Source organism: Melozone crissalis, unplaced genomic scaffold (genome assembly GCF_028551555.1).
Source record: "Melozone crissalis strain CALT ecotype California unplaced genomic scaffold, PUWL_Pcris_2 ptg000029l_1, whole genome shotgun sequence".
Classification (NCBI taxonomy): Eukaryota; Metazoa; Chordata; class Aves; order Passeriformes; family Passerellidae; genus Melozone; species Melozone crissalis.
In genome coordinates this window covers 9,946,551-10,090,122 of record NW_026535807.1, presented here as the reverse complement: position 1 = coordinate 10,090,122, position 143,572 = coordinate 9,946,551, and the positions used below count along the sequence as shown (strand labels likewise).

At 44.9% G+C, this 143,572-nt stretch overlaps 4 protein-coding genes across 4 annotated transcripts; 1 reads left to right on the top strand and 3 right to left on the bottom strand.

The window, feature by feature from the left end:
• Positions 1 to 46,102: 46,102 nt before the first annotated feature.
• KLF15 (KLF transcription factor 15) lies at positions 46,103 to 58,241 on the bottom strand. Its single transcript, XM_054281038.1, has 3 exons — positions 58,104 to 58,241; positions 52,689 to 53,799; positions 46,103 to 46,951 (listed from the first exon to the last, which is right to left on the bottom strand). Exons 2-3 carry the CDS (start codon positions 53,732 to 53,734, stop codon positions 46,783 to 46,785), a joined length of 1,215 nt encoding a protein of 404 aa, XP_054137013.1. The 5' UTR covers positions 53,735 to 53,799; positions 58,104 to 58,241; the 3' UTR covers positions 46,103 to 46,782.
• Positions 58,242 to 79,099: 20,858 nt separating this feature from the next.
• Positions 79,100 to 94,166, top strand: CFAP100 (cilia and flagella associated protein 100). Its single transcript, XM_054280987.1, has 15 exons — positions 79,100 to 79,184; positions 81,355 to 81,438; positions 81,803 to 81,909; positions 83,126 to 83,315; positions 83,902 to 83,969; positions 84,607 to 84,770; positions 85,343 to 85,423; positions 86,025 to 86,203; positions 86,280 to 86,418; positions 87,118 to 87,166; positions 87,734 to 87,885; positions 88,563 to 88,698; positions 89,226 to 89,428; positions 90,853 to 90,946; positions 91,864 to 94,166. The coding sequence occupies exons 2-15, from the start codon at positions 81,417 to 81,419 to the stop codon at positions 91,924 to 91,926; spliced, it is 1,647 nt and encodes a 548-aa protein (XP_054136962.1). The 5' UTR covers positions 79,100 to 79,184; positions 81,355 to 81,416; the 3' UTR covers positions 91,927 to 94,166.
• A 39-nt stretch (positions 94,167 to 94,205) lies between these two features.
• Positions 94,206 to 103,733, bottom strand: ZXDC (ZXD family zinc finger C). Its single transcript, XM_054280921.1, has 10 exons — positions 102,692 to 103,733; positions 102,092 to 102,244; positions 101,133 to 101,211; positions 100,877 to 101,007; positions 100,127 to 100,297; positions 98,896 to 99,581; positions 98,150 to 98,234; positions 96,219 to 96,391; positions 95,376 to 95,477; positions 94,206 to 94,670 (listed from the first exon to the last, which is right to left on the bottom strand). Exons 1-10 carry the CDS (start codon positions 103,731 to 103,733, stop codon positions 94,584 to 94,586), a joined length of 2,709 nt encoding a protein of 902 aa, XP_054136896.1. The 3' UTR covers positions 94,206 to 94,583.
• A 3,346-nt stretch (positions 103,734 to 107,079) lies between these two features.
• Positions 107,080 to 142,962, bottom strand: UROC1 (urocanate hydratase 1). Its single transcript, XM_054281088.1, has 20 exons — positions 142,837 to 142,962; positions 136,589 to 136,719; positions 133,943 to 134,036; positions 133,442 to 133,501; positions 130,511 to 130,639; positions 129,773 to 129,834; positions 128,796 to 128,862; positions 128,096 to 128,239; positions 125,411 to 125,499; positions 124,881 to 124,943; positions 124,485 to 124,664; positions 123,880 to 123,977; positions 123,546 to 123,618; positions 122,361 to 122,482; positions 117,836 to 117,906; positions 116,829 to 116,927; positions 116,337 to 116,436; positions 113,063 to 113,144; positions 107,818 to 107,917; positions 107,080 to 107,234 (listed from the first exon to the last, which is right to left on the bottom strand). The coding sequence occupies exons 1-20, from the start codon at positions 142,960 to 142,962 to the stop codon at positions 107,094 to 107,096; spliced, it is 2,031 nt and encodes a 676-aa protein (XP_054137063.1). The 3' UTR covers positions 107,080 to 107,093.
• Positions 142,963 to 143,572: the final 610 nt, after the last annotated feature.

The window sequence follows — 143,572 nt, the reverse complement described above, 5'->3', positions numbered from 1 at the left end:
CCCTCCTGTCAAGAGGCAATAAACCAACAGAGAAAACACAGCCCAGTCTGTAATGCCTTCTGCCCCACACACATCCACTTCCAAGACAAACAGAACAGTTACACATCCTCCTTTCCTCCTCACTCCTGATGCACCTTTCAGTGGTGGAGGCAGGAGGTGAGAAGGAGACAGGGCATTGTGGGGATTTCAGGATCGGTGTTCAGTTCCAGCTGCCCCATGCCCTGTGCCACAGCAGAGGTGTCACACAGCTCTCATTCAACCTCCTGAAACTGTCAGCATGTGGGTACCAAGGGAAAACAGAAGGGGGCCCAGATTTATTATGTTCAAATTATCACAACTTCAGGCACATCCAAGCCTGACACATGAATCAGGAATGACAGGAGCAGATGCTGTAAAATACATTTAAAGAATAATGCATAATTGGGATAGCTCATCACACCTTTCCTTCAAGTAGCTGCATTTGCTGTAAATCCTCCTGCTTTTCCAGTACCCTGGCAATGGGAAATTTCACTTTCCAGAGGAGTATCTGCACCATTAGCCAGCCTCCATCAAACAGGCACCATGAATGAGAGCAATGCATGGAATTCTCCCTGCATCAAGAAGCCCAGGAGGTGATTATGATGTGCTTGCAGAAACACAAACTGACTCCAGGCTCAATAACAAAGCAGAAGAGCAGCCAAAATGCTCAGGCCCAGAGGAGGTGTCACTGATGGCAGCTGAGCAGAGGTTTAAGAGATTGAGGGACATCCAATTGCCACCACAGGGTCCTGCCAGCCCAGGGACACAGCTCGAGGCCACTCCTCAAAAGAAACATTTGCAAATGTCACACACTGGGAAAGAGAGTGGCAACTTCAATTCCGGTTTGAGAAGCAAGGAATCCAGTCCTTGGTTCTTACCTTGGAGATTTTAAAGCCTGAGAATAAATTATATATATAATTTATCTATAAATAATATTTTTATATATATATACACACATAATTATATTTATATATAATTTATATATATTTTTATTTATTTTATAAATACTTTATATATAAATATATTATATTTTATATATATATATCTATATATATATCTATATATATATATATATACATAATATAAAACCTGAGATTAAATATCCTAGAGAAAACTAGCAGCACCTTCCATCCCTAGCAAAGATGGTCAGAGTTTTGTTCCCACTCAGCTGGTTGCAGATCCAAGGAAGATAACTGAAATTTCATTGTGACAAAAATAGAGCCCCTGAGCCAGGCATTGAGAAAACAACACCAAGCTACAGGGGAAAGCACAGAAATACATTTTTTCAGTAGAAGGCTGATGATTTTGGTGGCAGTTGAGCTGTACATGACTATTCAAAGGATGTTTCAGTCCTGTTTGGGCTCAAGTTCCTCGCATCCCACTATATCTCCAAGAAATCACAAAAGACAACCTAATGCAGCAGCCTCCTAGAGAAATCAGGTGATCCCTGTCTTTACTGCAGAAGAGTCTGCATTTAAAAAAAATTTGAGTAACTTCTCTGCTATCGCGTTACCAATTGCAAATATAAAAATATAGCAAGGACCAGGTACTGGTTAATCTTCAAGTTACTTTGGTTAGAAAATTCACTTCATATTTTCGTCTTGGAAATGCTGACGTGCCTTTGTTACTCAAGAGACAAAGCACATTCAAATTAGTCTCAAGTCTGTGGTGAAGTTGATTAGGCACTTTTTACCACCCTGTCCCTTTGAGATCTCTCAGTTTAGGGTTGCAGAATGGGAGATAAGGTAGCAATCCACCAGGGCAGCCTCCTCCCTGTGCATCCATCCCACTGCAGCAGTAAAACAGCACTGGGGATGTGCTCCTTGGAAAAAAATCAAAATGAGAAAAAAAATAAAGTCATGTTCAGTCTTAAAGAGAAAGGTCTAAGTCAGCCTTCCAGAATGTAGCATTTAGACCCTGAAAACTTCATTCTTGGATCCCAGCTTTACAGCCTGGCCCTAGAAATGCATCTGGTTTAACCAACTCCATCTTACCCTTTAGCAAAAAAACCATTGTCAAGGAGTTTCCTAACTGCCAAGAATTCCTTTCCTAGATACATCTCCTTCACTGTCCATTGTTCAATTTATTTTTAACTAACTACTTCAAGCTTTAGGCTTGATCTTGCTGCTCCTTGAGCAATTCTTTTCCTCTGTATGCTAATGCATTTTAGAGAGTATGTAAAAGGCTAATAAAAATTTCACCATCTCCCTGATCAAATTAAGGCAAGCTATTACCATGATCTCTTCTCAAACTGCTGAGGAGAAGGGCAGGATAGCAGGGTCCATGGAGGAATGAAGGAAAATGTTTTGTTGAAGGAGTCAAGATGTGGGAATGCAGAATAATGAATGCAGTAGGAAGACCAGATTTGTGTAAGGCAGCATTACTTCTTGAGAGTAATTTTGCTTCCCCAAGTTCAATTAGAAACAGCTAGGAAGGCAAATTTGTTGCGTTTATTGAACTACAGACCAAGAAACTGGAACAGGAGATAACAAACAAATGCCACAGTACACAAGCAATCATAACAAACTTATGGAGACCTTTGTGTCTCTTAAATATTTTGCTCACTGTAGTTCAGTAGGGCAAGCCCCACTTCTCAGTGGCTACAAAAGCTTTGCACGTTGTAAGAACCTGGATGAACTCAGTGATGGTGAATTAAGTCAGCATAACACAGGTTCACAATCAAAGAAGCCTTTCTAACCCAGTTCAGCACTTTCCCCCCTCCCTTGCACTGCCCTAGGCAGGGTAACCTCAGGAAGTTGCATGTGCAACAGAAAATCTCCCACTTCCTCCTTTAATGTGCTCCCATAGCAGTTTCTATAGTCCTCTCAGCTTCCCCACCTCTTCCACTGTGGTGCACACATCTTGCTTTGGTTACCAAAGGGTTCAAAGGAGCACTGGAACAGCCCTCCTGGCCACTGCACACAGGTCACAATCACCCAGCAGAAACCAGGAGCTAAACAATTGGATGTGAGCAGTATCAATTTCAGGAGAGAATCAACTCTGTTCAAGGCAGTCTGCTGCTGGCCACTGCAGCATTCAAAACTTCAGAGCAGAGATTTATGCACATGAACAAATGGTTTAATTGCTTCTAATCCCATCTGTACCACACTTTCTCCTCCTAGGCTTCACCACATTCTGGTTGCTTACAAACATCTCAGCTCATTAAGTCTAAAGATTTAAAGTTTTGACCTTTGCATCATATTCAGAGACACTTTGCCACCACGTTAATATAAAGATGCTTCTTCCGCATGTTTTGACACATCTGCCCTGCTCAGAAGTGGCAGAACACCTCTCCCATGAGACATCCTGGGAAGAATCCACAGGAGAATTAACTAGAAAACCTGCATGGGAAAGACAGATGTTTATATGGGAGAAGAGCTGCCACTAATTACAGCTATTACAGCACTGAAAGGCGCCAGCACAAGTTCATGTTCAATGGAACAACATGTTATGATACAAAACATCCTACAAGGCCTGATCTGACCCAATTCCCAGAAGATGCACCTTATTGACAAGTGCAATTACTCAAACAAAGGTATCCAGAGACAAGTCCTGATTCAGTAACCTGCACAATGTGACTGGAGCTCTGGAATGTGGGTAGTCAGCATTACTTCGAGTGACTCAGGTCACTCTAAATATAAGATACCTACTTTGCCTTATAGCTTTAGAGGGTTTTAAATCACACATAAAATGATCTCATCATGTGCTGCTTTGAACCTTATTGCTCAATCAGGTGTTGCTAAACAGAAGCATTAAATGATTTATTGTATAGTAGACAGCACTCACAGTACAGAGAATTCCACTCTAATTCCATCAGCAGTTTGCTGTGTAATTTCTGGTGCAGGCAATATATTACTGTGTCCTGTAGAGTAATTTATAGGCCCTTAAAGGTTTATAAGGGCTGCAAAGAATGCATTGCATAATGATAGATGCTACAAAGTAAGTGTGATTTTGAAAGAGTCAGAGAAGCTTCTGAAGTCCAGCTCTCAAATAGCCTCCACAGAACCATCCCTCTATCATTTGACTTCTTTCTCTCTGTCTCTTGGCAGTCACAGATCTGATACAACTGAGGTACAGCAATGTGTAAATGGAGCAGAAGGGAGATGCATGAAAATCTGAATTGGGTCACCTGCAGTTAGTGAACTTGTGATAATTTATACCAGCAGAGATTTGCACTTGTAATTGTGTACACTGAGTTTTACTCAGAACATAGTTCCCCACAGATTAAGTATTCAGTTTGGGTGTTAAAGCCTTCTTGCCTTCAAGAGGTCTCAGTTTCAATGTTCAGAATTTGGAGGGGAGATAGAAAAATTATGGTCCATGCTTATTTTTCCTATTTCAGTCACCTTTTTTTGGTCATTGTATTTTGTACCTCATTCCCCCCTTGGCTGATTCTCTGTATTAAGGTGGAAGAAAGAAACCAGCATTCCTGTGCTTCAGGCACACAAAGCTTTACTATAGCTGTGGCTATTTTGTGGGTATTGGTCTGATACATCATCACCTAAAGCCAGGGGGTACAGCAGCTTAGGGAAGAGACCAGAATTCACTATGAAAAGCAAATTTCCTGGAAAAGATCTACACCTCCTGATGCATGCTCAGGTTCTGCACAAACCTGCCTGCTTGCCCAAGCCCCAAGGGAAATAAATCGTTGGCACTGTGAGGAACCCAGCCCCTCACCTGGCCATGGAGGAGCCTTTTCTCAGCTGCACAGAGAGATTTACCCAGGATGGAGCACGCTGCTCCTGCACCTGCCTGCTCTCACTCTGTGGTAGAGCAGGAAGGTCTTTAGGGAAGTGGGATTAGCAGCAGGCCCTGAACTCCCACCAGTTGTGCTCAGCAGGAAGGAGACACCACATCCACATCTCCTGTGGCAGATCACCAGTCCTTCCAGAAGAGACTTCACCAGCTGGTGTCTGTCACCTTCAGGAACCAGAGTGGGCTGAATCCACTCCCAGCTGTATCATAACTCTCTGTTAACAATCTGTCCCTCACAGTAGGATAGAACAGAATAAACTGCTATAAAATAAGATAATGCAGGGTCATCAAACAACCTTCAAGCTGTATGTGGCCATTTTGCTTCTGAAGCACAAAAATCAAATATGTTCTCTTCCCATCTCCATTTGACATTTGTTCCTGTACTAAACCCAGCTCAAAACCTTCTGTCATTCAAAACTGTGCTTCCCAGCAGTGCTAAGAACTCAGCAGCAAGTAGCAAATTAAAGGGTTGCACCTGATGAATTAGGTTCAGCTCAGTTAACAGTTCCCTGTGGACAACTTAGAAACACTATGATTAAAAGCTAAGGAGAGAGAGAATTTTGGAAAAGTCTTGCTTGATTTTGCTACAATTAGCAGTAAATTTGCTCATTTTATTTCGGAAAAAAAGCAGCAAGGGATTATATGCACAAGGTGTTTGGAAAGAATGGGTGGACCAGAAGGCAAGACCTTGCTGGGAGGAACTTTACCTGCAGAACTGCACACAGAAACTCTGCCAACGTGTGCTCACTGCAATGGTGCAGACAGCAGCATGGGGATGGGTCTGTGCTGTCCCCTCACTGATCTGGGATGAGCTTTCTGTGTACCCTCACTGATCTGTGAGGAGCTTCCTGGGTCTGTCTTACTACACTGGTGTTGCTGTCTAATTGCAGTACACAACCCAAATAAATTAATACAGTTATCTGGTGAGTCCTTCACCCATATCCAGAAGTCAGAAAATTTCATCTACAGTAGCATAAGGGGAACAGATAGAGGCAAAATCTAGCAGCACTCTCTTTGCCTTAAAATAAAACATTGCCGTTGCTTGTCCCACCCAGCACATGCTGCTCATGTGCAATGACCCTGGATTTAGAGATGTGCACATCAAGGGCAGGGTACAGCACAGAGGCAGGTCAGGAGGTACAAGGGAAACAGGCTGAAAAAACCCAACCAAACACCTCACACCAATTATCACCCATTCCACGCTTTTGTGAAGATGGTTGATATTTGAAAGTAGCTGCCAAATACTTTGAACAAACAATTTTTATCCTGAAGGGATCTGGACCCTTTGCTGCTCTTTCTTTGTGGGTGGATGGCATTATTTCTTCTCCACAGCTGAATGGCAACAGCATTTTGAAAAATGAATTACAAAAGGCAAGAACTGCAAATACTTGTCTGAGCAGAAATTGCTTTGTTTGCCTGAGAGGGAAGGTGTTTATTTGGAGAACAATCACTCTTGTACAGGCACCTTCAGAGACAGCACACACTCCCAACCACAGTGGGGATCCCACAGCAGCTCAGCAGTGAGCACCAGCAGCTCCTGCCTCCAGAGAGATCACAGAGTCACAGAGTAATGAGGTTGGAAGAGACCTCTAAGATCATCAAGTCCAACCTATGCCCTAACACCTCAACTAGACTACAGCACCAAGTGCCATGTCCAGTCTTTTTTTAAACACATCCAGAGATGGTGATTCTACCACTGCCCTGGGAAGAGCATTCCAGTACTTTATTATTCTTTCAGTGAAAAATTTCTTCGTAATATCCAACCTATATCTTCCCTGATGTAGCTTGAGACTGTGCCCTCTGGTTCTGATTAATTAATTAATTAATGCTTAACTGAGCACTTTCTCAGTTCTCATCTCACCAGAAGCTGGCATTCCCAGGCCTGCAGCCAGTGATGCACCAGCAGCCACCTGTCTTGCTGTGGTCCCCATGAAGCTAAACATGTTTTATTTGCCGCCATTCACCTCTCCTGATGTGTGCTGGGAAACAGAACCCTGCAGTTTGGGAAAATTGCTCCTCTGCATCATTTGAAGACTTGTGGTTTGACATAACCCATTATAAGGAGAACAGATCTGAAGATCAGTGCTCCCATTCATCCACTCCCCCAGCAGCCCAGGAGTCACTGGGGAGAGGAATTTGGCAATACAGGATGGGCTTCTATGTTGGCGTCTTCCTCAGTCCTGCAGAGGGTCCCCTGACCCTTTCCACAGCAGCTCCCCAGCTGTGGCAGCACACACCACACCTCTCAGTGCCAAGATTTGCACAATTTACTTGCAAGCCTTTGAGACAGACTCTGCTGCCTGTTCTGGGCTCATGCTGGAGAGAAGAGAACGCTCCCATTTTAGCTTTGGATCATTTTGACACACGATGACAGATGCTCTGCAGTGAGGAGGGCTCTGCAGCATGGGAGCACACAGGCACGAATGCCTGTGACTGCAGGGGATGGGGAGAAGAGCTCACACACATTCTTGCCCAACCAGGAGACTCTGCTGCATTCTGAGCTGCAGAGATACAACCTGCACTCCATTTTGGTGTCTCCTGGTCATGTGTTTCTGCCATGAACACAAAAAAAAAACTTACAGGAAACAAATCAATGTGAAAGCAACAGAAAGCTCATTCCTTGGTGTTTGTTTCCATGCCCTCAGTCCAAATGCCCAGGGTTGCCACAGAACAAAGACACTTTCTGCCAGACTTGAAGGAGGAGCAGTGGATGGTTTTGGTGGTCTCTTCTTTGAACTGCTATAGCTCCATCTGAACTGGATGTAAATGCCTAAACTTGGGGAAAGAAATATCTGAAAGCAGATTTAAGCATCACAGTCACTCCCCTTTTCTGGAGTGGTCTGAACTAACTTTGTCACCTTTTTGACTGACAGAGTACAATGCAGGTCTGTCTTCAAGTCTCTGCAGCATCAACACCTTCCACAGACTTTTACTGCCTCTAAAATCCAAGACAACACTTTTTTTTTCTTTTGCAGTATTATTGGAAACAAGCAGCAAACATTCATTAGATATCCAAGATGACCCAAGGACAGCCATTATTTAGTTGACGTTGAAGATCTGTGTCCATAATTCCCTTCACATTGAGAGATGCTTGAACATCACCCTGAGACACAGATGATCAGCTTGTCACTTTAGAAACTGATCTCATCTCCTATCAAGAGCAACTATCACAACCTAAAATATTTTTGTTCTTCCTTTTTCCTTGAAAAAGGACTCCCACTCAGACACAGCAAAGTGGATGCATTTCAAGAACAAATTTAAAGCACATACATATCAGAGGGTTACAAAGGAAAAAGCACACACTCTCTGGGACATTTTGCTTCAGTTCTCAGGCCCTAATTATACAAACACATAGGCCTGTATTTAATTTTAGTACAGAAACCAGCAGGTTTTGTAGCACAGTTGTGGAAACTCAGGTAGGCACACTCCCATCTGAATAGTCAGGGCCAAAGCCATGGCTCTTACTGGAGTGAGGGCTGAGAAATATCTCCCTCCACAAGACAGAGGTGAGCAAGGTAAGGTCACAAAATCAGAGCAGAAACTGTAAGAAAAGAAAACAACCCTGTTGGCAAAACCACAGTGGATGGATCTGCAACATCTGTTTGATTTGGTTCTTTAATTTGGGGAAAATGCAGTCTGAAGGGCTTTCCATTTCTATCAACATGGGAGTATTCAAATATAGTACATATGACAGCAGAAATGCCAAAGGGTTAAGCTCATAATCACACCAAAAGGGAGCTAGGGAAGCACAAGCATTCAGATGGAGAGCACCAGCCTACAGCATTCCCAATCCCAGCTCACATATTGGACCAGCAATTTTCAGCAGGTGCTGTGGCCACCTTCTCACTGTGGTCAGGCCCTAACTTATCCTGGTGCATTTTACCTACCAGCAGGAGCCTTGAAGGAAGAAAAAAAAATAAAAAGAAAGGGAAAAAAATAGACTTGTTTTTCACAATCTGGGAGGCATCCACTCAGCAATAAATAGCACAGCGTTCATTTAGCAATATCCCCTTTCCTCCACCCACTTAGCCTGGGCTGAGCTTTTAGCACCTCATAGTCTATTCATCCTTGAAAGCCATCAGGATGCAAACAAGTGCTCAGAGGGGATCAAGGATCTGTGCCTTCCTGTGTATGAATCATTACAGCAGACTCACCGTGCTCAAGTGAGCCTCAGTTAAGGTACTTCCATCAGAGTTCCTCTCCAAGGACATGAATAGAACGGTTGAGTAGAACATTTTAGTCTGCACAGACTTTCAAAATGCAGCTGCCTCTCCTCAGGTGCCCGGCCCTGTAACATGTCCAGTAGCATCACCAGGAGCCAGGGCACTCAGCTGAACTGCTGCTGTCTGATTGTTCCGTCCCCAGGTACTGCGACTTCCATGGCAGGACCTTTCACAGCTTCTATCACAACTTTAGAAGTTTCCTATCACAAACAATTAGCTATTCAAAGTTTTAGATAGTTTTACAATCTGAGTTGCATTGATGCTCTTCCAGAAACTGGGCACAGCACATTAACAGATGGACTATTTGGCATTTGAAGAGATTTGCTTTTTGGCATTGCTCAGATGCAGGAGTTCGTCCTGCCCCAGGTAGGAGCTTATTTTACTGTCTTTCTGTACTGATATGGAGATCAAGGATCTCAATCATAAGCAGTCCTGCTGAGCAGGGGCTGTACAAATGCTGAACAAAAAGACACCTCATGCTTTTTGCTTCACTTTGAAATAGATATTTAGATGTGAGACAACAAGATCTTTCTTCCTGACAATAAGTACACGGAGCAGCATAAAGAGAGATGGTCAGCAGAAAAAAGTTCTTTCATGAAACTCCCCAGAGGAGGGGCTGAATGGATGGGTAAGCAGGCCTAGATCTGAAACAGGCTTTGGGAGACTTCTACAAAGCAGAGGTTCAGTGTTTTCTTCTCCCATCACTTAAAATCACCCAGACAAATACACACATACACACAGCAAACACAGATTTCACTTAGCATGTTCCCAACAGTGTCTGGTTAATTTATTTAATGCATCCGTTCTTTGCCCATAAAAGGAGGCACACACAGAAAATCCTGTGAATGTCAATCTTTCCTCTTGGGTGATAGTTTTACTGTTATTATTTCTAGACACACACACTCCTGACAACTCCATAGTTCATTGCAATTCCCAGAAAAAGCCCAGAGAATGCTGACAAACTCCGTTTTTGAGGGATAGAATAAGTGATGATGCAGACAGCTGTGAGACATAACCTGGTCAAAGTGTGAAATTGCAAGGCCATGGAAACAAAACCCCTGTGCATGCCTGCAGAGAGAGCTGCACCTATGCTCTCACTCACTGTCACACAACTTCTGCATCAGCTATTGCTGCAGACCTCAGATCTAAAGAGCTGCAGAGCCTATTGGATGCCTAATCAGCCATGATTAATTCAAATGGAGCTCTCCCATTCACAGGAACACTCCCTGCTCCTGAACAAGAGCAGCAGTGTTCTCCATTGTGTCTCAACATGCTCTATAAAGTGTGATGAAAGAGGACAAGAAATTTTCCTCGAGAAAGACAACAGCCTGCTCGTGTTTTAATAAACTCGTACATTTAGCTCTTCACGAGTGCAGACTTTTATTACCTGTGGCAAGCCAAAGCTGCTAAGTAGCACAGGCCTCTGGGACAGCCCCTGTGGAGCTCTCAGAGCCCACATTAACATGCCAAACACGCCAGGGTTCGCTTCTCTTTGTCCCTCTCGCAGTCCCATCTGCTATTCCCTTAAAGTGAGACCCAGTTCCAACAGCACGGAGGAAGAAGATGAGTTCTGGCAGGTTGGGAGCTACATCTGCTGCTCCTTGCACGAGGATTGTATATTTTAGAAATAGCAAATCACGCCCTGGGCAGCCCATTCTCACCTGGGCACTACAGCAGACAAAAGCTAAGTAGGTTTCTCTGGATCAGCTTTAGGGTACTTGTAGGTGGAACTATTTCCTGCAGGTACTTTTCCTATTGAAGGAAGAAGGTGGGTGCAAGATAAGAATTTTTCTTTCTTGCCTAAGGTGGATGCAAGGTATGAATTTTTCAAATACACGTATTATTCAGACAATTCTCTTCTACAGCACCTGGAATTGTGCACTGAAAAGGCACCAAATACCTCACAGACAGGAGTGCACACCTGCAGGGCAGAAAGGGAACAAGATGGGGTACACAGACAGGGCTGATGCAAAAAAACAAAACAGCAAACAAATAAAACCCCAAAAAACACACACCAGATTCTATTAGAGGTCTCGCATTGAGATACTCAAAATCATCTGTTCTAACCAAAAGTCCCACTCTAAACCCTTAGATGACATTCTAAGCTCTCTCAATGATTTCTTGGTCACTCCCTGCCTCAGTTTCCTCAGTTACACAATCATGAGATTAAATCTTATTTGCCAATACTGAATGTGGATGGCAGCAGTTTGGGGTTGGTGGTGCTGCTGTTTGCTTTTTTTAATCCGGGACACTTCCCATGCATTACTGCTTCATGCCCTACTAAAGCTCTGCCGTCTTTTCTTTTCTTTTTTTTTCCTTTTTTTTCCTTTTAACAACTGCAGAAGCCCCAGCCTTGGGTTGGGACATGCAATTCCAACTGAAAATGCCCCAGAAATTTTCTCCCAACCATAAAATTTCATGTGGAAGAACCATGCCAGCTGCATCAGCCAAATTCTGCTTCTATAACCCCTGTGAAACGTAAAGAGATTCATAAATCAAACATGGAGAAAGGAAAGCTCCTCCAATATTGTGCTGAGACAGCCAAGCCTTTCTCTTGTCATCAGTTGTACCAAACAACCTCTTGGTACTTCACTTCCAGCCAAACAACAATGTGAATGTTATCCCATGGAAAATGAGTTGTTGTAACCACAAAAAGAGGTGTTACAAGCTTCCAGGTAAGTGGAGACAAACAGGAAACTAAGATGGATAAAGCAAATGTAAATTTAAAAAAAGTAAATAAAAAAGAACAACCTAACATCACAGAAATACATGCCAGGAGCTCCAGCTCAGCTGGCCCAATCCAGCTCTCCAAATACACCCAGAGGGTGAAACAAGTTGCTCTCACACACTTGCTGTGAGCAGGGTCTGCACCAGCAAGATAACACTGAGATAAATGAGCACAGAAAGTCCAGAGAGTTCCTTACCTGCTGCCCTGGACCTTCCCTGCCAGCTCCACACAGGCTGGGCTCTCCTCCAGAGCCTTTTAGGATGAGAGGACAAGGCCAGTACTTCTATCTCACAGAACAGCCAAGCTGCTCACTCCTAAATAAAGACAATTTACCTCAGCTGTTTTACTCTGCAAACTGAGCCCACCCACCCCTGCTGGCCAGGGGGCTCCTGCCCCAAAGCCCACCACCTGAACTGTGACACCAGGTGCTGCCCCTGGGCACCTGGGTGCCTTCAGACAGCCACAGCCCCTGCACCTGCAGCCACCATCCCTCAGCTCTCACAGGGGAAGAAGGAAAGTGAGAAATTGCTAGAAAAGAGTCGCCTTCCTCCCAGTGTCCTGCCCAGGCTGTTAATTGACTCCCTGAGAGATGTACACCAGTCCCTCAGCACTTCTCACAAGCAGGCTCTGCAGCCTGTGGGGAAACGACAGCTTTGCCCAGGGCTGAGAAGGGGATGGGCAGAAATTTGGAAAGCCCTTTCTCCTCCTGGTAAACTGTGAAGTGTCTTGGGATCTGTTTTCAAACTAGCAGAGTATTACAAGGCTTGTATTCTTGCAGTACAGAAGAAGACATGGGCTACTGTGAAATGGCCACCAGCTGAAGTACTGCACTGCTTTGAGAAGCAGGAGGTGACATGAGGCCAGAGCACACCATTAATGCAGTTTTTATAGGATCTCTGCACAGCCACAAGTCACTATGTGATTTTACACCCTGCTCTGGCCATCCTGTAAAACTGCCTCTACTCTCCCTCGAGTTCACATCCATCATTTACTATGAGTGCGAAGAATAAATGAAACTCTGTTTAATGGGGAGGTTACCCTGCCTTCTCAAACCAAAGAAAATGTGTGGTTAGGGCTGTGAGTTTCCCTGATGCATCTGAATCATCAGTTTCATGGAAGGGAGCACAGGGTTGACCGAAAGCTCTGACCTTCTCAGTTTCCCAGGAAGAAGCCTTAGTGTTGTAAAGTCTGCCCTCCTCTACTAAAAAGGAAGCTATAAGACTAAGAAAAAAGGAAGCTATAAGACCAAGACTTAGTTCATTCCTCCCACACGTCACTCCTTTTAAGTACCACACCACTGCCCTAGCTTGATGCAGTTTGTTCCATTTTCCTCACTATTTTCAGCTTGTCCTTAGAGCTGATGAAGTAATTTATCCTGTAACTTCATAGTAAAATTCACCTATAGAATGGACACAGGCTCCCAACTGGCTGCCAGATGGCAAGAAAGCCATCTGATTTCTATTAACTTTGTTGGATTTGAACCTGGGAGCTGAAAAGCCCCACATCTCACAGCCAATCTTGGCTGGGTCCCTTCCCTGCTGCTCTCCTTTCTCTGAAGATTGAGATTCCATTCACACAAGTCTGGCCAAGCACCACCTCCAGCCCCAGCTAAGCTAAACCCAGCTACCCACGTGAATGATGAGCACAAACTTGACTTTGCAAATCTCTGAAATGCAGTGTCTGAGCAGACACTGGGAGGTGATCTCTCCCAGGACAAGCGTAGCCAAGCCACCCACACCTGCATCTTCCAGAGAGCTTCAAATACAGCAGTGATTTAAAATTCACAGTTAAGTGTGACTGCTCACACCACACTGCAGTTTAAAAGCCACGAGTCAAAGGTATGCTAATCAACCCAGATCCATGGCAAAGCTCATAACAAAACCCAACTCTCTCTGCCCATAGTGCTAAGCTGTGACTAGAAACACATTCTTCCTTTATATTAGCACCTCCTCTGCCCAGTGTCATTGAGAACAACGAGATTAAAATTGCAGCAACATAGCTGGAATGGAAATTAGTTGGAAGTCTTTGATAAGATTGTCTTCATTGCAAGGTGATACTGCTTTGTTAGCTTCCAGCTGACAGCAGAGAACTGGCAATAGCTTTGTGCCTTGCATGGAGCCTGAAATGGATCCATTCCACCTCTGCAGTTGAAAATTGAATGTCATACATTGATTTTCTGCTCAGCCTAGAGGTGTTCTTCACCACCTGGGAGATCAGGTAGTAGCCCTGAGAGCTCAGCCCAGAACTGGAGATTTTGACAAGAAAGTTCTGCTAGATGTTACACCATAACTTTGTTTGAAGGGTGTGGAGGAAATGCTGTCACACGTGTTAACTGCGTAAAAGGCCCTTTGAACTGCAGTTACCTGTTGGCACAGAGCTCAGTTAGGCAATCTTAATTGTTTGCATTTGATTATACATATAAAGAAAATGTGGAGCTGTGTCACATTGAACTAGGATATTTTCAAAAAGACGTGGACAAACAGCTCAGGGACACACTGCAGGAACACTTGGAAGTCTGCCAGGGGAAAAACAGAGGAGAAAGACCTCAGGTCAACCTTTTACATTCATTCATCTGGCTGTTCATCTACTCACAGTCACCACCCTGCTCTTTAAGTGCTAGTGGGTTTTGGTAGAGCACAAAGAAGGAAAGTTTTGAGTGAACAAAACACAAAATCAGTATCCTCGTGTGGTGGCCAGTCCTTATGTTTGGACTGGGCTCTCCCACAGCATCTACATTTTGGGAGAGTGAAGGTTCACGTTCCAGACCCAGGTCCACATTGCACATGCAAAGAAACATAGCAATGGGCATTTATCATGGGGCTTTTATGGGACTGGTGGCAGCCTAAAAACACACAGGGGAGCACAAGTGTGCTCTGGTCACCCAGTGTACAGGCATCCCCCACTCCCTATGGCCAGGCTCTAGAAGGTATTTATTATGTAGTGTGGGAGTTTGGTAATGGGGACACTACCAGAGGTACAGAAAGGCAGCTGGTGTGTTTAACAGAGGATGCACTGTGGCTGTTTTATAGAGGAAGAATACAGTGATGACTAAGGGAGGAAAAACAGGAGAGGAAGAAGATATTTAATGTCAAAGGGCTCCAATGTACATCCTGATTTTTAGCATCAGCCTTTTAGGGTCGACACATGTTTATGTGGAATGATTCCTGGGTGGTGAGAAAGCAAATAAATGTAGTTCTGTAGGCTATATGTCAGAATGTTCTTGACAGCTGTAGGTGATTTATATCTTAGCAGACACTGAGATCAGTGCTTGAACCACACTGGCTCTTTTCCCAAGACAAGACACAGGTCTATATAACACAGAGGGTTTAGGGCCTATCTGTCCATCTGAGACTCTCATGGGAAATCATATTTCTGATGCCAGGGGAAAAAAAGTTTCCATTTACTGCCTGCTGGCCCTGCCCCATGAGCTGCAGCATGTCATGTGCACCACTGGTGCCTCAGCTGCTCTGTTTGCTTACAAAGCAGATGTTTGACAGGCACAGAAATAATTCCTTCAAGATCTGCAACAGCTGTGGCCAGCTCTTATTCAGATAAGAGGCCCTATATTTCTACAGCCACCCAGCCAAGGCCTTATGCAACTTGCTTAAATTGCCTTTTGAGACCCTGCCTTGCCAGCTCGAGTAAGTGGCAGATACTTCTCTATGGAGAGGAAAATAAGTCTTTTGTTAGACGTCAATTTGCTTTTCCTTTGGGCTCACATTTTGAAACACTTTATTTTTCCCTTGTTTTGGGAAGGTTGTCGTAATGTGGAGTCTTCATGCATCAAAAAGCGTGCTGTTCCTGCCCCTGCCAGCTTCTGTGCTTTGGTGTGGAGGCATGTCAGCTCTGTCCCTGTAGGATCACAGAGCTGTCCTGAGCTCCACTGTTGGCCTCACTGGTGTTGAGTGGCTGTTTCCATAACCCCAGACCTCATCCTTTCTTGCTGACACTGCCCACTCTGTGCAGGATAGAGTCTACAGCTGACATGGGAGGTTTAAAAGGTTCTCTTTCCAGGACTAAAATATCGTCCTGTGACCATCCTTAAAGGAAGGGGAAAGAGAAACCAGGCTGAGCTCATCAAAATCCTCCTCTCAACAAGCAGAACAGAGTCCCAAAACATTTTTGCACACAAATAGGAAATGTAGGAACATATAATACTTGTGTACTCACCTTGGTTGGACACAAGCCATCCTCAGTAGCTGAACACTGACCTAACATTGCACCCACTCAATAGAGCAAGCCCAGCACCAGGGAATAGTGCATGGTGTCAGCAGCACCAGGAGCTGCAGACTCAGCTCTTCTTGGCTTAAATGAGTTTTTCTATAGCCCCTATCTATGGTGTTATCAAAACTTCCTGGTTCACTGAAATCACACCTGGCTCAGAATTTAAACACAGGACCTGTGTACATGAGGCAACAGAAAGTACCTGGTGCATTTCACATGTGGTTTTTTGATCCTATATATGTGCTGATGACATGGAAGAGCTGACACCAAAGCAGGCAGAATTAACCACAGATTTTTAATTGGGAACACCTTGGGGAAAACGCAGATGGAAGAAAAACTTCCATATTTCCAATGAGAAGCTGAGAATAAACCTGAGCTTCACCAGTTCAGACATGAGTTTCCTCCAGATTGATTGCTCTGGGAGTGGCCATCACAAAGGCAGATCTAGGAAATAGAAAAAACACGAGTAAATTTCAAAACAACAGCACATGACCACTCTTTGTAAAACAGGAGTAATAAAACCTCAAAGGAGGTTTAACACTTCACCCTTCTATTGCACCTCCCTCTGCAGACACGTGCCAGATTGTGACACCTTTACTCTGCACCTCACTATCTCTATGATCCCATTTGATTTTATGGTTCAAAGCAGTATCTCAAGTACAAAGGGATCAGACTCCTGCCCTAGCTCGTGCAGGGTCACTCAGCTCAGCACTGATTAAAATGTTGAGTGGCTTTCCCTTGGCTTTAGTTTTGATATTCAGAGTCCAATGTAGCATCAGTTACAAATACAGAAGTCTGATAACCAAGGTACTCTTCAAGGAAAAATGGAAAACTACCTGAGGAGTTAAGCACTGCTCTCAGTGGTTGATACACTGCATATTCAACATTATTTACTGCATGAAATCTATCAAGGGCTCTGGCCGGCTCTTACACCAGATCTTACAGACTCAGATGAGGGACCAGCTTAGCTCCCCCTTGGAAAGGCCACTGATGTAAGGGAAGGTGAATCAGGATCCTTCTCTGTGCTACATTTCACCACTGCTGAAAGGTCACCCACAGTGGCAATTCCACAGTGAGTAAAGTGCTGATCATTAGATCATCACAGCGCTGATCATTAGATCATCACAGCATGGCACAATCCTATTGTTGCTACAATGATCCTAATAAAAAAACCTTCACGAGGCTTCTCTTGGGTGTAGCTATCATTAATAAGCATTTCCTCTTGCAATTTATCTCAGTTAAATTCAATGAAAATTCCACTAAGAAAGAATGTCCATACAGCAATGGCACATATGATCCTGCAGGTGGCCAACATTTAAAAGAACTTAACAGCTGCCCAAGAAGATGAGGAAGAATGCTTTGAAGCACCAGAGCAGTCTCAGGAGTTATTTCACAGTAAAAATCTTCATTACAGTGTTGCTCTCTAACCAAGTATTTCTATTTCTGGTTCTCATTGCTGGTGCTTTATCTTATAGAGGTTCTTCAGAATAGGGAAGATCTATTCCCCTGAACAATTGCTCAACACACTCACAATTTTGAGACAATCAATATTAGTCAAAGGCAGAACTTGGACTGCCATGCCAGAATTTGGCATTTGCAACTTTTCTGCAAGCATATTTTTTGGTTTAACCCTCAGGTCAGACATGTTGCTGATATATATAGAAATTACTTTCTGTGGACCCAACTCAAATGAATCTGAGTGTCCAAAGAGGGAATTACTATTTGCAACTGATTGCAGTTAGAGTTGCAACACAGGGGAGAGTGGTTTTTGCCTTTTTTGCTTTTTTCTCCCTTGTCGCCTTTGGAAATTTCACAACCGTCCATTAGCCAGACTCTGAGTCTGAGCTGAGGATCTTGCAACACTGCCTCATCACTGCCACTGAAAAACAAATCTGTACCATGTCATAACTTCCATTGATCCACCAGGCTGGATCCAAGCTGATAGCAGACCAGGTGAGATTTCAGCAAAAGGAGAAGTCAGATCTCCTGATCCAGACTGCCCTGGAATTGCAGCCTGGCAGCACATCAGCCTTCTGGCTAGCACAGGGACCCCTGGCCCAAGGCTTCATCCAGCACAAACTCTGGCACAGTGCAGTCAGTCAGGCATGTCCCAGCACAAAGAGAAGGATTCTCATGTCCTGGGACCATGGGGCACAGCCAGGAGAGGCCCTACAGCCGTGTTATAGTGCAGGGTCTCCAAAGCCAGCTCTGCCAGAGACCTAGACACCATCCATCTAGATAACCCCATCTAATCAATGCTCACTGGTCCTGCTCTTGCCCAACAAGACAGCTTAGGAACACTCTCATTGATGCTTTTGGAATACGTGGCCTTGAGGCTGCTGGCTCTGTTTGCAGTTTCCTCTTTGTTTGCTCTTTGTTACTACGTTAATGTAGCTCTCCCTGCATGTACCTAGCCTGGATCTGTCCCATGTTCTTGTTAGTGGTGTCACAAGCAGGGTTATGACCACTTGTGACAGCACATGCTAAAACAACACTTCAGCAGATAAAGAGGCATTGGGAGCACTGATATCCTGGGGGCAGAATTCCCACTTCAGTGTGAAATGTCCCATGTCAGTAAACTGTGAAAGAGGGGGAAGCATGTGGAGCTTGAGGAACTCTGCATCAAGCACAGGATTTTCCTTTAGTCTCATTCCAGGCTCAACAGAGAGACAAAGGATCAGGGACTTAATGTTGTCTTCATCTCTTTCATCCTGTATTCTTGAAGAGAACAAATGAAAATGTGAGAACAGACCTTTCCTAGAGCCCCTTCCGCTTTTCCTGGAAATCGGTGCTCAGTCACATGAGAGGGTTTTGCTGCTCTTCAGGAATTCCAGATCCTGAATGAGGCAGACTGTAAACAAGGAAACCTGATACCTCAAGGACAGAAGGAGAGAACAAGATGTCCATAGACACACTGGAGTGTTTTCAAGTATTGCAATGTGTTCTGTGGTTTGTTTATAAATGTGCCTGTCTCTGAGTGTACACACACATATACACTCACTCCTACAGAGTACATACTACCAATTTTTCTCACCCATCACTGAAAGGACAGAGAGCCAGTTGTAAACAAAGTGACATTCTCCAGGACAGACACTGCTCCTTCAGCCCAGCCCCAACCACAGCTTTATGTCTGCAGCCCTGTGGTTTAAAACCCAGTTATTTTCTAACATAAGGCTGAGATTGCAGGGCCTTATTTGTGGGTGCAAGCAGGCATATGAGTACCCACAAGCTACCACTCAACACCAGCCTCTCTTGACTAGTTGGTTACTAAAACCCTGTCTGGCTTTTAAGGAATGTATCTCACTTTGTGGCTGCTGGAGAAGAGACATGGGGTAGGCAAACAGAGAATTTTTTCAGCAAATAAGCAGTGTGGTTAGAAAAGAGAGGGCACAGATTCCTCAAAATGCACAGGGAGGAAAAAGAATCTTGGGGAATCAGGGTAGCAGCTGGACTGGTACACCCCAAGGGAAAATGAGAACTGCAGGAGAAGTTGAACCTTTACACTAGAGCATGTTCTTTCTTTCTCTTCCAAGTCAGATGCAGTTTGCAGTCCTGTGCCAAATATTCACATTAACTACTAGGAGTTCCTTATTTCTAAGATATTTTTATTCTTAATATAAAATATTTACCCCTTATCAGAAACTAGCCTTAAGCCTAATACAGCTGGAACTCAGTCAGAAACAGGGTCAAAAATGGCTTCTTCACCCTCCATTTATAACAGGCAACTTTTGGACAATTGGAGACAAATATTTGTTATCAAGAACTTCCCAAGTGAGTTAATTTCTCCCCATTTGCAAAATGTTGATTGAGGAGCCCTGTTTGCTCAAGTCTGTTTTGGAGGCACAGCTCTGATGGTACTGTGAGAGGAACACTCACAATCACAGCATCCAGACCACTAATTATAGCCTTATAAAATCCCAGCAGAAGTTACTGGAAGGATTCCCATTGATCCATTAGATTTTGGATAAGTCTTGAAATACAACAACTTAACTGATAAATGCAGAGACCTCTTCCCTCTCTTGCAGCCATTTCCCCTGCTATTTTAATCCTTTGCATGTCAAATGTCAACAGGATCAGTGCCCAAAATCTCTGCCTGGAAGGAAAGGTGGTTTGTTTTCTGTGTGGTTGCTGCAGGATTGGTGTTAGGGCTTGGTTTGAGCTGCCAGGTGCTGTGTCCCATCTTCCCTCTGCTGTGGGCTCTCCAAGGCTTTGCAATCCCAACATGATTGTGCTGCTCTGCACAGAGTAAGGAGAGAGCCCCATGGCCACTTCTGCTATATCCAGCTGAAACGGGCTGTGACCTCTGGGCATTTATCTGAACAACTTCATATAACAAAATTGTTTGCTTACTCTCCATGTGGAGCAGCCATCCAGAATCTTTTCTCAGTCCTCTCCATTGTTATGCTCTTCTTTAGCCAAGGAAACACCAGGAGCAAAACAGTGGAGAGGTGTAAATCTGAAACTACTGGAAAGGAGAAGCCTCTGTCATCTCAAGGACTCTGGCAGTAAAGCTCCTTGCTTAGGCAGCTGCTGGGGACTCATTTGGTTCTAGCCCTGAGCTAAGCACCTGCCAGGCCATTTTTCTGCTGCAGTTTTACTTTCTGTAAAAATAGAACTAATTATTAAATGTCACTAACACGATTTATACCCATCTTAAGAGGCCTAATAAATAGTGGCAAATTCATGAGGAAATACACTTAGACTTGAAATACAATGTTAATACTAATTACAAAACTGAAAAATTCAGCTCTCCTGGAAAGCCAGAGGGGTTTTGATGCTCCTGTTGTTCCCTCCTGTCCAAGCACAGCTACACAAACAACTCCCTGTAACATTGTTATCCTGCAAACTGCCCCCCTTGGGCAAATGTGACTGTGCTTCCTTGGCCATGGAAATATGGGAAGATGCTTTCTGCCCTCTGCAGTGTCATAGTGGGCAGCTGGGCTCTTGCTGGGACAAGGCAGAAATCAGCCCAAATTTATCTTTTCATGCAGTCATAGCCTGGAGCTGCTGCAAAACAATTCTGGTCACAGATTTTCATCTTTGGATCCTCTGAAGATAGTTCTAATGGGTTGAAACATCTCAGAGGAAGATAAAAAAACCAGCCAACAGCAATATTTTTGGCCAATCAGCAAATTTTTTCCCAACAATCCATCAGTGTGTGGATGCCTGATGGTTTATGTCCCTTCTGACACTTTTCTCTCCTATAACTGTGAATCCTCTCATTAGTCATACTGCACTCATTCCAGCACATCATTTAATCTTTCTTCATCAAAACACCATTTAGACAAAGATGATCTTATTTGAAATGTGGTTGCTGTCATCACTTCCCTCTCTGCTGTATTTGTTCACTGCTCTATTCTTTTTTTAGCTAGTCATGCCAGGTAGCTTTTGATGAGTAACACACTGTTCATCTGTTGCTGTCATGTAGCCAACAAAGCCCCAAAGATGCCATCAGAAGTAAAAATAAAGCCCATTGCACGATACTGAAATCATATTTTCTGCATGAGTGTCAGACAGCTCTTTTCCCTACCATTCTCTTAATCCCTCTCAAGAAAACATCTTGTTTATTTTCACAAAGAGAAACCACAAACCCCCTAGAGTTCACTTGAAAGAAGCATTAAAAAACTAATTGCAGATAAAAGTTGCTAGAGATGGTGCAGAATACTGCACATCTGCTTAGAGAAGCAAATTGTCCATATTGAGGTTAGTGTGAGCATGCCCAGGTCCTGGCTGAAAAGTCATGTATGCACCAGGGATGCTTGCAAGCATATGATAATTTATGTTATTGATGAAAATGTGTTTGCAAGTAAAGTACTGAGCTTCAGAAATGTGCAATGCTGTCTTGCTGGTTGGAAGTGGCCAGCAGAATGCACTGTACGTGCAGCACAGATATAATCTGGATCATTGCTCAATGCCCACAGGGCCAGAGTTAATAAAGCAAAAGGGAACAGAGCACCAAAGCACTGTTGATATCTGTATGTGCACCAGGGACCATTTCATTGGCTTTGTGGAGGAGCTTTCTGTCATGTAATTGCTCAATATTCAAAGCAATACTTGATACTGCTTATCCAGAGATCTACAGCTCCAACCAGAAAAACACACAGACTGACAAAAAGGGCAGTGTTGGGAAAGTCATAGCAGGAGTTACAATGAAAAAGCAACTAGCCACAGAAAGAAATTCAGTATTCAAGCAATATGACATAAAGGTTGGTCTAGGATCTCTAATGGAATTGGATGTTTGGATAGCAAGGGTGTAATTCTGGAAGGAATTAAAGGATTCCCACTATAATGTGAAGAGGGCTGCAAATGATTCCCATCACAAAGGTAAGAATGAAGGTTGAGGATATGCCCAACATCTTGTGGCAGAGAATTAGGCAAATGTGGAGTCTGGTGAGTCCTGCATGTGAAACCAGTTCCTTTCACCTTCTCCTTGCCTAGGACAGCACATCAAATGCAATTTGTGAGGACACCCATGGAGGAAGGACTTGTGCTCAGGGGAAAGTTTCAAACAGGAGTGAGAAGGAAAGGAGACTGCTGTGCCTGGGTCACGACAGAAGAGGAGCTGGGGTGCAGAAGGAGACAAGACAAGAGTGAGCCGGGCTCAGTACAACAACCAGCCATCTCTGGAGGGAAGGCCTGGGGCACCCCACGTTCCCTTCTCAAACATACAGGGAGGGATTTGGGGCTCTGAACTACAGGGGGTGAGAGGAGGAGGAGGAAAGGGAGACACTTGTAAGCCAGATGTGAGCAGCAGTGCCCCTCACAGTCAGGTGCAGCTGGGGGAAGGAGGGAGCCTGGCCAGCCTGGGATGCAGCTGCAATTGTCACAAACACTTGGCAGGCTGCCTGCACAGCCTGAGGGCAGAAACCTGTAGGTTTTCCTCCAGCAGCATCACAAAGACACTGAGAAACCAAGCCAGACACTGCCAGATCAGAGAGCTTTGGGACAGCCAGCTGGTCACACTCATGCTGGTGGAGGAGCAGTTTGGGTCCATCTCTCACCAAGTGCCCTTGCAAGCCATGGCACAGTGGCTCACAGCCTCTCCTCTCCCTAGCACAGGCTCACAGAGGGTCCCAGCTGGCTGGGCAGGCTTCCCCAAGGCAGGGAAGGGCAGGACCTGACACAGTTTGTTTTGCTCATGTTAAATCAGCAGAGCAGACCTTCGTGTGCATGCCAGAAGCAGCCCTCCTCCACAGAGCTGTCAGTGATGCTAAACAGAGAGAGGAAGGCCCAGCCTCACACGGGCCAGAGCTGCTATTTCAGGGTCAGATCCAGGGCCTGGGGACTGGACTCTGACTTAGGAGATTTTCCTCTCAGTTCTATTGGACAGAGTGAACAGGCTCTGCACTGTTCTGCATCTGAGGATGTGGCAGGGGGGACAGGAACCCCCTGCAGAGGGTTTTTATGACTTTTTACATAGCCATAAAAAGGTAAGGCAGGTAAAGGTAAAGCTGAGGTTTCCACAATTGCTTGAATGAACAAGTGCCTGTCTTTCCTTTGTTGAGTTTGTATTTGTCCCTGTCAGCAGTGCTAGGTTGCTGTTCTACTACAGCCCAATGGCTGATGACAATAAGATAATGCAGAGTTTGGACTGCTGGGAGCTTATAATTATTTCTTTGGAAAGTGATTGTAAGTATATGTGCATGCTCTCACACATACACATGCACACAGATATGCACATATATATGCTCACCCACTGATACCCTGCACATCCTCTGTAAAAAACAGGGAGAGGAAAATAATACTTGAAGACACTGAATAGACATATTACTTATATTACAAATAATACTTAAAGACACGGAATAATGAGTCGCAGATTGTAGGGGCTAAACCCATTGTGTTGCCACTAGAACCAGAAGTACTTTTGTCCTTAGTGGGCTGATAAGCCCAGGTTGTTCTTTGGTGGGGATCTGTGTCTCAAACAGTCACAGATTCACAGATCCTTATTTGAGATCGTATTTTTATTTCTTTTTGGCAAGAAAATATTTTTTTATTCCATTTGTACTAACACAACAAAAATTCTTTTGGAGCATTTTAACAATTACCACTGGTAATAATTTCTGTAATGATGAGTAGCAAACTGCTCTGGCAACATACAAGAAATACCTGAATTCTCCCCTAAAATGATGCCAGGGAGTTGCTCAGGAAACTAATCCTGTTGTCCCATCCTTTATCACATTGAAAACAGGAAGAAATGACAGCAGAGCCAATGAGTTGGTTGTACCCCAAGACCTGTACCCATCACCAAACCAGAACTAGGAATGCTGGTGCACAAATGGACTCTGCCATGGGAAAAAAATCCCGCTCTCAGCAGCTTCCTAGGATTGCTGTGGTGAGCGCAGGGTTTCTCATGTGCTGGTCTAATCCTGTCCAACACAAGCAGTTTAAGTACAGACTGCTAAAGACCCCCTCGCCTTCCATGGGCTCATGATCAAGTTGTAATTGCACAGCCATTGCATCTGTTTGCCTAATTAAAACCAGCTGTCTCTGTGAGAGCTCCCATCCAAGAAATAGCTGTGTAAATACATTTTTTACTGTTAATGTAAAGAAGAAATCTGTGGCCCCTGCCCCAACTGGCCCTTCAAAAGCAGCATTGGTGTTTTAATTCCTTCCAAGTTCAACAAAAATGTGTTCCCCCAAAACAATCAGGTCCTGTCCTTTCCTACTATCCAGCACAAGGCCTGAGACATTTCCCATTTGTATGGATTTATTGCCTAGCAATTATAGTTCATGAAATCCATTCACAGTAAAGTGTGTCCTGGATACTCCCACTCATCCTGGCAAACCAAATGTTCAACATCATGAGGGGTATAAAAATATAAGCAGTGGTGTTTGAGTCACTTTTAGTACAACAGATTAGTTTGCAGGGTCTGGCAGTGTTTATAGTATAAATCACAATTTAGAGATGGGAAAATACTCTAAGATTATCTAGTTCAACTGAGTTTTTATGTAAGTACGTATTTTCTGCTGCCTTCATCAAAATCCAAATTGAGAAACGTCTTCATGTACAAGATTTCCACCACTTCCCTTTGGGATTATCCAACAACTTGACAGAAATCACTATTAGGAAATATACCCTGACATTTAGATCTACAGTCTCCATTGCTCAGTTTTAGCATCCCATTCCCTTCCTTTCTATATCCTTCAGTGTTCGCAGCCTCCAGATCCCTGCAGCTGGTTCAAACATCTGTCACTGTTTGTCCCAGCTCACCTGTGTGCCAGTATAGACAAGGACAATTCTCCAGCTCTGCCTCCCTTCAGGTCAGGAACCACCCTACAGCTCTTGAACATGAGTTTGTCAGCAGAGAAATAAAAGGATTGCTAAGGACTGGTCAGTGGCCAATTCGATCAGGTATGCTCACATAAAGGAGCCACTTCCAGTATTTTGAATTATTTCAGTTTTAATAGGTGTTTTTTCCCTTCTGGCAATGGTTCAATCACCTTCCCTTCCTTTCTATATCCTCCAGTGTTCCCAGCCTCCAGATCCCTGCAGCTGGTTCAAACATCCTGTGGCTGTCACTCTTTGTCCCAACTGACCTGTGTGCCAGCATAGACAAGGACACTTCTCCAACTCTGCCTCCCTTCAGGTCAGGAACCACCCTACAGCTCTTGAACATGGGTTTGTCAGCAGCAGAGAAATAAAAGGATTGCTAAGGACTGCTCAGGGAGCCACTTCCAGCATTTTGAATTATTTCAATTTCAATAGGTGTTTTTCCCTTCTGGTAATGGTTCAATCACCTTTCCCTTAGCTGAACCACTCCCCTGACAAGAAATCAGGAGCAACCAAGCGAGACAGGTTTGGAGCTGAGGGCAGCTGCTGTTTACTTGCCTGCTTTGCTTTCTCCCAGCAGCGCTGGGTACGCGGTGGCCTTGACGCCGAGCAAGGAGAGACTGTGAGCATGGGGCATGCAAAGGGCATTTTCCCTCCTTGGCAGGAGGCCCTTGGCAGCAGCAGCAGCAGCTCCATGCACAGTTCAGAGCCCTGACTTCCTCCTGCTGACCCCCTGCTTCCTGCTGTGCCCTTGTGGGGGCAGCAGGGCTGGAGGCAGCTCACAATTCCCACCGGCTCCTCTGAGGGCAGGATTTCATTTTAAATGACCGTTCTCCAGAAGCAGTGAAGGATTAAAACTGTGCCACATGAGTGCACTGGTTAAAATGGAAGACTTGCTAAGCAGTTGCAGGGTCCAAAAAGAGTTACTGAGGGTCAAGTTTCCAGTTCAGTGAACCCTGTCAGCTGTCCCAGGGCACTGCCTCACTTGGGACAGCAGACACACACACCAAGGAGAGTTGGAGGCTGAGATTTCCAAAACTCAGGGCATTGGACACACAAATGCTTTGTTTTTATGCTGATTGGGAATCAGAGTCCTACCAGATCCAAGCCCAGAAATGCACACACTCTCCTCCAAATTCAGACTCAGGTTTTCTGGATCTGTCAATGCCTGGCATTGCCACAGTACCTGCAACAGCTGCACTCCATACCACAGCCCACAAGGCTCCTGGAAGAGGTCCCAGGTGTGCTGAGAGGCACAGCCTGCTCCAGCAGAGCCATGCTGACAGGTGCTGTCCCTGCTTGGGTGCCCACAGGGCTGCAGTGCTCCCCCTGCATCCCTGCCTTTGGCACAGAGGAGGCTGCCAGCAAAGACATCAGGGAGTGACTGAGATTAGTGGAAAGGGAAGCAAGGAAGGAAAGAATGCAAGGCTGAGAGAAAATCTTTCCCTTTCAGACTGTCTGACCTCTTAGGAGTTGGGCACCTACATGCTCATACCATTTGAATATAAAAAAAGGCAGCATAAGGTGCACATCACAGAATTACCTGTGTTATTTTACATATGCAGAGATATTTTGCAGCAAGCACTGAACTGTTTTGTTGCCAACAATTTAGCCAAATTTTAAATAAGTGCAGAACAGAGTATCTCTTTAAAAATGACTGAAACAAGCACCTGGCCAAACTAGGTAGCCCTGTCCCTCTTTTACTGAGGGCAAAGCTCCTGCTTGATCATCTTACAACATGCAACAACCTGCAGCTGGGAGAAGAATAAAGCCCTTCTCATAGAGCTGAAGTGTTTATAAAACAGTGACCTGCAGCAATGGTAGAACAAACACAATATCAGGTTCAGCTACTTCTGTGCCCACTTTCCGTGTGTGGAAATGTCACCAGCTGGGCAAGGTTGGCAAACAAGCAGAACAGCACCTCAGCCCTTTGTAGAAACTCCTGCTCCTGAGGAATTGCCCCTTTTAACCCCAAAACATGTATCTCCCAGGAGGCCAAATGCTGCTTTCTTCACCTTAGCACCTTCCAAAGAGCCAGGTGAGGCAGGGTGTAAGAAGCAGCACAATCCAGAATGCCACAGAGCCAGCATTGAGCTGAGCTCCTGCACACACTGCTGAGAGCCTGCAGCAGAGCTGGTCCTACCAGCACAGCACAAGCATGGGTGTGTGCCAAAACCCCTATTTTGACAAAACAAGACCTATTTGTACTGAGCTCTACAGAGCCAGGAGGCCTTCCATGGTTCCAGCAAACCAAATGCCTTCCACTTCTGTCTTAGGCTCTGATTGTTACCCTGAACATGTAGCACAAAATGCCTCTGCTCTGCTGGGACCCCAGTTGCACAGGATGGAAAGCTCTTAAGATAAAAATGTCTAGGGCTTCAATGAAAAACCATTCTGAATGCAAAGCTGAATTCAGTTCAAGGTCAGAGTTTTTCTTGTTCAGCATATCAGACCACAATATCATTTGTAGCATGAATATGTCAGTCAAACCTCTGCAGCTTTCTGACAAACCCTGGCCTTTTGCAATGTGCACCTCTCTCCTGGGAGAGTGCAGTGTGAAGATCTACACAGTGTCCTGTCATCTCTGCAAGGTATTTCATCAGTCACCAGGCTGTTCTGCAATGTGCTTAACAGCAATATTGTGTAAGCTCAAAGAAAGTGAAGGCAAAGAGCAACTTTGGTAATCCCTGGCCAGGCCACTGAAGGTGATGAAGTCTGGGAATGGTCCTGCCATTCAGTCACATTAAAGAACCTGATTAGATATTTGCCAAGGGTTTTGCAGGTGTTTGCACTGCTGAAGCAAGGAAGCAAAGGCTCTGAAAAGATATAGATTTAAGCTCTTTTACTGCATCAGGCTGGCTGACTAAATACAGAAAACAGTGTAAAATTTCATGTCTGTGTTTCTTTCCTTTGCTGGAGCTTATACTTCTTGAAAAAATTGTGGGTTTTAATACCTTTATCAAAAAAAAAAAAAAGGCAATCAGCAGTAATCATAATCAATACTTTGCAAAAAACAGCCAAGGGAGCTGAGCTCGAGGGAATGGATTGAATCAGCCTCATTGACATTTGGCCTAGTTAATATAACTGGAACTGCTCTTCTGTCTTGTTTAAGGAAAGAAAGCCTTGCCAACTCAGCACCAGTAAACCCCAGACTGTTCATGAGAACCAGTCTTAACATTAGATCAGGGAGGGGAAAAAAACCAACAAACCACCAACACCAAACCACGTTTGTCTTGCACTTCCTTGCAGCTTTCTCCTGCTCTGAATGACACTGCAAGAGCTGACAGTGGCTTCCTGCTGCCCACGGGATATTGGTTAAAAAACACCTCACTTTGCTCTCTGGAAATGGATATACTAAGGTAATTCACACTGGAACATGAGATGGGGTCTACAGCCTCAATCTTTGTTTCATTCCCCACGTACTGTGGGGTGTCTTTTCCTGCTGCTCTTCCACTTTGGGGGATAAACAGCAAAAGCCATGGTTCTCAGGAGCAGGGGCAATGCATCCAGACAGGAATCACTCCATGCCAGCCACCTGGCAGGACACACACGCTGCCCTGAATGGGAACTTGGGTTTTTTCACATGGTGGATGCACGTGAGGATTGTTCCAATGAAAGGTGCACAAGTCCTGTATTGATCTTCCCAAGAGACAACAGCAGCACAGTGTGCCCTGGCCCTGACCCCAGGGCTGCCCCCCCTGGCTGAGCTCTGGGCCCCTCCAGGGCCAAAGCCAGCACACAGGGCAGGTAATGTCACCCCTCTGATGGCCAGACAGAGGCCATTTATCGACTGGGCAGGTGAACTCATTCCCATCAGGAGGGAATTTTGTTTAACATTGCTAAACATCTCCCAAGGAGTTCTTGTGGCTCATAACCTGGCATTGTAAGGCACAGAGGAAATCTGTACAGTGGGGGGGTTTTATGGAAGGATGGAATTAGGGCTGGGCTCTGGCAATGCATGCACAGCATCCTGCCTGCTCTGAGGAGGCGCACACAGCAATACCCACTCACTGATCACAGACAAGGATGCAAGCAGTCCACAGAAAAAACCCTACCTTTAACAAAGCTTAAAGCAATTCAAGGCTGAATCAAACATTTTGTGCTGAGATACAAAGTCTTTTTGGCTCTCAGTGCTAATTATATAGATTTTATTTTATGGCGACATTGCAAACTCATGATACTCAGACAGTTCCTGGGTGAAATGAGCCCAGTTCAGCTCAGAGAGGGTTTCAGGCAATGAAAGCCAAAAGCAGTTGCCTTTAGGCAGAGCCCCGGCCTGTTAGCTCAGCTTCAGGGCCAAGGTTTGGCAATCCTAAAACAAAGACTGGCTTTCAAAAATGGCTCTCCCCTGTTGAGAAACAAACCATGTTTCTGCCGTCCTCCCAACAGCACAGTGGTAAAAAGGTGTTTCACAGTCTTGGAGACAAGATTCCCCACATTTAAGACTTACAGTCAAAATAAAATCTAAAGAAATAAGAGAACACAAAAGGAGGAAAAATGGAAAAAATTAAAAATCAACTGGAGTGCACTGATTGGGGACCTTTGGGACACTCTGCCAGAGCTGTCCTGGGGACTGGCAGATAATCCCAGAGCTTTGACTCTGAAAACTTTTGCCAGCAGCATCCTTTGGTCTGAGTAACAAAACAGTCAAACACCTCAAAAGGGGCTGCCAAAGGCATTTGGATTCCCTTGTGACTAATTATAGATTTTAAAGCTGTTGAGGGAGCGGGTGTTTCCCCATTAATAAAAAAGTATAATTGTAAAACTCCACACCCCCTTCCTTTCTAATGCAGTGCACATAGGGAACCTCATACATCAACTACAAAGTGTGCATTGTTCTGTGTCAGCAGATAAATAATTTGCCATCTGAAGACTTGGAAGCTGTTCCCTTAGTTCAGGATTATTGTTCCACTTGAAGCATGAAGTTGGCAGCTTTACTTTCTTCTTCTTTTCAAGAGAATTGTATCGTTCTAAGACTTGAGTGACTTCCAGGCCAATAACTCACCGAGATATTTGTGTGAGCACACACATGCATTCTCTGGAAGGAGTTAGGTGGAGAGGTAATTTCATTTGTCTTTTATTGTCATGCATTCTTAACTAGATGCTCTTAAAAAAAAAAAAAAAAAAACGTGGTGTTGAAACTGTTGCCTCTTGAATTTCTTTCAGTCATCTTTAAAATCTTTGATGGTCTATCTGCCAAAAGCTTCAAGGGAGGAGGAAAGGGCTGTGCTCCTGTTTGAGGGTTTATTTTTTGCTAAAAAAATGTATGGGAGTGAATTTTTATTAACACATATCTGACCAAGGTATTGCTTTGTGTTCATGTCTGTCCATTATGACAGGCTGCCCTTGCTAGACTGCTGCAGCAATCAAAGAAACACATTTTCTAGCAGGCATGGATGGACTGGTCTCATATCCCATTTTTCAAAGGGGAAGTCCAGATCATTATCCAGTAGCCCCATTCCCAATTTTCAGTAGTCCAGAAAAACAAAAAAATCAATATAAACCTCCATCAAGAGAGCAAATGTCTAACATGGCTACACTTTCATTCTGATACTCTTAATAGTAATTAAACTCTCTTGAAGAAGTATGTTTTTCATTGACTTCAGCAGGCCTTGGATGAGAAACAGTCTGGAGGTTTTTTGACAAAATGTTATTTTGACAGAAAATGCAGACTTGCTAAAATTGAAACAGTTCCTGGGAATAGCTTTCGCAGTGACAGCTCAGTGAAAACGCTGCTGTTATCTCAGGTCCACAATGTACTTTTCAGAACCAGACCTGGAAGAGAAAACATGAAGTAGCAAAGTGCTCTTGGCCAGGCCATCCACCCTGAGGCAGCAGGCTGAGTCGGGCTCAGACTCTGGATTCAAACACCTCCCAGCTCCTCCAGGAGAATCCAGATTATTGGGCTTTAACTGGTTATAATGGGCTGCTTCTCCTCTCCAGTTTGGGAGCTGCCAGTCCATCTCAGCACGGAGCAGGACTATTTTTTGAAAGTTTCAAGTGTTCTTCAGGATAGGAAAAAGCGTTTCCTCCCAGCTGTACTTTAAATTGGGCCATAAAGCTTTACATTTGAAAGGGATTGTGAAACATGACTCAAACAGGATGCCCTCGGGGCTGCACACTAAAGACAACAGCAGCTCTGCCATGAGCTTCAATGAGCACTCAGCTGTACATTTGCAGCTCCACATTTCATTAAAATATTTATACCTCTCTAAGAAAGAGTGGGAACATTCTGCCTAGAAAGAAAAATGTGTGTAGTGCTCACAGTCTCATTCTATATTAGGGATGGAGATGCAATTGCCCAGACAAAGAAAAAATTACCTTGAAAATCAGAGAATTCAAACAACACTGTTGAGACAAACATTCAGAGAAGTAAACAGGACTGAGGATGTTTCTATTACTGCAAAAACAAGTGGCCAAAACCTCATTTGGCATTAAGTGGCATACTTGCTGTGAATTCAAGAAGATGATATTGATTTACACCTGCCTAGAAGTCATCACAAAAAGAGCTTGTAATATGGACGCAGCATTCAGGGGAAGTTGGAATATTTTAAGTCTGGGAGAGGTCCAAGAAGAAAGGACCTCCTAGCCAGAAGCTGTATGTGAAAGGGACTGAACAGAAGCAGCTGAAATGTGTCATGGAGCTAGCTGTGTGCCATGGTCAGCACGTGCTGAACAGGGGCACAAGGAGCTCTCCAGCCCGTGCCACACCTCAGACACCACACACAAGGGCACAGCTACACAGTGGGCCAAGGGAACTCTGCAAGAACAAACCAGTCTGTTTGCTCTCCTAAAACAACATCACTGAGTGGCTCAGTGCACGTCAGAAGGGGGCACAGAATTTAAGGTTTGTTGGTTTGTTTTGTTGGTTTTTTAATTTTTTTTTTAACGGCGCACAAGAGCCTGTGGCTTGGAATGGGGTTGTGCAAGGATTGCATTAAACCCTGTGGTACATTTCCAAGCCTTGTTTGCCTGAACAATTGACTCTGAGCACAGGCACTTATCAATAGAAGCCTAAGCAAATTTCAGAACAAGCTTTAATTTTTTTTTTCTCCTGACTTGAACATCAAGGTCTGCCAGGGCTGCAGTTGCTGTAGCAACAGAAAGGAGCTCATTAAATGATCAGCCTGAAGGCCAAAGCTATCAGAGTTGGAATGACCAAAAGTTAATATTTAACCTAAATTCTCTTATTTGTTTAAAAACATGCATCTCACTTGTATTAGCAGCTGCCTCATGGACCTACTTCAAAAATAAATGTAGAGCCATGGGATGACTTGAATTTTCATACATGTCCCAAAATAATGTCCAGTTCCTCTGTGGGCCAGGCTCTGAAAGCTGCTTCCTACCACAAATCATGCAACAACATGCTTAGATAGAGACCTATTTCCTCTGATCTTTTGTGTCTGACAGTCACTGGTCACTTAAATGATTTCCACAGTTTATTGGCATTATACATTATTTTGTTTTAAGAGCTGAAGAAAAGGAGCCTTTTCTGGCTTCACTAGATTCTCTGCTTTGGACAACCATTCCAAGGGTGAGTTATGCTTTGCCTTGGGCCCAGCAGGCAGAACCAAATGGAAATAAGTTGCTGTGGCAAAATTACATGACCCATCCCCTACTATTGCTTAAACATGTCTAGCCTCCCTCATTGCTGTCTCAAGTGCTTGGCAGGGCACTCTTTGCCCAGCTTTCAGTGCTAGCTGCTGGTTTTCTTCAATGAAATAGCATCTGTGGACAGCCAGGAAGGACCTACTGACTGGGGCTGCTTTAGGCTTGTCCACCAGCAGAGCAAGAACACACCAAAGATGGCCCTCACTTGGTCAGCTCCTGCTTCAGGAACATAACACACTTCCTTCAGTTCACAGACACCAAAGATCTCAGCAGATCTTTGCTTTCAGTGACTTCTTGTGGCTTCATGGCCACACCAGGTCCCACATGTCTCTGACAACACCCATGCCAAATGAACGCAACTTTTAATGAAAATACCAGGAGGAAAAGATGCCTCTCTGATTCCTACTGGTAGTCCTGGCTCAAAGAAGGGTTCTGCCAGCCCTGGATGCATTCCCCTGCCTACAGTTTGTTTTTGGGAGATCTCATTGCAGGTAGCAGCTGCTGATACAAATCATTTACACACAACCAGGAATTATTTGGTCAGTAATGCCCAAGCCTGCCCTGTCCCAAGGTAAAGGCAGTTCCTCAGGACAGATAGGGCACGGCAAGCCTACCTCATGGGATCTCTCCAAGCTACTCAAGGCTTTCAATACACAGAAGAAATGACAGTTCACTGCCATTTGTGCATTTGTGATCTAATTAAAGAACATTTTGTCATTCTGATTAAACAGCAGCCAACCACAGTCAGAAAAATGCAGGTCATGCAACCAAGTGCAGTGACATAGACATCACTGTTCACAGCACTTTCTCATACTTCTGATCCTCCTTCCCCTAGGTGTCAAATCCAGAGTGGAGACCACACAAATAAATCCAACATTCAGGTTTGCACATTATTGGTCAGCAAAATCACCCTTCAAGTAAAGCTGTGAAGCTGATTATGTTACCCAACAGCTTCACAACCTTTATTGCCACTGCTGATGAAGTGGGAGGCCTCAAAGCTTTATAAATAAGTTGAGGGAGCCCAGCCCAGGTGCAACTGCCTGTCCTGGGCTCCATTTTCAGGCTTTAACCTGACATTGCCTTTGCACCAGGACAGCTGCAGGCAGTGGGGTGGGAGGCTAGGTCTTAATCTAGTGCAAGACTATCTGTTTCATTCTAAAGAGGCATCATCCTTAATTAAACTGTTGGGTCTCTTGCAGAGCTAGAAAGCAGTGTAGACAGACCTGAGACACCCACCCACACATCTCAGCGTGTCCCAGTTAGACAGTACCTTGCTTCACTATTTTTGATCCTACTGCCCCTTGTTCAGCATGTTCCAGCTGACCCTGTGATGGAGCAGAAATAGCAGTGTGGTGCCAGGGTGGCACACCACAGCTTGCAAACAGGAATGGGAAGGAAGAACAGGAGCCATGGTGATAGATTCATCCACTTGGAGTTCTTTCAGCCACCCTGGGCTCAGAGCACAGGAATGACACTTGTCATCATAAGACCCTGATCTTCCCTTCCCAGACAGCCTCTGCCAGGGCCTGGCATGCCTTGGGGCACACTCTTCCCTCAGCTTCCTCCTGGGTCTCCTTCATCCTTTACCCTGTGTACAGCTTTGACACAAATGACCATGAAACCAGCCAGGAGAGGTTTGCTTGAATCACCTTTAACTAATGCTGTGAAATTCATGCTCTGCAAGATATTTCTGCAGAGATATTTCTGCAAGGGTAAGGCATGCTCTGAGCCTTCCCAAGGAACAGCCCCCCACAACCAAATAAATAAAATAATTATTTAAAATCCCCCACAAAACAAAGCACAGCAGCAGAGGTGAGCTTTGGTGGTGGTATCTCCTGGCTGCTTTCTCCAAGCTGCACACCTCAAGGAGGAAATGCATTTGGAATTCACACAGGTACAGTCAGCATGGAGGAGGGTTTCTTGCCTGTCCCATCTCTGAAGTGCTCCCCTGTGTGATCCCACTGCAGATCCCTGCACATCTGCAGCTGTCAGGGACTCATTTCTCTCCCTGTGCTTGGTAATCTGAGGCTCTGCAAGGCAGCAGGAGCTGCTGCCCTCGCTGCCTTCCTAGGGCAACACTGGCTCAGCAAACACAAATATGTTTACTGTGGAAACTTTGTGCTTGCCTTACTGCCCTCGCCCTTTGCCAGGTGTTTTTCTTTTTATACCCAGAGGAAAGGCAGAGCCATGTTCTAATATAGAAATATAGGTTCATGTGCATGTGTTTATTAATAAACAGGTGGGCAAATCTATTTGCTTGCTGCCTCATTTGACTGATTTATTTAGTTATTTTTAGACTTGGTAGCTGTACAGCCTCAAAGCAGCCACATCAATGGCTGACTATTGTAATATATTGAAGCTACATTCAAGACTGATTTTTCCAGAGAGAGAAAAGAAAAAAAATTGAAAAAGAAAAAAAAAAGGAAACATTGCTATAAGGGCAGCCAGCACAAATCAGCCCTGCTTTCCACTCACCAATTTTAATGTTGCTGTCATTATTGTCTTTCCTAATGGTGCCCTGGGGATAAGCTGGAAAGAAATTCAGTGCCTAGGTATATCAGGACCTCTCAAAGGGCTGCAGGAGAGCATCATGTCTGGGCATCCTGACTGCACTGCTTGGAGCAGCAACTTTCTGTACTGTCTATGGGAATATTTACATACCCATGTGAGAGGCCATGGTTTCATCTTCTGCTATAAAAGGAGCTTGAGATTTGGCTTTTGTACCCCCAGCTTCAGGGGCATCAGAAGCAGACCAGGCAGCCCATGGGAAAGCCACACAAAGCAGAGGGGAAGGAGAAGTTGGTGCCTTGGTAAAACAAGGGGCTACAGCCCCTGGTATTTCTTCCCCCATCAGAAATCTTGAGAGATGCTGGGCATTGAACCCAAACAAATCCTTATCCCCCTGAGACCTGGCTGCTTAGGGATTCTCCCAGCAATAAAATCCCCTTGAACAACCCATTTGTGTTATTCACAAGTGAAAGAAGATAAAATACAAAACCTCCTTTCCTGGGGTACTGCCTTCACTTCCTGAGGGTGGAATCCTCCCCAGATCCATGGGGACACACCACAAGGAGGGGTTCTCACACAGCACAGCCAGACAAGAAGCAGTGAGGAGATGCAAGAGCTCCTGAATGGTTATGGGTCAATCAGGGTCCCACAAAAGCTTTTGCTTTGACAAGACCATTCTTGCTGGTTCCTGGACCCGGTCTCCCTCTGAACATTGCACAGAGCCTCCCCAAGGTGTCTGGGTTTTGGATCCCTCTGGGGATGCACACAGAGCTGAGGAGGCACTTTCACAGTTTGGAGCATCCTCCTGCTGCCCTGTTGCAACAAGCAGAGTTGCTTGTCAACTCCAGCCAAATAAGCAAGCATAAATGCCAGTAAAAGAAAACATTGCATACATCCCTCATCTGGAAATTATTTTTGTTTGTATTTATGTTCTCACATGTTGTCAGGGTGATGTCTGGGCTCAAGCCCACACGTGGAAAAATCTGGACCGTGCCCTGTACTAGGAAACTCTCTAGCTCAGAGGCAAAGCTGTGTTTGCTCCTCCCTGCCTCACAACAAACAGCCTGTGTGCTTGTCTTTGTGGTTCAGAGCACAGCCTCCTAAATCCAGAGAAGAAGAAAATACACTGGAGAAGGAGGAAGGCCTCTCTTCTGTGCCAGGAGAAGAAAAATGAGAACGGGTCCAGAAAGGAGCATGATCCCCTGAGTCATGACTTTTGGCACAGCCAGGCTCTGCCACCTGAGCTGAGCCAGGGCCCTGTCCTACACCCTTGGGCAGAGCCAAACACAAACAGGGCTGAGCTCAAACACCTCACTGAGGGAGCACCACGACTTCCTGCCAGCCAAGCACAATCCATCACTGCCTGGGCTCAAACACCAGCAAACAGGCTCTATCCACCAGCCTCAAGCCCCTTCCACACCTGAATGGAACCCATTTTCTCAAAAAACTCCAAAGGTTCAACCACATCAATCTCAGCCCTCCCCACACAGTACCTGCAGAAGGTTCATTCCTCAAGGCCTCTCACGACACAGGCCAGCTCCTCCTTGTTGTAGTCTCCCTCCTTGTTGTAGTCTCCCTCCTTGATCACTCCCTGAAGGTTTCTACACCCAAACTCTCTCTCTAGCCTCCACCCCTCACCTGAGCTCCTCAGTCGAGATCTCTGATTAAACCCAGGCCCAGGTGAGCTCCCAGGTCAGCCCAGCAAGGAGAGTCCTCAGCCCTGGGCAGGGAGGGTTGTCTCAGGGCAAACTGAGCATGAAGCCATGGCTCTGACAAATTCTGTGGGGCTTTTGCCTGCTCTGACAGACATGAGGCCTCTCCTGGGTCAGAGCTCTTTTTGTGGCTCTCTGCAGCCAGAGCCTGAACAGGAGAGGCTCCAAATCCATTTGCTGCTGCTTGTCAGGATCCCACATTAAACATGAGGCAGGACATCAAAAGCTGCTGTTCCACCTTTAGCAAGGAAGTCCATCCACCTTTGTCCTCGTGTCCATATGAAAAATTAGTGTAGCAAATGTCTCTGCATTGCCCCAGCACTACAGCTGAGCAAACACAGCAAAGCATGGCAGAGAATGGCTGAGCTTAGGAATGAACAGGAACATCACATTGAATATTTAAACATCTCCTCTCTCCAGAGTTTTTCTCTTTGCTAACAGTCTTAGCTATGGCTTCATGGGGAGTTTTCAAGGACAAACTTAGAGAAGATTCCACTCCTCATTGTCTCTGCACAGTTGTGTGGCCACAACAAGTCCCCAAACAGCATTTCAGTTAAATAACCCCCCAGCTGTCTGCCATGCTTTGCACTAGAAACTTTCTTTTTCTTTAACATTAGCTCAGTCACAGAACCCTTCTGACAAAATCACAACTTCTTCATTTCACAAGGGGAGCCTCAGTGGAAAGAAAAGGAGGAAGAACGAGCAGCACCTCAGCACCAACAAGGGCAGGTGTGCATGTCTCCTTGCCTCAGTGAGGGACCAACAAAGCAGCACAGCCAGCATCCTGCCTGGCACCACATTGCAGTCCTGCTGTCTCTCCTGCCTCCCTTGCTCTTCTGGTGAACACTTTCATTTTTTTCCTAATGAGAAAGAATTTATTTCTTTTCTCAACAGCCCCAAATGTTCTTTATAAGTCCTGTGCATCTTGTTAGACTGCCAGCTGAGTCAGGCTATTAGCTTTGCAAATGTACAGCAGAGACCCTGCTTGCAAGGCTTCTCTGTGGGTTACAAACACCTCCTCAGTCACTACAAGGTAGAAACCTCTCTCTGCCAACAGCATATCACTCTAGTGACTGGTTATTTGTTGATCAAGCAAACTGCCTGGAAAGCAATAATTAGAACTTATCACAACAAGGAGTATAGTTTATTAATTCCCACACAAATTATCTAGTTCCAGAAGTTGAATAAAAGAGTAGGATAAACAACATAGATTACATTGGAGTAGTTCTGTACTATCTTATGCACTCTAAATGCACTCTTATGCAATCTAAAATGTTTGGGTTAATAGATAACAGCTCGTGCATCAGCAGGTGATTTTCTTTAGAACAAATGTGTTTGAGAACAGGAAGCTGAAAGTATCAAAGTTAAGGAGGAAAGAGGGTGGGTAGATGTTTAGGAAGGTGGTAGAGGGTGCAGGTTGAATTTTAGTGCAAGGAAACCTCTGAGGGTGCTAATCAATCTCCTCACCAAAAGGGTGACAGCTTCAGCACCATGGAAGTGCTTCATGGGGTGATAAAGGCAAGAAAAAAACCTGAGCTGAATTTCTTGCTACTTGCTGTGGGAGCCCACAAACTTCCACAGAAGATGAAGAACATGACCCATCTTGCAGAGGTCAATGAGGGCCATTGCAGTGACTCAAAAGTCACAAGCAGATACAGCCAAGTTGCTCCCCTTCTGCTCCCCAGGTCCTGCAGAAGCTGCAAGGGCCACCCCTGCACCAACATCACTCCTGCTGCATCATCAAAACAAACATGTTTCTCATTCCTTGATTTCACCTCATGCAAGTCTTAAGCCTATCCAGAAGGCTACAAAGCATCCCCACCTCTTCCCCAGTGTGCATCTATACATCAGGGTGCAGATGGCTCCAAATCACTCCAAATCATTGAGCTGTGGTTGATGTCTGGGTCTGAGGAGGAGCTGGTACATCTGGACTTCCTCAACAGCTCCCCAAGGACTATTGGTCAAATCATTTAAATCCTTTTCCTGACTTTGCACAGTGAAAGTGACAACTGTCACTTTCAGGAAAGGCTTCATTTCCCACTGGGAAGTGTGTTCAGCTCCTCAGCTGGAAGATGCTAAAGAGCTGCCAAATACCATTGTTCATTTAGAACAGCTAATTTGATTCAATGAGATTGGCATGAAAATGCAGAAGCAAAGCCAGGAAGGTAGCTCCAGCTCTTCCTGGATTCATGGTCCTCCACCCACCAGGAATCAGTCACAGGCTATCAGGTAACTTGCATGAAGTCATCAGGACCAATTCTAATTTGGTAATCTCTCCTTTAGGCATGACAGAGATTGATTCACATTAAACTTTCATGGCTATTACTGATCTCAAGCCTGTTTTATCTGCCAGGGACACTGAGTGAGGGGTTATTCCTCAGGACCCCAGGCAGGACCGTGCTGGAGAAGGGCAATTGGAGCTCCAGCACCAAACAAAATCCACCCAATGCCTTACTAATGTGTGTTTATTTATCAGCTGTTGGAATACGAACACCCTGGGAGCAGACTAAAGGTCCTATGTGGCAGGTAAATGAACACCCTCCAGTTGTGCCATTAATGCCTAAGGAGCAACTGGGAGAGTCCACCAGCAAACTTGTCAGCTGTAACTAACTTGGTTTTCTGAGGGGGGACAGATGGCTCATCACCCTGAGCTCCCCTTCCAGCCACAGGGGACCCGCCCAGGAGCATCTGCCCCTTCCAGCAGTGGGAGCCCACACCAGGGCCATTCCTGCACCAGCCAAGGCAGAGCTCTCATCAGAGCAAGAGGATTCCCATCTCAGCCCTGTTCCTGTATTCCCAATGCCCTTCCCAGCTCCATGGGGACACAGAGCCCCAGCCAGAGCCCAGAACCAGCACAGGGGAGCAGAGACCAGCATGGGCAGGGGTCCATGGGGCTGCTTGCTCCAGCATTGCCACTGTCAGCACAGCCTGGTGTGATTGCAGCCATGCTGGCTGCAGGATCACTGCTCTGACACAACGAATTTTCCAAGCCCTTTGCCCTCCCTGATGCATTATCTGCCACCAGGGACGCAGGATCTGAATGAATCGAGCTCCAGCCAACTCTCTGAGGTCCAGAACATGTTGTCCATGGAAAAACAACACACACCAGAGAAACAAAAAATGAGAGACTACCTGGCTGCTGTTTATAGACTTCTCAGAAAAAGTCAGCAGTCAGCAGCCAAGCTCAAATACTCACGTCACTCCCTTATGGAAGGTGAGTTTTTAAATGTCTGGACGCTTTTCAGCCCAATAACCCAATTCCTGTATTTGCAACCAAAATGTTGGAATAACTAGCAGGGCTTATGCTGGGGCCCACTGGACTCAGTAGGAAAAGCAGATGCCAGAACCTTTTTTAGATACATAACAGTAATTCTTTTTACTTCTCTTTTTGTGGGCTTCTGGACTCCACCCTCAGCCACATACAAAACAATTCCTGGGTAGATCTTTCTACTAAATGCCTTGGACAGCTTATGGAGATTCCTGGTTTATATGGATAAATAATATTTCTGCTTTGGAAAGTGCTAAGAACCCCCTAGAGTCCACTCCAAGAATCAGCTACAGATTCAGGAGAAAAGCAGCATCATTCAAGGAAGGGACCTGAGGGACTGAGAGCGAGCAATCCCAAACCCTTCTCTTTGTGACTGCCAAGGGTCCAAGGCACAACCCTCTGATTATTATTCACTAGACCTCCTGATGTAAAGCTGCTGTTGCCCCAGAGCAGTGCACAGCTCTGACACTGGCTGCCAGCAGAGCCCATTCTGCAAAAAGAGCCCATGGCTCTCTTTTTACTGGAAAAGACAGAACCGTGCCTCTTACGCCATAATTTGCTCCAGCATCTGTTTTCCTTCCTCAGCTCCCTCACAGAAAACCATAGGCCACATTCACCTCTATTTTCTTTCCCTTTCAGGATGCTTTTGAATCCAACATGAGCAGGGCAAGGGTTTCCAGATGCACACCAGTGTGAGCAAGAGGAGAGCTGGCTTTCCCCACAGTCAATCATCACTCCTGTATTTCACTCCCATTCCACCTAGAACCTTGTCTCACTGTGCTTGGGCAGAGATGCCCTCTTCTCATGATGGCCAAGCCCTGTAAGATGTTGTTCTAGTCCCCAGAGTAATTGTACAGCAGTCTGGGGCTCAGTGAGATGCTGGCCAAGGCACACATGCTCCCCAGGATGTGTGAGTGCAGGATGAGTGATCTGATGAGAGCTCGCTGCAATAGACTCTCCAAGATCTGAGGTTCCTCCAGCCTTATCTCTTTAGGAGATCAAGTACTTACAAGTGCGTTGAGCCAGCCTAACCACAAAACTACCAGAAAAGTACAGCATAGTAGGGAACCTGGCAAGAGATGAAGGATGGGCTCCTGCTCCAGCTGGAGGAAGACCTGCACTGATCTGGCAAAGCAGATGAAAGCTTAGACCTGTGAAACACTGAGCACTGAGGAGCTGCAAACCTCATGATCTGGATGATTTAACCAGAAGAGGCATTATGCCTCAACCCTTTGAATATTCTTCATTACCTTTTTCTCACACATCACACAACTTCAAACAACTCCCACCCCTCCCACAACCCCCCAAAAAATAGGCAAGAACAAAACTAAGACCCATGGAACAAGAGATTAAGAGCCACAAAAACACAAATGTCCCAGCAGGAATGGGCAGGGGAAGCCAAGGACCTGTTGGGATTTGCAGTTCCTGCTTTAGCTGGGAAATTTTTCCCCTGGATAAGCCATGGCAGTCGCTGTCTTTGGCTTGTGCTGAAGCCAGTGGGAGCTTAGCACAACTCATTCTTTAAGAGCAACGTCTCTGAATAACAAGCAAGCATGGCATGGCAATAGCTGAACTGAGTGAATAACGGGTTTCATAGGTGCTGTCAAAAGGAAAATCCCAGCTGGCTCCAAAGAGCTTTCTATGTGTGTTGGCAGGCCCTTGGTATTTCTCCCAGACGGGGAGGGCAGGTCCCAGCCCAGTACAGCACATCCAGGCTTACATAACCCAAGGGGCCCAGGGTAATCATTAACTCTGGATTACTGCCACTGCCTTTGTGCTCGAGTCACCTGGTTGTTTGGATTAAATGTATAGTGGCCATTTAGACAAGGAGAAGGCTCCTGGCACAAGGACTTCAGTGAAAACAACCCCCAGGGAGGGTGGGAAGCAGAAGACTGTTGCAAATATCACAGGATCTAAACTCAAGCACTCCCCCAGGGACTGGCCAGAGTTGCTGCCTTCCATCACAATAGCCTGCTCCACAGGCTGGTTTGCTTTCCACGGGGGTGCAGCTCTCCTCAAAACCACCTCAAAGCCCCCACATAACACAGTTGAAGGGGGCAGAACTCTTCCTAGGGAGCTTTACCTTGGTGACTCTCACGTGTGCCACACCAGCAAGCAGGACCTCGTTCCTCTCCCCTTGGCGTCCTTTCCAAAAGCACACATTATCAGTGCAACCTGACTTTACCTATGTCCCGTCCTTATCCTTCTTTGCTTATCTGATGTCTCACGTGTGCTGTGACTCTGTGCCTCCTGTGTGTCGCTGGCATGTGGTCTGTGCCACTGTCTGGGGCAAAGGAGGTTTAGGACATCTTGGTTCCGCTCCCATTTCCCCTCTGTGCTGTTCTGTGGTTTCAGACTCATCACTGCACTGCCCTATGTTTAGCCACAGGTCACAGAAGTCAGGTCACCTTACAGAAAGATCACTTTACTCCCATTCCTCCTGCTTAGTCCTTACCTTGGGTACAACCTCCCCAGCTGACAGCTCCTTACCTGTCCCAAGACTACTCCTTCACCACTGGTTCTACAAAGGGACCACAAACCTTTTAAAACACACAAAGTTCTAGCAAGCATCAGGAACCAGACCACGATCATTTTGTGAAGGCTGTACCACTGCAGACACATCAGAAACCAAATTACAGAGGTTTGAAGTCAATGAGACTTAGGCATGTGTATAACTGTGCTTTGCCATGCAGAGAAGCCGAAGCTGGGGTAACTTATCCAGTTGTGGCATTAAAACACTCAAATATATGTTTATCTTCAGGTGGATTAAGTCAGGCTTAATGTAGGGCCACATTTTTCTTGTGAATCCACAAAGCCCAGCCAGGCCAGTAATTCCACCTAAAACAAACATCAAAATCTCTCTTGGAAATCTCTGCTTTTTTGGGACAAAACTCTGGAAATGTCAATCATTTCAAGCAAAACTAACTCTGCCTTCACAGCAAACATGGCCCTGCTCTTTTCAGCAAAATATTGCAACTTTTACATAAACTTACATTTCCTTAGGTATTAACTAGAAAAACCCACACAATTCACACTCAAAACCCATACTTAAAACAGACAAGAGAGAAAGGAAAAGAGAGAGAGAATACACATTTCATGGAAAATATTACAGGCTAAAACAAAACTTAGATTTCTGCCCTGCTGTGCTCCAGCAGTAGGCATTTTGCATTACTCCACTTCAGATTTAAGTATTACCTCTTGCAGAAAAATAGCAACTTCTGCCCCAAACGCCTTCAGGGTGAATTGCCCAACTTTACAGCAATATCAGAACTCCAGGTGAGATGGGGAAGAGACTGAGATGCTGGTTATAAAAATGCAGCTGGTTTAATGGATGAAGTGGATAGGGTGAGAACAGAAGGGAATTGCAGATCCTCTTGGTGCAGGCTTGCTAATTAAAACTTAAAACCACTGTCCTGAGCACTCTGGTCTTCAAGCTACACCTCAGGAGGTAACAACAACCTGGATTGCACAGAGCTTAGTCTGCCTCATCCCTCGGTCCTCTTGCCACACTCAAAAGGATTCTCTGGGAAAAATAATCAGGGGTCTGGAGAGCCCTGGCTCATCAGCTGGCGCTTTTTGGTGGCTGCTCTTCAGGGAGAGACTTCAATCCCTCAGTGCCTGTTAGTGTCACAATGATTCTTGCTGGGAGAAGATCTGGACCCACTGCACCATTGCTCCCATGGAGACTCAGAAGTGACTTTAACACCAGTTGTGGTGCTGGTTTCTTCTTCCAGCGGAGGCCAAAGCAAGCAGAAGCACAGTGCAAGGCATGTCCCAGCTTGCAGGTCACGAGAGCAGGGTGTTCATGCCCCTGTTGTTACAAATGGAAGCAATGGCTTTTGCAGAACAGGGCGTCTTCTCCTCAGGCCTGAGGCAATTCTTCCTAGCACAGCTCCTTCACATCTCTCTGCCAGGTGTGGGATTTGCAGCAGAGCCAACTGAGGTGCCCTGGCGCCAAGACCATCATGCTGGGCCTTCCTTTAACAATCTAATCCTGTGACTACTGGCCTCATTGCTGGCTCCTTCCATCCAGGGATCACACAAAAGCAAATTAAGTCCCACAGTATCATTGCCATGTGTTATTGTCCCCCTTTTACAAGAAAGGGAAGTGCAGAACAGGCAATGGAGTCCTTTGTCTTGGATCACACACTGCGTCACCGTCACCGTCTGAAGCAGACCTTGAAGCCCTTCCTCCTCCACACTAATCACTAAAGCTGGAATTCCTTCAAAGCCTGCTTGCTCTACCTTATTAACCACTGTTTTACTGCATCTGTAGAGCTGTTCCACAGCAGTCAGGAGCCATGGAAGGCGTTTGTGTCCCAGCGTGGCTGCCAAGCAGGGCGTGAGGGCTCCAGTGAAGAGAGACAGCTCAGACATCTCACACCTTCCAAGAACTTTCTGAGATGAGAAAAACTGAGGAAAACTTCAGAACTGATCCATCCTCTCCCTGTTACACAGCACCTGAAAAGTTACGTCCAGGTGAATCAAAATTTCAGAGCTGGCTATAAAGGAAATTAATGAATAATAATTTCAAGGAGGGATTTAAAATTTCCATCTTCATTTTATTGTCAAAGTAAATATATTTTTATGAAGAACAAAAGAAAATATACAGAATTGTAACTTATGTACACTGGCTTTACAGGTATTTTTGTTTCCAATTTACACAAATTTGATACGTTATTAAAAGATATTTTATATAGATATGCATCTATGTACAGTTTTATTTACATACATTCATAGGATGTGATATAAACCAGTCAATAGATGATAGTTCATTTATATTAATTTCTAGAGGACAAAAGGAATGCATTCACTTTAGCCAGACCTGCTGTTCTCACACAGCAAGGGCTCCTGCTCTGCCTAGCTCTAGGATCACACTTTCCTCCTTCCCATTTTGCCAACAGAAAAGACAAACAGATGCCGTCTGTGAATGGAAAGGAAATGCAACATCCATTGTAAAATCATCCCTAATTACTGAATCCTATTTTCTTCTAAAGCTTCGTACAATCGCCAGAGTTCAAAAGGAAAAACAAAACAAGAAGAAACACAAATAAAATCACTTGCCTGCTACCATCTGATTATTTGCTTAAATTCCCTTCTTAGCCAGCTATCACACAAATTTGTTTCTTTTGGCTGCTGTTCTCACCCATGTGCCCACCCCAGCTGCATGGAGCTCTGACATGGCTGTTGGGAGGGAGAGGATGAGCACTGAGGATCACCCCCAGACCTCGGGGTCACAGCACTGTCCCACCAGCTCGGGGTTCCTTCCACTCTCCCTGGGCATAGGCACATCCTGCAGACCCTGCCAGCACACAGACACTGAGCTCCAGCCAGCCAGGCCCTGACTCTCAGTGGATGTGAGGATGCTGCGATGATGCTCACCAGCACCCCCAGGGCTAGGGCTGTGCTTTCTCACCCCAGATCACACGAGAGGGCAGGAGCAGAGACAGAGCAGAGCTCAGAGGCTCTCACAAACACCTTTGTGCTGCCTCGTGGGCAGACAACAGCTCTTCTGCTAAAGGCAGATGATGCTGCAAAGCAGCCTCAAAGGAAAGCAGTGTCCTTTGGAGCCTGGGCATCCTTGCATCCCTCAGCAGCACGGGACAGAAGCACACACACAGTTCCAGAGGCTTCACTCCAAGCCATTCCACCCAGCCTGAGCTTCTGGATTTGCTTGGGATGTGTCTTTCCTTAAATATATATATATATAAATATATATATATATGTATATATATATATATATATATATATATATATATATATATATATGTATGTATGTATGTATGAATATGTATACATAAACATATATATATAACCCAGCCAAGGGAAAGGTAAATGTGAGCTGGGAAAATCAGAGATGCATGGAGGCACATTCCAGTGCTCTCCAAGCCCTGTCTCCCCCTAGCCCCAACTCCCACTGTTCCTCCTCCTATGGCCAGCCCCTACAAATCCTTGGCTCAGGCGACCCAAAAACAAAGGAGTTGTTTTCATTTCAAAAGGAATTTGCTGTTTCCAAACTGGACAAATAGAGCAGCTTAATAAAAACTCACAATGAGTGGCCTGTACATGAGCAAAGCCCTCAGGAATGCCAGGGCTATAATTAACTAGCAGCAAGCAACTTTTACATTTTCCTGTGCAGCAGAAAACAGCTAAAAATAAAACACTGTAATTTCCAAAAGAAGCAGCAGCAAAGGAGAGACAGATAGAAGGAAAGGAAAATAATATCCTTAAAAGAAAACAAAAAAAAAAAAAAAAAAGGGAAGAAGCGCCCCGCTCCCCTGACCCAAAAAGAGCTTCATTCTCCAATCATCTTTGAAGGACATGGGGGCACCCAAACACGGTGGTATCAAGTAACAGCATGGACTGTTCTGTGGAGACAAATAAATTATCCCTAGGAAGGTGGTGGTGAGCAAAGTGCTGTGGTGGCTCTGGGCACGGCCGGCGGGCAGGCAGGGCAGGAGCCGTCAGTTCACGGCGCGCACGGAGCGGCTGCTGCGTGGGAACCGGTGCACCTTGACGTGCTTGGACAAGTGGTCACTGCGAGCAAACTTCTTCTCACACACTGGACACTGGTAGGGCTTCACCCCCGAGTGGGAGCGCCTGTGCCGGGACAGCTCGTCTGACCTGGAGAACCTGCAAGAGAGGAGAGGCCTCGTCAGAGAAATGGGGGTTTGTTGCGCTAAGTGTCGCACATTGAGGTAAAAAACATCCCCCCAGGTCACTGGGAGATTCCAGGAGGTGAAAGGGACACACAGCAGGGCTGGGCTGGTCCCAGCAACAATGGAAACACACAGCCACCAGCCCTGGATTCACGGCAATGCACAGGGGCAGCATTGGTACCAGCCTTGTCCTGGACCCCATGGCATGGGTACAGCTTGACAAAAACAGTGCTGCTCTCCATCCCCCTGCAGTCCCTCCAAAGCCACCCTCACCATCTCTCTCCTGCAAATCCAAGCACAGATTTGACTGTGACTCCTCAAGCAGAGACAACCACCACTGTCCTGCACGTAAAATCTTTTTTCAAGCTCCCACTGACACCAGCACACCTCCTAACTGCACCCAGTTTGATAGGGATTCCAGCAAACTCCAGCCAGAGCTACCTAGAAACAACATGATTTATTTAGATCCAGATGAAAAATTGGCTTCCATGTGTGCTCCTGCAGGCTAAATAAAGAGTCATTAATAGCACCAGAGATGCTCAGCATTCCAACAGCTGAAATTCAGGTGGGCCCCAATGCCCATTTGCACAGTGATTTGCATAGTTAGCATGGGTAAATTAAATTAAGAATGAGCCTTTAATTACCAAAACTGTATTCCACAATCTTTTGAATTTTAGATATTTTCCACCTTTCCTTCTCCACAGAAAAATCCCCAAATAGCCATCATGAATCCCACAGGCTTTATGGAAGCCAAATGAGCTGATCCTTTGGCCTTAAGAGCAGGGCTGGCTCTATTTCCACTTTGGACATGACTAGGAGACAGAGGGTTAATTAACAATGTCACACTAAAACAGCCCTGTCCAGATGGGTACAAAAAATTTGCTGCCTGACAAAGGGCAATTAAGGGTTTTGTTGCCAGAGCAGTAACAAAGAGCAGCACAGAAAGAGAGCTTGTAAAAAATGGTATCAGCTGTTTATTTACAATAAATAAGTGAAGTCATGGGCACTAGCTGAACAAATCAGGGAAAGAACATGTAGAAAAATGTGCCCTTCTGGAGCAAAATATCACATCACCAACAGAGCGAATTCGCTATTTTTATGAAAGGGAGAAACCAGGACTGCTGGGCTCCTATGAATAAATCCCTCATGCAAGAAAAGTAAGTTTCCACATAAAGGTTTTAATTAGCTCTGATCTCCCGCCAACAGTTGAGGACCAGGGCATAGGCACTGGGAAATCTGGTAAGGGTTTCCTCCACTGCTGCAGCTCTTCAGTCTGGTCACGCTCCCCAGAGAGCACTCAGCTCCTGGAAAACTGATCCAGGCACTCACCATGGGTAAGGTATGGTGTGGGCGTCTTTCCCTGGGGCATTTCTAGGGGAGATTCTTTCACCTGTTCACTTGCTTTTCTTCCTTTCCTTGCTCTGGTATCCTCATGGTGAAAGAGTCAAATTCTCCATGATAAAGAGGCAGCTGTTATGGAACTGTCCACCTGAAGGGCCATGACAGAAGTTTCTCTTCACACCTTCTATCTGCATGTTTGCTTTCTCTAACACCCCTGGTCCTTTCAGCCACAGCTTCCCAAAACCACATTCTGGACCCAGGAGCAGCAGGGTCAGGGATTTCCCCCAAGTCCTTAGCAGTGAGCTAGTCCCAGGGTCAGATCCCTGCAGGGATGCTCTGGTAGGGCTATGGGTGAGTGGGCCTGGAGAGTGTAGGATGCTGCCTGTGCAGACTGAGTGCTGGACAAGGAACAGAGCTGTGCCACATTCAGGGAAAAGAGGAAAAGCACTTTTGCAAAGAGCCATCCTCTTGTATACAGACCTCAAAGAAGCCAAACCAGATGTGGCTGTGTTGTCCTGTCCTATGTCCTTGGCCATTAAGGTCACCATCTGGAACAGAAGTGCAGTAGCACTTGGCTAATCCTGCACAAGGGCCTTACAAGTGCATTTTGAGGGGAATTGCACGGACGGTGGGGGAGAAAGAGGCACATGTCAGGATTGAGCTTGGATGAGTTCATCCGATAAAAATACACTCTGCCTCATAACCATGTCCTTAGCTGAAGAGGCAGGAATGTTGCAACACTGTTCCCCAGCAGTGACGGAAAGATCAACTTACAGAGCCCACAGAAATAAACCTCAAGCTGTCTGTGTGTTTACAAAAAAACAACGCAAAGGTTAGGACGAGGAAGCTGGGAGGATCTGGCGGTCTGGCTCTGCAGTGAAATATCTGCAACACACTCTGGCACTGAGATCAACCCAAAGAAAGTGAAAATAATCCACTGTGGAATGCAAAATTCAAAGGAAAAAAAAAAAAAAAAAAGGAAGCTCCAAGGAATACCTCACTATTCTGTCACTGCCATTTCCAGAAGGATTCCTCCTTCAAAAGACAAGTGAAGGGATCTGGGAAATCCCACAGCAACAAAAAGAGCCTTCTTCATCCTTCTATCTGGCAGGACCCCAAGGGACTGTAACTACATCTCCCTTGAAGAAAAGTCCTAGAGCTCCCTGATGTGTAGGACATAACCTGCGTCTCCAAGACACATGGGGACATCCCTATGTGGCTCATGGGGCAAGAAAGGTCAATAGCTTTAGCCTGGTACTCCTGGTCCCTGCCATGGCCACCAGCCACTGAGGCCAACTCAGGCTGTACCTCTCCTCCACAGGGGAGTAAGCCTCTAGACAGATCCTTCCTGCCTATCCCCAGAGCTTTCCTGCAAGGAACCAGCACAGCTCCTGAGCACCTGCCATCCCCTTGCACAGCAGCAGCAAGAAAAGCCAGTGCAAGATGCCTGCCCTGCCCCATGTGTGGCACTGCCCAAGCACACTCTGGCCACATGTTAACAAGCCTTTAAACCCTCCCTACCAAGCCAGGCAGAGCTTGTGGCCCCTGCTGTCACCAGCCACAAGATGCAGTGGGGCATTTAAAGGCCATGGCCTCACCCCCAGCCTTGCAGCAGCTGCAGCTTTGCACAGTGCTATGCCAGGGAGGGAAGCAGGAGCTTCTTCTGCTCTGTGCCATAACACAGCTGCAGCTCAGCTCTTTGGTCTGAGCAGTGCTAACCTGGGGTGCCAAAGGTAGAAGGTGGCATGACACAGATCAGTGCCCTGAGCCATCCCAGGGAGCACAAAGGGTCACTGGCCACTGCCAGTGAGCGCCACCCTGCAGACTGCCTAAAACAGCCCTGTGCCTAGGAAGGGCACAAGCAAGCAGGGCTCAGCCCCCATCAGGGAGGTGCTAGGGGTCCCCAGCCATCCTAAGGGCTTGCTGGGTACACACTCCAACCCTGGTGTATTTAAAACATCATGCACAGAGAGCTTGAGGAATCTTTAACCCTCCCACTGAGCTCAGGCACTTTGTGCTAGGCAACACTCTGTTTTGGTTTTGAAATTACTATCTCCAGTGAGATCAGCTCTTAAGTGTCTTCAGTGAAAAAATAAATACACAAGCACAAGAATGCAGGGAAAAAGGGGGAAAGCAGAGTCCAGCAGGGTTTTAGTGCTTAAATTCATTTGAGATTATGTAGACCTGGGAGCAAACAGAGTAGCCAGATGCAGTGGACTTAAGTCATGTGAGACTTAAGTCACAGTTCTCACTGAACTTCTGCAAAGGTAAACATGGTTTATTGATGAAAGGGAACTGAGTAATTCAATGCTCAGTTGGTTCTGGCCTTTGATGTGGAGCAGCACGCAGGGATGTGCAGCAATCTCAGGCTGGTGCTGAGGGTTGCTGTGAGCACAGGAGGCCTCTCCTGCTGGCTATAAACTTCTTCTCTTGCAGCAGAGCCCTTCCAAAGTTTGGGGGTTTTGGGGATTGAGATTGCAGCCCAGGCTGTGAAATTCCATAAGACAAACAGCACAAGAGTTTGAAAAGCCCTTTGCAGCAGCTGTTTGTGGACAAGACATATGTTCTTCATTATGATTAATTCCTCCTTCCTGTTGGGCTCATCTTTAAAAAGTTGTGGCGGCTGAAAGTTCAGGGTGCTCCAGGCTGTGGGACCTGCACTTCTTTTGACCCTCCAGCCAAGGCAGCAAATCATTTGCCACATTTTGAGAAGAGAGGCACCTGTTGCAAATTTAATCAACCTTTATCACTTACTATTTTTCCTAAACGATTCCCTTGGTTTTTTATCTTGGGGAACACCAGCTTTGTGATAAGACAGAGCTGGAGAAGGTCACCCACAGGCAATGCTTCAGGCTCCTGATCCTGAGCCACACAAGTCCCTGGGAGCGTTGGTACAAACCTCAGTTTGGATTAGACAAACCCTCACTGCCACACACATTTGTCACAAAAAGGAGAGCTGTGCTCACATGCAAGGGAAGCCAGCATGACACCCACAGGCACATCTGCTGCCTGTGCACACATACTCTGGCAGCCAAATAAAAAGCAGCAAGTACCTGTCCTGCAGGTTGGGAGCACCCAGCCCACAGTTTCTGGGACCAAACAGCTGAAAAATGCAGCTTTGGTGAGAGGGTACCCTGAGCAGCAAACAGCCCACGAGAGGTGCCAGCAGGACAAAAGGAAACAAATCACCCCCAGTTTGTAGAGCCACCATAATCTGATCCCCCCAGCCCTTCTAAGAAACAAACTTCAGCCTGGTCCAGCTGGAGAACAGAGGGTTCAGCTCCACTGTGACCTTTTCCCTCAAACCAACCCAGCCATCTCTAACTGCTGCATGTCTCACATACTTGCATTTTTACACAACATTCTCCTGTTACTTTTTACCTCATCTGTTGCCCATGATCACAACCCATTTTCTCATTAGACATTGCTCACTGAAGCTCTGCAGCATATTATTTGCAAGAAATTCAATTTAATTTAACACAAGGCAGTTAAGATTATATTTTCTCCCATCATCATTTGTGGTGCTGTACATTAGCACTTGCCAGCAGGCAAGCCAGTAACAAAGTTAACTGGAAAGAGGGAGGAAGGCACTTGTCAAAGCTTCCTTAAAATAAAAAGCTGATACTTCTAAAAAAGACTAAATTTTTCAATTCATATTAAAAATAAAATAAAATATTTTTAAAAATCCTTCTGCCAAACATTTTCTCAATCAAACCTGCAATCTTTCATTCAAGCAATCCTTAACTCCACCTCAGCCTTCTGGTTATGTTGTTACATCTGACAGCTTTTTTGCAACTTTGAGTGGCACCCACGCATTTTTCTGAATCAAGACAGAGAATAAAACCCAGAGTATGCCAGAGTGTCACTGCCAGCATTTTAAGAAGGAGTGGGATGGAGTGCATTCTCTGTGAAAGTGCACAGAATACTGCTTTTAACCATACTTGCTTATCACAGCCTTTCACTGGCCACATTTAGTCCCACACAGGGCTGTGCACAGCAATTCTGCCCTAAACCATTCAGCTCACTCAGCCTCAGCTGGTGCTGCAACCACACCAATGCAAACACCAGGTCTTACCTGCGGTAACAAGCTTCACCTGACCCTCTAGAATGAAATACAGATTATGATGGACTGCTTTTATTTGTTTTAAGACACTAAAGCTGCTGGTGCCAGCAGGTGATGCTGTGCTATTTAATTTATCAGAACCCCTGCGTTACCCAACAGGAAGAAAAAAGGTCTTCATTGTCAAACCAACCAAACAAGTTCTGGCAACAGAAACAGTTTATAAATCTGAGTGCAAACCTACTTGCTCAGCAAGTGAGGTCAATGAGCAAGAAGGGGAAGGGGGACAGAGCTTCATCCCAATACTGACCTCCATCCACAGCCCGGCCAGGTGCACGCAAAGGGCTTTTCTCCCGTGTGCCTCCTCAGGTGGGCTTTCAAATGGCTGCTTTTCGTGTACATCTTGGTGCAGCCAGGAAAAGAACATTTATGCATTTTAATGAGTTCAGCTGCAGGGTTCTTTTGAAATTTCTGACCCATGATGATTCCCGTCTGCCCCTGGATCATGCCCCCTGGCCCAATTGGCTTGGCGGCGATGGGGACGGGAGCAATGCGGACAAATTTAGAGGACAAGTTCAAATTGGACGACTGAACTATCTGAGGCACAAGGGCAAATGTCTGTCCTTGGATGTTGACAAGGAGCTGTGCAATTTTAATGTTCTCCTGTGCTGGTCCTTGGGACGTGGGGCTGGTGTTGGACTCCTGTTTGATCTGCACAGGCTGAATTTGGAGCATAACTGGTATTCCATTCTCCAGGGTCACTCCTCCATTTGAAGCTTGGCCACCTTCCGTTGAGCTAGTCAACTGCTCATTTTTACTCTCTTTTAAACTAGTACTGGGTAACATATGGTCTTTTTGCTGCAGTGAAGCAACAGAAACCTGGCTGCAAGCTCTCAAGTCCTTGGTCTCACTTTTAGGTCTTTCTTTGAGCTCCAAGTCCATGTTCTCCTCCAAAAATTCCTCAATCTCCTCAAGCGTGGGCTGAAATGGTCCTGAGTCTTCCATATCCACGGGAAATTCAGGCAATCTAAAGTACTCCTCTTTCACTATTGGCTGAAGTCTCCTTTTGTCCCACCATGATGCAGTGGTGGTGTTCCCCAAAGAAGCCTGGGACAATAAATAGTCTAAGATACTGTCCTGACTTTCTGCACTGGATGTGCTTCCATAGCTGGAGCTGAGGACCTGGGAGTCAGGGCTGGAACAAGAACAAAAGCTGGACGAGTCACTGTCATCTTCTGACAGGGGAGAGGGCAGCATTTGGTAGGACCTCACGCCAGCTGTCATGTCCCCAAAGTATCCAAGAGAAGATCTTGGTGATGAAAAGGATTCATCAGTAGGCAGCAAGTGATCCACCATTCCTGGATGATCTCTTAAGGATATCCAAACAGCATATACCAGGCAGCCAAAGTTCAGGTGAGAGCCTAAGTGCAGGAAAAAACAAAACAGCAACAGTCAGAAGTCGGTTTAATCATTTATCTCCATGAACTGAAACTCATAAAGCCCTCTAGCCCACAGGAAAGTACAGAGCATCCAGTCTCCCTGGGTACACAGGCTGCTACAAGCTTTGATAGGTCTGCACCACCCCCTGAGGACTGTCAGGGCTGAAGCGTTTTGCAGGATTGCACCACATATTTGCAAAAGAATGCTGTCAGAAATCATTTCCCAACTGTGTGTGTGCTCCAGATTTACAGCTCCCTTATAGAATATTACTAGCAAGAGAAAATAAATAACAAGCTTTCACCTAGCAGTGAAATCCAGAGCCAAAGAAGGGAATGGGAAAGAAAATATAAAGTGTCGAAATTTTTACCACCAAAAAGAAACAAATAAAAAATGTTTATTGCTGGTGACCATAAAATGCAAATCCTTTTCCTATCTTGTAGCTTTCCACCAACCTTATTTTTAACTTCCTCAGTTCTACAAATATAGGCTGTTCAGCATAATGAAAGGATCAATCTGGCAGGAGCCAAAAATATTTACTGTGCTTCAGCATTTACTAGGTGGATTTTCCCCTCCAGATGTAATGAATCAGTGTGCCAACGTCATCATCACCTGCACTGTCCTTAATAAGGCTGGCACTGAGCTAATTGCCATGCCCTGCCAGCCAGCTGGTGGCTGCTTTCACCGCTCTGCTCCTCTCTCTGCAGGGCAGGGGCTGAGCTGAGCCCCGAGCCAGCTGCTGCACCGGGAGGGCTGCACGGCATCCCGGCCTGCAGCATCCTGCAAATCCCAGGTTCCACGAGCCCTAATCCCGCTGCAAACCATGAGCAGCATCCCGCAAATCCCGGGTTCCGTGAGCCCTAATCCTGCTACAAACCATGAGCAGCATCCCAGCCCGCAGCATCCCGCAAATCCCACTTTCCATGAGCCCCAATCCCACTACAAACCACGAGCAGCATGCTGACCTGCAGCATCCCGCAAATCCCGGTTTCCATGAGCCCCAATCCCGCTACAAACCATGAGCAGCATCCCGACCTGCAGCATCCCGCAAATCCCGGTTTCCATGAGCCCCAATCCCGCTACAAACCCACAAGAGCAAACCCCACCCTGGCCAGCATAGCCATCCTGGTGCCCACTGACAGCCACGCTTGTCCTGCCCTTCATCATCTAAAGCAAGCAAACTTTCTAGAAAGGCCACTGGGGAGGGGGAGGCAGGAGAGACATCTACGTATTATTTTATTCCCCGCCTCTTTGAGGGAAAAGAACAGAAATTGCTTACGGACAGAGATTGTGTCCCTTAGAGAGCAAAGGCAGAGAGCTCGGGATGGAGCCAACACTGGCTCTCAGTCACTCGCTCAAGGTGACTGATTGGAAACAGAGCTGCACATGTGCATAATAAAACAACTCTTTCTGTGGAAGGTATGTGCAGTGCAGAGATAGCAGTCATTCGATCAGCCTATGAGCTGGTGTGTGTGTGTGAATTAGCAGGCATGTGACCCAGCGTGAAGGAAATGCCAGTCAATCTTGTTACACGCTGTCATTTTCCACAGGCTCTGCCGCTGTGGACGCTTTGCCATGAATAGTCAATAGCTCCCAGTTTTGTGCAGACGAGGGGATGGTTGTTACTGCTGTTGCAGAGCATCTTTGCTGCCTCTAAAATCTCCAAAATTTGCCCTGTCTTTCCTTCTCTGGAGAAAAATCAAAAGGTGTTTGTATGCTCAGTGCTGCAGTGAACACAGAGTGAGGTATTTTACACAACACCCTTAAAGAGCTCTGTCCCTTTGGCAACATCTATTAATATTTCCAAGGAAGGAGGGGGAAGAAGCCACATTTCTTAAAGTCTTGTCTTCCTCCTTCACAGACACATGGAGGAAACAGTGACAGGTTGAAATAAAGACTAAAAGTAAGATTGCACATTTTCCTGGTCTGTGTCCCGTCAGTCAGCTGTGCCTCTGAACCAATAATGAAATACCTGCATGTGCTGAACACGAGGAAGTTCAAACAGAGGTTAGTGGCTCTGTTTTGTGACCTTAGCCTATAATCATGTCCTATAGTAAAAGCAAAGAGTCAGAAGAACTGAACTATTTCTAACACACTTTTTTTTTTTACTCTCTATATTGCTGGAAAGCTCCCCCAGCAGAAGTCCCATAGCTGAGTTATTCCAGTTTTGAAACAGAAAGCACCATCTGCTTCTGACAAATTGGTATTGGCATCTGGTAAGAATTCACCCAAGCTGATTGTTTCTATCTTGCACCAAAAACTGGTGACTGCCTTGAGAAACACAGGGCAGAATGGAAGACTTGCCCTCAGATGGTTTCTGATTCTTCCTCTAATGTCTGTATTATTCCAGCCTAAACTTCTGAAGAATAGGGCTGTGAGGGAAATCTGGACTGCAACATGTGCTTTTCTAAGAAAAGCTGGCATGCTCTGCGTGCACCAAAAGCAGTTGGTGAACTTCTTTTAAAAAAAAACAACTTAAAATGTTCAAGATTTCTTTAAATGCTTGCAAGAGCTGGGAAACCACTATCAAAATATCAATATATTTCCCTGGGAATAGAACTAAACTGCAATTTGAATTAGGACTTAAATGAGGAAGGAAAAAAACCAATAATGAACCCCTAGCAATTGCTGTGGGCCGGTTACCTCAGCAGAAAACAGCCAGCAGGCTTGTTTCCCATCTCTTTTGACAAGGAACAATGTCACTCGATGTGAACAGAGGCTTTTTAAGCGAGGACTGTCAGAGCCAAATAGATCCAGGAACATTACGGGCCAGTTCTGCTTTCTGTGCGCTCTCAAAACTTGCAGAACAGCCAAGAAGATCTTGGAGAATGCCTGGAATGCAGGATCGGGCCCTGGCTATATTTTTTTCCTAAAGGCCAGGCTAACAACCAAAATACTTTTATCCTTACTTTGCCTGAAGACACGGCCAAAACCAGAAGATTAGAAAACAAAACCAAAAAAAGCCGGGGCTGTGAAGGCCGTGAAAACTAATGATGCTGTTTCCATAACACACTTTCATCTCTAGGAACGCCGAAAACATGTTAGAAATGTAAGTACCTATAGTGGGACTGCAGTCACTGCAAACAGCCTCTCCTGGAGTGAAATACAGCAGCTGTTCAGCAGCACCACCGTCTCCAACTTTTTTTTATGAGTTCCCTGGGTTGTTTTGATGTCCTTTCTGCCAAAAACATGTTGTTCTGTTTAAAACCTGACCATCTAATTGGCAGCTAAAAAAAAAAAATAATGACAAAAAGCAAACCAGAGAAGACATATTTTGACGCAGAGCAACATTAAAATGTAAAGTGCTGGGAACTTGCTGAAACATAGGGATGTGTTTCCCAGCCTGTCATTTCTGGACAGTCAGCCCAGCACAAATGATCACACAGCATATATGACAGTCATTTCCTACATTTACTGCCACAGCTTTTTCTAGTTTAAGACTAATCTCTTCAGGGTTTTCTCTTGTTCTAAATCTGTTCAGGCTGACTTCTGCTTCACAGAGAGAGCCATAAACAAGGCAATGAAGCAGGCCCAGAGCTTCTAAGAAATTAAAAGAGAAATACAAAGGGGGAGAAAAATAATAATAAAATAATAAAAAGAAGCTGCGAGCCAGGAGTAAACCCATTTGCTCTCATCTCCTCCGCAAGGTGGCTGTGCTGCTCCCCGGACACAGCGGGGTGCTCAGGTTTGTTTTTCCCAAACCCGTTGCTCCTGGGAAGCTGCAGAAACATTCCCAAAGCGTTCTTCTCTGAAAACTGTCCCGCTGCAGCCCCAAACTTTGGCTTCCACCGGAGGAAGCGCTTCACCCGCAGCGGGCACAGGCAGCGGCCCCGGCGGAGCGCACCCCGCAATAACGCTGGGCAGGGAAAGGGGTGCGGGACACACACACGGAATTGCCACTCCAGCACAGCACAGCCAGGCTTCCATGGCTGCAAAGCATGTTTGTTTGGGGTTTTTTTAATCGTGGTTTTTTTGTTTGTTCCGTCTGTTGAGGGTTTTAAAAAATTATTTATGTATTGTTTATTCCTTCCATCCCTTTTCAGGAGGCTTTGGGGGGCCTCTCTCCCCTCGCAGCGTGGTCGCGACGATCAGGAATGAACCCCCCCCCTTCGCCGCCTGTCACTCCGTGGCACGGCACCGCTGCAGCCCGCAAACAGCCCCCAGCCCTGGCCGGTGCCCCGGCGGGATGGAATTCCATCTGCCGGCAGCAGGGACACAGCCCCGGCCCCGCCGAGCCGCGGAGGCACCGCCGGCGGGACGCGGCCCCCGCGCCCACATCAACCCTTACCTGAACTCCTCTGCGAGCCGGGGGGCAGCAAAGGCCACGGGCGACCAGAAGAACGCAACAACAACAACAACAACAACGAGAACGAGGTGGGGGAAAAAACCCAAACAACACAACCAAGCCACAAAAAAAAAAAAAAAAAAAAAAAAAAAAAAAAAAAAATTAAAAAAAAAGAAAAAAAAAGAGGCAAAAATAATTATGGAAATAATAATTTCAAAAAATCAAAAATTTTAAAAGGCACACACGCACAATAAACCCGCCGGAGTAGACCCAAGCAAGCCCCGAGCAGCAGCCCGCGGAGGCAGGAGCGGCCGGGAGCGCGGAGCGGCGGCGGGAGGCGGGCGCAGCTCCCCCGGGAGGCGGGTGCGCGGCTGCGGAGCGCGGCCCCGCTCCCGTAGTACTATATCCCCCTCACATGACGGGAGCCCGGCCGCCGCGGGGGAGGCCGGGGAGAGGCTCGACCGCGTCCGCCGCCCCCATTGGCCCCGCGGTGGCGGGGGCCGGCCCGGGCCCGGCCTCAATGGGAGCCGCGCTCGGCCCCGGGGCGGTGCTGCGGGCCCCGGAGCGCCCGGAGGGGCCTGCCTCACGGGACGGGGGGAAGGGGCTGAACTGAAACAAGCGGGGCTGGGAGTCCGTGTGAGGAAGAGTGTGAGAGTGATGAAACACCGGAGCAGGTTGCTCGGAGAGCCGATTGATGCTCCATCCCTGGAAATGCGCCGGGTCAGGTTGGACAGGGCTCTGAGCAATTTGATCGGGTTGAAAATGTCACTGCTCCTTGCAGGGAGTTGGACTGGGTGGCCTGGTAATGTCCCTTCCACTGTGAGAGTCTGTGAGTGTGCAGACATTCTCTTATCTCCTCTGGACATGTCCTGGAGATAAGAGAATCCCTGCGGAGGTGTGAGGAGCCCCGTGCCCTCTCTCCTGCCCCACACCTGCCCCTTTCCTGCCTGCCAAAGCTTGATTGGGGGCATTTCCAGCATGCTGGATGTGTGTCCCACACACATTGTTACAGACATCACTAGTTCTTCATACAAACATGCATAATAATTTATGTATATGTACATACACACAAACACACTATGGTTCTGCAATACTTGGTATGGATCAGGATCTATGCTCAGTTCCTGCAGAGGAAGCTCACAGTGGGGCCAGCTGCAGCAGCAGTCAGTTTTGCTGCTCAATCAGTGGTTTTCCAAATGCAGTTTTTCCTTTTTTCGGATTTCCTAGAAAGGTGTAGCCTGGGATATCAGAATGCAGTCCTATGACAACAGGTCTGTGCACCCTTTTGTGAGGGCACATGGGACAGCAGACCCTTCCTTCTCCCCACAGCAGGCCTCACTGTCCTGCAGGGAAAATGAAGTATTATTCTCATTTTATGGGGAAACAGAGGCACAGAGGCTCAAACAAAAGGTCTGTGGCAGAACCAAGATGCAATCTCATCTCTTTTCAAATCCAGCTCAATTTAAACTCGCAAAAATATCCTCCATCTGCATTTCTTCAGAATTGCCAGTAACACATCCCACAGCCTGGCAAACATAAACCAGTCCCTTCGAAGGGGGACATTCCGGCAGCAGCACAGGGGTGACCCTACAGGTGCTCCTTCATCCTGCTGCGGACCCTCAAAGGAACTGGGGGTGCTCAGGGCTCTGCCCTCATGCACAGACATCGTTCTTCCTCTCCACATTGTCTCAATGAATAATGCATGAATACGTACTCATCAAAATCCCAGATACTATATTTGTACAAATACATCAGGGCCAAACTCTGCATTAGTGTAACTTCACTGACGTAAAAAGGATTACGTTGGTAAAAATGTGGGCCTTAAATATTTTTACCCAAAATAGATGTTTGGCAAACCTCGCTTTTCTGCTTTTCTCAATTAAACCCCCTTTGTTTCCTGAGTAGGTGAAGTTTAGTGTGATTTAGCAATGCCATGGACATTAAATTTAGATACAGATAAAATCTAAGCCAACAAGGCTGGGCTTTAATGGAATTTGAACACGTACAAAATTCCCTTGTAATGTTTATCACATGAAAACAACCAAAAGTTGCAATCCTAATTTTATCATTACTATAACCTACCTAGACACTGGGAGATGTTAGAGGTTTCTCTAACTTGTATTTTTCCGCTTGCAAAAGGCAATGTCTTCATATTTTAGTCACAGTAGTTCTGAACTTTCTTTAAATTGCTAGAGATGCAGTGAAGTCCCATATTTACCTTAAGTGGAAATAAAACGGTGTTTCCCCAGTTCTGCTTTTTAAGTTTCATCTGTTTTACTGGGCCCACCACCTTTTCACTTCCCTAAAAGCACCACTGGAGGCTGGGTCATTTGCCCACTGTGCAGCTTCAGGGCTGTGCTGTTGGCTGTTTCTGAGGCTGGAGATAGGAAAGTGAGAATTTTCAGTGGGCTCAAGCAGATCCAGACGTGCTGCTGTGGGAGGGGATGCACTACCTCCAAACCCTCTGTGTGGCTGCATGTCGTGATGGAGGAGGGATCTGATAGTTTTTCACATCTGAAGAACCCTACTGAGCATCTCAGCCTTCCAGTACTGTTGAGATGTGAAATGCAATAGGAATCAGGAAAGGGTAACTAAAGCATCTGTGTTTCTCACTGAGATTTCCCTGTGAGGGAAAAAAACAACAAAAAAAAAGTATTAGAAATGCAGGCAGGCAGTGCACAGCATCTGGGAGGAAAGTGCAGAGCACACAGAATGAACCCTGACCCAAGCTCACTCACACAGTGTGACAAGTTCTGGATGCACCAAACCTTTTGCATGTGTCAGATCCCCTTTGCTGTGCACACAGAATCCAGGGGAAACTTCAGCACAGCCCTTGTGTGTAGGCTCAGAGACTGCCTTCAGCATACCTGGGGGTCCAGAGCTCCTGTAGAAATTGCTGTCCTGACCAGGCTGTTGGACATCAGTACACCCGAGACAAATAGCCAAAGTCTTCTTTTCTGCTCAGGCAGAATTTCTAGACAGACACAAGGACATGTTAAAACCAAGCAAATGGGATATACAACAGCACAAATTCTGATGCCTCACTACAGCACAAACCTGTCACCTTACAGCAGAGAATAATGGGAAAATGCACAAAAGTCACTGCCTCCTAGAATGCCACTCTGGGGTTGTCCTTGCTGAAACATCCCTACAGCTTCATCCATTACAGCATCTTCCCTGAGCAAACATTTAACCAGAGAAACTTCCTTTCTCAGCTAGATCATATTTTCTTAACCATGAATCTGCTGACAGTGCCTCGAACTCCAGACCTGGTTTTGAGGTCTGCAAGAACACTTTGGGGCTTAATCCAAAACTGAAGATTGCAAGCTGCAGTGGCAGGTGGCAGCCTCTGAGCTGACTCAGCCCCTTTCCCACCCCTCTGTGATCTCTGCATGCACTTCTCAAGCTGTGAACTGGTTAATTCTGAGCCCCACGACAGTGAAAGCCAGCTGACACACATCTAAGTTTTGCTCAAGGCTTTGGAAACACTACAAGCCTTTATTAACAGCAGGAGAAATGCACAGATCTAGACAAATATAATTACTTCTCATCCCTTTTTTCTGCCAACTTTTCATGAGAACCAGCAATGGTTGGGACAAGATTTTGGGAATGAATTTTTGTGCATCTGTGACTGATGTCTCACATCAGCGTCCTTCATTTGGTACTGCAGCACAACTGAGACCTCATTCCATGCTGTGAAATACATCTGAATTTTCCCAACCCATCCATTTTGTGCATCAGGAAGAGATTTCCTTCCCTTTTTTCACCCCTTCAACAACTCCTTTGAAAATCTATAGTTACTTCTGTCCCTTGATATTACTTGGGCATTTTCCACTCTCTCTTTTGCCACCTTTCAGGAGAGAACTTCAGTCAAACTGGTTGCCCTGCTCAGACAGCCTTTCTGGCATTGGCACAGCCCAGTCAAACACTGGTGATAACACAGAGTTAAGGTCCTTTTAAGTGGCTTTTTTCTGGTGGCTGTGTGCTAAAGATCCAGCCAGGAAAGGCAGATAAACCTCAGCATTCAAGCTTTAAAAAATTTTCCTGTAGATAAAAATTGCCCTGCTTTATAAAGTTAAAAAGGAGCCATAGGCTGAGCTCTTCATGAGTTGCTTGGTGCCACATAGCACAGAGCCATTGAAGGTGGGAAAGGCAGCAAAGGTTCCTCCACACCACACTCAGCAGTTTACACCTAAGAATTGCCTGGCTCTGCTCATACTTTGCTTTTCCTCGTGCTCTAGAGGCTGACTTTTCCTGCCTCGGATTTTCTCCTCTTTTTTAGGTTGCTTGCACAGTTCTGTGTTACAAATTACTCCTCATTTTTAAGGGGACTTGAAAGCAAAGTGAACTTCATGGATGGACAAAAAGAGGGATTGTGTTGCATTGGATCAGTGCTTTGCTGTCTTTAGAGGTCACCTGTGGTATTTCTGCCTCAGCCCTCGCTATTTCCCATTTACTGCAGCAGCAAACTATTAGTAATCTGATGAGCCAACCAGCCACCTGGCAAAACAAGGGTTAGTCAGCCTGAATTGATTATTCACACATTTCCATCTGATTTACAAATCAAGGTTGAAAGAAGCAAAAAAAATCAAGCAGAGTAAAAAAAACAAATAAATAAAAAGGAAGTTCAAATTCTATTTGTTGGTTTTGTGTGTTGTTTGAGGGTTTTTTAAAGTTAGTCTCCTGCAGATGGACCCCTTCCATGTGCCACAAAGCCCATGGCCACATCCAGCTGAGCTCTACTGGGCTTTGGCTTTCAGCACCAGAACAGTTACAGAGGGAACAAAAAAGCCTGTCAGACTCTCCAGTAATGTTATGATCACATTAACTTAGCAGTCCTTGACACTCACAGATAAGGACTGTAAGTTCTCTCAGTACTACAGAAATATTGACACAAAGAATATGTTTATCCCTGGCTGTGTCTCTGCAGGACAAGGTGGAAACAGCAACAGCAATCTCAGGACTTAATTTCTTTGGCCTTGCCAGGGCATCTGTGCTCCAGGGACAACAACTTATTGATTTTGGGTTTTTTTCTTTCCTCCACTGGTTTGGAAATTATGTTGTCTTTTCAAGTCAGCATCATAGTCCAGGGGGAGATAAGTTGGAAGAAACTCATTTTAGGATTATTTATGCTATTAGGTTTTTGACTGTTGAAGACAGTGGGGGGACCTGGGGAGATTTTCTGATTTTCTCCCAAACTTTCTGTTCATTAAGAGAGAAAATGTTAGCTGACCTTCTGGCTGCATTTCTCTAAGCCATCTTTAGCCAGGTCCAGCTCCAACCTCAGCTTTCCATGTGCAACCCCTGCACTTTAATCTGGCAAAAGCACCCACGGAGCAGAGCTGCTCCTGCTGGAATCATGGACATCGAGGGAAACAGCCCCCCTCTGCAGGGACAGGGTGTGCTGAGTGTGTGACACACAAGGTGTCCCATCACTGCAGGGACAGGAGTGTGCTGAAAGTGTGATACAGGAGGTGTCCCATCACTGCAGGGACAGGGCTGTGCTGAGTGTGTGACACACAAAGTGTCCCATCACTGCAGGGACAGGGACAGGGGTGTGCTGAGTGTGTGACACACAAGTGTCCCATCACTGCAGGGATAGGGACAGGGGTGTGCTGAGTGTGTGACACACAAGTGTCCCATCACTGCAGGGATAGGGACAGGGCTGTGCTGAGAGTGACACACAAGTGTCCCATCACTGCAGGACAGGGCTGTGCTGAGTGTGACACACGAGGTGTCCCATCACTGCAGGGACAGGGACAGGGGTGTGCAGTGTGTGACACACCAGGTGTCCCATCACTGCCTCCCCTGCCTTGGTGGCAAGCTGAAGAACCAGAGCTGGGGCTCGGCTCTTTCCACCCAGGTCCTGAAGCTGCCCAGCAGGGAATGCCTTCAATGGAACACACAGGGCTCATGGCAAGGGGTTCCAGAGCAAGGGGCACAGCCCAGCCCAAGCTGCCCCTCCCGAAGATGACTCAGGGACAGGCAGGTCTGTAAATGTGACAAAACCCACTGACTCACTTGGAGGAGATTCAGAACCCACTTCTGCTCATCCAAGTTTGGGAAAGCAAAATATACAAGAAGACGTAGAGGAAGATGTGGGATTGGACGGAGGTTGGCGCCAGCTCAAGAGTGGATCTGCGATAAACTGTGTTCCCCTGCCCTCTCCTGGAAGGAATACGCCAGGGCTGGGTGCGTTCCTGCAGGATCCTTGTGTGAGCCCTGCGGGCTCAGGGAGGGTCTGAGAGGAGATGCTGGTTCTGCAGACAGGGTTTACACAATGAACAGCTATGACCACCCTGTGTCCACCGTGCATCGCCAACACCGTGTCTGCCAGACACTGGCACACCTCTCGAGAGTTTCAATGTCTTCAAGGAAGAGCTGCCTGCCTGTCTGGCTATTTGCATTCAATTGGGAAACAGGGAGGGTGACCCAACCGAGGGAATTCAGAGCCTCTCGTTCAGCTTCAACAGCAAACACAAAGCCTACATGCAAACACAGTGACCTTGGCTCAGGTCACAGCTGGAGCACCACCAGGTCAGAAATGCAGCACCAAGGCACCAACAGACAGAGCTCCTGTAGGTACCAGGGCAGAACAGGCAGCTGGGACCCCAGCACTGGGCCACTGAAAGAGTGGGAGCCAGCACAGAGGTCAACTCAATCTCCTTGGAGAGACTGAGCAGAGAAAGCATGAAAGTCCTCAAACTTAGAAAGATCCAGGTCTGGTGCCTTCAGCTGTGATGTTGCTGTTACTGCTCCAGACACAGCTCAGTAAATATGACCCATTTACATAGATTCACACCCAGATATACGAGGAGATTTTGCAAAGCTTCCTGCTCCTCCAGAGACGCTGGAATTACATTCTTCTTTTTTCTAAACATCAAACAGCCAAAGCAATACTAGTCCTGTCCTACAAAGGACTGATTAGCAAATCACTGCTGTCGAGATAATAATGGGAGCGATGAACCACAAAAGCCAAGTGCACAAACTCTATAAATAAGTCTCTGGTTCAGTGGTTACAGCACAGGACTGGGGATCAGGAGCTCTGGAAGTGCAGAACCAACCACATGTGCACTAGATAACCTCAGAAGTGTCTCACATGCTTCAGGCTTTCTTTCTAGTTGTGTTCCACCAAGTCTTTCTAAACCCAGAAAAGAGTTGTGCAAAGAGCTATCCTCTGGCATGTCAGGTGGGTAAATCACCTCCTTCCAGCTGGGGTGCTCTCAACCCAGCATTGTGGGCAGGCTGTGAGCAAAGGTTGGTGGGGACATGATCTTTTAAACCTTGACTTACTCCGTCTTCATCCTCACCTAAAATCTTGACCAGTTCCACAACTGTTTTTTCCCTTCTCCACCTGAACATAATTCCTGTTTGCTGGCTTTGCAGTACTTTCAACATCTCTTTACCCTCCTCTTCACCCTCTTATCAAAGAGGGGAACTTCAATAAAGTAGTTCCAGCTGTTAAACAGCGAGTTTTGTATTTCCTGCTTCTATACAGGGTTAAAAACAATGTTTCTGTTCATCACAGAAATAAATGTTAAATGGAAGTTGAGTTATATCTCTCCTGTGACTAATGTTCCAGCTTGTTTTCCAAAGTTAATTCTTCATACGCTTTTCCCCCTTCTTGTTCCTTTTTACATTTGTCCAGACTCCTGTGTTCCCATGGGACTAATTACCCACTCAGCAGTTACTCTGAAGTCCAATTGTAATAGCTGGCAAAACTCTGCTCCTCTATACAACCTTTTAAAATATTTCCTCAATTTATTTCAAATAGCACCACGCTCCGGAGCTTCTTCCCAATTTGTGTTGCCCTGGACTGAGATTTATTTTGCTGCCATTGAGAGCTGACTGCTTTGTTTGTCCCAGGGCAGATATTCTCAGCAGAATAATTAATAATAAAAAACAGACAAAAACCCCCAAACAACTGGATCACTCATATAAAAAAATATCCATTGTGATGCAATCTTCTATTTTCTCATCTAGTGGGTCCTGAATAGCATGTAAGCAATGAAAAACCACTGATTCAGGCCTGGTTATTCTTTCTTAAAATACAGATGTGATCATAGTGTTTTCATTCTCATCCACATTATACTGTCTGAAAGTTTGGAGGAAGATTAATTACATATCCTGCAATCTAAAGATGTCTATTGTCTTATTCTGTAGGTGTTTGTGAGCAAAATATTTACCCCTGGTGGTGTAACAATCAATAATGGAGGGCTAAATTCAGATTACAGGCACCTATTTTTTTCTGCACAAACACTGCTTGAGAGGAAAATATGTCCCTTCCCAATTCTGCAACTATTTAAATCTCTATATGGCCAGGAGTGACTCACCTCATCTCCTTGCTCTGTGGTTTCACCTCCTGTTCCTTAAGGATAATAATCTTGGCAAAGTACAATACAGAACAAACTCATGTTCATAAAATGGATTTCAAGTGCCTGGTGAGGAAAATATAGAAAAAAGATTATGAGAAAGTCCTTTTTTTCAGGATTGTGCTAGAGGCAGAGGGAACATGGCAGCTTTTATGAGAATAGCCTGTAATCACTGAATTGGAGAGAACATCACATCTTATTGAGTGGTTTAATTCTTCCACAACCTCTACTTAATGACATGCTAGTTCTTCTTTTCCCTAGGGAAAAGAGATATCTAAACTACAGCAAATCACCCAGTTTTTGTCCATGTGGAATCTGTCTGCTGCAGAGGCTGGCACAGCAAGTGCCCTCAGCTCTAAAGCCAATTGACCCCAAGGATCAAGCCACATGTAGGTGGTTTTGCACAAATTTCCACGTGGCAGTGACCACCCTGTGAATTACTGCAGGCAGTCAGATTTCCCTGGATACCATTGGGGCTCCTGGCCATCAGCAAGAAGCATCTCTCTTACTACAGCGAGGCATTGATCCTGCAAACCTGTCAGAGTCAGCAGAAGTTCACTATGGTAGTTCTCTTTGGAATTCCTGTCTAAATATCACAGCCCCTAAGGTAAATACTGGCTGATTTCTGCCCTGCAAAGTGTGCAGCATTGCCACACCAGCCCTTCTCCTCTCTGCCTTGCTAACACAGCCACTCAAGGAAAACGCTTTTGCTTTTACACCTAGGAATAATCTAGTTATCTCTATCAGAGAAGACAGAAAGGGTGCTGTTTTTGGAATGTCAAGTTCTTCACTTTTACCATGCAAAGTCTCTTATAATCACAATAATTTGCTGATGAGACGCACATCAAACCAACACAACAGTGCCAGTTCTAACCAGGGGTATTTCACTGGTGGGCTCAGCAGAGGATAATGAAATCAATTGCAAACTCTGGATCTTTTTAGGAAAAATTGATTTGGTAATTAAATATCTAATTTCAAGACTTGTCTCAGTCATATTTCCAGCTCAAAATTACAGATTTTTAAAGATAACTCACCTCTGCACTTACATGTTAAAAACCAATGTCCCCCATTTTTGTAAGTCTAGCAAATTTTTAATAGCTTTCTACATCTTATAATTATGTCATTTCATGAGCCAATAAAAATGTTCTTGCTAGTGTTACAGACTCTTTTCTCACTTTCCCAGGTCATGCCCTACATGAGGCCACATCCTGGGAGCAGCTGCCCCCAGCAGCCCTGAAGGAGAGGATGCTGCACACAGCCACAGGCACACTGGAACTTCTCTTACTGAATTGGCAACCTGGAAAACCTCAGGATTTCCAAAACCCCAAGTTGGGAGCTGTTCTTAATCTGTCATCAGCATTTTAAGAAGATTCTAAGAACTGTCTGGGCATTTATATAAAAACTGAAAATGTCAAACACTCCTTCCTCAAACACCCCTGACCTTTGTGCAGAGCTGTCAAAGGGGACCTTGGCTGGGGCCAGCACAGAGCTGATGGGATCAGGAACAGCATTTCCTGGAGCTCAGGCTGGATGCAGCCTGTTCCAGGCTGGGTCTGGCAGATGTGGGATGCCAGCAGTGCCTCAGCAGCAGGCAGGGCTGGCAGGGTTGGCACTGGGGCCAGGAGGTCACTGTGAATCACATCCTGTCACAGCCCCTGCCCTGCCACAGCCCCCGGGGAGGGCAGAGCCTGGGGAAATCCTGCCCCAGGGATGTGCCAGTCCCCTCCTTCCCTGCAGCACTGGGAAACCTTCCCTGTGGCACAGGGTCAGGTGCAGCACTCTGTGTCACCCCATGTCACCACGGCTTTTTTGGGACCAGCTGAGGCTGCTGCTGCCTTCAGCAGCCCTCCACACAGGCATCCAAAATAGCTGCACACAGATAACTCCTGTCCTCCTCATCAGCGCCACAGAGACGGGTGCCAAGTCACATCCAGGGATTTACTGATCCCCTCTGCTGTGCTGGCTGCTGCAGCTCTGTGACAAGTGGCATTTGTTTGTGCCAGCCTGTGTCCCAAGCACAGCAAGGGCTGTGAGTTTGCTGCACTTTTATCTGCTCACAGGATGCTCCTTTTAAAATCAAGTCCCATTTGCTTTCAGTCAGACGTTCCTAGAGCAGGAATTTGCAAGATCTAGGTGTGTGAGCAGATCCCCAAGGGACAGGGGCCACCCGTGCTGGCACTTGGTGACAGCTGAATGCCACTGCAGTAGCCAGGCCCTGCCAGCCCTGGGAAGAGGGACAGGATTGCAGCCTTTGACGTCATTCCAGAGGGATCCAGCTCAGACATCTGTCCCAGGAGGAGATTGCACATGGCCCCCGAGCACGGGCACGTTGTGCAATGCCAGCACAGGCTTTGCTGAGGGATCAGGCACATCCTGCCTCCAGCAGCTCAGCACCACCTGCATCAGCTTCAAGTGGGGAGCAATGGCAGGAGTTTGGCAAAGAAATTGGTGCAAGCCTGCTCCAAAAGCTGTTTAATAATTTGCCTCTTATTTAAGAGGGGATATCACCGTGGAACAGCAAAATGATGGACAAAAGATCAGTTTGCCCTCACAGGCAGGGCTGTTTGCATGGGGCAGAGGAGAGGGTTTCAATAATCCTTGTTTGTTTTTTTTTCTTTTGGGGGCACTGCCTAATACAAATGGGTTTGGTAAAGAGAAATAAAGGCCACAAATATCCCACTGGTTGGCAGGAGAGTGTGGAGATGTTTAGGCCTTGTCCCGGAAAGACAATCAAAAGAAATTGATAGGAAGCCAGAAGATGGTGATGGTTTTGGAGTTGGTGGGAGGAAAAAAAATCAGAGCACACAGAAGAGCTCCAGTCCAGCCAAGGGAACACAGAAAGCCCCAGGACACTCCCAGGATGCCTGGGGCAAATGGTTCAGTGTTGGACCCAGGTATAGGATGTCACCTCCAAGGAGGATGCTGAGGGCCAACATTTCTGTCCAGGCAACAGAAGAACCACTGGGCTCAAAGCTGGGCCAAAGAATGGAGAGGTTTGGAGCCTTTTCAGAGAAGGAATGAGAGCTCTGCTTTTGCCATAAGAGGCTGAACAGAGCTGCTGGGACAGCACTGGAGCAGGCACAGGCACCCTGGGTGAGCTCAGCTGTGCCATGGCTTTGCTGCACACCAGCAACGGGAAGGGGGCCCAGTCATCAGAGCCCAGTGGGTGAGAAGAATCCTCATAAAAACACAAGCCAGCAGGAAAATGTCAGTCACCCAAACAAGAGGTGCAAAAGGAACAAAAATGCTGAAAAAAAATCACCTTGAGCAGAGGCTCCTGGGCCACACTGGAAGGCAGCCCTGCGTGGGACAGGGCCAGCCCGAGGACTTGGCATTTCTCAACCCTCTTCTGAAGCCCATTGAGACTCAGGCAGGAGACAAGAAATTTTGTCAGCTCAATAACTGCTGCCTCCTCCTCCTCCCTCACACCCAATTTCCAGAGGAAAATGTGCCAGGAGCCTTCTTTGGCTGCCTCCAAGCCTGCAGACCTGCTGAGGAGCCACGTGGGCTGCTTCAAGGGGCTGCGTTGAGCAGCCATACCTTAATGGATTTGCTACCTGAAAAGAGATCAAGCTGTGACTAGGATGAGCAGAACACGAAATCCCAGGTCTAGCACAGTGTGTGGAGAGTGGAAGATAAATCAGGCAAACTGCTGGAGGTTTCACTGGGCTTGGCCCAAAGCAATGCTCTGTATTCAAACATGGAAACTCAAAACAACCTAAAAGACCTTCAGTTAGGAACTTCTACTGTAAAAAAACATAGATGTGTTGTACTGATAGAACTCCTTGATTCTTCATTTTTCAGTGTCAAAAGCAGAAAATTACTAACAAGATGCTGTAAGAAGTGTCAATAAAATAAATAAGAGTCTTTTAACTAATCCCTTGAGCATGGTTTAGAAAGCACTGAAAAGTTAGGATAACTGAAGTCCAAGCACTCTTTTTTTACAAGACCCTTTCCCACAGCTGAATGAGCCACCCCTGAATGAGCTCCTTTAGATTTTATCAGGGAAGATAAAAAGTGGGAACTGGCAAAGGGGCCTGGATCTGCAGGACAGGAATCAGATGCTTTCCCTCCAGGGGACAGCCTAGGGAAATTTGGATCAGTGAATGTAATACACTCGTGGCAGACCACTGGGGAGGCTCAGCCTGCTTTCCATACCTGGATGGTGTTGTGCTGCTGCATCAGAAAGGTTCACAGTCAGACAGAGGCTGCCAACCTCAGCAGGAACCAAAGCTGTTCCAAACCCAGGCAATTTACCTTGGCCATGCTGCTGCTGACAGGGGCAAAGCCAGGAGCAGGCAGGGAGCAGAGTCCCTGCTGAGTCAGCCAGGGCCCCAGGGCTGCTGCTCTGGTGCTGAGCTGACCACCTTTGCCAGGCTTGCTCAACCCTGGGGAGATGGGGTGAGGAGGGAAACGATTGCAGAGGGTGCTAAATGCACCAGAACCTTGCAGCAGCAGCAATGGCTCTTGTCTGTGCCTGACTCAGCCTCCCAGGATTGCAAAATCCCTGCCCATATCAAATGCAGGTGGTAGGATTTCTAATTTAGAAGCTGCTTTGGAACAAGAACAGAGAAGGCATTCAAGGCTGATGGCTTAACCTGGCACAAGTGTGCACTCAGCCAGGTGAGATCGTTGCCATGCCCCAAAGAAATTCCCACTGCAGGCTCTGAGAGCCATTGCCCCATTTCCACGGGGGAAATCTGGCCTCAGGACACACCCGACAAGGCTGGGGCAAGAAGGCAGAGGGAGCAACCACAAAGAACAACCCGAGGAGCAGTCCCAAGGCTGCCTCTGTCCAGATGCAGCAATGCTGATGCTCTCTCCAGGCAGCTGAGCTGCAAACAGGGCTCAGGGGAAGGGCTGCCCCGGGGCAGAGCCTCCCTGCAGGGATGGGATGGGATGGGCTGTGCAGGATGCAGGCAGCTTTGTGTCCTGCTGGAACAAAATGGGCTGGGAGAGTCTAAACCTGAACCTGCCCAAGGGGGAAAACAGAGCACAGCAGAGACTTGGCAGGCAGTGACGCTGAGGAGGGGGGCTGAGGGGGAGATGCTGACAGAACACGGGAGGCAAACAATGGGAAACAAGTTCATATTTCACGTCCTAACCTCTAAATGTCTAAAAATCCACCATCAGTCGGGGTGTGAGCCACTCACCTGTGGCTGTCAGTGGTCAACAAGGCACATCCAGAGGGCAGACAGGCACTGAGAGCTCAGCAGGAGAACTGAGTCAGAAGGAGCTGCTTTACCTGATCCACTGGCCCCAGGAGATGCCTGTCTGCTGCTGAGCTAGGGAGAAAAACATTTTTCTTATAGGCTGAAGAGACCCATGGGGAATCAGGTGTCATTTGGTAGTGACAGCATTCCCACCTAGGAAGAGAAAGCAGCCAAAAAACAGCAAAATGACATTAAGACCAATATTGGCAGCATTGCTGAGAGAAACAGCTCAGAGGCAGGAGAGTGGTTTTGTGGCAGAGTTCTGGCTGTCCAAAAAAGGAACAGGGACTGTGAGTATTTCAATGATGAACTCAGCATCACAGGGAAAAGGGAAAAGACCTTTACCCTGCTTTGGGACAGGGAGTCATCTCTCAGAAACACCCACCTCCTTCCCCAGCAGCAGCTCTCAGGAGCTCATTCCTCCTACAAGCAATGATGGGGTAAGTGATCTGCAGGTTGTTTTCAGGTGAGAGGCCTTTGAGTTGACAGCAAATACAGGCCTGCTGTGTTAAATGAACTTTATTCCATTTGCAAAACATTGTGAGCTCCTCACATAGCCTCTGAGCTGGCTGCTGGCTGCATCTGCCAGGTCAAACTGTATTGGAAGGATCTGACTCATTTCTTTCATCAGACCTACAAGAATATGATTCAGGAATAATCTGTACTATCTCGATCAGCCCTGTAATCCTCCATAGTTCTGCCTCAATTCATCACTCCCTGGCAGTGTCTTTGGGAGCTGAATTTGAGGCTCATTCAGTGCCAGTAAGGTGTGAGAAATTGTTGAATTGCACTAAATAGTTATTTAGTTGCTTGCACTGGGTGTTTGGATTCTTACAGGAGATGACAATAGTTATCACCCAAGGAGGTCAGCAAAAGAAAAGGGGTTAAGGGATACTCTCCTCATCATCCACTGGAAGCCAGAGCAGATTGTGTTTAGATGGGAGCACTGGTGCTCAGGACAGCACACAGGAGACATCTCAACAAGGATTGCCAGGCCTGTGATGGACTCAGTGAGCCCAGGGAGGAGATAGGATCCAGCCCTGAGGCAGAGGGAGGAGGCAGGGCTTGGGAATGAAGGAAGTAACAGGAGCTTGGGGTGGAGTGTGAGCAAAGTTGTAGAAAAGTCCAGGGCTTGTCATTGTGCTGAGGGAGCCTCTGCCCGTCACAGAGAGGACTTGGAACAGTGCAAGAGCCTCTCTGTTCAAACAATGCCTGATCTCTTAGGAATTGGAGATTAGGACAAGACTAAGAACTGCCAATCTGGAACAGACCAGTGGTGCCTGCATTCAAGCACCCAGTCTCCAACAGAGTCCAAATTTGGCTGCTTTAGAGGAAAATCTTCGATAGCATCCCAGTTCCAGGAAGAGTGTGATACACTGAGTGCTCTCTCCCCCTGGGGTGGCCACAGAGCTGCAGCAGGGCAGAAAGGCTATTTATAAGTGTATCAGATGTCAGCTGAGCTCTCTGCACTTTCTTTTCTTGATCATACATCAAGTCTAATGAGAAGGAATACAGACTGAGGGGAACAAATGAGCCCAGGTTAATGAAGAGGTGTCCATCTGACACAATGCACACAGGGAAGAGGAGCAGCTGGCTCTGTGCCCAGCACTGCTACAAAGCCTCTGAAAGCTGAGCAAGATCACTTTACTGACAGCACAGTGAAAGAGAAGGGTTGAGAGTGCTGTTTGTGATGATGGTTCTGCATTATTAGACAGAGAATTGTCTTCAGCTGAAAAAATCCTGGATCCAAACCTGTTCATAGAACTTTCATTATGCCCTCTTCTAAGGACATGCTGTGCCTAAAAAAAATAAATAAACAACCTGAAGGGTTAACTTTTTCTCTCCAGACTTGGTATGAGAGAGCTAGAATACAGATTTAAGCACAGAGAAAAGTTGATAGCTGTTCCAATTAACGTTCCAGCTAGCATCTGCTCTTTTTAATTAGTTGAAGTTTGGTGTTGTCTGGAGACAGGACTGCTGAGTGAAGCTGCACTGGATTATTTTCTGCTTACACAGCTATTCTGGTCCCCCTTGGTCCTTGGAACTTCTTCTCCATTTCACAGAGTCCCTTATGTGTGTGCTGATACTTGGGCTGTGCCCTCAGACTGTTTGGATGTTTCACTGCAACAGGCTCCAAACCTGTGCTCCCCACTGGAGGGGAAAATGACAGAGGAAGGTGCTTTATACAGGGCCTCTCCCCTTCCCAGACACGTGTTTGTACATTGCTTCACTTCTTGAAAACTCAGTTTTCATCTGCAAAAAGGCATTGCCATGGAGCAGATGGAGGTGGATGGAGAAGGCTTCCCCAGGACCTGCCAACCTTCCTGTTTTGCTGGAAGCTCGCTGATCCTTCACCTCACTCTTTGTAACATGACCTCTGAGGACCTGAGCGTTTCAATTACACACAGATGAATAATTTACAAGTCATGGCTATTGCAATAAACAAGTCCTTCTGGTCTGCCCAAACATTCGACATCTTGTCTTAAATTTCCCTCGATTTGCAAAAACCCCCAGGACTTGAGCAACATTCAAAAAACTTTGGAGGAGCAACTGATGATGGAAGAGCTGGGTGGCATTTCACAGCAGCAAACAGCACTGGCAGCAAGCATTCCTCTTATCTCCCAGCAGGGCAGTGACCTGCTGTACAAACTCCAGGTAGGAAAGCCACTGGCAGAGCAACCCCAGATGTAATATTTACCTAAGAAGAGACATTTCAGTGGAAAACAACCTGCAGGATCTGCTGACATCTCAGTGGGGAGGAGAACAGCGGTCATTCACACCGGTGCAGGCAAAAAGAAGAGGAACAGGATCTGGAATTTCAAAGCATTTCTGAGTAATGAAGCTGTTGTTGCGTGAGGAGAGTGTTTGTGCTGCCCATGATTCCAGCTAAACAGACATCAAACGTGGATTTGGTGCTTGTCCCACAGGAGATCCCCTGCCCAGCATCAGCACAGTCTGTGTTTCTGTGTGCCCAGTATTCCATACTCAAAATACAGATGCAAATAGGCAGATCCTGCAAGAAAACAACCAGGCTGGCACTAAACATTCCTGAACCACTGCAGCTGGTACCCAGGGATGCCTCATTCTCTGGCAAGGAGAAGTGGACCCCATGAGACACCCTGGCAATATGAGCCACAGTTTCCAGTTACAGATAATAGTTCCTGCACAAGCTTCTCTGGAGGAGAAGAAGATAGACAGGATTGAAACTGCTCAGGAGCAAAGTGCACAACAGGGTTGTTTTTATCTTTAATCCATTCCACATGAGCAGAAAGAGCTTGCAGTTGTGAAGCATGTGCTTCCTTTTGCAGCTCAACCCATACCTTTGGTTTATTAATCCTTTTTGCTGTGCTCCATAAGCTCCTGTTGAAGAAAATTTGTGTGTAGGAGTTGCAGGATCAGCCCTTTTCACCAGCTGCAGTTTCACTATCTCCCTAAGTGACCAAAGCACAGGCTGTCACTGAAAGGGGCAATTCCATCTTTCCCCAGCTCTTGTGTCCCTCTTCCTCAAGCCATCACAGAGATCATGATAAAAAATGATCTTTTCCTCAGGCAGGGTATTTTTCAGCTGGATCTGTTCCCATGCAGTGACAGCAGCTGAAGTTTTGCCACAAAGCAAGAGCCAGGAAAAAGGCTGGAACTGTGCCTCAAGAGCTTAATGCAAAATCATGAAGTTTCAGTCTCAGGTTCCTGGGTCATTTGTCCGTGCAAATAATGTGGATTTATAGTCCAGTTTAAGTAAGTCTCCTTGGCTGCTGCTCTGTGCCTCTCTTTTGCACAGTGGGCCAAATGCAATCTCTAGTTCCCAAAAGAACTGAGCTCAGAGGGAAGTCTGGAACTAGTTACAGTTTTCATCTGGGGACCAGGTCTACGTGGTTATTCAGAACTGGCTTTGGAATTGCAACCATATTGTTTATTTATATCCTTACCAGAGCAAACCAGGGGTGTCACCCCACTGAACCCAGGCTCAGCCTCCGTTGTCCAGAGAGACTTCACAAAATCTCCACCCTTAGAGATTTTCAGAAGAGCTGGGCAAGGCCTTGAGCAGGCTGGTATGACTTGGAAGTTATCCCTGCTTTGAGCAGGAGGACAAGAGATCTCCAGGGGTCCCTCTCCAACAGCCTCACCCTGGGATTCTCTCATTTTCCCCTGCATCTGCACAAGGCTCTGCCACAGCACCCCCAAGCAGCCCCACACTGCCTGAGCCACACGCCAGGGAGCAAAAACCAACAAAAAAAGTCAGGGAGCAAAAACCAACCAATTCTCCACGGCCTTGGCAGTGTTAGCTGGGAGCCAGAGCAAAGCACATACCTTATCTGTGTACAGATGTCTCAGCACACACCAGAATTAGCTTTGCATTGCAAAAGAAAGTGTCCCAGCCCTGGCCAGGATCCCAGGCTGCAGGCTGCAGAACATTTTCTCTTCAGCAGGAAGGAGCCTGCATCCTCAGCAAGAACAAGTGTGAAATACAAATCACTGAGCACCTGCTGCTCGTTGTCGAAGTCATCACACAGCACCCGAGTAGTGCAGTGAAAGGAAGAATGACAGGGACTTAATTTCCATATGGCCCCTCAGAAACTTCAGCAATTTTGATCCATCAGGCTGAAACCTGAGCTCTTGAAAGAATTGTGCACATTCACTGGGGATGAGACGTGCCATGAACACCCTGGGGCTGGGGATCAGGACACAGGGTGGTTCTGCTCCATCAGCTCGTTTGCAAAGATGGGAGCTGAACTCACAGATCTTCTTTCAGAGCCTTCCTCGGGGCCACTTCTCCTTCAGCCCAGAGGATGGAAGAAGGTTTCTTGGTGACGAGACCTGAAGATCTCATCTATAATGTGAAAGGGGCACGGAGGAGCCGAGAGGGAAACGTGGAAGGAGCCAAAGCCCAGCCCGGCGACACAAGGCTGCTGCCATCTCGTGGCTGCTCTGGCCAAGGAAAGGTGACCGGGACATCTTTCCAGCTGGAAGATTCTCCTTTGAGATAAGCAAGATCCTTCCTCCAAGTAAGCTTCAGCTGGGAGGAGCAGGGGCAAGCAGCAGTGCCAGCATCCTTGGGTACACAGGGAGCTTCCCATAGTGATCAGACTGCAGAGGAAAATTTCTTTATGCGGGTACTGATTCTGCTTTCACCTCTCAACCATCCATTTCTCAATCATCCATTTCAAAATGTTTTGCCAACACTAATTAACCCCTCTGTGGAGGGGATCAGCATCCCTGTGTACCAACAGGGGATGAATGGAGAAGACAAGCAGCCCCGTCATGAGAAAATGATGGGTGCAAAGAAACCACAACATCCTGAAATCCCAATCCTGCATCCTAACAAAATCACAAATCCCCAAATCTCAGACATTCTGCTGGAAAGACAAGCACTGCCACACCATGCCAGCTGCCTGGCTTTCTTGGCTGGGCACCAAACATTTCCCAATCCCAAAATCTGGGTGCCCTGAAGTGCCCTTGGCCTAAGGAGCTGCATGGTCAGCTGCACAGCCCGCTCCTCGCAGGCAGATTTTCCCATGATGTTGCACATGCTATTTATTCCATTCATTAACCAACTTAATGGTGGCTAAGAATAGACCCCAGATGTCCTTCTGGCCTTAAAAACTTCTCTGCCCTCAAGGAAATGCAAAGCCTAAGTAGCTCATGGCATGTGAACCAATAATGAACCAAGATTTGAAGAGCTTGCACATTTCCAAGAATTCACAAAATACATCTCTGGTTTTAAATAATCTCTGTTCTACTTTTGGGAAATAACTGGTTAGCAAGGATAGTTTAGAACAGAGTAGAGGATGTACAAATGTTTAATTCATTGATAGAGAGATTGTGCCAGACAAAGCCAGAGCTGTTCAAATGTCTTCAGTTTCTGTTATCTATTTCTGTGATGTTTCCACTGCACAAGTTCACAATTCTGTAATAAACTGTCGTTTCTGAACAAAGACCATTTCATACTAAGCCTTTAGAAAATATGCATCTTTAGTACAATTTACTCCTGAATTTTAATTTTTTAAATTTTTTTTTGGTAATAGAAATTATTCTGTGATGTCATTTTTTATATATACTCCTCAATGCATTTGGAAAATATCTCAAAATATACTAAAGATAGCACTATGGTTTTCTGCATCACTGCTAGAAATCAAAGCATTCATGTGCCGAAAAAATTTCTTTCTGTACAAGCATTTTTCTTCTGTTGCCTGAATCCAGTCTCTTGATAATCAGCAATTACAGAAAAGAATTCTAACAATCAAATGGGAGTTTGCACTTACAGAAATTCATGCTATTTATTGCATGAGTTATTCAGACAGAGAAAGCTGCTTGGAAATCTATCAGTAAATGAAAGAAACTGCTATTTCTGAAAACTGAAATTGTATTTATAGAGATTATAAAGGGTCTAAAGTGGAAAACGATCCATTTGGAACCAATTTGGTCTTCTCAGAAACAGGAAAGGTTAAATAAGGGGATTTAAGGATCTTTTCCTCTATGAAAACATAGAGGAAAAAAAATCCTTAAAAATAGAGGAAAATATCCTTAAAATTGTTTTTTACCAACTAATATCTTGTCAAACCCTCTACAGAATTATATTATATATAGATATATGTATAATACAATATATAATATATATTATAAGTTATACTATACTATACTATACTATACTATACTATTATATTATATTATATTATATATTTCAGAAGGTGACACTGGGGGTTCTATAGCACTTTTTACTTGGGCAGCTTTCAGTAAATGGCATTTTGTTCACCCATCCCACACTCTCCAAACTGTGGCTGTTCACACTTTGCAAAAACACAGACCACGGCAAAGATTAGGACATGATAAACTACGCTCATTCCACAAACAGGAGCCCCAACTCCCATTTCCTCAACCCTCTGCTCTGTTTGGGTTAAATACCCAATTCCCGGGCCTGAAATAAGGGGGAATGAAATAAAGAACAGAGAACCCAGCCAGGCCGGGAGACTCTCTCAGCAGAGCAGTTTTCTCCCTTTTAGGGGGAGATTCAGACCCGCACGGGAGCCCCAGAGAGCGCCCGCAGGGACACCGACCGCATCCCGCATCATCCCGGGGTTCGGGTCAGGGGAGCCCGGGCTGCGGGGAGCTGTCCCTGCATCCCTCCAGGGACCGAGCCGAGCCGAGCCGAGCCGAGCTGAGCCGAGGCTAGCCGAGCCCAGCCCAGCCCAGCCCAGCCCGGCCCAGCCCGGCCCAGCCCAGCCGAGCCCAGCCGAGCCCAGCCGAGCCGAGCCCAGCCCAGCCCAGCAGAGCCAAGCCGAGCCGAGCCCAGCCCAGCCGAGCCCGGCCCAGCCCAGCCGAGCCCAGCCCAACCGAGCCCGGCCCAACCGAGCCGAGCCGAGCGCGCTGCCGTGGCCGCGCACGGAGCGGCGGGAGCGCGCGTTTCCATGGCAGCGCAAACAGCGGCGGCTGCGCTGCCCCGGCCCCGCTCCGAGCGCCACAGCCCGGCCCGAGCAGGGGACAGCTCTGGGGGACACCGCTGGGTGAGAGGGACAGCCCTGGGTGAGAGAGACAGCCCTGGGTGACAGGGACACCCCTGGGTGACACCGGTGGGTGAGAGGGACACTGCTGGGTGAGAGGGACACCTCCGGGTGACACCCCAGGGTGACACCGCTGGGTGACACCTCTGTGTGAGACACTGTAGAGCAGCGGGCAAGGAGGGTGTGCAGAGAATCTGCTAGGGACGGATGTGTGACACCCTCTGCTCTGGGAACATGAATGGGTTTATTGCACTAGTTTTTAGATCCGTCTGCATAGTTATTTTGGCTTTTTGTTTTGTTTTGTGGGGGTTTTGTTTTGTTCATTTGTTTTTTGGGGGGGTTTTGGGGTGGTTTTTTTGTTGTTGTTTTTGCTTTTGGTTTGTTGGGTTTTTTTGCTCGGCAGCCTGATGCCAGGAAAAAGCACTGAATAAAGGTTTCAGTGAATTAAAACCCTCAATGCCTTATCTATTGATTCATGTGCTACTGGTACACAGCTACTGGAATACAATGTCAGAGGCAGTGAAATATATGCCAAATTATTCTAGCAATGAAGCTTTTTTAATTTGCATTATTGAGTTTAATAATTATGAATTAGCAGAGCTAGGGTTTCTGTAGCTTCTGGCATTGTTTCCAAAATGCTGTGCAAACAACCTATAAAAAAACCCAGCAACCTCAAACAAAAAATATCTTAATAAAATGAATATTTATAAGTTAATAATAGATACAGTTTCCTATACTTAGCTAAAATTCTATCATAAAGCACTTTTTATCTCTGAGGTTGCACTGACAATTATTTTCCATATGCCACTGTCTAGTCCTGCTTTTCAGACTCATTACCTGTAGGAGGAATTTAAATCAACCACAGGAAAAAGAAAATTCTTGTGATAAAAGCTTTAGATTACAGAAATCAAGGTGTGCACTGAGGGCTGAAGCTCCAGGTGTTTGCTGCTCTGTGAGGTTCACAAACTGTATTTGGGCATTTGACTGCCTGCCCACCCCTGCCCTGATGGGGCTTTCTCCAAAACTCACATCAGCAGCAGGGCTGATGCTGTTCCAGGACGTAGATGAGAGACCCTAGAGAAAAATATCCCCTTAAATTAAGCAAAGGTCAGAGGTTTCAACTCCAAGTAACAGTCAAGGAGGTTCTTGGTAAATGTACTTCAAGAGCTGAAAAGGAGAGTGAAAATATTTGGGATATATTCAAAAGCCTAAATTCTACCTCAGCCTCTGTGTCTCATCAGCAGTGAAAGTTTGACACCTCCAAAGAATAAAGTACTAATTGGGCAGCTGCAGAAAACACACAAAGCACCAAGGACAGGCATGGAAATTAGGCCAGATGAGTTTAGCTCAAAATATATAAAAACTAGAGGCTCTTCAGAGCAAAAACTGAAGCTCTAAAATAGCCCTAAAACTAGTGCAAGCAGAAGAGGATATTTTCTATAGCATCTCAGAGCAGTGCAGGTCAGGAATGGTGCCAGCAGCAGAATTGCATCAACTGAACTAATACCTCACTAAGCCCAGCTTGCTGCCTTTGGTGATTAAAGGATAGCTTTAACAATGCTCTATCTGTTCTTTGTAAGTGAGATCATTCCCACTCTGGCTTGTCCCTTAGGATCCATAGCAAAAACTACAAAAAGACCAGAGAAACAAAAAAATAACCTTCAACAGTTTGCCAACCTAAAATGAAAGGCAACAGAGCTCTGCAAAGTGTGTCTGTGCTGTCCAACAATCATTCATGCTTATTGCAAGAAATCCACAATGCTGAAGCAATTACTGGGAAGAGCTTTAGTGAGTAAAAATGTAGCTTGTGAGCTAGTGACAGGAGGATGAAAAAGCATGGGTGTGGGTCAGAACTGGTGACTGGGTGGAAAAAGAGACAAGGGACTTGGGTTGCTTGCTGTCTCCAAATTTGTTTGTTGTTGCTTTCCCATCAGTTTATGTGTAAGGAGGACTGTGTCTTACACAGCTTTCACACAAGGCAGGGATGAACATCTTCTGGAGGTCAGAACATATGTGTTTTCCAGTTTAATGGAGCTTTTTGTTAATTGCTACAGGCACTAAAGGCTCAGTGGTTAAGATATAGAAAGCCCCTAGGCCTGTCACTGCTGTAAAACTTATCACATCAATTACTGGCAGATCCCAGCTGACTGATTTATGATTTTCTTTGGGCCAGGGTCAAAGACACCATCCTGACATACAGCATCAACAACTAAAAGTCTCTCTTCCAAACTTGAAATGGAAACTCACCTTGTGTCAGGTAAGGACACAATGCTCCAGCAATGTTTCCTTGCCAGCTCAGAGGAGAGGCCCAGAGTTCTTCTGCCCTAAAACAGAAGAAATGGGCAAAACAGTTACAGACAGAAAAATCCCTGTCTGAAATGCTGTTGTTGATCATCAGATATGGCCAAGTGACATAAACCACACAGAGGTCTCAGTTTTGTCACTGCCTTCCCAGAAGCCCAATCCAGCTCCCTGCCCTTGATCCAGCATCTGCCCACACTCCAGGTGTGACCCAGCACATCCCACTCCCTTTGCACTGGGTCCAGATATTCAGCTTCACATCTTCTACATCCTCATCCTGGGTTTTTTCTGTTTGGTTTTTGTGTTTGTTTTTTTCCCAGAAAGCACAAAAGAGGATGAAAAAAAGCCAATGAAAAATCCATTTAAGCTCCCAACAGACACTGAACTTTTCTCAATGAGAGACAAGGAAATTAAGAAGGCACAGGAGGTATGTACACATGCTTTAGGCTAAACTGTATAATAAACAATTACTAAGGCAGGCACCCACCCAACAGAATACCAGAATTCAGCACATGAGAGATCAAAGACCTCTTCATGGGAAAGCTGGGGATGTTCAGCCTGGAGAAAAGAATGCTCTAGGGAGACCTGATTGTGATCTTTCAATACTTAAAAGGTTCTTATAAAAAAAGAGCAACTTTTTACACAAGCAGATTGTGATAGAACAAGGGGGAGAGGGTTCAACTAAGAGAAGAAAGATGTCGATTAGATGTTAGGAAGGAATTCTTTACTGTGAGGGTGGTGACACTGGCTCAGGTTGCTCAAGGATGTCAGGGATGTCCCATCCCTGTTCCAGGCCAGGTTGGATGAGGCTTTGAGCAACCTGATCTAGTGGGGTGCCCCCATTCATGGCAGGGATTTGGAGCAAAACGATCCCAAAGATTCCAGCCCAAACGTTTCTGGGATTCTGTGATCTCTGGGAGGTCTGACTGCTGCACAGCCTGGCACAGTGTGAAAGGAAGCAGGAGGTCTAAAGCAAGGCCTCCTCACCTCACACTGACGGGGACTGACACAGTCTGGTTTTAGCTTGGGTTGAAGGGCACTAGACAATTATGGGGAAGAGCTCAGGAAGCATTGCACTAAGGATGTCTGCTGAGTGATGTCCTCACCCTAATCCAGGCCCAAACTGTGCAGAGAGCACTGAATTACACTTCAGTCCATGTGAAAGCACTGAGCAGAAACACCTTTTACCCTCCAGAAGGTTCTGGAGTGGGTTTGAATAGATCTTCTCAATCTGAATTTAATGGTTTAAATGTCCTTGTAGAAGCTGGACTGAGTTGGTTAAGTGTTGGCTGTTCCCCTTTAACCAAGGGACTCCAAGGATGAATCTCAGAAAATTTCCATTTGCTCACAGCAATAACCCAAGAAGGAAAAATGAGGACAGTGAGTGGATACAGACTGGCGCAGCTGGTGGATGGATGCAGAATACAAATCAACAGAATAATGACAACAAGTGCTAAGAAATTTAGTGTTTCAATTGCCTCAAGAGAGAATATTATTGGGATTAGTCAGATAAACTAGGCAAATATGCATCAGCAGGGTATCACCACTGCAAGTTTCCAGGCTGTCAATAACTTACTCATATCTTTAAAAACCACAGCACACAAAGCACAGGATCAAACAGTCACGTATCTGACTTCTCACAGGAACGTGAAAAGAGGAAGACCATGAAAGTCCATGAGAAAACTACTTACTCCACTAAAATGAAGGCAAAAAGTGGGTTGAGGAAAGCTTTGAAAAGGGAGGAAGAAGAGGAGAGCAGAAAAGAGGCGACCAGTGAGGAGAGACTGAAATACCTGCAGGAGATGCTCTCGCGGAAGTTGGCCATGAAAAAAGGTGGAGAACAGGCACTGTCCTTGCAGTGGGGCTGCTCAGCTGGGTAACAGCCCAGAGCAAAGGCCAGAGAGGGGATGGGCAGGGCAGCTGGCTCTGGCTGACCCTGGGGAGGCCACGCAGACAGTTCTGTGCTGTGTTTGCCAGCCCCTGCGTGGCTGAGCCATCTCCAGCTCAGGTGTTTACCTTCAGAGCCTGGGCCACCCCTCATGGCTCCACCAGCCTTGCAGCAGTGAGCTGTAGCCAGCTGAGGGACCTTGTGTGGTGGAAACCTTTCTACTAAGCCAACCTAAAGTTGGATTTTAATGGATACAGGCCTAGATTTTCTGCCTCTGACATGAGGAGTAGATTTGTCATTAGTGTCTAGAGGAAAAGGACCAGATTGTCCACTCCATTCTCCCTGGTTTTACTCTGTGAAAATCCATATGAAACTGATCCTAAGCAAGGTTTTAACTATAATACAATAATCAGTATTGCTGACTCCCGTGCCAGCCAGATCCATGCTCATGGTAGCCTACATATTCATTGTGTTTTGCCCTGGCCATATTTCCCCCTCTCTAGCCTAAGCAACTTTATATTCTAATTTCAGATTATAAATTCGACAGGGAGACCTTCCATGGCTACCTACAGGACAGAAAACAGATCTTTTTTCTTGAGGTACATGGCTTTTAGCTCATTACTTTGTTCATTTAATTACTCTTCCCTGTGTTGCTTTGTTTTGATGTTTATTCTCCTGAGATCAATGCCTGGAGATCTTTCCAAGGTGGCACACATCAGAGCTCATGAACTGACTGTCCAACTCCTGCCTCACAGCCCCTCAGAATCTGTAGCCCAGTAATTCCCAGCCAAGGAATAAAGGAATGTAGGTCATTCCCATCATTCAGTAGCCACTATGGAAGCATCCCATTTGTGAGATGCACAGTTACACAGTACATAAACTGTGTCTGGGAGCCACTCTGAACTCAACATGAGGGAATGGAGTAACCATGCTCAAACATTCCCATTAGTCATCTGTTATTGAGCTGTAACACAACTGAATCAATCTTTGTCAGCCAGGAGTTAATGCAGTGCTCGGACTTCTGAATTCTGTCTTTAGATTCACTGCTTATTTAATATCATCTTTCTGAAATACCTCCTGGCCTCCATGTACCTGGCTTGCACTAAGTCACACACCTGAGTTTGAAATCCTTTCCCTCTCTGCCCACAACTCTCAGGGAATTTTGGAAAGCTAAACCAATGTACCTTCAAAACCACCCAGCTGACGTGACTGTGTTACCTTTGGGGCTCATTTCAGCACACCATTGCAGTGAAGAGAGGGGAGATTGAAAAGATGGAGAACATAACAAAGGATGAGGAAAGAAAGCTGGAAAAGGCTGAGAGAAGGATGGAGAAGGACGCTGCCATGTTTGATGCCTTCCTGAAGGAGAACCACAATAACTCTGTTGAAGCACTGAGAAAGTAAGGAGCTCTGAAGGAACCACCACTGTGCTGTTTCATTCTGGGCACAGGAATCTGCTGCTTGACCTCCCTGCAGGGTTTGTCTGAACACTCTGAATTTCCCAGTGCTACAGTTCTGGTGGCACTTTCTCCCCACACAATCAGTAAAAGGGAGGAAGGAGAACAACATCCAGGGAATGCCCTCACTGCAAAAGCCCTTGCTCTGGGGGCAGCAAGGAACCTGCTGGTGGCCCCACCACTTCCATTCTTCCCACAACACTCTTTACTGGAGGGAGATGCCTCTGCCCAGCCCCTCAGTGAGGGAAATTGGGCACTTTGGCCCTTTGCAGGGATCACAGGGGCACAGCTGCAACTGATGGTGAGCAGCAGCCAGTGAGGGAGGCCTCAACACTGGGGTGCAATGCTTTGCCAAGGACAAGAGGGTCTTCAGGCAGAGCCAAGCATGTCCTGGGATACATTTATAACACAGATTTGTAGGGCTCATATCACATCTTTTTCACTGTTTCATAGGCACCTCAATTCACTACTCACTGCTAAATTTTTTAATGGCTTGTCTGTGCATCCTTTCCTAGAGCCAAAAGAGAAACCTCAGCAAAGACAAAGAAAATAACAGAGATCCAGGGACTCACAACTGAAATAAAGAAAATCCAAAGGTAAGATTGCTCATTACTCCTGCCTCACCTTTAACAGCCTCTACAGTGCTACAGCTTCACGGTCCTTGCAGGGGATAGATTTCTAAAAATGTTCCATTTTAAGATCAAAATGTTTTGGCTTTTGTTTTCCAGATGCTGGCTTTGTTTCTAAAACAACTAATCTAGTTTTCTAATTACATTTTTTTTAAAGTATAGCTATTCCAACCCCAAAATTAAATGCCTAGCATCAGATTAAAATCCAAACAAAACTAAGCAATGCATTTTAATGGGGACCTAGGGAAAGACAAAAAAAAAAAAAGTATGATTATCACTATGAGCTGAGCTGGAAAAAAATTCTCATTCCTTTTCAAGCAAAAATTCAAAAATTATCAAGCTCAGTTCCATAGCAAGAGATATGACCAGACAACTGAGAATCAGTTTCCACATGAGAAACCATAGAGAGCACAGAGGGCAGGTTCCCTTTTGCCTTTGCATATCCATGAAAAAATGTGCCCTCTCTCCCCTTCTTTGGATGAAACTGAATATCAAGAGTGAGAAAGAACCTGTTCAATCAGAAGCTTCCCTCCCTGCTAACAACCTCTGTTCACTTCTCTCACCCCAGTGACATCTCCAGATTTGAGGACACCCTGCAGGAGTACAAGATGTACAGGGACATCCTCTACCAGCTATCTCCAAAAGAGTGGCAGGAGGAGCACGGAAAAAGGCACAAAAAGGAAAAGGATAAGGAAACAGAACCCAGGAATGAAGGCAGGGCTTCACCTCCCTCCAGCACAGAGCAGGGTGAGTGCCAGCAGAGTGATGCTGCTGCTGCTGGGACAGCCCCTGGCTCTAAGTGGGCACCTCCTCTTGTCTCCAGAGCAGGGTCCCAGTGGCCACAGTGTCACTTTCACGGATATTCCAAGCTCCCTGCTGTTCTCAGAGAGTTTGGATTTCAGGGCACGCGATCTCAGGCCACAGCTGAAACACTTCCTGCAGCCTCTTCTGTCAAGAGACCTGTAAGTACCAGATGATGCAAACAAAGGATTAAGGATTGAAAAGAGCACTGAGCTCACTGGGAACCAGCACAGGGGGATCCTGCTGCTCACCCTGGCTGGGCATTCCAGGTTCTGGGGCTCATTGGAGCAAACTCAGATAGCACAGAAAGCTGTCAGTGTGCAAGTCAGTCCTGTGTGCCTGCTCCAAGTGAGCTCCATCCTCAGAGCCTCTGCTGAGACCCTGCCCAAGTGGGGCTGTCACCAAGACAATGCAAACAGAGGTTTTTAACCCTTCATGGCACAGGTAAAAGTGGAAGTGATGAGCAGACTGAGCTGCCAACAGCAGCAAAGAATCACTTGCCCCTCTTCCAGCTCTTGTGCAGAGGGAGAAGCACTAAACAAATGAGTGAGTTACACTCACTCCCGGTGAGTTTAAAGGCATTTGGATCAACACCCTCAGCTCAGGTTCATGTGTCATTGCAGCCCCATGGCCAGCACAGCCCAGGGCAGCACTAAAGGCAGCTGCTCATGGGCAGAAGGAGCTCCTGTGCTGTTTGTTTTTGTGGCCCCCCGACCCTACTGACCCCTCAATATCCCACAGTGGGAATGTGCAGAGGAGTAAACAGAGGCAGGGAACAATAGCAATGTTCCTGTGTCACTAATGAGATCCCTCTGAGCTGTCATTTCTCTGAGGGCCTAACACACAAAATGCTTTTTCAGAAGTTCACTGGAGGATGCAGAGAGTGAAATCAGCTCGGACGAAGATGAGGTCAGAAGTCTTATGTTGAAAAATTTGCATTTTCAGTTTGTCCTGTGTCACTTATCAGTGTTACTAATTTCCATCACCTTCTAACCATTAGTTACAATTTTGAGGAGTTACTGTAGTTACAAATTATAAATGTACATTTATACATTCCTGAATGTTCACACTTTTGTTCACACATATTATAAATACCTTAGCTTAACTTTCCTCCAGTTTCCAAAACCCTACCATCATCTCTAAGCTTGCCATCCTCCAGTGAGATATGACATCATAAAATGAAAGATTTTTCAATTAGTGCAGTTACTGGCTTATGTCTGAAATTGAAGTTTTCCCAAACACTGATGTTTGCAATACTTTTTACTCCCCAAAATGCAATTTGTTTTGGGGGTGAGCTGTTGAGGCAGAGTAGAACTACACACATAGCAGGAAGGATGTCCATGTACAAACAAACATGGACCTCTCTAGATGAAAGAACATTTGAATAGCCAGGGCTGGTGCAGACCAATCTCCACACAGTTCAGTGGAACAGCATCTAGAGCAGGGAAAAGACTCATTACATGTTTTCCTCTCTAGGAGCCTGAGCTCTACTTCACTGATCCTGAACAATTGCTTAATACTTTCATGGAGATGCTGGATGAGAACTTATCCTTTGTCCTGAACTCCCAGGATATTGCAGAGAGCTGGAACAAGGTCCAGCAGACTTTCATCAGCACACGTGAAAGCATGTGAGTGTGGCCCTGCAGGGGATGGAAGGGGTCCCTGTGGTCCAGCTTCCAGACATAAGTGACCCCAATGCCCCCACAGACACCTCACTGTCAGACACATATCAGGCTGCTCACACAGCAGGGTCTTTCTTTGAGCTCCTAGGAAAGTGTCCCATATGTGCTTAATTTAGGAGGTAAGAGTTGAGCTTGGGACTAATTCCTTAGTCCTCAAGGCACAGTGGGGAATGATGCACTGAGCATCCTGGAGTCAATGTTAGTGCAATTCTCATGATGGAAGACCAAAGAAAGAAATAAGGCAGTTCCTGGAGTCATCAGTGCAAATGCTGACTCAGTGCAAAACCTTCCTAGAGGAAAGCAGTAGGGAACCAACCCATCATGTGCCATTGTAATCTAAGTGTCAATGTCAGATAGACGTATATATTCCCATTTAAAATGTAGTTTTTACATTTACAAAATCTTGAATGCTTAGCAATGCTACTTCTCCCCCCCCTCCCCCCCCCTTCACCAGCACAGTAACTGCTTTTCCATTAAAAACCCCGAAGTTCCCCGGGTTTTCAGGAAAGGCTGAAGTGTTACCTCCATCTGCCGGCAGCAGAGGGACCAGCCCAGGCTGCGGGGAGCAGAGCCGTGTGTTCCGGAGCTGCCCTTCCCGAACACCTCCTCTCTCTGCCCTCCAGGGAGAAGGAGCTGGCAGCGCTGAAAGAGCAGGTGAACACCCTGCGAGCCTCCGTGGCCAAGGAAGAGGAGAAAGTGGCCGAGCTGAAGCTCAAAGTTCAGCTCTTTTCCCCTGCAGAACACGAAGGTGATGACCAGGTACAGGCTGGGATCCAGGCAAGGGCGGTTCACATGTGCACAAGTGGTTCCTCTCCCCCAGCCCCATCCATCCTGGGAGCAGAGCACAAAGAGCACATAGAGTGTGCACAGAGCACACTGAGCACACAGGGGTGTGCACAGAGCACACAGGGGTGCACAGAGCACACAGGGGGGCACTGAGGAGGGATCAGTGCTGTTTCCCAGCAATGGAAAGGCTGGTTTGGGGCACTGCTGAGGCAGCAAATTGGGGCAAATCTGTCTGCTCCAGGTGGGAGCAGGCTCCCAGACACAGCTGGGCAGTGCCACCTGACCCAGGTCACAGCCAAGCTGGGAGGATGAGACCAACAGGACAAGTTCAGCCATCTGTTCTTGCCATTGCCCTTGGCCAGCCAGGAAACAAGCAAATGAGTCTTATTGAGGGGATTAAAGTGTTTCCCTCACAGATTTCCTTTGGTTTTGGAGGGATGTTATGGTTCCACCTGGCAGAACCCAGCTGTGGCACTCACCATATCTCCTGTCACCTCCAGGACAAAGTGCTCACAAGCCTGAACAAGAAGGTGCAGGAAGTTTATTTCCAGTGCACTGGAGACAATGAGGCAAACCTGCCAACAGTAGAGATGTTAAAGGTCATAGAAAAACAGCTCATTGATTTGCTGGACAGCGTGGAGAGAATCCCAGCAGCAAAGATAGAAAAGGCTGTGAAAGACATAAGAAGGGAACAGAGGGCAAGGTAAGGCAAGACCTTCTTCTGGAAAACATCTCTATTTTAAGTGTTGACAGCTGAAAGAGCCAAATCAACCCAAAAAAAAAAACCCTGTAGCAGCAATCTGAAATCCCATTAAAGCAATCCATCCAATTTTACTTCTGTAAGGGTTCTACATTCACAGTACTTGCATCTCTTCATCAGTGAACTGCAGCCCACAGCTGCATTAGAAAAGACCTGCAAACTACAGCAGAAAAATCTAGAAGAATAAAAAAGAAAACACTAAACCCACAAACAAAACCAGATTCTGAGAATCGTAATTTTAAGAAAACAATTTCAGTAACAAAATTTAAATTGAATAAATAGAAAATTAAACCTCAAGTTTTAAACCTCAGTCCACCTTGCCCATATATTTTGTCAGACATTAATACGTACATAAGGGCATTTATCAACAACTCCAGCTTTGAATTGTTTCTTCTACAAAACTTTTAATTTTAATTTGTATTACTAGATTAAATAGTAGCAATAAACACAGTCAGTGTAAGTCCCAAGACACAACGCATTCTTATAGGCGCAGTTACACAAAATTTCACTTCACAAATAACAAAGATAACTGAACTGGTGACTGCATCTGGCCATCCTCAAGTGGATCAGACAGATTAACATGAGGATTTAAAGCCAGACAGTGACATTTTGGTTCTGCTTATTCTCTTTCTCTGCATCATTATTCAGCTGTGTAGTAGAAAAGGGATGGTGCCTCTTCCTGATGTTCTGTGAATAGGTTTGCACTCTTAAACTGCAAAATAAGTATGAAAAACATTTATTCTATGCTGGGGATGGAGGAGAATAATTAAGGAAAGATACCCAAAATAAAATAAAATAAATATATTTTATTTTATATATAAAATAAAAATATTTTTTATTTTCTATATAAAATATATATATATAAATATGAATAAATATAAAATTAAAATAAAATAATTTTTTTAAAACCCCAAATAAAAATAAAAGTTTTTTAAAACCCAAAAAACCCCAAACAAACAAAAAAACACCCAAAAAAACCCAAAAACCAACCAAAACACAAACAATACCAACAAAACCAAAACACAACAAACCCTACTAAGAGCATTAAACATTTTCCTCAAGTTTACATGGTTAAGACTCCAGTTTCTCTGCGCCAGTGTTCCATAGCTTGAGCCCAGTCCTGTTCCAGCACTTCATTTTCATCCCCTCACTCCAGAAAGAGTAGGACCAGCTGCAGGCAGTGCTTCCCTCTGACCCTTCACAGCCACCAGCTCCAGCAGCAGGTGTGCCCCAACCCCTGAGCTCCAGTGGTTGGATGGAAGGTGTGATGTAAATGTTATGTTAGATGTTGATGCTGTGTGCCAAAAGCACAGCTGGTGCAGCTGCAAGCTGCATTTAACCCATCCTTTATTCCCTCTCTTCAAAAGGCTCAGAGAGGAAAAGCAGAAACAAGCAAGGCATCAGCAGGATGAAGGATTGAAAAGGGATATGGAAAAATCACAGGTACCTGAAGAAAATAAGGTAAGTGCAGGGGTTTGTGGAAACACCTCACCTCACAGCTCACTTTGGAGAAGCTGGGGGTACCTGAATATCAAATGTTTAAGGGAAAAGTAGGGCCTCCAAAGCTGTGTAGAGATGGCACCTACAGGCAGGTGTAGTTTGCAGGATTTACCCAATTTGCAGTAGTGATGTAACTTAGGCCACTGCTGGGAAGTCAGCCACAGTGCACATGATTCCAGTTCAGTGTCCTTCCATCATCCTTCTCCCAACGACATGACCCTCTCCACTAATTGCTGGTTCTCAGTAAGCTCATTTCAACTCATTCCCTTGGTTGTATTAAACCAAGCATGAAAATTGGCAAATGAGGAACTGGGCAGCAGCAGGACACTCCTGATGACAGCAGCAAGGCCCTAGATCAGCTCAGCCACATCAAACCACACCTTTCCTGACATGTTCCACATCCTGCCACACTCAGCTCTGGCCCCTTGAGAGGCTCATGCAGAGCTCCTGCCATGGCTGCTGCTGCACCTTCCCCAGGTCAGCACAGCCATGAGGAGACCCTGGTTCTGTCACAGTGACAGCACAGGTGACTTGGGAGCAGGGGCCATGAATCCCTGCCCCTTTAGCCAAGAGAAAACAGAGAAAATTTCTTTGGATTTCAACTTCCCATCCTCTTCCTGGCACAGGACTAATGAGGCTTTAGTCAGAAAGCAGTTGTAGGTACAGCAGTGAGTTGCAGAAGCTGAAGCATGAGCACACACACAGCCTTCAGGTGCTTCACACTCACCTCCCAGTAGAGCAAGCTCACTGTGCAGACACCCTGCAGCTGCCTGGGGCACAGGGCAGGGGCCACAGCCCCTCCCAGGCTGGCAGCACAGAGCAGCTTCAGTGCCTGCTCAGACACCAAGCACTGATCAGTGCCTCTTCCTCCTCTGCAGAACAAGAAAGTGGCCTTCCCTTCCAAGCCATCTGCCAGGAAGAACAGCCAAGGAAATAGATAAGGAAGAACAATTGTATTATTTCTCCTGATGGCTCAGCCTTAACCACAGCTTACAGGGCTGATGCTGTTCTAGAAGTCTTTTCTAGCTCTACAATCTGTCAGTCTTTGCTCAGCTGAACTTGACTGTCCCATGAAATTTCCTTCTCCTACCCTAAGATTACAGGGAAAGTTTGCAACCCCTTTTCCCCTCCTTTGGTATTTTGCCTATGAAAATAAATAAAAAAATCTCTCATTTTGCTTCTCAAGCTCCTGCTAAGCACCAGTTCTTTTCTCATTCAGTTTTTGATGCCAATAGCACTACCTGTACAAACCTGAGCAGTGAGATCAATGACAGTCCTAGGTGACAATCTTTGTTAAGGCACAGCCAAGGCAGGTACCTCATAGATATTTACGATAATCACAGGTCTTCTGAAGGACTATAAAAGCCATTAGAGACTCTACCCCACTATGGTGGAGAATACACAACTGAAGGAAAACCACAAGCTCCCTGCAGAAATCAAGCTGCCAGTAATTAGCTTTGTCTCAGATGCATCCATGCAAAGAACAATACCCAGTGACAAAGTGACCATAAAAAAAAAGCTTTATTAACCCTTTTGCACCAGCAGTTCTTCAGGTATCCATTGCCAGCAATGGAGCCCTAGCCAAGTGATCCAAGTTTCTGCCCTCAAGAGGTTAGCACTTTACATTCACTTACAAAGCTGAGTGAGGTACATTTTCAGAAGTAGAAAGATTTGGTTGCAAGTCCCATAAAAAGATGGAGTGTTCCTTGGCCATTTTAATGGATTACAAACTGGTATGGTCCTTGAGAACAGAATAATGCAGGCATTGGGAGCTCGAGGTGTCTCAGCTTCCAGGGAGAGCACGGTGACCCCTCAGCACAATTCCTCCTCAATCCTTCCTCCTCTCAGGAGGGGACTCTGTGCTGCAGCCACAGCCACCAGCAGATCTCAGCTACCAACTGGTTTGAAAACCCAGCCTGAGAGGGTTCAGACTTTCCCTGGATGTAAGCTGTAAACTCAGAGTGAGAGGGACAGAGAGACCTCAATGCTCAGTTAGGCTAAAGATAGAAAAATAAAGCTGGTTCAACCAGAGATATAATACTGCCTACAAATCAGGAGCTGAAGTTCACTGTAACCTGTATGCTTGTTTTCCTCCCCAAGTCTGCAATCAAAAAAGCATTTAAATGGACACATACATAGTTCAAAAGGCACAGGAAGTAAAAGCATTTCTGAACAACCTCATGTGAATTTAACATCAGTATAACTGTAAAATAAATAAATATGTGCAAGATTAAAAAGATCACAACGTTCTCCTCTGTGACATATCTTATTTTGTAAAAAAAAAAGAAAATACACATACGTGCATACACACACCTCACTGAGAATAAAAAAAAAGTACAAACAGTCTTTTATCAAACTCCTATACATACTTTTACAGGCATTCAGAACATCACCATAGGAAACAATTAAATTACTACCTTAAAACGTAACCAAAGGTGGTTTATTTTTCCCTATACAACCCTATACTTATTTAGGTGTCTGCAATCCAGGTAAGTAGAGTACATACAACCTCTCCCCCCACCCCCAAGAGAAACTGCAGTTTTTCAGGGGCAAATCTTCCTGGGTAACAACTCTTTTCCCCCCATAAAATACTCTGACAACTGCATATTTTGTAAACCAGCTCCAGGTGCATCTGACACTCTGGGATAGCAATAAAGAACACATGTTAACAGTGTTCAATTAAAAAAACAAAAACACCAAACAACCCTAAATAAAAAAGTAGTGACCAGTTCACAGGTAACTTGGCAGCGGTTTATAGATGAGATAAAAATCAAGGTGCTTAAATTTACATGACCGTCAACATTCCTCCCAAAAAAGGGAACACAAAGATAAAACAAACCTGTCTCAGATGCTGTTGGACTCTTAGCAAATCACTTACAGTGAGTACAGTTCTATTGCAGTTTTCTTTTTCAAGTTTTGCTGGAAGAATTCAGCAAAGTATTTGGGATGCAGGAGCAAGGAAAGGGAGAAACTCAACATGAGCTACAAACTGATTCACAGCTAAAGTTAACATTTAGAATCTAGCTTTCTAAAACAAAGATTTTAGAGCATCTCATTTTCATGACGTAGAACATTAATTTTGTTACATGTGACACTTTATTCTGGTTTTCTGCCAAACACAGGGGCCGAAACAATCCTTTTCTTTGTGTGTGGAAAACACTTGCAAAATTTAGCTCTTATCTCCTTGATGCCAGTGGCTTCAGGAGGAGACCAATGGAAGGAAAGTTTTAACTGTCGTAGGCAGGATTATGAATTTGCATTTGTTAGCTGTAGAATACTTGCTTTCCTGTGAAAACAGTAAATATTACCTCAGTTTGAAGTGTAATAAAGTACTTCTCCCTGAAACAACACTGTACAGCAGTCTGCCTCAGCCTCCCAACCACCAGGCAGACAGGGTATCTTACACAGGCACATCAAGTGGGATTTACATTTTTAAAGAAAAATCTTTCAGCTGCAACTGTCTTAAGCAAATCACAAAGAGTGCAACCATACTTCAGTTCTCCTACTTTTCCTATTTTCCTTGGAAAAAGACCCACACAGTAATCTCACTCTGTCATGATTGCCCAATTTGTTTTCAAGTAACTGCTCTTAATAATCCTCATTCCAGATCCTGTAAATTTATTGTGCTTCCAGTGAACTGAGAGTTATCAGAACCTGCATCATCTTCGGTGGAATTGTGTGGTTCCTGTTAAAGCAAACAGACAGCATGAACTACTTTCACCTCTAGATGGTTTCAGTGCTTATCAGCAAGATTATCTTGACATTTATTCAACACCAGAGAAATGCTTGGAATGGCTCAGAGGAAACCCAAAGCTTTTCCCACTTGTCTTGTACTTATAGGTTTTGAGGAAAGTGCCCCTCCTCAACAAAAAAGATTTATTTTCTATCCAGGAGAAACCCACTTGGCAGGAATAGGTACATTGCAGAGTTTATAAAAAATGAGGTCCCTAAGCAGGCTTCTAAAGTTAACTGACACTCCCATAAGGGCACCACTCCAAAATCTAAGTTCAAGATTCTATTTCCCACTTCACACCCCACCTTTCTGTAGCCTAAAACATTCCAATTCTGATCCTGTTTCTTGACCCACCTCGTATCTGCAGGATGGGATCAGGAAAACAAGGGTGGGGCATTTCAGAAAAAATAAGTTTTAGTTATTCATTACTCAGTAACAGAGGAAAAACAACCCAACCACTTCTGATGTGTCAAAGGTTGGTAACAGACACAAAATACTTTGTGCAGTGCAGCTCTCTGCTTATTATTCCTTGTGAATGGAATTCAACTCCCAATGGAAAACAAGGTATTTTCATCAGGCAGAACATGAGAGTGCTCACAGTAAACTGTCTTTACATTCAAGCAAGGAAATAAAACCCAGAGGCTTGACATGCTGTACCTGAAGTATGTAAACAGGTAAATCCACTGTAAGCTGAGAATGTGAGGAGGAAGACTGAGAGCTCAGCTGAAAGGGAAGATCTCCCTCTCCTGGGGACTCATCCTGAGAATGCAGAAAAATTATCAAGTTACACAACCCCCAGGTATCTGAGCACAATACGGCAAATTTCACTCAGTCTCACAACCTTAAAATATCTGATAAAGCCACTGCACTGTACTGGAAAGGCCCTACAACTTAAATCTGAACCTAGCTCAGTGTACAACCTATTATCCTGTCCTCACCAACCTGGAACACTGGCAAGATCTGAAGAGGAAGGAAGGGTTCCTCTTTCAACAAATCTAACACAGAAACATGCAACAAGTTTCACATGTTTTCATGAAGCTGATACTTAACATGAAAGTTACAAATGTGTACATTCATCAAAAAATAGATCAATGCAGAACTCAGCCCACAGGTCTCTCCACAACAGAGCTGTTTGCAATGAAGGAGAAGGAACTTATCCTTTCTCTGAATACTACACAGCTACACCTGGCACAAAACCTATTACCTGCCATGCACCACTAATCAGCCCCCACCAATTAATTAATTTTTTAAATTCTAAGCTTTATTTAACAGATAAGAGAAATAACAGTTTGGGCTAAAACCTCCTTTTGCAGGAACATTTTCATGTCCAGCTCATTTACTTTATAAATAAAAGGTAGAACAATGTAAGAACACTGCAGGCCTCAAGAATCCATCCAGAGGCAGTAGTAGGACCTGAGTTCACAAACATTCAAATTCTTCCATAAATGCAAGTCTGGATAACAGAGAAACTGACCATGTTTTTTTCTCCTCAGCTCTTACCTGGAGAAGCTGAATTTGCACATACTGGGCTCCTGTGGCAGGGTCCCTTATTGTCAGCCCTCCATTTGGCAGAACTATGTTACCACCCAATCGACTGCCAGGAGTAGAGGAAGAAAAGTTGGTTGGGCTTACTTTACCACCCTTGTTTTTCCTCTGACCAGAACCAGATGCCCCTAAAAGAAAGGAATTTTAATATTTAGATAAATTTGCTAGTTTTCTGCTCGCATTTTTCAACTTTTTGCAGCTGTTTATACCACACAGCAAATGCCCACAGCACTGCAATATAATTAAGCACCATCTGACAACTGCTCAAAGGCAGAGAGCACTCAGCTGCTGAACTCCAGCTGCTCACTGAGCACCTTTTTACCTGAACACCACTGCAAAATCACAAACTGCCAAGCTTAGGGCCCTCCCCTGTGGTAGCACAGAAACATCAGCACATTTGTGGTGTTATAGAAAGGAATTAGGAAGTATTAGGATTCTATTTTTCATTCTGTAACTCATTTCCTGAGAAGTCATGCACATGATTTTTCTAAACTGTAAAAAAAGCATACTGAAGATCATTATTTACAGGAGGATTTCAAGGACTACTAGGTAGAACAGGCTACACAAGTACAACTATCACAACCTTAAGCTTCTTTTCAGTTTAAAGCAGGATGAACCAGCTGCTGTATCACAAGCTGAAAACAAAAACCTTAATCAAAACAAATATAAGAATACAGTCCTGTCAGCTCAGGTTTTTGTTTAGATTTTAAAAAAAAAAATCTGTAATAAATGAAGGGCTTGGATAACCTATACTGAAACCCTGAACTTCCCTCTACAGTATTCACTCAATCTAGTTAAACCAATCAGAAATACAAGACTCTCTAGACCTCTTTGAGAGGCAGAGCATACCATTCAGGCAACAGCTGGTAAAAAGTGGACTATTGGGAGTCTTGAACAGGAACAGAAACAGGAATTTTCTGGGGTCATCTTAGGAGTCATGCAAAGTGCAATCATATTTTTTAAACTAATGTCCAAAAGACATGTTTGATGATACCTGCATGTGTTTGATAATATAAGGGCCTTTAGAACTAGCTTCATAAAGCACTTCTCCTTCCATGGGATGATTTGCTGAACCAGACAGAATGTATGCACATCTGCATTTTACAAATACACAAACAAAACAGCTCTCAAATCAGAAGTAGTCTTGCCTCAAAAACTTTTGCCTTGATTTTCAGAGGGAGGTCTAAGACACAGCAAGGCAGCACTAAACTCACTCTATATATATGATATTGATGTATCATAAATCTGTAATATTCCGCCCCAGCTCCAAAGGCAGACACATCTCAAACACCTGAGCTCATGCAAGTCCAGGGAACCATGGACCACATCTGCTCTGACAAAGGAATTCACACAAATGGCTCTGAGTCAAACTAAGAGGACACATCTGGAATCATGACCTAAACTCACCCAGCACAAGAACTCTCCACAAGGCTAAAGTATAAGAGAGAGGTTTAAGTATATCTAGATAAAAAAAAAAAAAATCCTTCACACTGTTACTAAGTGAAATACAAAAGCAAAATCTAGCTGAAATTTCCATTGTCTGTACTGAGTAAAAGAACCTCCTAGATAGGACCAAAAGCATAAACAACAGCACAGTAACATAATTTTTAGTTGTAACAAGAAGCAGATGAAGAGATGGACAGCTAGTGTCTTGTTAATAATAATGAAACATAGGGCACAGCTTTGTAAACTTCCTGTGAATCTGATATTCCACAGAATGTGATTATCCTGAGTAACAGATGGTACACCACATGCATAATTATTTTAACTATCAATAAACAGGACAGGACATTGAAGAATGTTACTCAGAAACCTGCTTCCACTGCACTGCCAAAATAACTAAATATTTTTATTCAATAAATGCAACAGAACTAATGGCTTCTCACCTGTGCTGCTGCCATTCCCTTTTTGTTTCTTTTTCTTGGCCAGCTGAATGGCTCTGTAGTCTGTTCTTGCAGAACCACTGCTCTCCTAGTTAAAGGAAAAAAAAAAAGCCCAGAGATGCAAGATAATGAAAACACATACTAATGAGTTCTCAGACGCACTTATCTTCTATGCTGCAAACACCGAATTCTAGTTTCAGTAAATTCCCTGTTATCTCAATATCTGGAGCTCCACACAAGAAGAAGTTAGCTCCACATTTGTAAGTGCTCAGATTTTAAGAGTGTAAACATGTACTTCATAACATAAACAAAAAGTTAAGTCTGCAATAACACAGTGAAACAGAAAGGGAAAAGTACTTAAAAGAGGAATGCAGACTGGAATGAAAATGCTGCAGTTACTGTTACAGCCCAAATCCTTCCCTGGAATGAAATGAACAAGTAAGACGTGTAACACTCATTCTTGGGTGTTCTTGCAAATTCCATTTCAGATGGGCGGCTGCTTGTTTTGAAAGGTTATTCCTGAACTGTCCCCACCAGAATTTCAGTATTTCTTAGAACTTGTCACCACACTGAATCTACCTGTGAAAACACACTACTCAACACATCCTTCTACATCTTTCATCAGAACAAAGACAAAATGCACAATCTGCAAAATCTGAGAGGTCTCCCAGTAAGGTGTGAGCAGCCAGGGATACCCCCAAGGTCAGGCTGTCTCATCTGGGGGTGAAGTGAATACAGTTACTCCATACCAAAAACGAGCTGCCAGTCACTGCACCAAGATCCATTTCCTTCTGTGCACTGTAACTCCCTGGGGGGTTGGAGAACACAAACTGTGTCACGACTTTGCTGCCCTCCTGCTGACCAACCACATCCGAGCTGGGGAGCAAATTGCGTTCAGCTTTAACTGGTGTCAGTAACTCAGGCACGTTGGTGCTGCCCAGGCTGCTGGAAGGAGTCAAAGTGGCTGTGTCCATTGTTAAATTATTGCTGCATGTCAGCCCGTGCACATCCTGACTGGAATTCCTCACTGACAGAGACGCCAACGAACCCAAGGCTTCGGCATTGACAGTCTGTACATCATCCAAATTTAAAGTGCTTTGCTGTAGAACTGTTGCATTGGTTCCCAGCAGGAGAGAACTGTCCAGGCTCTGGGGCATGTCACTGCTGGCCACCAGGATCAAGGGATCCACGGCCTGGCTTAGGGAGCTGTTACTGACAGGCAGGCTGCCCCCCAGCGTGGAGCCCACCGAGGCCACGTCGATGGTGACGATGCCAGAGTTCACCAGCGCCATGTCCGCTGCAATTCCAGAGCTGTTACTGGACACGTTGGAAAACAGGGAGACAAGGTCCATGTTGCTGAGATCACTCTGCCCTGGACTAGTGAGCTCACTGCTGGGGGTGAGGGAGCAGGTTGCTTCCAGCTGAGTTAGGAGATCTGCAAGAGAAAGGTTTGGTTATAAGACAGAGCTTCTACAGACAACAGGAAGAAAAGGAAGATAAAATTCTATAAAATTCTATATTCTTAGCATACTAAAATATTTCCCACCTTCCCTGAAAGCAGATTTAGGGAAAAGCAGCCTACCAAAGTTCATTCTTTTACTGAGGAGTGTGCTTATAAAAGCACTTGCCAAAAAATAACACTATGGCTACGTACAGATTGTAGATGAGTGAAAGGGGTGGAAAGAGAAATCCTTTTAGTCCTTATTCATATTTTACAGATGGCATGGAAAAGGACAAGCTTTGCTTCATTAAAAAATGCTGCAATTTCTCACAATTTCAGAGGTCATGCTCAAGTATCACTTTCTGATACTCAGACATCCCACTGAATTTTAGAGCGTGAAACCAATTTCAGTCTCAGAGAAGATTCTGTCATTCATATCAATGGAACTCAGATTTCAACATCAGTAATTACACATCTTCCTTAATAAAGCACTTAATTTTTCCACTGCACCCTGTGACGGCCAGAGACAAACTCTTCACCTGGGCTGAAGTTATGCTGCTTGACCATGTGCGTTTTCATGCTGTGTTTGGAAGTGAACAGTTTATTACAGCTGGAAACGGGGCACCGCGACTTCAACGAGTCCACATCCTGAAGATGCTTCTTGGAGTGAATATACAAACTACTTCGTGCTGAAAATTTTGCACAACAGCCTGCAAGAAGATATATAAGGCTTTGAAGGTTCAAATTTAATGAAGTTTCTATTTAATATTGATATTTAATGTCTTAACAAATCAGAATATCCTCTACTTGCTATTTTGCAGCAGCTGTGCATACACTCAGAGGAACCACAAGAAAGTAAACCTGTCAAAGGGTAGGACAGTTTAACAACCTCCTTCTGACAACATGAAATTCTAAAGTCATTCAGTGGAAAGCACAACCTTTTAACACTATGGCATCTGAAATTCTTCATGACAACTGCTGGGAACACCATAAAAAGGAGAAACAATCAAGTAGAGCTGCTTTACTTTAGAGCTGAATAATCCAGATCACACCCAAAAATCTTTGCTTCTGGAGTGTCACTGAAGTGGTGAGGGTGGTCAAGCTACAGTATGAAATAGTGCACTGTCATTCCTAACTCTGGGAATGATCACTTGTTCAAAACTTCTGCCTCTTCAAACCCTGTTAGAAGACTCGCTCTTAATTGTTCCAGTCCTGTACCAAGCACACATAACCTTTAGACAGTAATACACACCAGTTAGCAGGAAACACATATGGGAGTGGAGCAATACCTTCTACTGGACACTCAAATGGTTTTGTACCAAGGTGAGTTATACTGTGGCCTTTCAAGTGTTCTGCTCTTGTGAAGGACTTCCCACAGCCTTCTACTGGGCACATGAATCTCCTGTCATCTTCGTGTTTCCTGCAAGGGAAGGAAATTGTCATTGGCATGATTAAATCCACTACTGCTTAGCTACTGGAAGAGAAACAAAGACAAACAAGCAGCCAGTGGCTTAGGACAGTATAATCAGAAAAAGCTTCCTGTACCTTTTATGCCTCAGAAGCTTGGACATACTGGTAAAAGACCAGCCACAGCCTTCAAAGTCACAGATAAAAGGTCTTTCACCTTGAATAAAAGATGTTAGATTAATAATCTAACACAAAACACATACTGCTACTAGAAAATATTAAAACCTGCTTAAGCTGAATTAATTTAAGAAAAGACAACTCAACCAGCCCCTCCTGCAATACACTGCAGAGTCCTATCATGTCCCTTCCCCCTCCTACAATCTGGGCTTTCTTTAACTCCATGCTGTTGCATCAGAGAGCACAAGTATTTATCAATCCACCTCATATCCTGAAATGCTTCAATAGTCACTAACAGCATCAGTCAAAAGAGAAACACAACTGAACTGTTTTTTCCTGTTTTCATGGTCTGCCACTGTGTCTTGATTATAAGGCTGTGAAGTGTGATTTGGTTTCCATCTCATCTATGAACTTCAAGTGACACTTGAAAAAACCTCAAAGTGTAAAACCACAAAACCAGGAAAAGAGAGGACACACCAGTAACATGACAATGCTGTATTTCAGCTTTGCAGTGGTCCCTGCAAGTCAGGCATGCCTGCATGCTGAAATTTATCTTCTTGCTGTTCCAAACCTTGGTACATACATTCCACATGTTCTGAGTCGTTTGTTTGTATCAAGAGTAAAGTTTATGCAATGTTTTGAACATCTATGAACTTGGGAATAGAGCTGGGATAGTTTTTTCTGGACAGAATGCACAATGACAAAAGCCACAGCTTTGCATATGTGCTTTACTACTTTGCATATCACAATTTGATTCAGCAGAATCCTACCCGCAAAAGGCCAAGAATCAAATGCTTTCTCTGACTCCAAGTAACTAATGTCACCCTTCCTGACTTCCAGTTTTTCCAGCACACTGCAGTCCGCTTTCCACATACTATGCTCCATGTACCTCCCCGTGTGCAAATAATCCCTGTGAATACCTGTGTGACTCCTCATGTGGATTTTCAGTCGGCAGGCCTTGTCATACTGCTTGTTACAGCCAGGGAATGAGCAGGAGAACTGCTCTTGCTCTCTGAAGTGGGCTCGATTGTGGGAGAATAATGCACTCACTGTGATAAACGTTCGCTCACAGCCTGGGGAGAAAAGGGAAATAGCAAACCTGCTTGACAAAACTCACTCGCAAAACTGCACTCTTTTCTCCCTCCCAGCTTTTAGCGAGTTACTTTCACGCTCGTTTTTCAGGATATTATATCGAGGAAAAGGGGAAAAAACCAAACAGTGAAGTCCTACACATTATTCCCAGGAAGGCGCACTGAACGCTGGCGCCGAGTCTTGCGGTGTTTCACTGCACCAGCACAAAGTCACAAGAGGAAAGGCACAGCATCCTCCAGCTCCCAAACTTTTCCTTTGGTAACTGAGGTGGTTTGGAGGAGAACCTTCCTTGACATTGTAGGGTACCACGAAGGGGAAGGAGCAGCGGGAGCAGAAGAAGTGAGCCGAGCGTCGCAGGGCCTCAGGGCAGGGATGATCCCAGTGTGTGGAAGGGGAGGGAAGGGAGCCCAGCCCCGGAGGCGGCTTACCGGGGAAGTCGCAGCGGAAGGGCCGCTCGGGCTCCAGGTGGCTGCGGCGGCGGTGGGCGGCGAGGCGGGCGGCGCTGGGGAAGCGCTGCCCGCACGCCTCGCACTTGTGCGCCGCCTCCTGCTCGTGGGCGCGGCTGTGCGCCCGCAGGTTGTACACGGTGGTGAAGCGCTTGGTGCAGCCGGGCGCCGCGCAGGCGAACGGCCGCAGCTTGTCGTGCGAGTGCAGGTGCCGCCGCAGCTTGTAGGCCGTGGCGAAGGACCAGGCGCAGCCCGGCACGGGGCAGCCGAAGGGCCGTGCCGCGCCGCCCCGCCCGTCCTCGCCGCCGCCGTGCGCCGAGAGCCGGTGCAGCCGTAGCTGCTGCTTGCGGGGAAAGGCCTCGCCGCAGCGCGGCTCCGGGCACGCGAAGGCCGGCGGCGAGCGCGGCCGCGGCCCGCCCGGCGGTTCGGCGGGGCTGGCGGCGGCGGGGGGCGCGGCGCCCGCGGGCTGCTCGGCGCCGGGCCCCAGCGTCAGGACCCCGTTCTCGATGCGCACCAGCAGGCTCTGGTTGTTGATGGTGATGGTCCCCGAGAAGGCGCCGTCCTCCGCCCCGCCGCCATCGCCGCCGTCGCCGCCCGCGGGGGGCAGCGGTGCCGGCGGCGGCGGAGGAGGCGGCGGCGGCTGCGGCGGCGGGGCCGAGTCGGGGGCCTCCTCCGGCGGCTCGGCGGGCGGCGGGCCGGGCTGGGCTCGCCCCTCTTCGCCGCCGCCCGCGCCGGGCTCGGCCGCGCCTCGCACCACGTTGAAGACGAGCAGGAGCCCGTCGCTGTCGGGCGCGGGCCCCGCCGGCGGCGCGCTGGGCGCCGGGCTGGCGGCGGGCTCCGGCTTCTCCTCCACCAGCAGCACCGGGAAGCTCACGTAGAGGCCCGGCGCGGGGCTGCTGCCGGCGGAGGAGGCGGCGGCGGGCGGCGGGTCCCAGCCGGGCGGCGGCGGCGCGGCGGGGCCGCCATGTTGCGCGGCGGGCCGGGCCCGGGCCGCCTCCGCGGCCGGCAGCCCCTGCGTTTCCATCTTGGGGGTCCCTGTAGCAGCGCCTGAAACCGGAGCCGCGGGGCGGGGCCGGCGCGGGCCGCAGCGGAAACGCGGAGCGCGGAACCGCGGAGCGGGCGCGGCGCGGGCGGCGCCGGGGAAACCCGGAGAGCGGAGCGGCGGACGGGACGGAGCGGGGCTGCCCCGGGGCAGGGCCGGCCGGGGGGATGGCACGGGTGGCACGGCAGGAGAGGCTCTGCGACATCCAGCTGGCACCGCTGGAGTTACCGCAGGGGCTGGGGAGCGTGCCCATGTCCCTGCTAATGGCCAGGGAGAGTCCCTGAATTAAGGACCCTCAATGTATAGAAGTTCTTCCTCGTGGAGGTGAAACATCTCGTGTTCTAGTTCATGGCCATTGCTCGTCGTGGTGCTGGGCACCACTGAACAGACTCTGGCACCATCCCCTTGACACCTGCTTTGAAATAGTTATATGGATTCATGAGATTCCCTCTCTCTTTAGAATTAAGAACTCCCACTCCCCCAGTCTCTCCTCGTTAGAGATGTTCAGACCCCAAATTATCTTTGCGGCCCTTCACTGAGCCCTCTCTGCTTGTGGCCTTTCACTGAGCCCTCTCCACCAGTGCCTTGAACTGGACACAGCATCCCAGATGTGGCCTCACAAATAGAGGGGTAGGACTGTGTACGCTAAGGGTGCAGCCATGCTCACAGAGCTGAGAGAGGGAAATTCTGTAGCAAAACACCCTGCACACCATGAGTCGAAATAAGAAAACAGCGCTACAGGCCAACCCTGGGCAATGCAAAGTCACTGTTCAAGAATGACCATGGCACAGCATCACCCAATACAGAATAGCATCAAAAAAAAAAAAAATCCTACAAATTCAGCTAATACATATATTTTTTTTTAAATTTATTATTGGGCAAAGCTGTCTCTGGGAGAATGTTCAGCTGCCTTATGACTCTCCAACACTTAAAGAAAATGTAAAATTATCCTGTATTTGCTATTTACTAGCCCCTTGCTACCATGGGACTGTCGATCAGTCCCAGCAGATGGTGCTGTGATCCTTCTCCTGCTCAGATAATTCCTCCTCTCTGAGCATCGAACTTCCTGCAGCCAGGATGTGAGCTGGGGCCAGGCACACGCAGCTCCAGGGAAGCTGCAGCTGTGGGTACACCCAGAGCTCCACTGAGTGTAGGTCTCCCCTGTCCTCGGCAGCCCCAGCCATCGCAATCTCCCTGTGGAGGTCTGTGTAGTACCTTCTTCAGGTTCCTAGGAAGAGATGGGTCTGCACCCGAGTTTATTGCTTCACACAAAGGTGCATCCCTGGCTGAAGGATGTAAAACCTGTCAGCAAGCTCTTACCTCCAACTGCAACCATGCAGATTGCCAGGGTAAGTGTCTGGATTTTAGCAAAGTTAAGGTGCTGAGATTCATAGGAAGGATGGTTCAGCCTGGCAAGCTTGAGGCTTCAGTGCATTGCAGAAATTCACTGATTGTGCAGCCCCTGCCCAAGTCAGATCCAATGCAATGCCTACAGATGGATGGGTTTGAAACTTTTCCCTCAATTAGCTTTGTCCAGCAGTGAGGTCAGCTACCTAAAAATGACATCAGCACCCCCCCACAGCAATAGCCTATTCCCAGTCTGAGCTTCTCTGCACACAAGTAGAGGACAGATAAATCAAGGCTCAGCAGGGCTCAGAAAGGGAACTTTGCACTGTGGTTGTTTATGGTTTCTGTTTCCCTGCTATTTCATCCCTGACAGCAACAGGTTAATGTTTCCCTGTGCCCTCTCAAAGGTATTGTAAACCCCAGCCAGTTCACATTTGTTAAATGCTTGAGATTTGCAGTTAAAAGACCAAAGTAGATTTAAACATACACTTGTGTTTGACTACACAGTGAAATAAACTCCAGTGAGTAGTCATACACAAGACCAACTGCTCACCAGTCCACTGCCTCCCTGTAGCCCATTTTGCCTTAATTCATGCTGCCTCACTAATAGATTTCATAATCTGAATTTCAGCTTATAGCTGTTTATAGCACTCATCCAATGGGTTCTATGTGTCCCTACAGGCAGCAGAGTATAAACTCCCAGGGAGACATTAAACATGGCTATACTGGTGAGGTTATGTCCTCTGGGCAGTAAGGCTACTAGGACAAAAATAAGGTTCCTTTTGTGCCTGGGATGTAAAAATGAACACGCTGGCAGGTACCTCAGTACTGAATAATACAAAGGTGAAGAATTTGTGATAAATATTTCTTCAACACCTTGTCTATGGGGCATTTTCAACTCAGAATTAAAATGAGTCTGTGGAACAGCTCTACAGTCTTTGGTGCAAGAAAAGCCAGTGTATTTTCTGGTTGTTCCTCTTGACAAAGCAAGAGCCAGCAGTGTTTTTGGGCTATGGAGATTAGAGTGGTTTCCCATAATACCAATACCCTAACTTTGGACCTAGTCCACTGGGATTATTAATAAGGTAATGCATAACATATGTCAAAGCAAAGGCTGTCAAATCTGCCTGACAACTGCTCCCATCTCAATCATATGGACTGGCAATGGGGGCAGGTTTTTTCCATAATGTAAAGCAATTCCTACCAAGTGCAGATTGCACCTCACAGAAGGCTCAGTTTCAAGCACATGCCAGACTCTCTCTGTTCATCTGGAGAGAGACACAGTACGTGAACAGAGTGAAGAACTCATGATTCAAAATAAACTCTTTCTTAGCAGCAGAGGCAATGCAGATCTGCAGAGTGCTCACCTGTGGGTGCCGTGGGCTCCAGCAGGGCTGGTGTTTCACAGTCCTGAGTCTCACTGAAACTCAGAAACTCCTGAGATTCACAGTGGCAGCAGCACAGGCAGATTTGTGTGTGTAACACCCCTTTCCATTCCAAGAGATGATGGACACAGTGCCAGGAGGCTGAGGGAAATTCCAGAGCCAGTCCACAGGGGAAGGGACTGCTGCCACTGTGTGTGTGTCAGAATGGACATGAATGTGTCATGTGCTGTGCAAGGACCAGGCTGAGCATGAGACAGGACAGCTAAGAATTACTTTTGTACACACATTAATTTATATATTATCAGGAATAAGTGATTGTTTTGTTGTTGAGGAATTCTTTCCCCATTTAATTTTTAGGGAAAAAAATCCCATTCTTTTCCCATCATGAACAGTTACTGCAAACATTTCTCCAAATGTGTCAGTGAAAAGACTGTTCCTGGTGGACCTGTCACAAACAGATTTGTCCCATTAATAAGTTAGAGAGGAAAAAAAGAACTCACATGAAACAGACATTTGCAAGGCTTTTATCATTTGGCCAGAGAGCAAAACAAGCCATCAAGTAATCAACATCAAATATATCTGCAGGAGCAGCACTGCACTCGGAGTACCACTAATGCTTCAGGGCTTGCTCCAGGATGTTCTCATCCAGCACCTGGTGAGGGAGAGTCACTCTCAGGGAGCCATTTTCCTTCATGGCCTGGCAGATGGTTTCATAAGCAAAGGCATTGCCCGACCAGCAGCGCCTGGCGACCTGTCAGACAGCAGAACGGAGGGTGCAAAAATCAGACTTTCCTCTTGCCACATGTTTGTGCAAAAACTGGCGCCCAACTCATGACAATAAATCCTTCAACCCTCTGCCAGGTTTTAATTTCCCTTCTGATTTTGCAAGTAAGTTTTGTAATACTTCATTTTTATGAGTAGTATTTGGGTGGATGTGGTACTTTTCCATGCATAACATTGGAGCGATAAACACTGGCAGAGCCAGGTACCTTGTAAACTTACAAAACTCTCTCATCAAAAATAATTGTGCACTCCATCCCAGCTCTGTAAAACTAGAACTAGCTTTGGATAACAGTATCATTTTAAGCAGTCAATGCTTTTGTAGTGGGATAAATATTTTAAAAGGAAAATGTCACATCAATGCATTTTCAACGATGAAATCAAAGAGCCAAATTCTCTGCCAGCATGTAAGGATGAAATTCTACCAACAGCCAGAGAAATCATAAACCCCTTTTCCATCAGCAAAACTCTATATTTTGATCTGTGTACAATCAAGATCCCCCCCCCAAAAAAAACCCCTAATAATAAAGTATACATATATGAGTTTTGCTTACTCCATTGGAAACATCCCAGCTGAGCATCATCTTAGCTCGTTCTTCAGCTTCCTTGGACCCATCCAAAACCAGGCCAAATCCCCCATTGATCACTTCACCCCTAAAAAAAATGTAAGAGAATCAAATAAAAATAATTCAAACCAATACCATAAAATTTACAGAATTTTTTCAGGAAAAAATTTACAGCATTTTTTGTACTGCAAGAAGAGGGATGAGAATACAGATATTATTCTGAATAAGAGACTATCAGTGATGTTTTATACTTATGATAAAAGAAAAAGAGTGTTTAGCAGGCAAAGGCCTAATTTCCTGACCTGCAGCAAACCTAATCCACCTTTCTTGTAACACCCAGCTGGGAGTCAGGATCTGCTCCAAGCAGGGATACCAAAAATTGAGCTTGCTCTGTATCTCCTGAGTCCTGCACTTGTACTGGCTATAAAATCAGGTGGAGAAAGGTTAACAGGTCTGATGGGCCAGAGATTTACCTGTCTCAGGGTGTTTTTAAAGGTTCAGCTCCTCATGTTTGCTGCACTACATCTAGCCAGGATCGTGAGGGTGGCAGTGTGCTTACAGCAGCAGGCAGATGGATCTATTTATATTCTCTTGGGACAAATGACAGAGCATAAGCATTTTATTAAAAAAGTGTTAGCCACCACTTAATGCACATCTGCCTCAATCATTTCCAAAACCATCATTCATTTTGTATGAGATACAGAGATGTTTAAAGACATGCAGTGCCAACTTTACAGGAAGCAGACTTATTGGCAGGAGAAGAACAGAAATATGTTAAAATGAACAGATTATTCTTGGGAGAAATAACAGTCTGGTTTTAAAGGACAGGGAAAACATGTAGATCAAAACATCTTGTCTGACTTCAGAGTCTGGCCTGCTCAGCTCCCATTCCATGGCATATGGTGAATAGTGGTGGATGCAGCTGGGAGATTAATCTTGCTGTAAATCTGGGAAAGTTCTGGCACTGGAGCTCAGCATCAGCAATACCTGAGGGACAGGGCACATCATACAGCAGCACACAGTATGAGACACTAATGGAAATCCCTGGAGGCAGGATTTTGTCCTCTGAGTTTTATAGTTAATATAAGTTTACAAAATTTGCATAGAACAACATCAGACATGCCCATTAATCAGATAGGAGTTGAGAGTCTTCCATTCCAGGAAGGAATTGCTTCTTAATGTGTATTTTCTAGCAGTAATTTGAGCTTCTGAGGAAGTAGGGAATTGAGGCTAAGCTAGAGCCTCACAAACCTGAGATCTACTTCCTGAAACTAGAGCTCACATTTTCTCAGTTTCAATGGAATGTTGTTACTCATGTGATGTTAATTGCATTTCTACCACTACTCACATACAGTACCTGTGTGTTAAGTAGGACCCAATCACAGAGCTCATCTGGAGCCCTGACTTCCTTGCTCTCACCATCATCACATCAAATTCATTCTCTGAATTCCCTCCACTTTTCCATTATCAGATATGTCACTATTACAAATGCATTTTCTGTGAAAGGCAGAGTTGTCTTAAAAGTGACAATTCTCACCGCAGAACATCACTAAATTAAATAGGTTTTTTAACTGGAAAATTCAAAACAAAGTCATATTTTCAATTGAGATGTTTGAATATTGTAAGATCTGACTCTTCAAAATAAAATTATTCTTTTTGATTGACACTGTCAACTCTTTTCAGCCTGAAATTCAATTCCCAGGATGTTTTTACTGTGTCAAGTCTTTCACTAGTTCTGCTCTTAGTTTCATCTGGCTATGAGTGCAAACAACCAAACATCTGTATTTCTTGCAAATTCTACTTTTTGAATAGCTCATGTTGTTACTGTCCTCTCCAAAAGAGGGGACCAGACTGGATGACAACAAATGTAATTGTGCCAGGGCCAGCTGGTCCACCATACTCTGCTGCTCCTGTGTACACAGGCCAAAGAACAGAGCACTACTCTTTACTGTCAGAGTCCAAAGCCACAGAAACCTCAGGACCAGTGTTTTATAAAGGTATTCCATAGAGGAAGATGATGTTCCTTCAGTGGCAAAAATTCTCTCTGTCCACAGAATCCCAAAGATCATCCTGTGAAGCTTAAGCATGAACAAGGAGCATCTGATCTACTTGCACTTTAAAAATGTAAATTTAAATTTTTAAATTTATCTTTTAAAAGGTACATTTAAAGCCTTTCCATCAATTTCCATAGAGTTACTCCGGTGCAAGTCAGAATCACTCACCAGGATCTGTTCTACTGCCTGAAACCACTGCTACATTAAATGCCAAGGTTTGTTATGATAGATTTTCTAGAAAAACTTTTCTCTGCCTTCATTAGCATTGGGTCACATTTTCAGGTAATTAAAGAAACATGTGGCATTTTGACCTAAGCTACCTCCTATAATTTCCAGATGTCTCCTCCTAAGATGATCAAAGAAAAAAAGGCCTCTCTCACAATCAAGATGTCACACTGTCAACAGTGCAGATGGATTCTTAAATTGCTTCTGCCTTTTTGTTACTACAGGTTATCCAGGCTCTGTGCTAATAAACATTCTGCTGCAAACAAACAGGCAGCAAAAAATGAATAACAACCATTTGCTGTAATTATAGTCAAGACTATGTTAATCTTAAGTCTCTCCCAGAGTACATGTGATGCAGATTCCAGCTAAATTAATATTAATCCTGCCTTTTCTACTTGTCCCACAAGGCTGTAACAGAAAATAAAGCATGTAAAAGGCACTTGTGCAGTCTCAAAGGGAACACACAGAGATCTGCCAGCAGTTCCAGGCAAGTCCAGCCTCTGCAGGAAGGACTGGCAGCTAAACACAGTGCAATCACTCATTTCTGAATTCCCAGGGCAGAACCTTGCCAATAACAACAGGATTTCACTCTAATCACATGTAATTTTGTTTATAAATACATGTAGTAAACTTTCGCTTTCACATGTCCAAATCAGCTGATGACAAAAAGTTTATGAAAGACATGGAGATTTCTTTATGGCAAAGTCAGGTGGATTCTTAGTGCCCCAGAAAAGGCTCTGAGAGTAAAAGCAAAACAGGGTAAAAAACTTAAAAGCATCTATCTTTCTCAGGCAAAGAAAGCAATTTTTTATGGCTGGGGATTGTTTTTCTTCTTTTGCCCCCTTTTAATTACTCCTGTGTCTCCTCAGAAGGCAAAGGGGTGCAGCCCTCTCACCTGGCAGGTGGTGCCACCTGAGTTGAGCCAAGCAGAGCCCCTGCCTGGCCTGGCTCTGGGGCTCTGCAGGCCAGGACATTCAGTGACACCACAGGGTCCCCACAGCTGAGCCTCAGCATGGGGCTTGAGGAGGCTCTGCAGACACACACCTGATCTCCAGGCCCTGCATTCTGCACTGAGGCACAGCAATTGAATCACAGAGGGCTGTGCTGCTCCAAGAACAAGGCAAGCAGATACTGTTCAGCCCCCAAGCAGCCAAAGGAAATGACAAAAAGGAGAACCAAACCCTGTTTTTCCAGAGATATTTTGATTTTAGTGAATAGCCACATACTAATTTTCTGATGGTTTACATAAATTACAGCATAAATCTGCTCTGCCTTGGGGCAAAGTTTCTTTTAATGATCTAACTCCAGTTACAAAACAGCTAAACAGTAACTGAAATAGTAAACTGAAATTGCAGTGTGGTCAGGGCCAGTTTTCTAGAGCTAAGGGCAGTCTCACCATTCAGCCAAGCTGTCATTGAATGGCAGAGAGGGCTAAAAGTGTCCTGGAAGGACTGTCCTTAGAGAGACCAGAAAGGAGTAGGATCATTTGTATCCTTTGAATTCAACATCTTCAATGCACAGAATATTTGTGGCATAAGCAATTATTTCAGCATTTATAATAATGATAATGATCATTAAAGTATCCCAAATACTTGGCACAACATGTTTTGAAAAGTGATTTGCTTTGCTGGTATTTCATAAGCAGATATTTTAAAAGGTCAAATTCAGCTGAGGAAATGAGGACAGATCTTGTCTGCTGCTACCTCTGGAGCCTCATACTGAGATGACCAGAGCAGGGAGACATTCTGGTATGTGTTTTCCATTCAGAATTATGGAAATTGTGAATGAAATCATGGCTGTGGGTCCTCATCACTGAAATCAGAAAAGTCAAATCTTCACTCTATGTGCTTAAGTCCTCAAAGCTTTCTTTTCCCATTGTTCAGTTTTGCTCTCTTGCACCCTTCTATGCAGTATTTATGTCACAGAAATCAAAGGAATTAAGAGTACAGCAAGGGAGTTCTTAACTGACCTGAAGGGATATTTTCTAGATTCAGCTCATCCAGATGAATAACAATTATCATAAAACGTCTCTGAGGATAACATCTGCTACAAGTTCTTTGGCTTGCTGTTCTTGGCATATTCCAGCACCGTTTGAAACAGGGAAGTATGAGGGTTCACCACCACAGTATTTAACAGAAGGTTGTGCCTCTTTTGACTGCTGACACCACCAAATGAAGACATGACTGTAAAATGGGAGAGGCTTGGCTGGAATATGCTGGAAAGTACAAACCAGAAGTAAAGACTGCAGTGTGGCCAGGCTTTCCCACTTCCTGCAGCTCTGCCAACCCAGGTAGCCTTTCAGTGGCAGATGGAGATTAGTTTCCATCTCCATATAGAATATTTCTTTCACACTGCTTTTCAGTCTAAGCAATTGTCCTAGCTCTGCATGTCAAGTGGAGGTGGTGTTTAGTTCAGTCCTTACTTGGCTGTGGTTTTTAATGCTACTGGGCAGAAGCAGGGAGAGAAAATCTGGGGGTTTGCTGGCACCTGAGCTGGTTTGTCCCAATAACCCCTCATGCACTGCAGCAGAGGAGCGCTTCTATTGGGGTCCCTAAGGTCACAGGTTTAAATACAGCTTGAGAGGAGACCTGAACACAATCCATCCACTGACACTCTGGCTGTGCCTGTGTGAAGACAATGGTGGAAAAAAAAAACCACAGCAGACTGTCCTTGTCCATCAAATTAAGTTCTTCAAACTGTGCTGTGGCCAGTGTTCAAAACACTTTTCCTGGACATATGAGCATTAATTAGAAAAAGAGTCATACAGCACCATACTTTGCTTTATGATTTGTCCTTTCAGTCCTTGATGCCAAGCCCATCCTTCCCACCATCACAACAGAGTTCTCCTCTGCTACCACACGTCTTCTCAGCAGTTCTGTCTCTCCTCCCCACACACACAGAGCAGTAGGGGCAGGATTCAGAGCCCAGCCTTAGGAACACAAACCAGCTCTCACCAGCCAACGCCACCCCCGTTGTGCAGCGCGACCCAGGTGGCTCCTCTGAACGCGTCTCCCACGAAGTTCTGCACTGCCATGTCTGGGGGGAGAGCAAAGGGGTTACTGCCCATGGGCCACACTCATTTGTGTGCTGTGCTCTCCCTCCTCCCACCAACACCTCCACTGGGGCTGTGGGAAGGCAGGGTTGGAGGCAGTTTTACTCACAGCTTCTCTCACAGATATACACTTATTGTATTTGTGGGGACCCTCGTGGCAGGAAGGAATGATGAATCTGACTCCATCTTCTCAGAAGGCTAATTTATTATTTTATGATACTATGTTAAAGAATACTAAACTATGCTAAAGAATACAGAAAGGATACTTACAGAATGCTAAAAAGATAATGAAAACTCGTGACTCTCTCCAGAGTCCCGACACTGCTTGGCACTGGTTGCCCAATGAGTGAAAACAACCCACAGCAGAAACCCAATTAAATAATAGTTGGGTAAACTATCTCCAAACACATTCCAAAGGAGCAAAACACAGGAAAAGCAAATTAGATAAGAATTGTTTTCCTTTTTCTCTGAGGCTTCTCATCTTCCCTTTCAGGAGAAAAATCCTGGGTGAAGGGATTTTTCAGAAAACATGAACATGACATGTGCCGAACATCTCAGTCCTGGGAGTAACAGGCAAGAGAGATTTGTCTTCCACTCTGCCCTGACTTTAGAGGGAACAAATGCCAGTTTTACACTGTGATTTATGAGGGTGCTGGTGATTCCTGCATTTGTGCTCCCACACAGGCAGCTCAAGGAGCTGCCACTCTTCAGCTCTGAGATACTTCAGGCTGGAGAGAAATAGAATGCACTCCTTTGGGGTACCTTGTCATGTAAGAACAGGCTGGATACATCCAGGTGTGTGGATTCAAAATGGGCAGGACACCTGGAACACTACACACCTTGCAGTTCTCACAAGTCTGAAATACTTTCAGATTGGAGGGCAGAATTACTTCAGCCCTGTGCAGAAAGGCAGCCTAAAGATAAGGAGGTGCATTTTGGGGACAAAGTTGGGATAAAAATTATATCCACCCCAATTCTCTGAACATGTGGGAATTTTACCCTGAACAGAAGTTGCTGAAGCCCCTAAGGAGGTTTGTCTAGAAAAAAAAAAACAAACCCAAAAAATATAATTTTGCAAACAAATACAATTTGATTAATGCATGGTTTCCAATTGTTCACAAGAATTTTGTATGTTCACTGCAGTTGGCGCTAAAGCATATACCCAGAGAGGTGGAAAGAGGTGTACATAGAGAATAAGAGTAAAATTTACTGAAAACATCTAGATTCAATTCAGGAAAAATTCAATACATATTTTGCCATATTTTTAACAGGAAAAATAAGAAAAACAGTGCTATCTCCACCATCCACATCTGCAGACCCACAGTTATGTGCCTGATGGAAAAATGAGTTTGAGTGCTAATCTATGTTAAACCCTTTCAAAAGCCCCATTATGACATCTTTTATCTGACATTATGTCACTTTAAGAATGCAATTATCATAATTACAGTGCTGTCGAGATTGAATGGGAGAGATCTGAATCTCCATCTTGTATAATGTACAGATTTTCTCCTCAGCCACTGGCCTGATAAGAGTGGAGCTTGGACAAGGAGTGAGCTAACAATGCAATAACTTGCTGCTCCTTGGCTTTGATGAAGGTCACTGGCTGCAGATGTCTGTGCTGAAATACACTTTGCAGAGCAGCAATGACCCATCAGGCTGAGGTATTTAAAACAAAATGAGACAAACATACATCCTGGAAATGTCCTGTGTGTTAAAGAGGAGCAAAATTTAACCTGAACCAGTTCAAAAGTTGTGTTAGAACAACAGGATAGACAGGAGAGAGGATGACTGTGATGTTCTTTTATTGCCTCCAGAGGCTCATCTGGTAAAACAGATTTAGGCTGGGTTCTAAAGACCAGTGATATCAGTGGCCAACAGGCTTTAGATAAGCCCTTGAAGAAGGCAGATGTATCACATAAATCACAAAATGCAAAGAAAATCAGAAAGCATGATAAGCAACGGGGTTTAGCAAGCCTTGTTTCTATTGCCCTCTTCTGAGGGCATTGCCTGATGATTACTTCTGTTGCTAAGATGGAGACATTACTTTGAATTTCTGTTCTTTGTGCAGCTGCACCATTTTCTCTCAGCTTGTCAGAAACAAGCACTATTCAAGGCATCTGTCTATTTGCCCTATTAGAACGAGCCAACATGCTCAGAAAGCCTTGAAGTGGCACTGATGTACACAGTTAAGAGCCTAATTTCACCAGAAAATCCAGTTAACAGGGAACTTCTCTCCTTGAAATTTAGCCATAATTTGGTTCTATTATGAATTCCCATAATGGAAGTAATTCAATATGCTCAGCTTCCTCTATCATAATTTCTCCTTCTACAGCAGCAGATCCTCCAATCTCACACCTCTTTGTGATTGTAGCTCCTGACATAGAGAAACACCACGGGGCTAGAGCTATTACCCTAATTTCCACTTTACAGATGGAAAATTGAGGAAGATTTAGGATTAAAAAGTGCTTAGTGCTTTATCCATTTTTAGGTCTCCAACCTGATATTTCTTGGGTTTATTTCTCTAAAAGATGGCTTCACAAACTGAAAAGCAGAGTCTGGTTAGCTCAGGTCATTTGTGCAGATTTAAAAGCTCCTTTTGTAGAGCAAATCTACATTTGCCCACAGTGAGACTTGAAGTGAGCAGCAAGGCCTGGCTTTTATTCTTATGCCTTTACTATCAGTATTGCCTCATGACCAGAAAAGCTCCTTTCAGAAACTCCAGACTGTTTTCTTGAGTCCTCGGGCAATGGAATGAAAACAGCTGTGAACCTCTTTGCTTTCAGCAAAATATTATTATAGACCTGATTTTGAGTTTGTGGATTCCAAGGAAATCAGGCTGTAATCAAATCAACTTTTTGAAATAGTGAGATTCCAAATTAAAATCAAGCAGAAGATACAATCCTCTGAGACTGCTCTCCATTTGCATTCAGATACATCTGGTGCACTCTCATGGAATTTCCAGCAGTGTTCAGGACCTCTCCTATGTAACCAGCTCCACATTCATGTCTGTATTGTTAAATCCCACAAAGCTTCTCAGGAAATCTGATTAATTGGGATTAAAGGGTGTTTTTTAAACAAAAACATTTTAAAAATGTTGCATTAAAAAAAAAGCCATTTCTGTTTCAAAGCCATTTCCTTGCTGGCCCAGGCAGACAAGCCTCAGCTGTTGCACTGACCTGCACAAAAGGCTGATCCATCATAAATGTTGGATGTTTCCCTGAAAGGGCTGTCAGTCCCACTCACATCGTGGTGGTCTCTGCTGAGGACCACTGGAGCCTGGAAAAAGCCAAGGAGAAGACACTGCTACTGGGGACCATTATCTGCTCAATTCACTTCTATCTTAAGTCTTCATATTTGGGGCCCTGCTAAGGAGTTACAGTCCCTGCTTTGTGCTCTCTGCAAATCACAGAATGATATGTGGTGCTTGTAGATGCCCAAACAGAAAATTAGACAGTCTCATCATGAAACAAAAATTTCCAGGAGTTTCTAAAGCCACCTCTCTCCTGTGGCAGGCAGAGAGGACTGAGCTCTAACACAAGCTGGCCCCATGTAAATGACAAACACTTCTGCTGTTCTTAGGGCTTGAAGCTTTCTCCTTTCCCACCTGCCTCCCCATTCTCAGATATTAAACACAATTAGCAGAGCAAATCAAGACAAAAGAGACAAACCTTAATCTTCCCTTCAGAAATGGCTCTGTTAATAGCCACAGCTATGGACACACGACCCTTCTGATCAGAATACAAGATTCTGGCTTGAGAGCCAACGACCTGGAAAAGAAAAGTGACAGAGGGATAAGGTTCTCTGCCACTGGCTTATCTGCAGGTCCCAGATGAATGGAGTCACAGGAGTGACCCTTTTCCTTCTATAGAAGAAAGTGCAGATTATTTCTTCACCAACATCCAGCTTCCAGAAAAAAAAATTAAAAACCCTCTTTGAACTTAGTTTTATCTTCACTCACACAATCCATGAGATGTATTTCTGTATTCAGCTGCCACTGCCCAGTAAATTCCACTTTTTAATTTAACCTGATTGCTAGGCTATAATCCCCCTATCAACAAATCCCTTAACCAGCAGCTGAGAAGCAGAGGTTTGGAACTGGAGATGGTGGGCTGGAAGAGAAATGAAATGTGGCAAGGAACATCTGTCCTGCACAGCTCTGCTGTGCTTCCAGATTGGGAGAGCACAATGAGCTCTACAGCATCACTTGTTGGCTTCACAGGGAGAGCCTGCCCAAAGAGGAAACCAAAGGATGATCCACTGGTGTCCTGCTTCCCACAGGGCAGAAGGATGGCAGATCTTCAACCCTGTCTCCTGTTCTGGAAAGGGTTTGAGGACTGCACCTGTGAGGAGCTTGGTCCACAGCCATGCCAAGAGGAATATTTTGAATAGCACTGTCAAAGAGAGGTGGTTACAACTGAGGTGGAGGGTGAATCACAGATATGTTTCACTCTGGGTACAAAAGTAGATATTGCTGGATTATTTTAACATTTCCAGATGAGAAAGTGAAGGGGAAGACCTGCTTCAGCTCAACCTTAAATCCTGCTGTGAAGAGAAGGGTTTCAATTGTCAGCCCAAAGAGCTACAGACTGTGTTTCCATTCCTGTCCATCCCTGCTTTTCACCCCAGCACTCAGTTCCAGGAGCAGCCCATCTGCTGCAGGAGGCTGTGCACTCACCAAGCTGTGCCTGCCGGCTTCCCGAATCCAGCGGATGTTGTCATGGTACTGCTGCTTCACAGATGTGCTCACTTGGGAGAGAAAACAAGGGAAAACACAGCTTGAAATTAATGCAACGTGTTCTAAATTTACTTTAATTCATCTGGCAGCACTAGGGAGTCACATTGTGCTCTCAGATACAAGCGTGCATATACAAAATGCTGTATAAAGTTCTCTGTGCCGCTGATGCAGCAACTGCTTTGTTATTTAGAGAAAGGTACAGGATGCCACTCAGGGCACAGCTGGAATGGTAACTCCCATTTGGATGTTCAGCAAACTAAATTAAAATGAAATATGGTTTACATGTACCATCCATTTTTGGTCACCTGTTTTACTGCCTACTTAATCCCAATCTACTACTAATCTTTGCTAAATTAGTTGTTTCATCAAACTCCATGACATTGGGTACTGCAATCCAGTCTTGTACCACATAGTGAATAACTCCTTTGAGGCAGCCAGCAGAAATTCTCAGAAGCAGCTTGCAACACACACTTGAGGATAAATTACACCAATGAACACCATATCTGGGATACAGATTTACAGCACAGCAGTTATTCTGTACAATGTGTACCAAGATAAAATTGAAGCCTTTTATCCAATGAAGAAGTTTGTTGCCTCACATTTCTATGGAACAAAAACTGCACCAGAAAATTTATTATTCAGGGGTTACTTTATACATAAATCCAGCCTACACCTTGCTTAGATGTATATGTTACCTAAGAAGACAAGTATATGTAATGTCAATTATATATATAATATTAAATTCTATATGTTCGCATTCTCCAGCTTCTCTTTTCATTTCTATCTGTCTCATTCTATCTCAATCAGCCAAACTAAAAAGGAACAAGAAAATATCTCAAGTGAAAGACAGTGAAATATGGCACATATCAGTCACATGGTGACCTCAGCACAATCAGCTGCCTCCAGAGGCACAGCACCATCTGTAGTGAGTCACAAAAGGGATAAGGGGTAAGCAATGGGACAGAGGTGTTTTGCTGTCCTCATTTAGGAGGTTTTGCAGCTCAGATGGGGTTACAGTGACTGAAGAAGTTACTGTCTGTAAGCTCTTTCTCTGTAGGCCAAGCTGTGCCACATTACCTTGCCCTGAGTCACACTCAGCTCCCAGGGCTCAGCTGAGGGACAGCACAGGGACCTGTTCATGCCCTGGAGCTTCAAGGCAATCATCTCTGCAGATGTCAAGACAGAATGTTCTGTTACTCTCCAGCTCTCACCCCTTTTCATGGCAAATTATAACATACAGATAACTTATGTTTCAAAGTCAAGCTGGAGAAACTGCACATTGCTAACTTGAAATTGTCCCTGAGAAGAGTGTTTGGGCTACTGCTGCTGCATTAGGCAGTATGACAGCAGTTAGGCAGGGTAAAACTAGAAAAAGGAAAGAGGAAAGTGTTAGAAGCTTACAGTGAACCTGTGTTAAACTCATTGTTCAAGGGAAATGAAAAATATGCTCATTCCTGCAGAGGCAGGCCTTCCATACCAAGAGCTTTAATGATCCTAAGGAGACCTGTCAGTGCTCGAGGGGCTGGCTCCAAGTGATAGCTCCTAAACTCTGCAGTGAGGATTAACATGTCAGCACTTCACTTTGCAGGGAGTGAAAGATGAAACAGCTGCTAGTGCTGTCCTAATAGGATTGTGCTGCCACTCAGAATCTTTAGGGAAGCAGCCTCTAGAAGGTGATGGGCACTGTTCACTTAGGTTGCCATAGATGTGTAATGGGAATTCATTGGAATATCTCTAAAAACCCAACAAAACAAAACCAAAACAAAAGGGGATGGGTTCCTTTCCATCACTTTTATAAGCTCCATCAGAGAATACTTAGCATATTTTGTAGTTCACAGTGCACATACTTACAGAGAAGATCTTACAGAGGAAAAGATCTACAGATGAGAAGTCAGATGAGAATACTGGCTACATGGACCTATCCCAACCCAGCACATCTGTCCCTTCCAGCCAGCCCCAATAAACAGTTGGATTTCATCAGTTATCCCTGGGGAAGTGGTGAATACTCCCTTTTATTTAGTCTTAATCCTGCAATTGAAAAAATTTCACAATTTTTTTTTAGAAAGACTTTATAGTAACTCCATGTATCTCATTTGCTAAACTGCTGCCTCCACCTTCCCATCCCAACAGGAATGTGGTTTGGAGTCAGACAAGCAATTATATTGCTTCTGGTATTTCATAGGCCCTTGTACACACCTAGGGTTTAAAATATACTGAAAAGCATTGTGTATCCAGAGGAATTGTCCCAAGGAGCACAGAGACTGGCTCCCTCAGAGAGATTTACATTGTTCTGCATCAGCTCAGCCTTCAAACTACCACAGAGTTAAAAACAAGTTACACCTCAATCATCAGTGCTGCATCTCTCATGCAAAGGCCCTTTTAAAAGCTCAGGTAGCTTAGAAGCAGAAGCAGATAATAAAATTACATAAATCTCACAAAATCTGAAAGAAATTCATCTCCACAAAAGAAGAATGGTTAACAGCGGACTGAAGGCCAAGTTAAAAGTTTAGACTTGGAATGCAACAGAGTTCAGCTCTATAGAGTTTTTACTAAGTTTTAGAACAGATTCTTTCATAAATGTCAAAGGCAGGCTCAGATTTCAGATATGTATGTGTATGAGGCTATCCAGACCCTAAAATTTGGTCCAAACCCAAGCCCCATAAAAAGTGGATTGCAAGTGGATTATTCAAGAATATATATGCATGAATGTCTATTTTCTGATCAAATTGTTTTTCTTTCTCTATTAATCAAATTCCCATTGTCCTGTAAAATTTAACAACAAATCAAATAGTAGCCTTGCCCTTTAGCCTGTTTTCACCTGTTGGGATTTTTTATATGCAATTTTTTTTCATTTAAATTAAGAATATACAAGCAATTGTTCAATGCTTTTTGTTTGTGCAAGAGACTTCTCTCCCCAGCTTTACATTACATCTATATAAACACCCACACACTCCTGTACACAGAATAACTGAATTATTCCCCAGCCTTGCACTGCAAATCATCCAAAGGTCATACAAGGGTTCAGTCCTGAGAGAAGATTTCTGGAATCTGCAGTGCATGGCAGAAAAATTACTGCAGATTTCTGAAGACAGATCCAGCAGTACAGTAATGGATTTCACCATCCCTTCAATAAAGCCAAGGGACCAGGCTTAAAAACATGGAAGCTTCAATACCCACAGAACAGAGCAGGCACTTCTGAGTTATTGCAATGAGCTGGTTTTGCTTTAAACACAACTCATGCTCCAAGTGTTATTTCTTGAAAATGACTCCTAAGGAAAGATCAGGAGAATAGACAGAACCAAGGACCTTGCAAGGTCAGACCCACTGTACCAATAATTCACCTCTTGGGAGGAAAAGGAGGCTGGACACCAGCCTTACGTCATGGGAAGATAAGAGTAGTTTTATTCCAAATGAGAGACATCTGAACAGGGTATATCCTTTTCAAAAATATGACCCAGTGTTCTCCCAGTGCTGATTCTTCCTGAACAAACAGGAGAGCATTCAAAATGTCCACACTTCTCTTTGTATTTCTATGTCTGTCATGAAAAAAAGCAACAAGTATTTCAATATTACCAGGGAAAAAATCATTAAGCTCTTGTTCTCAAAATATGGTTTGGGTTTCTGATCCCTTTCCTTTTGATCTGGAAGAGTTCCTCAGAATTCAAGGATTATGTTGGTGATTCTGGAAAGCACAAAATCTGGTGCTCAAAACAGAAGAGCTGAGGATTTCAGTGCTTGGGGACAGTGACAAGGCTTTGACCCTACTGTTTGGTAAATGCAAGGGTAGGGAAAGGGGTAGAGCCTTCCTCTCCATCCTGGGACACCAGGATTAATGTTTGCTGACAAAATTAGCTTTGTCTCAGTTCCATTCATAAGCAGGGGATATCAGCAATAGTCCAGTTTCAGGGATGTGGAAGAGTGCAATTCCTAGAGTAGCACACAGAGCCATGCAGGTGTTCCAAACTGGTTCCACCAGTCAGTAGAAATAGCTGCCAATCTATTAACAAATGACAAAAAAGATCTCAAAATTGTAATCACAAAAAAATGACACTGGATGGAGCACCACACCCAGGAAACCTGGGTTTCCTGTCACTGATCTCCTTGCTAACATCTTGAAAGCCTCTTTCATGCCTCATTTACCTGTGAGACAGAGGCAAAGAAATTTGACTCCTTAAATTACTCTTGGAGACCTGATGCTGAAAAATACTGATTGCCTTAAGGTTTCGAGGCAACAAAGTTTAAAAACACCTGCAACAAATAGAAAATTGCTTTGGGATCAACATCCATGGTGGTTTTCTGATGAGGCTGCACTTCTACTAGGAGTTTAGACAGCAGCAAGACTTCCTGCATACATGGAACCTGAGGATCCTATTTTCCATGTTTCCAGCCAAAGCTAGCACACATTCCAACTCTGGGTTTCCTGTTGTCTCCAAAGCCCCCAGGGGTGTATGGGATGATTTCTCACCTCCCTGGCGGATGGAGTCCTCCAGCACTGCCATGGCAATGGAGTCAGTGGTAGCAAGGTCCCGTGGGTCACCTGAGGTACAAACCCAGCGGAATGGCCCAAATCCCAGGGAAAAAATGTCCCTGGGAAGAGAACATGTTTCATTAAGAGATAGTTGAAATTCTTTCCTTATTTATCCTGGCTGCTAGCAGTGCTTTTTCTTTCATTAGCTGGAGACGGAAGAATTTGAAACATTTTCAGTGCACTAATCTAAACAGAAGCATCAAGGACCATTAACTGAGAAATTAAACAGTGCTGTTACATGGAGCCATCCATTGGTATATAGAAGTATAGTCAGGCCAGAATTCTGATAGTCATGTTGGACGGTTCAATCAAGTGCATCATCAGATGAACTGCAGCTTTCCTTCTGTTTCATCAAATATACTCTCCCTGCTGCCTGGTCTGGGTGTCCTTAACCCAGGCCAACCCGAGTGCATCTGCACTGTCAGACAAGGGCAGGTTCTGACCGGGTCCCTGAGCCCAGACTCCTTTGCTGTCCACATTGTTTATGTACAATAGTGGGACACACTTCACTTGAGGGCCAGAAGAAAAGATCTAATCTGGTTGGGACCTTACCCTGTGCTCGGGCTCTTATTCACATGGCATAGGCAAGCTAAGCATGAGTCAGAGGAAAATGAGTTACAAATCCAGTCCCTCAGCTGATCTCCTGATCTCCGCTGTTTTCCAGAAGTAGCATGTACAGTGTGGCACAGCTGGTGACACGGGCAGAAGAATGTCCTGCTTCCATCATACTTTTAACTTCAGGACTTGGATTATTTGAAATTGATCTCTACTGTTCTGAAGAGACAAACCCTCAGCTTTTAGCATCTAGAAGTGAAGTTGCCTCTAGTCACAGTTTGAGGCTGTGACCTGGCTCTTCTTGAGCAGAACTGCTTAAAGAAAAGTCATGCAAAGACAAAATGCAGTTACTCACACAAAGGAGTGAAGAGTGTTGATTTGACAGTGGCTAGCCTACACTAACTCTGGCATAACACTTGTGAGAGCCATTTTTCTTCTGCTGTTGCCTCCTTTTGATCATTTATCATTGCAGATCCCTGTCAATTTGCACTAATCTCTGTAGGACTCTCCCTCTGAACAGAGGGAGGCACAAGGTACTCAGCATATTCCCAACTCTGCCCAACATACCCCATGATGTGCTGAACATAGGAAGGATATCGAAATTCTGTCTTATTTGCTCCTTTTTTTGTAACATCAGCACCTATAAAAGAATTGTAATAGTTAGCCACTTGATGGAGGAAAACTATAAAATGCAAAACCAGACTGAAAACCAGACTGCACACAAGACCCTATGAAGGTTGTATCTCAGCCAGGGAGGGTCAGGGGTCTCAAAGAGCAAGAGAGAAAGAAAGAATAAAGATTAAAATTACAGTGGCCAACCCTGTCCTACTTAACATACACAGCTGGGAAGATGCATGTAGGATTCTCCTCCTTTCCATCTACAACTCCAGGATCTACTCACCAGCTCTCTGAGCTTCCAAGAGAAAAGCATTGCCATAATCCCAGAAAAACATGCCCTTATCAGCTAGTTTGTTAATAGCAGCCACATGCCTCTTCAGACTGAAATAAAGAAGGAAAACAGTTATTCTTGATAAAATATGAAAAAGGATAATATCATTGACTAACCAAAGGCATGGGAGTAGGAGGAGACAGAGGGAATGGAAAGACCCCAGATAAATTCAGACAAACTCACAGGGCCTCAATTGAAATGCTTTCAGTCTCTGTAGCACCTGTTATCCCCAAATCCTGAAGGGATTTACAGTCATTGGGAAAACTTAAATAGCAAAGAGGTGTCACTCACATCTTTCAGCCAAGCAACACAGCCAGCTCTGGGGATGGAAGCTGGTAACAACAACCAGCTGGCACAAAACTGCAGAATAGTTTAAGTAGTTCACAAAGCAAGCACAGAAAAAACTGAAAAACAGAACATCACTGTTCTGGCCTCTACCTTGGCCCAAACTGCCCAAATTACCCTTTCTTTCCAGCAGTGGGCTGTACCCCCTCACTGCATGGCTTGAAGAGCAGCTAAATGCAAAGGTTAGGAAGATGAGAGATCAAAACCTTCACCTCTCTTGTACCAGTGTCCGGAACTTCCCTGGGTTGGAGGAGAGCAGCTGCTTCCCCTCCTCAAAGCTGAGCTGCACTGGGTAGTACCCCCCGTTGAATGGGTTGTGGCAAGAGGTCTGGTCAGAGCCCAGGTCCACCAGCAGCTCTCCTGTTGTGTCCAGCTCATGCACCAACCTCTCCCTAGGGAGGACAGAAAATGAACACAAGGGTGAAGAACTCCCTTCAGACAGCACATTTTCATGAGCATCTAGAGTAATGTACCCAGCACTACATTTTCCAAGATGTACCCAGCACTATAATGTACCCAGCACTATAGTTTCCAAGATTGGGAACTAATTCCACCTTGACCAAAGAGCCAGAGCATTAATGCACTCATTATCCACTCATACTACTCACCACAGATCTACCACATTCCCATGGTAACCCAAACTGAGGGCAATTTTATTCTTTCTTGCTTCTCTAGAAAATAATAAAAAGATTGGTTGAAGAAAATGTACCTTGTTCTATCTTGAAATGTACAAATCACATACAGAATCAAACCCAGAAAAAAAAAAAAAAGGCTGTATGTTGTTTTCAACACTTATCTCAGAAACACATCTTTCAACATTTACATAATAGTTAATCACGGATTCCACGAAGCTTGAGTGATGCTGCAAGTGTAACATTAGTTGTAATTGCTCCATGCATATTCATGAAACTAAACGAAGACACGTTTAACATGTACAAATGATGAGCAGCATTAGTAGTCACTAATACAGGCTGCTGCAGCTTGGGAAGGTGGATGCACATTCCAAAGCAGAGCTGGAATGAGAAGAGGTGCCCCTCAACCCCTCCTGTGTGCAGACTATAATGGCACAGGGCAGAAAGATGTGAGGGCAGGGTTAGGAAGCAGAGCTAAACTCACAGAGTTGGGTTACAAGCCATACCTAAGGCGAGCAATGCAGTGGTCCAGGTTGTTAGAGATCTCCATCAGCCACCCCTGCTTGTGGCGTTTCAGAAGTGCTGCTTCATCAACCTAAGAGAAACAGCAGAGACCTTAAAACTCCTGTTTCCCCCATGCAGTCATTTTTACCTTTAGTTCTTCAATGATCCTGCAGAAAAAAGTAACAAAAAATAAAGGTAATAGCCCTACTATTACCTAGAGTTATACATATATATAGTAAAGATACAGATTATATATATAACTATTGTTCAAATGCTTATTTTTCACCTCTGATTTTTTTAAGCTTTCTGTTCTCTTTCACTCCAGGCTCAAAGCAAGAAATAGAATTTTTTGATACATCACTTCCCAAAATATTTTATGAATCTAAATTTATCATTGAAATTGTATAAGAGCTAATATAAGTATTAAGTATTTCTATTGTTTCTTTTCACGATTATGTTAAAAGGCAAAAATGTTTCAAATTTATTTTTAAACTCTGGCTATTTTTTGTGTAAATAATATTTTTTAATAATTAAGAAACTATTTTCATTGGTCAGGCCAAAGAGAAATTGCTGCCAGGCTGCCCAAGATGAAGCTATGGTTTGCTGAATAAAATTAACCCTCACTTTTGTTCTTGGACTGCTGGTTGAAAACCTCAACCAAATATGGAAAGAAAAGAGGAAAGCATTTTCCTGTCCCAGCTGCCTAATGCTGCTGAAAAATAGCACAGAGCAAAACAAAACTGTGTCTTTAATTCCCTCTTGCTTGAACTTTGAAGTTCCAAACAAGCTCAATCCCAAATCTGTGCTCTCTCCAGGGCTCAGCTCCTGTGTGTGCCAGTGTGTACATGCCTAAGGGACAGCTGGATAAAAATATAAATGGATGGACAAACGATGGAGGCTTCAATATACAAGCTTGCACATCATTAATACATTTATAATGAGCTATCAGTGGCATAAGGCAAAAGGCAAAATTAATTTAAACCATATTCTGTGGTAGCAACAGATTTAAATCCCCCCCCAGTGATGTGTGTGCACGAGAACACATGACCTGAGCATCTTCTAGTATTTCATTAAAGCATTTTTTCACTTCTCTATAATCTTCCCTCATAATTTTAATTCTTTCTCATTAAGAAGGTATTTATATGTAAATTAAATAAATTCTGTATTCAGGAGTTGCTTGAACACCAGGAAACCTTTTCTTTCCCAATTATTCTTAGTATGGGACACCATCCATCATTTTTCACATCAGTAATGAAGACTATCCTTCCCAAACCCCAGATTATGATAATAACAGTGTCACTGCCAATGGAATTATTCAATAAAGTCAGATGCTATGGGGGACAGCTTCTTCTGAGATATTTAAATCAGCACAGGAGGAAAAATATTAAGTGGTCTGTATGAATTACAGGAATTGGGTTCATTTAAATCCCCACATAATACAGATCAGATCTATTTAAATGCTACCACATCCTAAATATTTTACTTTAGTTCCTTCTGACATTCCTAGTCTTTCACAGACTGGTAGGATCAAGAAAACTCACTTCCTTTGAACTACACTTTCAAAAATATGCTCATTTTTGGATCAGCATCTCAGTAATTTAAAAATTGCGTGGATAGGATGAGCTAATGCTGCCTCCAGTGTAATCCTAGAGAGCCCAGTGCAGCTCAGAGGAGATATCTGGCCCTCCACACCATTATTTAACAAAATTACAATCAGCTTCCTGTCAAGCAGGAGAGGTAAAATACTTGCAGCACTAATCCCTTCTGTCAGGACTTCGGAAGCCCTGGCTGACACATCTCTTGCACAATTCAATGTCATTTGCATAAATAGTTCCTTAAATAAATAATATGTACATATATATAGCTATCCACATGTGCTCCTGAGACTCATTTCCGACAAGGATCATCTCACAGGAGATAAAAACCAGGCAAAATTCAGTCTCCTGAACAAAATCATCTGCAGCCATAGAGATGAAAAGGACAAAGGATGGCTGTGAATGGCATTCACTGAAATCTTGCCTTTGTATTCCAGCATTTGAAAAACCAGGATGACAAAAGTCTGAATAAAGATAATTTATTTGTTATTAACTTAGTCAATAGTAAATTGAATACATTTATTTTATCTGCAGGGAGTACCTGATGAGATCTCAAAGATGCAAACCCAAGTGCTAACAAAACCACCTTTGCACCCTTACTGTAAAGCTGATGAAGCCCAAGCTTTCCATGAAAGACCTGAGGCAGCCAGAGCAGCCAGGGTTACTGCACATGATGTGGGCAGTCTGACCCACTGTGTTTTGAAGTTTAATTGTAACTAAAATAGGTCAGATTGTGATATTCTTATCCTTTGCACTGCAATGTGACATGCCCACAGCAGAGGTGTCCCAGCTAACTGGCTATAAATGACTTTAGCTGAGAAAGCCAAGCTCCCACTCCAAATGTTCAAATGGCTCCTCTGACACCATCATTCTGCATCATTTGTGAAGCAATTTTAAATCCATATCTTCACAGTCTGATCCAATGAATGAATGAATAGAGTGTGGAAAAGCAGTGAAAAATGTTCAGGAATGGAAAAAAGAGACATAGCTTCGAAAATAGACTATTTTCTGAGTTTGGTTTGCCAGGGTTACTTCAGGAATCTGTCAGATCAGAAGAATGGGAAGACAGAAGGACAGTGGCACTGCTCTCACCTCTGCAATGATGCCCACACAGCCAGCAATGACTGCAGCCTTGGCCTGGGCCCCACTCATCCCTCCAAGGCCAGAGGTGACAAACACCTTCCCAGACAGGTCCTCTGCCCTCAGGTACCGCCGGCCTGCGTTCAGCACTGTGAGCTGCACACAACAAACACAGCATCACCAGCAGCCCTGGCATTTTAGCAGCTTCTGTCCCTTCAGCAAACAGACTTTGAAACTCTGGGGTCATCACTTTAATCCTTGAAGAAGGAAATATGTTTCAAAATGGTGTTGTGAACCATCTGTCCACATTATGCTTATTTCTCTCATCATGAAATAAAATAATCAGTGGTTCCCAACATGCTGCTCTTGCAATAGAGAGACTTAAGGGTGTCTGCAAAGGACAGCTAGGAAAAACAGCCAAGAAAATGTTTTTATATAACACATATATAAAACACATATATCAATTCATACTTCACATATTGTAGCTGAATATGAGCTCAGATTGAGACCTTGATTGCAAATCCCTTCAAGTCTGTGTTCTGAATAAGACATATCTAAGTGAAAAATAATTAATTTTTTGTGGAGTGGACAGTGAGAATTTGTTTAGTAGCCAGAAGTTCCTCTCACAGTAATCCAACCCACTCCCACAGCCAGCCACCAGGGGAGGAATCCTCCTCCAAGAGTGCTGCCAGAGCTTTCCCCAGCTCCTTACCACGGTGCCATGGACAATTCCCTGAGGCCCAATGTAGCAGTAGCTCCCTGCAGTCATCTGGCCATACCTGGGCACAGCAAGGAACACAGTGACACCACACACTGCTCAGCCTGGAGTGGCACTTGGCCACTTGTGTTTCCAGTACAACACAAAACCCTCTGTGCTTCACTTTGTTGTTAAAGGTCTTCTGTTACCAAATTCTCAACTTAAGAATTTTACCATTAGCAATGCATCAACATATTTTTGGAAGAGTGTTTAGCTCATAAATTGAGTTCAAAAAAATACATGGATCAAAACCCGAGTATAAACTTATCTTGGTGTTCAAACAGTGACTGGGACCAAAGGACACTTTTTCACCTCACTGGAATCTGTGTCATTAGGTTTCAATGCACTCCTGCCTCTCAGACACAGGAACACTGTGGAAGCTTTTAACCCAGAAGGGTTGACCACATTCGTACTAAATTCCCAGAGAAGTGGGACAGCTCTTTGGCTGTTTTAATTTATTCTCTCCTTGGGCCACAAAAGAAGGATAATCTTGTGCTCATCAACAGTAGAAGAGTACATAAAAATCACTAAAAAATGATCACTTTCTACTTCAAAGTTTCATTTAGCATGAAAGAAAGTTTTATAACTTGTGTTTTCCATAGACTGCAAAACAACCACTGAAAATTAGAACTAGCAAGTGCCTTAAGTGGGTTATAATTAAGTCTTTAGGCTATTGTTCAGCCAAGTCTCACACATAAACCCAATATTAATTCTTAACAGACCTCAATTACATCCTTATAAATGTGGCTGAACATAACTCAAACTCTGAAGTAATTCCATTTAAGTGTGCATTAATGCTTTGCAGCATCAGTACTTCATGCAACACACTTGAAATGCATTGCCACTGGAAATTTTAACCAGTCACTGCTTGATGTCTGAATTGTATTTTAGTCAAGTATTTGATAGATTTTAATAGTGAGCTATCTTCTTACATTGTCACACCCAAAGCAAACATCTTCTCATATTCATCTCTGGAGGAGTAGTTGGGAATAACCTAAGAAAACAACCAGAATAAAATCCACATAAGCAAATTAGAGATTTAGGCAGGTCTTTTAAACAGCCTAAATTTCTTTAACTATTTCTGTAGCTATTACATAAGCAGAAAAACATTAGAAACAGGAGGAGTAATCCAGGTGTTTTATTTCATGTATTCTAGCATTAGAAAAAAAGACGTCCAGTCTTCCTAGCACTGTGATTGCCACACAAGTTTTAAGGAGAGCAGTTCCCCAGCCACAAAACCAACCTGCAGGGGAATGGATATTGAATGGCTCAGGAGACTGGCAAGGAACCAGCATTTCCACTTGGCCACCCTGCCTTTCAAACAAAGCAGTCCAGATATCTGAGCCTCTGATTAATAACCATGTTTGCTTACTGAGGGCTTTTAAACCTCCCAAAGTTAGCATAGATGAACTGTTTGGGGCAAGGAAGTGTCTCAGACTCAGTCAGAACAGAGGTTTTCTAAAGAGGAGGAGGCTGTTCCCTCCATCACTGAAGATCAGCACCCGTGAGGTGACAGCAGCTGTGCTGGAAAAAATGCTGCAGAATTTGGACCCCAGATTCTCCTGTGTGTTGCAGTAAAATTCAGACAGCATAAATCATATTTTAACTCAGCTAACACTTGAAAATGAAACAGAATATGGGGGAAAAGAAGACAAGATGCCAATACCCACCATGCCATTGGTAATGATTAAACGAGGAGCACGCTGGTGGCTGGGGAAGAGCCCCAGGGGATGCCCACTGTACATCACCAGTGTCTGCTCTTCTGTCATCTCTGACAAATACTGCATCACCAACCAGAACTGAAAGGAAAAGCAAGGAAGAGAGGAACTTTGCATGGTACATTTCCTGTTTTTTGTGAAACTGCTCATCTTGGAGAGTGAAGGCAGCAATAGAGATAACGAGGTGCATTCACATATGGAATAACAGAGCTCTCAACACATTCTTGCTTTCAATAAAGTCCTTTAAGGGATATCACTCACCAGGAAACACAAATCATCAACTAACACAAGTCTGAATAAGTTCCAGAATAATTTCTCCAGTACAAACCCCAGATATCCTTCACTTTTAAAGCCACTCTAATTTTATCTTGAGATTAACCACTTGTATTTGGCACTTTTCTGGCAATCTTTCCAAAGCCAAACACTGCAAAATTTTCCCTATAGAAGTGATTAAACACTCATGCTTATTGTTGATCCTAATCTGAAATTCAGCATGTTCTAGTGCAATAAATGGTTTTTATAATGTGCACTTCAAAATTAAATAGCTTTTCTTCTCAAGGGAAAAAAAACCCAGCTTTCATTATGAACACAGAGGAAAATCCAGGATGCATCCTGGAATACACAAATGTATTTCAGCCTTGTCTGCATAATTCAATAGTTACTCTTGATTAATGCCAAAATGCACACTTTGACCATCTAATTTGGCTTTAAATTGAACTGCAATCCATCATGTCTATGACAAAGCCATTAAACTCCACAGTACCTCTAGTATGTGTCAGCTAGGCCTGTGAGAAACATCCCTGTGCAATTTTGGAATTCAATAATTACTTGAAACTAGAATTTCTGTAGGGACATAAAATTTTGAGGGGAAAACCCCCCCCCCGCCCAGAACTGCTGATCAAACAGGCAGCAATATCAGTGACAACTAAGCACGGGCACTTCATCTCTGAGGCTGTGATCAGAATTAAAAATGGCATAGATTTTAAGCCAGTCCCTTCTAATGCAGCCAATTCCCCAAGCTGCAGGTTCAGTTGAACTGAAAAGAATGAGTCAAGTTACTGTCTTGCTTTTTATGGTTTAGTTTATGAAAAATGTTGAATAATTGAATTCATGTCATAGGACCAAACAGGTGCTGAACTCTCAACTCCCCAGCAGTCTGGGAAAAACATCCTAATAAAACTAGAAGCTGTAAGATAAATGGGTCTTTTGGCATTGAAAGGCATAGCTAGCAAGGAGGAAGACCTGTTAAGTTAGCTCTGGACATAATTCTTTCATTTGAAATTATCCAGAAGAAAGCACAGGTCTGAATGGATGATATAAACCAAACTGAACCTTTTTACTGTGAGTTTTGCAATGTTAGGATTTTAAAATTTTTTTAGTGCTATTTTCAAGCACAAACAGAATAAAATGTTCTTTGGTAACTGAATCATTCATGTGATTGCTACGCTAAGTAAACAAAAATAAAAAGGTTTTGTTTTCTCTCCTGTGGAACAACTACAAGTCATAGGACTGGCTTGGATGAGAAAAAGAGAAAATAACATTTCTGACTTTGGCAGCACTTCTACCTCACCTTGCAGCCCAGCAGCTGCCTAAGGATTGTCAGATCAATAAAGGCCAATATACAAACTGCTGGCACTGCTCACCTCAGAAATGCTGTAACACTCATAGGTAACAGGCCATAGTTAACTGGCATTTACTAATTAAGGCACAGAATAAAGAAATGGTGAGCATTGCCATGGTGCCTCTCTTTGAAACAGAAAGGCAGAACAGTTTTGCCTCTAAATCTACCTAAGGCTTCCATTTAACTTCCAGATTAAATTTACCAGATTAGGAAACTGAAACATGAATTTTCCTTTAACCACAAATGAGAAATCCCAGACTGGGGAGAAATCCCAGGTCACTCAGCCCCATGGCAAACTGAGGAATCCATTCCTCTCCCCAAGCTAGGAACTTCATTCACACATTAGTTTTGCTTGGGCTCTTTTATAATCAAGAGGCCAGATTCAGATAAAGCCTCAGAAAGGTGCATATGTGATTCTTTATGACAGAAGCTGCCTTCCTAGGCCAGCTTTTGCCAATTCCAGTCAGAATTCAAGACCTTCCCAGCCTCCAGGAGCGATGCTGCTCTCTAGGGGGATGTAAATTCCTACCTGTGCTGATTCTGACCTGCATTGCAAACAGAACTCTAAATATGTTGCTGATTTCAAAGATCTCCTCAAAATGTTTTCTCATATGCATTTTGCAACACTTAGAATAAAGTGAGTTTATTTATTGACCTTTTTTAATATAAGAGAACAGAGATTATACAAACACAATTTAAAACATTCTCTGATTTTAGAGAGGCTTTTAACCAGGCTTTTTTTCTTAGAAGGTAAAGGTTAATATCCATAGTTAAGTGCAGCATGAACTAGAACAAATGTTAACAGCTAATCTGATTTACTTGGAAAATGACTCAGAATGGCACATTCTTCAATCAAAGCCTTTTTCTTATTCCACTACTTGTGAAAAATGTTGCAAAAGTACCACAAGACAGAGGATACATTTTTTTTTTTCTAGATTTAGACTCTAAAATTATCTGTGCTAAATACTCAGGCCTGTACATGTGCATCAAAGAAAGACAAAGAACTGGCCTTTTATCATCCTACACAGCTCTGTGTTTATGGTGTCATGGTTGGATTTCTGTTGGGCTGTCTGTGCTCTCCTTGCTAAATAAAGCTCCCTCCATCTACACAGTTCATAACTGAGCATTCCCCTTTCCAAACAGGATGTTTTGGAGTATTTTAAGGCAACAACTGCCAAGAATGATCCCAAGCTGCCTGAGCAGAATGTGTGTGGGGGAGGGTGGAACTGGCTCTGTGAATTGCAAACCCAGCATTGTCCTACCTGTGCCCAGTTGCTGAAGACCTGCCCATTTCCTCCATAAGTGACCAGCTCCTGAGGAAACTAAAAAAGGCAATTCAACATTAAGGCAAGCACTTTTCTCAAACCTTTTACTGTATCTCTGAGCTATTTTTGCCAACCCAGTAATAAATCTTTTCTAGAGGTTATTGCATCAAAAATCTCTATGTTCTTGAAATCAGGAATTAACATTGTAAAAGTGGTAAGAATAAAAAATGTTATTTTTCAAAATTAAGTGTTTGTTACTGTAACACTGTCACTGGAATGAGCTTCCAAAGATACAGGAAGCATCAGCACTAATTTTTCAACATAAATTGTAGAAGCAATGTGCCAAGACCTGAGCTGTATCTCTCAGGCAGTGACCAAGCTCCTGTATACAGTGCCTGTATATGTAAATTTTTCAGTATTTATGTGAGAACACATACAGGAAATATTTTGCCCATTTTCTGCTGCCTGTGAATCCAGATTCCTGTTACTGTATCTTACCTGAGCCACAGAGGGATCCAGGTTATTCATGATCATCAGCATGATGGCAGCAGCTGATTTGGTCTTGCAAGGGTATTCTCCTATGGGGTAAGCTCTAAAAGGGCAGGCACAAAAATTTAGAAGAAAAACTCCAGTTCACAACAGCAACCAGAACAACACACCCCACTCAAATATCTCTGCATGCCAAGGATACTCAGACTTGTCTGGGTTGCAGGCTTTTATTCAGGGGGGAAGAGTAAAGAAAAAATGCACAGATATGAAGTTACATATGGACCTTAACAGGCAAATCAGGTTTTAACTATTATCAGAACTAAGCAAAACCAATAAATTGCATTAAGCTTATCATTTGCTGAATTATTTAATCACAATTGATTAATGTGGTGACGAAGAATGCCCATTCCCTTTAACTGAATTTTTTTCAGGGGTAGTGGAAGTGGCCTCTGCAACAGCTGCCAGGCCAAGCAGCCAAGCCCTGCACTGCCAAGGAAAGCAGCACCACTGGAAGTTGCCTTCAGGCTCATCCACCCTTGCTATTTAAGATTGTATCTAAGAAAAAAACCCACTCAGCTTGAGTTTCAGACTCCAAGAAACTCTCAAAAACTGAACTAGTTAGGAGAAATATGGACCTTTTCACTAAAATGCACTTCATCCACAAGCTGAGAGGTGAGGCATGGGAAACAGCCTCAGAGTTACCCCAGCTCAGGTGGCCTGGCACTGATGTCCTTAATGCACCTGCTGTGGTCATGTCATTGTTATCTTCTCCTCCTCCATCTGTTTGTGTATAAAATTGCTCTAAAACTCCTACTCTTGGATTTATGCTGTAGCTGTTTAGGGCAGGGACAGTTCCTCTGCTGTGTCTGCACAAGTTTTAGTACAACTGTGCTGAGGCCTCTAAGGAATGACACCTGAAGGAAGTAGAACCCCTGATCAAGAGTTTTAGTCCTTCCTTTTCTGTAAGCAACACCACCATTAGCAAGGCTGAAAATTCCTAAAGAGGGACAGGATCTTTTGTCATGGTTTCTAAATTATCTTCCTTTTATTGGACCTTGGATCTTCAATGGCTGGACCCTTGCTTTGTGCAGGGAAAGTTACACTGGAAAGGTCAGGCTGAAGTGTGCCAATGACAAAAATATTTGGGCATCCACTGTCCAGCTCATGAGCCAAGATCTGGAATGCATATTCCACAGATTCAGCAAATGGGCTCCTCCCATGATCCCATGCACTTTATCCTGGCTTTTTACATCAGGGTACTAAAACAAATGCCTTGTAGTCACTGCCAAACCAGGAGGGAAAGCCTTTGAGTTTTTCCACAATGCTTTTTTTATTAAAGATTTCTGCTGTTCTAAACTTGATAAAAGAGCATTTCTGTGGAATGATACCAATTCATCAAGAGGAGATATTTACACATAATATTGCTCAGAGCATAAGAAACCCAACATCAGTTGAGTGCTCTGGCATAGGAACATGACTTAAATGGAGCCATGGTCCCTGGGACATACAAAACAAAATCAAATACTTTCAGACTACAGAGATCAAAAGGCATTTTCTCATAGTGAGACTACAACAATCTATTAGAAAACAATCAATGAAATGATCACAAAATAAAAAAATACTTGAAGTTGTCAAAGGATCAGTGATGCCAGTGATGGAAACAAGCTGCTGGACTGTTTCATCCAAGTCTACTCGGAAGGTGTCACCATCTGTAGTTTAGTACAGGGTCCTCTGAAGTCTAGCCCTGCAAAAACTTTCAGATAGTCTTCTATTTCTCCACTCCTTAGCTATTCTGCAAGAGCTCACCCCAGGCTAAAATGAACAGCATAGAAACATGGTTGTCTGTGGAAATCAGAGTGCTTTCTATTGCTTTACTCAGATTTCTCTATGGACATTAACCAGGCCCCTGCTGATGCAAAAAGGAATCTATCAGTCTAAAAAAAGCAGCTAGCCCCTGGCAGCCCTCACTAAATCTGTTCTGCTTCACAAACATTAGACCCAGCAGCCCTAGAATGAAGTGATGGTCCAAGACCAACAGGCACAGCTTATTACACACCAGGGTCACCTAAAGGTCCCAATGGAAAAAATGCACTGCCTTCCTTTTCAAGCCCAGAGAGCTTCCTCTGCTCTGACAGCATGCTCAACCAACCAGCCACTCACCTGGTCTCACTTCTTGGTTCAGCTGGGACTGGCACCAGCTCAGAACTATTCAAGTTTGCTGTCAAGGTTGTCATTGGAGGTCTCTGAGTAATGACTGGCCCCTGGAAACCAAGCCCTGCCATGGGGCAGAGCGTTTGGGATCCCTGTGTGGGGCAAAGCTGGGTTGCCACACAGAGAGCCAGGCTCAGTCCTTTGTGCTGACTGAGCTCTCCAGCAGTGACACTGCCCAGACCCACCACAGCCTATCCAGAGGGGAACACTCTGCTTCCCTCTCTGTCCCATGGAGCATCCCAAAACACACAGTAACCCTCCCTGGAAACGAAATCACTGCAGTACACAGAATATCCAAATTATCAGAAGATAAGCTTCATTATTACATTATGAAAACTTCTACAAGAGGTAAATTAGGATGCATCAAGGCCACTCTAAAGGTCAGTTCCACTGGTGAAGGCTGGCAAGCAAATGGCAGCTGAATACAATGTGAACCATCCTTACCTCATCTCAATATCTGGGCAGAACCTGTACATGTAGATGTGGCCATACAGCCTGAGCTCCTCAGCAAATTCCGGCGCCAGCTTCTTCTGGATTTCAGGTGGGAAATATCGCAAGGCATTGCGCAGGGCCAGCTGCCAAAAAACACACACACACAAAAAAACAAGGGAGAAAACCAGAGGTATAAGAGAAATGGAGGTAAGTGGGTGGCCCTGAACTTTAACCAGACCCAGCTGGAAGCCTGCCTAAGCTGTTGCAAGGACAATGCAATGCAAAAGGCTAAGCTCACACCAGGGGAGCTTCAGTCCTGCTTCCCTATTGAAGTGCTTCTACCTGCCTCTTTCCTGGTAGGTTCAATTAGGGTAAATGTGTGACCATCCCCTTCCCACCTGCCTCCCCAAACCTGCATGGAGAGACCTTGGGGATTTTGTGAGTAGTGCTCAATCTTATCCATATATAATATATTATTATCACAGACAAACTCTCTCTCACAGTGCCGTGGCACTGGAATACCAAGCAAACATTGTTCAGAAATCCTTAAAACTAAATCCCTAAACTCCAACACACTGAAGATCCTACAGTACTTTCCATTCAAAACAGGACCTTAGCCCAGAGTTATGTGACATACTCCCAGATGAAGATGTTCCTGGGCTAAGTTTTATTGCAGATTCATTCCATTTAGCATCCTAATGTATTGCAGAGGGTGTTGGGTTCCATTATTTTATTGATGTTAGATGTATCACTTCCAAATTAGCTAAAGTGATTACCAGGCACTCAGCTAAATCCTGCAGATGACACTACGTGGCTCACACTCCCTATTGCCTTCAAAGACATTAGCCATGGTTTGCAAAGTACAATATGTCCTTTTGCATGGAAGAACCCATAAATAAATCATTATCTTTAGTAACAGCCTGTTAAGGCATGTCTCTGTATTCTGTGTTTCACTTGATTGAAACCATAATGAGAACAAAGATTTTTGTCATCTTTAAATAACCAGTTTCATGCAAAGATCTTATAAGTTCCCTGGCAAATGGCAACACCATCCAAAGGACTTTTACATGAAAAGATTCTCAAATCATATGGAATTTCATATCTTCCTTTGGCTGATTTTTTAATGGCTGTGGAAAGGATAGAGATCAAGTTTGCTTCTACAAATTAGAATTGCCATTCCACACAGAGAATGATGAGGGGGGAAAATCTATTTACCAGATGAGAAAATTCAAATTCCATCTTCTAATATCACTTCATTCTTCTCCAGGTAGATAAGCAGTGATTTTCAAGGGTGTGCTATTAATAAACACAAACATCCCACCTATATCCACACAATGACAAAATTCATGGGGATTTCCAAAGTCAGTCTCAGAGGTGAGCAGTCATCACAGGGGGTTCTAGAGATGAGAAATTTCTAAAGCAAAAATAAAATCACCTGCACCCCTAAAACAAACAAAACGAAGAGGCACACATTGGTATTTTGGCTGCCTTTGAGAGCTACAGAGAACTGCAAGGCTTCCATTGTGGCAAGGATCACCCACAGTCTTTGATCAATATATTATTTGCATTAAAATGAATCTGATGGGCAAATATTTTTTTCTCACCATTTAATTCAAGCAAGAAAAATCTGTTTTGATTTTCAAACAAATTCACTTAGACTGAGCCTCTATCCTATTAATGCTACACATTATCAGAAGTCTGAATTTTGATGATGCAAACATTAATGAAACATGAACTTGAATGTAACATGAAATGTGGGAAAGGCACCTTGCACAGACAATAGAGGTCTTATAAAAGAGGATTAAGACTATGGCTTGTTTAACTGAACAGAATAAAGGTGATATTTGATTGCTGTCTCAATGCAGAATAAATGACAAAGCAAGAAGAAGCTTCAGGGAAATGCTGGAAAGAAATAAATTGCTGTGAATTACCTGTAAAAAATGTAGTCTCAAAATTAGAAGAATTTAAATGTAAGGTATTGTGAAACAATGTCTCAATAAAAGAGCCAGGGTGCTCAAAATTGCTTAGATGAAACCTGACTGCTTTATGAAAGGGCAATGGCCATGTGCATTGGGAAAAATTTTACATATTCATTATTGACAAATAAATGGAGTAATCTGAGAAAGACACTCAAGGAGGAAATTCAAATAGGCTGATCATTATGCTTTTGTGGGAAGACAATATATTTCATTAAAGCACAATAAAAAGCCATTATCCTAGCCTTTTATAAGGATTTATTTACCTCTGACACATCGTATTCAGAATACTTTTTGCATTTCATAATTAGGTGTTCTTCCTTTTCATAACTTCCATTGACAGAAGCTTAAGCTGCACACGCTCAGTACCTCTGAAAAAGCAGGTCCAGAGTTCACTGGTGTCAAAAATATTATTCGCAGTTATAATCCTGAGTTTCATAGGCTGTTTTAGAAAATTATCTGCTCTGAATTTGCTGAGTTACTGATTTAATTCAACTCTGTGCAATGTAAGCAAATGAAAAGTCTTTCTCTTAAATCTGCCAGCTGGATTTAGCATTTGGTTCTTGTGTTTAAGCTATAATCACTATTAAGGTGTCTTTTTTTTATATAGTCCCTAGAATTTTTAAATTATAACAAGATTCTACTGCTATTTAATCAAGATTTGGACCTCTCAATGCTAAAATATAATCAAGACAGCCCATGTAATCCAATCAATCAGCTGCGAATTTCTTTGCTGGGGTATTCTCTTGAGAAATCAAGTAAACCAGCCTGTTTGTTAATTGGTGTTTGTTGAGGAGCCAGAAGGAAGCCTCTTCAGAAGGAATGTCATTCATTTCCATTTTCTGAAATGGCTCATCAGGACTTCCAGTTTAAGACCCTTGAGACACTCAGGGTTGCAGTCTCTGTTTACTGAGGGAAAGGGGAGCACAAGGAGAGGAAGTGACTGGTTTAACTCCACAATTTCATCCTTAGTTCTGCCCCTTTTCCAGTGGGGATAGTGCTTCCCTCCCACCTGTAATCCTCTGCCTGGTGACATCCAGACCCAGGACCTTGGGTGGCACTATTCTCTAGCAGCAAGTAAGATTGTGTATTTTATCACTCTGCCTGATAGGTCCCAGTTTCAATCAGCTCAGCTGGGAAGTAAACGTGGAGATTTCTTACAGGTCATTGCCATAAATGGATGTGAAAGTTTAACCACGTTCTTTATCCCCCAGATGTCCCAAAACAGGAGCTAATACATCAGCCTGCCCAAATCACAGATAAACTCACTGAAGCAGCCTCAGTTCTGGCTGTGCAAAGAAATCCTAAAGGTCAGACATTCCATTTCTCCACCAGAAGGCTGAAGAACAGCTTCAGGTGCTGGATGAGGTTTCAGGCTCTGGTTTCCAGCTCCTCATCCCAAGATATGCCCAAGCAGGAGGCCCCAGCTGCTCCCCAAGCAGAGCCAGCACAGCCAGGGCAGACAACTCACCCACCTTGTGCTACCTGAGGGAGGAGAGCAGAGCAGAGCAGCCCAGGGATGGCAGCCAGGGCCCACCAGCACTGCTGGCCATCAGGCAAGAGCAGGCTGACCTGCAGGCCCAGGACCAAGCTGGAAATGCAAGGCAGGACCAGGTCTGGTGATGTCACCATGGAGAGATGGAGCACAGAGAGGTTCAGGGTGGGGTGTCAGCCCACAGGAGGAAGAGCAGACCCAGGAGGGCCATGGCTGAGTACAGGGACACCCTGAACCAAACCAAAGACATCTCCAGCATAGCTGAGACTGCCTCCCAGGCCTCAGCCTAAATGGAGCCCCTGAGCCTATGGGCAGAAGGTGTGGGAGGAGGCCTCAGGAGAGGCTCATCAGGGCCATCAAGGCCATTACTGACCTCATGCTGCCCCAGAAACACAGGATCCTGCAATCAGGGCAGAGAGGATCCTGCTGGGGGGATCAGCAGGAGGACTGTAGCATGACTTGGCTCTGAGATCGATAAGGGAATTCTTGTCTGGATAAAGCCATCCCATTTTTCCTGATCCCTAGCAACACAGAGAAGTGCCCATTGCTCCCAATTTGCTCCAGCTTTATTGGAACATCAGTGAATACAAAGCATGCAACACCCTTGTCCTGCAAAGCAAACACCACACCTAGATTTTAAGGGTAGTTTCTTTGAGGCATGTTTACATAAAGATACAGATGCTGAGAAACAGAAAGCTAGGGTTTCCTGAGCTGTGGAGGGAGGGAAAAAGAGAGGATGTGGCTGTTTCAGGCCTCAGGCAAAGAATGCTGAAGGAAGAGAATTCAGGAAACATATAATCAGAATCAGTTCTGAGATATGGCTCAATTTATCCAAGAAGATTAAAGCTGGTATGATAGGAAGAATTAGATACTTCTTCAGCAAGTCCCAAAACACACAGTTCTTTATAAATCTCACTTACAGGATTTCTGTTATAACCACAAAAGGAGGCCCAAGAAAATAAAACATTGGCAGTGGTAAGGTTTATTATTGTAACAAGAAGTAAAACTGGAATGAAGGCATATGAAAAGATGAAGAAATCCAGAGGAAATCACCAGAGCATTATTAACTTCACTTCTGTCAAAGCTTCCCCTGAATATTTCAATTAGAAAGTGAACATGAAGCCATATATAAAGACAAGTCTTATAATATGTTCAGCATTACACACTGTCAACAACATCTGGAAGCCTGTCTCAAGATAACTTAAAAAAACCTTATAGACAGACAATCTTCCATCTACATGCTTTTCTAAGCATGGAACACTTTTTAAAAAAAAAGAGATTTGACTTTTCAGATATGAAAAAAATACCAGCTGAGTCTCTAATTCTCTTAAGAGTTTAAGGTGGAGGACTAACCATAAAGTAAATAATAAAGGAAGCTTTAAAACCTCTAATAGTCTAATGAAATGCCCAACTAGCATGACCTCTTATCATGTGCAGTAGGTAAAATGGAGAGATGAGAGATGGATGTTACACAGTCAGCTGGGGGCAGAAAACCAGTCTACTGCTCCAAACCGTAAAGGAGGCAGGAAATTATTCCAGTTTCTATAGAGGGAGGGAAGACCTTGTCATTGCCTTCCCCTCCACAGGTTAGAGGGCAAGGTTTGGTATCCTCTTGAGAGACATCATCTCCTGAAACTGGGACCCTTTCTGCTACATCAGACTTCTGGGGAAAGGGGATTTAGGAAAGGCAAGGAATAAAACAGAGATGATTGGCAATGTTCTGACATTCAGTGAAACTCACTCCCCACTCCTTCATCTTCACAGCCATCACCACAGCCGTTCTGCACACTTAGTAACCACATTTCCATGGGACTGAGCTGTCTCAGGCACAGGCAGGATGCCTCAGCCATGAATGCTCCTGACATTGAAGTAAATCCTTTTTCGATATCTCACAGCTGTTCCTCTTTCTACCCTTTGCCTGGACTCTCCTCTGTTTGTGGAAGTGACTTTGAAAGAATTTGACTGCTGATGCCAGTGGGGAACTCCCACGAAGGCAAGGAAGTTGTGTGCAAGTTGTTATTGGGGAGGCAACTTGTGTGCTCTGAGCAGAATGTTTCAGTGTAAGTGATGTTACATGTGATGAAGCACAGATTTCCAAGCTCAGGAACCCACCTTGTCCTCTCCCACACAAATTCCTAAGCATCTCCACCCATTGACCATTATTTTCTGCTGCTGATTTTTTTAGTCTTGAGCATGAAATAGTGCAATGATTATTTTGGTGTGTACGAAGACTATTTAAACAAAAAGAGAAAGGAAAATAATTACGCAACTAAAGACAAATCATTAACTCCCTACAAACTCACCTGAAACTCATGCTCAGACTTCTGTATAAAATAAATCATCTTTGGGGTTTTTATGCAAATATGTGTGGCTGCTACCATGATGCTGATTCATCACCTTTGATGTTTATTGTCTTGGAGGGGTTAGCTTTCACTCACATACACATGCAATGGTTTTACAACAGCATTCTAAATTTCACCTCTGAGAAACGATGCTGGATTGACAGCATTGAAGTCTAATGCTTCTTGTTTAGCCATTTAAAGTCATGGAAGGTGCTGTGCAGAAAATCTCCCTCATATCAACCCTGTTATTCTGGAGGAGGAAGGAAGGAAGCGAGCAGAAGGGCTTCCAGTCCTTTGTCCCATTACAGAGTGAATTATAACACCAAGGAAATACATTTGACACAAAAGTTAGCTTCCCATTCAGAAAACTATTTGAGGCAATTTGCTGCCCCAAGCTGCCTTTATCTGAAAGGAAGAGAAATGAGGCCCTGTGAAAGGCCATGTTACCTTTTTCTCCTGGGCAGTGAGATTGGGTGTTCTCACGGGTGCATGGGGTATTCCTTTTCTCCGACCTTTGTTTTCAGGCAGGGGGTTTAGAGGGAGGCCACGACAGATTTCCTTCAGGCTGGTCATAGCTGCTGAGCAAATAGGAGGAGGGAAGGCAAGGCAAACTGGAGAGGTATGAGGAAAGGTACAAGGAAGGGTGCAGGAAATCAAGATGCTGCACGATTCAAATGTGCCACCACTCCAGGGGGATCTCCAGGAGGACAGCCTGTCCTCTGGCTTTGGCAAGCAGGGCTGTCAGGCTGAGAGGGCAGGTGGCACAGGTGACACACCTCCCTGCTCTGTGCCATGCCATTGGCTCTTCCCTCCTCCCCCAAAATGAATGATTCACAGCTTGATTATTCTCTGGGTGCTTTGTCAATTGGTGCCGTGCTAAGGCACCAGAGAAAATTCAGTCACCTTCCAATTAACCTGATCCCCTCAATGTTCATGTGAAAGTCGTGGTCTGGAGCAGGAATATTGACTGAGACATCAAGAATTGTTAATTTATGTTGCTATAGCTTAGGAACTAATGAAAATTAGGGATTAACTGCTCAGTTAAGATAAGCATTCTCTGTTTGACACCCCTTGGTATGGGCACTTCCTCAGATCTCACCAATTCATCTTCTAGACAGCAGCAGTGGTCATCATAACAGCAAAATTTCCCCCTTAGGTGTTAGCTCCTCTCAGCTCACAGGCA

Bases quoted from the DNA above. Each gene is read 5' to 3' on its own strand.
- KLF15 (XM_054281038.1), bottom strand. From the start codon at position 53,734: ATGGTGGATCACTTGCTGCCTACTGATGAATCCTTTTCATCACCAAGA. The intron at 46,952-52,688 runs GTCAGTATTGGG...CCTCTCTTGCAG, and splicing joins TGGCCGGGCTGTGGATGGAG to GTTCTCCAGGTCAGACGAGC.
- ZXDC (XM_054280921.1), bottom strand. From the start codon at position 103,733: ATGGAAACGCAGGGGCTGCCGGCCGCGGAGGCGGCCCGGGCCCGGCCC. The intron at 101,008-101,132 runs GTACAGGAAGCT...CTTCCCTTGCAG, and splicing joins AAGCTTCTGAGGCATAAAAG to GAAACACGAAGATGACAGGA. The intron at 99,582-100,126 runs GTGAAGAGTTTG...TTTCTCTTGCAG, and splicing joins GCAGCATAACTTCAGCCCAG to ATCTCCTAACTCAGCTGGAA.
- UROC1 (XM_054281088.1), bottom strand. From the start codon at position 142,962: ATGACCAGCCTGAAGGAAATCTGTCGTGGCCTCCCTCTAAACCCCCTG. The intron at 128,240-128,795 runs GTAAGGAGCTGG...TGTTGTGTGCAG, and splicing joins GAATTGTCCATGGCACCGTG to CTCACAGTGCTGAACGCAGG. The intron at 123,619-123,879 runs GTGAGTAGATCC...ATTCTTTTATAG, and splicing joins CTTGGAAGCTCAGAGAGCTG to GTGCTGATGTTACAAAAAAA.
- CFAP100 (XM_054280987.1), top strand. From the start codon at position 81,417: ATGGAAACTCACCTTGTGTCAG. The intron at 86,419-87,117 runs GTAAGTACCAGA...ATGCTTTTTCAG, and splicing joins CCTCTTCTGTCAAGAGACCT to AAGTTCACTGGAGGATGCAG. The intron at 87,886-88,562 runs GTGAGTGTGGCC...TCTGCCCTCCAG, and splicing joins ATCAGCACACGTGAAAGCAT to GGAGAAGGAGCTGGCAGCGC.